This window comes from Macaca mulatta, chromosome 6 (genome assembly GCF_049350105.2).
Source record: "Macaca mulatta isolate MMU2019108-1 chromosome 6, T2T-MMU8v2.0, whole genome shotgun sequence".
Lineage (NCBI taxonomy): Eukaryota > Metazoa > Chordata > Mammalia > Primates > Cercopithecidae > Macaca > Macaca mulatta.
This window is the reverse complement of record NC_133411.1, coordinates 179093597-179237775: the sequence shown is the minus strand read 5'-3', so window position 1 is coordinate 179237775 and position 144179 is coordinate 179093597. Positions and strand designations below refer to the sequence as shown.

The 144179-nt window shown below is 45.3% G+C and overlaps 2 protein-coding genes across 2 annotated transcripts; one reads left to right on the top strand and one right to left on the bottom strand.

Annotated features, from left to right (window-relative positions):
• Positions 1-71214: 71214 nt before the first annotated feature.
• LCP2 (lymphocyte cytosolic protein 2) lies at positions 71215-121737 on the top strand. Its single transcript, NM_001266541.1, is given in 21 exon segments — positions 71215-71499; positions 75681-75743; positions 81134-81180; positions 93284-93349; positions 93793-93824; positions 94834-94871; positions 98550-98748; positions 101306-101403; positions 102715-102781; positions 102899-102982; positions 106759-106784; positions 106890-106909; positions 107009-107116; positions 108543-108573; positions 110771-110783; positions 111483-111612; positions 113063-113112; positions 116694-116788; positions 117399-117476; positions 119026-119181; positions 121086-121737. Coding segments are annotated over 21 exon segments (1602 nt in total). The 5' UTR covers positions 71215-71421; the 3' UTR covers positions 121209-121737.
• Positions 121738-123928: 2191 nt separating this feature from the next.
• Positions 123929-130425, bottom strand: C6H5orf58 (chromosome 6 C5orf58 homolog). Its single transcript, XM_077937438.1, is given in 4 exon segments — positions 123929-124163; positions 124165-124247; positions 129387-129480; positions 130252-130425. Coding segments are annotated over 4 exon segments (345 nt in total). The 5' UTR covers positions 130315-130425; the 3' UTR covers positions 123929-124058.
• Between the last annotated feature and the right edge of the window lie 13754 nt (positions 130426-144179).

Below are 144179 nucleotides of genomic sequence, written 5' to 3'. Positions count from 1 at the left end.
AGTCACTGACTGTGTGGCAATGAAGAGCCATCTGTTGGGCGGCCACCACTTCCAGGAGGGGCCAGATTACCCTCCATCCCTGTGCCCCCAGCTACCAGCCAGAGGAGGCTCCGTTTTGAGGATAACTTATTCAAGGGCGTTCCTTGCTCTGGCCTCAGTTTCCCCATCCTTATGCTGAGGACATTTGGAGGAGTCTCATGCTGGTCACTGTGTCATGTAGCCTTGACTTCCAGTCACATGCTGGCCACCTTCAGGCTCTCAGAAGCTCCCTTGGCCAGACTGAAATTCCCAGATATAATGCGAATTATATCTGCTGTCTTTTTACCTCGTGCCTGCTGTCTTTTTACCTCATGGTGCCCTGTGAGACAGGCCAGCAGGCACAGCAAATGCTCAAAGTCAGTGCCAGAGCCTGCTTGTCCATGGGGCTTTGTGGTTCCAGCCAGCTTCTCCCTTCCAGGGTGGTGTCCTCAGGGGGCTCTGACCCAGGGTGCAGTGACTGCCACAACATTCAGGTCTGAGGCCTCCTCCACCTCCTTCTGTTGAGCCCCCGGTGGACTATACAAAGATAAGGTTTTACTGCCCCTTCTTATTTTTCATCAGTAGGAGAGTGTGGGCCGGGAGTGGGGCAGGAGTGCACAGGAGACTTTAAAGTTTCTGGACATGAGGAGCTTGCTGAATGAATGGAGTGTGAGCTCTCCTAACTCATCTCCCTAGAATAAGACTCTTTGTCACTGATACTTGCATCCCAGGGAGGGAAAGGAAAGGCAAAGAGTATGTTGAAAACATCTCTCACTCTTTTCTGGCCCACATGGGTGATTTCCATCACCCAGTCATTTCCCATGACACGGGAGGTCCCTGGTTTGACTAGGATGCAATGAGGGAGATTTAAGCTCAGCCCTAATAAAGAGCAAAGCCAAATAAAAGCAAAACCACCTCATGATTTGTTGAATCCTTAATTTGACACAAGCACTGCACTAAACTCTTTCAAGTGCATTACTTTAATAAACCTGTGGTATTGGCATTATTGCACACATTTTACAGAAAAGGAAGCTACGCTCAAGGGAGTGACTCCCTTGGACTTCCCAAGGTCATACAATTTGGTAGTAATGGATTTGGCATCCAGTGAACTCGAAAAGTCATGTTTCCAGAAAGTCCTGGATCCTCAAGGGCTGGAGGGGAGCACAGCCATGGAAGCCAGCTGCGTCCGCAGCTCCCAGATGCCTTCGCTGGTGACTGCTCACTTCATGCCCTCCCGGAAGAGCCCCTTGGCTGAATGGAGCAGAGCTCACTGGAAACCATCACCATCCTTTCCCAGCGACAGGTTCCCCTCTCTCCATGGCAAGAACAAATCAAAGTGAATCAAATGGCCCGTCAGCTGCAGTAACAGAGGAGGGCCGTTCTTAGGATGGTAGCCTGAGAAGCTAGATGACTATCTTAATTAACCCCTCATGTCCTGGATGCAGGAACATGGGTGGCCTTGCTAAGGAGGAAGTGTGGATGGACAGACGGATGTGGGAATGGTAGATACAAAACTGGAGCCTTTAAAGGGCATGCAGTGCCGAACCTGTAGGGAATGGGAAGATGGGGAGGCCCTGGTTCAAGGGCCAGCTCTGCCTCTGGCTTGCTGGGTGGCCTTCCCCGGGCCTCGGGTTCCTCATCAGCCAGCTCGACCTCTCAACTCCCAGTGAGGTCCTACCATATACTAGGCCCTGCACCAGGTGCTGGGGAAGTAGTCAAGACCAGGCAAAATTCCCTGCCGTCACAGGGCTGGACTCTTAGTGGATGAGCTGGATCATAAACAAATGAATAACAGGGAGATGTTGGCCAAAGGGTACAGAGTTTCAGCTGTGGAGAATGAGCAAGCTCTAGAGTAATGCACAGCAAGGAGACTGTAGTCCATAAGACTGCACTGTACACTTGAAATTTGCTAAGAGAGTAATTCTCACCACACACAGAAAGGTAACTATTAGAAGAGATGGATGTGTTCATTAGCTTGACTGTGATAATCAGGCCATTATCTATGTGTGTATCAAGACATCACACTGTATACCTTAAACACAGACAATTTCCATTAAAACATTTAAAAACACCAAGCAAATACATGGGTAATATTGTTTCGGGAGCAGTAAGCGCTGTGCAGAAAAACAAGGCAGCATTAGGCAATGCGTCGGGAGAGATGAGGAGGGAGCAGCCATTGCAGACAGGAGAGGATTTGAATGAATTGAGGGAGACAGTCCAGGGAGATTTGGTAAAGAGCCCAGAGCCCAGACTGAGGGAACAGGGACGGCGAGGACCCTGACGCTGAAGGAGCTCCATATCCTAGCAAGAGTAAGGCAGCCTGGTGTTTGGGGTGCGTCACCTGGGGTGGAGCCATGGGGAGAGGGAGACAAGCAGAAAAGGACAGAAATGCAGAGGACAGATCATGCAAAGCCAACAGGAGTCTGCATTTAACTCTAAATGTGTCAAGAAACCACTGGCGACAGTTTCCAGCAAGGGGATTATAATTGTATGTGATTCATTTTTCATTTTAAAAATATGGAAATGGTCCATCGATGGGAAAAAAAAGCAAAATTTAGTATCCATACAATGGAATATTGTTCAAACTCAAAAAGGAAGGGAGTTCTGGCACAGGCTATAACAGGAATGAACCTTAAAGACGTAACGCTAAGTGAGGGCTGGGTACGGTGGCCTATAATCCCAGCACTTTGGGAGGCCAAGGCGGGCCAATCCCAAGTTTGAGACCAGCTTGGGCAACATGGTGAAACCTCGTCTCTACAAAAAATAAAAAAATTAGTCAGGTGTGGTGGTGGCACATGCCTGTAGTCTCAGCTACTCTGGAGGCTGAGGTGGGAGGATTGCTTGAGCCCGGGAGGTAGAAGCTGCAATGAGCTGTGATGACGCCACTGCACTCCAGCTTGGGTGACAGAGTGAGACCCTGCCTCAAAAAAAAAAAAAAAAGGTATTACACTAAGTGAAATAAGCCACTACAAATACTGTCCATGACTCACTTATATGAGTAACCTAGAACAGTCAAGTTAATAGAGACAGAAAGTACAGTGGTGGCTGCCAGAGGCTGAGGGTAGGCAGAAATGGGGAAGTGTTTAATGGGTGCAGTGCGGAGTTTCAGTTTTGCAAGAAGAAAAATGTTCTGGAGATGGTTGGTGGTGATGGTTGCGCAACATGTGAATGTACTTAATGCCACAACTGTGCACTTAAAAATGGTTAAAATAGTAAATTTAATGTGAGATACATTTATCACAATTAAAAACATGGGAAAGGGTGCTATGCAAAGAATGGTCTGTGGGGTGATATTTGTCTGCTTGGGCTGACACAATGGAATGCCGCAGACTGGGTGGTTAAATAACGAAAATCTGTTGTCCCACAGTTCTGGACACTAGAAGTTCAAGACTAAGATTCGGGCAAGGGTGGTGTCTGGTGAAGTTTCTCCTCCTGGCTTGTGGTTGGCCATGTTGTCCTCACATGGCCTTTCCTCTGTGTGCGTGTACTGCTGGTGTCTCTTCCCCTTCTTACAAGGACACAGTCCTGTTGGACTAGGATCCCAACCTTATGACCTCATTTAACCTTAATCACCTGTGCCAAGGCCCTATCATCAAACACAGCCACCTTGGGGGCTAGGGCTTTGACATATACATTTTAAGGGACACAATTCAGTCCATGACAGCAGTGACAGTGCTGACAGGTTTAACCACGCATGTTCAAAGGAACATTAGTATTTGCACGTGACCTTTTAAACCGCAGTTCTGTATTTGTGATGTTGGCAAGTTATTCAGCCCCTCAAAGCCCCTGGTTTGGAATAAAAACAACTCACAGAGAAAGGGCTGGACTGAATACAGGAATCCTTGTAAAGCCCACAGAAAATAAGTAGCACTCAATAGAGGATGGCGATGGCCATTCCCCTCATGTTTCCTGTTGAGTTTGAAATGAAAGCCACTGTTTCTGAACTTGTGAGGCCTGGGCAGAGTTAATCAGCACAGGGATGTCGCGGATCTTTCTGCAATCCAATATGCTTCATGGCTTAGAGACATCCCGGGCTCTGGGTGACAGCCGGCTCCAAGCTGATGTCTGCAGATACCGAGCAGCAAGCCTGGGCTTGGCCCAACCTGCCAAGCACAGATGGTTTGAAAAATGTCATCCAAACTGGCCCAGGGTTAATCAAAAGATTACAGAAAGAAAATTAGGATAGGTTAACCCTGGCGTCTCAGATACAAGCCCCAGAATCTCACCCCCGCTACCTGATTCCTACCCAATTCTCTGCCTCAGCTTCCAACTGACCTCATTCCAGCAATAAATGAAAATTGGCCAGGCTAGAAATACAACTGGAAATCTTGCTGGGTGGTGTTTCCTTTTCTGTCCCCTCCCTGTAGCCTTGGCTGTCGGGTCTGCTCCCCATATGTTTTGTTGTTTGACTGTGAAAGGTGACCTGTGGGTAATGGTTCAGGGGATGGATTGGCGGGGCTTGAGTCTCAGAGGGTATTCTCCTCAATTGCACTTCTTTAGTCAGAATGGAGGCCCTGAAATCTTGATTTCTAAAACAAGAGTGTGTGTTGCCTCTTGGCCAAACTGGGAAGGAATCTGTTTTGTCTTCATTGCCTTCTTACCCGGGATCTGATTTTCAGAAATGGAAAAAGTGTAATGGGGATGGACTGGGGAGGGTGGTAAAACCCAGGGCTTGGGGCCAGACCGCCTAGGCTTCCAGTTGTGGCTACACTTCACGCTGGCTGTGTGACTCCAAGCCAGGCCCGTCCCCTCTCTGAAACTCGCTCTTTATATCTGCAAGTGGGGTTAATTAGAGCACTCTACCTCCTAGGGTTCTCATGTGCACTAAATAAAATGGTGGGCACGGAGTGCTTAGGCAATGCTGGGCACATGGCAGGTGCCACCAGCAGTGCTGCAATTTTGTTTAATCTTTAAATTCCAAAGCTGAGAGGCCTTTGAAATCAGCAGCTCCTTCGTTTTAGAGATGAAGAAACTGAGGCCCAGAGAAAAAAGCCATTTGCTCAGTGCAGTGGGCTGAATGTTTGTGCCTCCTCTCCCCCAAATTTACATGTTGAAATCCCACTCCTGAGGTGATGGTATTTGAAGGTGGGGCCTTTGGGAGGTGGTGAGGTCATGAAGGCAGAGCCTCTTGAGTGGGGTGTGTCCATAAGAAGAGGCCAGAGAGCTACCTTACTCTCTTTCCTCCACGTGAGAATACAACAGGAGATGCTGTCTGTAAGCCAGGAAGAGTCCCCACTAGAACTCCACAGTGCTAGCATCCTGATCTCAGACTTCCAGCTTCCAGAACTGTGAGAAATACATTTCTGTTGTTGATAAGCCACCATGTCTTTGTATGGGATGTTAGGCCATCAGGTTGATAAGCAGCCTGATGGCCTAAGACAGCAATCAAAGGTGAGGATTTGGACTCAAACCCTCCATTTTGGTCTGGCTCCAAAGCTGTTGTTCTTAGCACCTCTAAGAACACAAAATGGAATCTCAGCGGCTTCAGCCAGCGGGGACCAAGGTTAGCTTTGTATTCGTGGTCCTCCTACCCTCATCCTAACAGAGAAGCAAGGCTTTCTTCTGCCCCTAGACTGGAGAACTGTGAGCAGTACAGAGAGGGTGGTCAGTGGTGACAGTAAATGAGCTCCCGTGAGTCTTTTTCAGGAGTCCTGGCTTCTCTTTCCTCCAGCTGGCCCAGGAGGCCAATGCAATTTCCTTATTTCCACATCCTCTCCCCCAAAGCTCCTCTCCCTGCCTGCCTGCCTTTAAGCAGGGTCCCCCCTCCTGCACTTCTGGGTGGGGTGCAGGTGGATAAAGGGGAAGAACCCCCGCCTCACCAGAGCACCTGGCCAACTGTGATGCATGGACGGTGCGGAACTGCACCCAGGGGCAGTCTCCCAGCAGAGCACGAGAGCGGAATGGGGGCAGGAACAGGCCTTTGGTCTTGTTTGCACTGACCCTTGTCTCATCCAGGTGGCTCTGGCTGGTCACTGCTGTCAAACTCTAGCACAGGAATTCAGAACAGGGAGATAGGGAGTGGCAGGCTGCAGAGAAAGCCTAAGACTAGACCTCAAAAAGGGAACTCCAGGCACACGGCCCGATGTTGCTCGGCAGGGAAAGCATTTAGTCATCATTTATTCAACCTTCCCCGGCTGCAGGTGCTTGAGGCACTCACTCTACGTGATTCCCATGTGGTGAACGCTTTTGCAGGGCTCCCGTTCTCATGGGAATGGATGGCCAATAAATCCATAAACAACTAAATAAAAAGGATCGTTTCAGTTGCTGGCACATTTTTAATTACAGAACTTGTCATCAAGAGTGACTGGGGGCAGGCGGGATAATTTTGGAATAGCAGCACATCTGGATAGGAGCCGGGAAGAGGACTTGACCCACAGAGGCTCAGCCTCGTTTCTCTTGGCTACAAGTCCAAAGTCATATCACAGGAGAAGAAAAGGGTGGGGAACTTGACTTTTACTGAGCAGCTTTTATGAGCCAGGTCCTGTGCCTGTCACACGTCCCATCTCATTCCATCTCCAGTAGCCACATGCGATGGAAATTACTGGCCCATTTACGGAAGGACACAGACTGAAGATGGAGAATGGCTTGTCCAAGGCTGTCCTGCTGGTGCAAGGCAGGGTTGGAGCCCAGGTCTGTCTGGGTCCAGAGCTTTCCCACCCTGCATCCTGCTTCCCTCCATGGTGATGACTTCACATTGCCACTTCCACCCTTGGGAAGCAGTGGCTTTCAGGGATTTGGGACCTGGGTCTGGTGAGAGAGGTGGCCCAGGGAAGATTCTATAACCCTAAGAAGACTGGGGAAGATGAGGGTCCCTGTGGCACGGCAAAGGAGGCCCAGGCCTTAGAAGGCTGATGAAGACCTGACTAGATTCACTCCTCCCAGGGCTATGGTGTTGCAGCCTGTACTCTCCTGCCTGCCAGAGGGCCCCATTTCCAGCTACTTTTAATTTGGAGCAAACTAGCCGCTCCCCTGTGGTCCTGAAGTTAATAGGATGTCTGTGCAGCAGTGGCAGGATAAATGGCCCTGAACGAATTATTCCTGCATGATATCAGGGTTATCTAGGAGAAAGACACGGAAGCTCCAGAGGGGCAGGTGATCCCACCTTCTTCTCTGCCCTCTGCTGTGGGACCATGGAGACCCCAGTGAACTGAGCACCTGGACAACCCAAATGGGTCAGGGAGCGCTGGGCCTGCTGCAGAGGGGCAAGGGTGGTGGGGTCAGTAGGCTGGGATGAAGGCTACTGGACATCAGGAGGGCCAGGGTGAACACATGCCCCTCCTGGCAGGCTCTAGCTTGGGGCTGGAGAGGGAGGCGGGGACCCAGAAGCCCTGGATAATCAAGCTTTCTTCCTGTGACAAGGCACCGGCACTCAGAGGTTCCAGAGCTATAGAGAGTGAGTGGGGCTGTGGTAACATGACCAGAGTGCTCGCTCAGCCCTCACTGCCAGGACAGTGAGCGAACCAGGACTCAGATGGGGGGGACTCTCTTTTCCCAGGATGAGGTAGCTTTGAAGGTTAGCTTTTCACGGGACAGGTGGCATTCTCCTTTTGGTAGAGGACATGGTATCTCCCAGGTCTCAAAGTCCCCAGTGTGAAGGCCTCTGCTTTCCCAGACAATTCCAGTAAACAGCTGCAACACCTCAATTCCAGCCTCTGCCTAGTGTCCAAAGCTTTGTGTATTTTCCCACACCCAAGACCACTTCTCACACTTGCCCTGTAAGAAGGAAGAGCCATGGGGGAGCGGCCCAGTGACCCAGTGGAGGAGTAAGCAGAGACTATTCAGTGTCTGGCAGGTGCCTTGGGCCCGCACACCTGACTGAGAGGGGATAAGGATACTGAGAGAGCATGGGTATGGCTGTCCTGCTGACCTTGGCCTCTGGAGTGTTCCCTTTCCCCATAACCCAGGTGATGACACTTTAATGGAATTTGTCACAACCTTTTGCTTGACAGGTGGCTGCTCTGACAAGACCCAGCAGGGAAAAACCCACCAAGAAAATTAGTGGGTTGCTGGGGGACTCTCTGCTGGTGGCAAGGTGGGGAGTAGTGCAGGCAGGCATGACTTCTCCAGCCCTAGGAGTGCAGAGGAATGTACCTTGTCTTGGCACCAGCAGGACCTACGTTCTAATCCCAGCTCTGCCACTCACCAGGGGAGCCACCACACTTAGCTAAACCTCAGTTTCCTTATCTGCTGAAATGGTGATTGCAATCCCTACCTCCAGGATCAAGACTAGATTGAAGCAAGGAAGGTGCGTAGGGCACAAAATGTAAGAGGGGGCCCTGCAGGAGCAGAGCTGGGATTTGCCTGTGAGCTGCTAGCCCTTACTCAATATCATCATTACATTAAAAAACAGTCTTGTGCCATTGATGTTATTATTATCTCCAATTAAAAGTGGGGAGCTTGGCTTGGGGTGGTGTTCAAATGACACAACTTCACACAGCTGGTAAGAGGCAGAGTTGATACTCCAGCCTGGCCTGCCTGAAGGCAGAGTCACGCCCAGGTCCAAGGTCAGTCTCTTGAGGATCTTGAACAGCAAGAGGAGGAGGCATGAGGAACAGTGTGTCTCTGATGGGGGAGCTGAGGTTTTGTCTCGAAAAAAGAGGAACAGCCTGGGCTGGGGCGGGAGGGGAGAGTTACAGCTCCAGGGCCTTGTCCTTGAGATAGATCTCATCTTCCCACACCCCTTTTCTCCACCCCCGCAGCCTCATGGGTGGCCTGGAGGACACTAGAAGCTCTCCTGGATCGGATTCCTCCCTTCTGCTCACTTTGGCTCTGTCATCCGTGCCTGGGGTAACATTTGTTCCCGGTGTGCAGAAGGAGATGAGTTTAAACCTCCCCAGCCAGAATGGAGCCTGCACAACTTCTGGCTCCTGCCAGAGGCCCCCAGGAAGTCTGTGAGGCGGGTGGGGAGCTGACTGTGCAGAAAGAGGAAGGGGCAGGTTCCCCAGACCCCTGATTTCACGAAGCATCCGAGCCAGGAGCTGAGCTTCTCCTAGGTTAAACAGCAGGCAGGGGCCTGACTCTGGGAGTCAGGCTTTTAACTCCTAATAAGGAATCAGGTGAGAGAGATGGCTCTGGGCAGGCCCTTAAGAAAAGAAGTTCAGCAGAGTGGAAGCAGTGGTCTAAAGTCATCCAGTGGTCAGATGTGGTGACTCATGCCTGTAATCCCGGCACTTTGGGAGGCCAAGGTGGGAGGGTCTCTTGAGTCGGGAGTTTGAGATCAACCTGGGCAACATAGTGAGACTTTGTCTTTACAAACATTCAAAAATTAGCTGGCTGTGGTGGCACACACGTGTGGTCTCAGCTATTTGGGAGGCTGAGGTGGGAGGATTGCTTGAGCCCAGGAAGTCGAGGCTACAGTGAGCCACGATTGTATCACTGCACTCAGCCTGGGGAACAGAGTGAGACCCTGCCTCAAAATAAATAAATAAATAAAGTCATGCAGTAACTGACAAGGCCATAGGCTCTCACAAAGTGATCATGAGATGTTGCTGTCAGAACTGTGCCTAGTGCTGAGAAACAAGTAGTGAGTGAGGGGGAGTCCCAGGCCGGAGGGGCTCTCAACCATGAGAGTATCAGATAATAACAGTAGTCGGATCCGTTCAACACTACTGTGCACCTAATAGGCAGGGAGCTTTATCTATACAATCTCATTCAACCCCATAAGAAGGGTATTGTAATTCGATTTTATAGATGAGGAAACTAAATGCCAGGGAGGTGAGAGACCCAGTCCGAGGCTTCCGAGCCAGTGTGCAGCGTTCAGGGATGTCTCAATCTAGAAACCAACTGTGCTTCTCACTGCATTCGTGGTTAGCAAATTTTTTTAATGCCAAAGAGATTCTTTAAATTTGAGAGAAATCCAGTCAATAAAACAAATAAAAATAGAGCCGGAGGGGTGGGAGTGGGGATGCCAGAGGCCTGCCCACCCAGCCTTTCCTTCTGGGAACAATCTTAATGCCCTTCCCTAGACACTACACAAGCTCAGACAGAGCCTGAATGTTTTATGTGGCGGGAGGCTCACGCAGGCTGGAGGCTGGGGCTGAAGCTAAACAGAGTTCAGAGAGCATTTGCTGAGCACCTGTGGGACAGGTGTTGCATAGTGCTTCCTAGAAAGCTCCTGCACCAGGTGGCATCTCAGGCTGATGGCTGATGTCTGTGCCGTGCAGTGCTGTTTCATTCATTTAATACAGTAACACACATACTCCATTCTGGGCACCATACTAGTAGCTCTGGCTACAGTGGTAAGCAAAAAAATGCACACGGTCTTGCCTTCATGGAGCTGAAGTCTAGTGGGGAAGAGAGCCTTTAGCAAACATGTTCCTAAAAGGAACACAGATCACAAATTATGATCGGGGTAGGAAGGAAAGTTCAAGGTTGATGAGATATGTGAGCAGGTGGACATGAGCAGTTTATCTTTGCAATAAGCACTGATGAGAAATCTGGGTGAGCTGGCTTCTTAGACCAATGGCAAGAAGGATTGCTGGCATGGCAGGAGGTGGCCAAGGGTTAGGAACAGGCAGGACAGGGAGGGTGGTCCTGGACCCTCCTCGTTCCCCAGGTATTTGCAAGGCTGTTAAGAAACAGTAAATTGCCGTACCTGGTCCAATACATTCTTTGCATTCCTCAGTTCTGCAATGGACAAAGAAAAATCCCTCTCCTGAGGGTTGGATTACTGCAAATCTAGAACTCAGTGCAATGAATAATGAATAAGTGAAATCAAATTAAAACCAGAAATCATTAAGCAGTCATAATGTATCCACATAGGGTCGAATCTAAACCCACCTGGGGAGGTGTAAACATGAGAAAGCCATTTTCTGGACTCTCTGCAGGCCTTTCTCAGCTACCCTGCTCCCAGCCTGGCCCTGCTCCTGTGTTCCTCACTACTTAACAAATATTCAGCAAACACCTGGATTGGGTAGAACACCAGTTGCCCAGCACGTGCCTGGCGCAGAGCCGGGGCTGTGTAAACACTTGGTCCTCTCTGCGGAGCTGAAGCAAAGAACACAGATACAATCCTGCCCCAGTGCCTGCCATGGGCTGCCGCTCTCAGCCCTGGTGGCAGGAAAGGCTCTACTGCAGCAGGTCACAGGAAGGCCAGGTCCCCACGGAGTCCCTTCTGTGTCACAAGGATCTTAGTTTCTGGGATTCTGAGCAGAGAGAGGGAGCTGTCCTGACCCGCCAGCTGTTTCCACTGCAGAGGCCAACACTCTGATGCTGCTCCCTCTTCCAGCTTCAGCCTCCTCCCACCTTCTCAGTCCTGCCTCTCTTTGTCTCAGCTTAGATGTCACTTTTTGGAGGTGCCCCTTAGTCTGCCCCAGACATCTCTTCTCTATGCTTGTTGACCCCCATGGTCCCCCCATCTCAGCACTCCTTCCAGGGAGTATCTGCATGTGAGGTCTGGGTAACCATCAGACTGTAGGTGGGGACAAGCCCTCTTGATGGAGGGCTTGTGTCTTATTCATTCACATGTCTGTTGTCTTGCAATAAGCATGGCACAGAGTAGGTGCTCAATAAATAAACTGAGCGAATGAACACAGGCAAATATGCAGAAGAAAATATCTTCCTGATCATTTATTCAAGTGGCCATCTACCCTCGCTCTGTTTCTGTCCCTGTCTCTGTCTCTCTCTCTCAAATACACATGCACACAGAGTTCTTTGCCCATGCTCTCTCCTTTGCCAGCTTGCTTTTTCAGTCACCCCTCTTGCTGCATAATGGCCTTCTGTGATCTCATTCCTCTTTTGGTGCTGCTTGGGAAGTACAGACTCACCTGTAGGAGTGAGTCAGGAGTAGATGAGGAGCTCTGACCCTGGTCCTGCCAGGGGAATGGGTTGGGGTCTCTCTCTGCAGACCCATGTTCATCTCAGCCCTGACCCTACCCTCACAGCTGGTCATGGCAACACACTCCACAAAGGGATTCCTTGGCTAGGTGCCGCTGGATCTTTGCACCAGTGCTAGGAGGTAGACAGGCTGCAGGTAATGGACTCGTTTTACAGATGAAGAAACTGAGGCTCAGAGAGGCTGTGACTTGCCCAGGTAGCAGAATCAGAGTTGAGACCTAGGTTTCCTTAGGCCAAAGCCCTTTCTGCTGCACTTAGGGGAAACCCCCACGATCCCCCTATCTCGGCATTCAGTGTGACATCCAGGGAGCATCTGTGTGTGGGGTCTGGGTTGCCAATAGACTGCAGGTGGGGACAAGCCCTCCATCAGAGGCTGCGACGGGATGCTGCCTCACACTCCTCACCCTCTTAGGTCCTGCTCTCTGTAATGTGGAAAGAAAACCTTCCAGTTGTCTCTGAGGATTGAATGGGGAAACTTTGTGAAATTTCCTAACCCCTTTGCTTTCTCCTTCCCGAGGAGGTAAAGCCACTGAAAGCCACCACAGCTACACCCGTTAACCTCCTGTTCACCCCACTTCTGGCCGCCAGTAATTCTGCCAGGCAGCCTGGCCCTCTGCAATGGGGGCTCAGCCCACCTGGGTACCTTGGAGGAGCAGCGCCCCATTTCAGAAGGATGGTAGGGAAATAACAGGAAGGTCAGAACATCCCAACGAAGGAGATAAACAGAATCCCATCATTCCCACCATCCACACATACCACACAACGTACACCGGGCCAGACCCGCTAGGCAGCAGGCACCTGAGCCATGTCATGAGATCTGGCTGCACATAGCCTTTCTCTGCTCTCACTGTTATTTTTCAAAAACCCATCAAAGGTTTGTGGGCTCCTTCCCTGAATATTCTGCCGGCTGCTTCCAGTGCCTCTCCCCACCCCCCCCAGCGCCCAAAAGACTCTTCCTGAAAGACAGCATGAATATTTAAAGTCATTTTTTCAGCCAGTGGAACCACATCACGCTGCCGCTCTCCCTTGACATCATCTCCAGAAAGTTGGCCGGATCCCTCCGAGGGCCTCACCTTCCCTGGTGCCGAGTGTAAAACGGGGTTTAAGACACAGGGCCAGGCCCTGAGGAGTTAGCCTTCTTTCTGCCTCCCGGCTGTGGGCCCATCTGGGGCTGCAGCCCTAATTCTGTTCCACAGCCACTTTCTGGTCTGCCCAGACAGTCACTCCTGCAAACCACCTGCCACCCCAGTTCTTGGAGAAGCCGAAAAGACAGGCATGGACATAGGCATGAAATGTGGAGGGACAGGGATCCAAGAAAGCAGAACGATGAATGCAGCCCCAGAAGCACGAGACCCTGGAACCCTATGAGAGGAAGCTCTTGGCACCTGAGGTGCAGAGCTGATCCAGTTTCTTGAATCCACCAGTGCAAAGCAGATTCCGGTCCGTCACCACCTCCCGCTGGCCCCCTCAAGCGTCTCTGTTCTGCAGAATTACTCACAACCCACTGCATCAAATCTCTCTTTTATCAACAAAATACAACCCTCCGTGGATAACTTCTTGAAACTCCAGTCACGCTAAGCCACTTCCAACGCTCTGGAAAGGGTTCTGTCCCTCTGCCCGCCCATAACCTATCAGCCACACACCACCAACTCCATTTCCAAAGTTCCAGGCAATTACAGCCAGCTGAGTTCCCTGGCTGGGTGCCTGCCTACTCAGAGCCAGGACCCAGGTTGTCAGCAACCTCGAATCCCAGCCACCAATTTCCCCAGCCTTGTCCAAGACCTGGGTGCACCAGAATGGCCACGCTCAGCACACCGAGGCAATACGACCAGCCAGGTCATATCAAGACAGAAAGCAGGGGCAAGGCCAGTTTCCATACCTTTGCTGAGGGTCCCAGTGATGAGCTTAAAGATGGTCTGGGCAAATTTCACGAACCCGAGCTTGCATCTTTTGGAGCAGCCGCTCATGGTGGTGGAGGGGAGCCAGGCTCTGCTGTCAGCACCCAGAAGGGACAGCTCCCACCTTGTGCACCCCAGGAACTTGGAGCCTGCCTGGGTGAACCCTGAGTGACGGATGCACCCCCAAAGCCAGGCTCTGGGAACAGCACAGCTGCCTCTGCAGCAAGTCTGGCTTCAGCATCCAGAGAGCCTGCGGGACAAACTCTCCCTCCCTCTCTCCACCCACTCCTGCTGTGCACTTAAGTCCTCGCCACGGGAGGACCTCAGGATGCCAGGGCCAGGACAGCACTGCCGGGGCACAAGGTACTCCAAGGGAACCGAGGAGGAGAGTAAAGCTGAGCAGAGCAGGGAGGGAGGAGCTGGAGCTCTCCCAGGCTTTGCTGACTGTCTTTCTTACATGGCAGCGGTAATGTAGCAATTAATACTCAAGTCAGAAGGGAGGGGACTGCTACGCAGAAAACACTCAGCCCCACAGTCTCCCACACTCGCTCTCCCACTCTTTCCTTCCTGGTTAATCTGATAGATCAATTCTCTGTGCCTTGATCAGGATCTGGAAGAACTCCCCGCAGAGCAGGAAGCGGCTGTCGGCACTCAGCAGAAAGTTTGTAGGCAGCCTCAGAGTGGCCTGGTTTGCATCTCAGAGAAGCTGGGCTGAGTGGAGCCTCCGGGGAGCCGGCCTGTGAACATCGGACAGACAGACAGAGCCCACGCAGCCTGTCCAGTAACCTTGGCACCAACAGCAGGTGATGTTTGCCTTCCTGACTTGGAAAGGACAATGCCCCGAGCACCTCCTGCTCCAGGTATCCCCGACTCAAAGTCAGACTACTGAGTTCCAGCCTCCATCCCTGCGGAGCAGTCACGAGTCTGCTCTCTCACTGGGATAGGAAAGGAGTGCAATTAGGGCTTTTCTTGATTGAGATAGTATTCCTCAGAAATGTCATAAAGGAATGACCGAGTTTCATATAATTAGAATACAATGCAACACTCTTAACAGTGAAACTGCAAGGCAGTATGCACATGTGAAGTCCAGCTATTGCTCCATTAAAAACCTGGCTGCCATTCAGTACCAGAGGCTGCGTGAGTTGGAAGGGACCTTGGTGGCAGGAACATCTCATCCCACCCTCTTCACCGGGTGTGAACCTCCCCCAAAACAACCCTGCTTTGCTTTCTTCAGAAAGTCCTTGTGGGCCCTGGCCATGGGCACATCTGTGAATGTAGTGTGGCTACGTGTGAACAGCAGATATGAAACACCTTCGTCTGAATAAGGCTATGCACTGGAAACTCTCTTCTTCTGCCCCAACTGTCTCCCTTTAATCTGCTTCTCTGGGATGTTCAAGAGGAATCAGTTGCTTAAGAGACAGAGAATGGAGACTGCCAGTTTACAAAATGCCAGATAAGCCAGAACTCATGTATCAGGTCTGATTTTTACCCCATGTTCTGGGAGTCAGTGTGGAGTGAATCTTCAAGAAAGAAATACCAGCCCTTAGAGTGGTCATCAACAAATGTCAGCTCTGAAAAGAGGTCTGGGAGACAGTCTGCAAACTCAGAGCCTTTTCAAAGCCCCAAAACCCTCAAGCCTTGTCAGCATGGTAGGAGTCAGAGCATATAAAACAGAAGTAGCTCTGGCAGGAAATACCCCATTGTGCTGGATGTCTTAGGGCTTGAAATTATCGTTTTATTTACTCTCTGTCTTAAGAGTTGAAGGTCCCAGATAAAAGGCACATGGTGTCCGGGAATGTTAAAGGCACTTAGCCTTTGGTTCACTCATTCACTTATCCAATATTTACTGAGCTCCCAGTGTGCAAGAAAGAGCTGAGCACCCAGGGTACAGAAAGGGCTGAGCCAGACAATTGAGATGACAAGGTCAGAGCTCTCATGGACTTACAGAGGAGGGGATTCGCCACGAGACACTCAGTCCTTGTTGAGAATCAGTTTATCTAACTAACTTCTTTCACTTTGCAGAATCTTAGTGGGATTGAGGCATGAGGCAGGTAGGTGTTAAGAGGATCATGGAGCACGACCTGGCAGGCAAGGAGTGGGCAAAGAGCAGACAACCTGGGCACCACGGAGGAGAAAGATCAGAGACAGAAAGTTTGGAGGGAGGGTGTGGGACCCATCTGATCATTTTACCAACAATAATACTGTCCTCTGAATAGGTGAGTTCACTTTGCAGGACATAGGACTCTCAGCTATGCCCAGTTGCTCCTCCCTTCCATCCCATCAGACAGGGTAAGACTAAAAATCGAGAAGCCAAAGAAAAAAAGGCGGTGACAGTAGTGATATTAGGTGATCCAGAACTCAGACTTCAGCCTGGAAATCTGGTCAGGAATCCTGCTGGAGGAAAGACTGCCACGAGACTGTTAGCAGCCTCTGTTCAGGGATGATAAGAGATGTCCAGGGTGGATCTGCATTTGGGCCCCAGTTCAGGAATCCCAACATTTGACTATATATTGGGAAAGAAACAAAAGCATATGTTGTTTGCTCTGGCAAATCCTATGAACATCCCATAGCTCCTCCAAGCCAGATGTGTAACGGATAAGAGCATAGATCTTCGCACCAGGTATTTACTGACTCACTTGTTTATCCTACACATGCATATTGAAAGTATACCATTATCATGGACTCTGCTCCAGGTGCTGAGGATACAGTGGTGGATAGAACACACAAAGTCCCTGGGCTTATTGACATTATATTCATGTGGTCCAGGGAAAAAAACAGTCAACAAATATGTCTCTGTACAAGAGAGAGTGCTTTAAAGAAAAAGAAAACTAATCAAATGGATAGAGAGTAATGGGAGCTCTGATTTCAGATAGGGCCACTGGGGAAGGCTTCTATTAAAATGACATTTGAGCAGAGACCCAAACCAGCCATACAGCTCCCCGGGGGGGAAGAATATTAAGGCTGAGAGAATAACAAGTGCAAAGGCCAAAGACAGCCCTGAGCTCGATCCTAGGGTTGAGCTCAACTCAGCAGCCATTGAACAAACAGGTTAGCCTCACTGAGCCTCAATTTTTTCTTCTGTAAAGTGGGAATAATAATCCCTGACTCATAGGGTCTAGGGAAGGTTTAAATGAAATTAATGTGCTTAATATAGTGGCTGGCATAGTACATGGCAGAGGTTATTATGTCAATGGCAAAGGTTATTGCTGCTACTCCTACCTCTCCTACTATTGATGCTGATGCCATTCCTGCCCCATCCCCAAAATAACTCCCTACCATCTATGTGACTAGACAAGAAACATTCTCTACCAGTCTGGAGTCCTGAACACCTACTATGTGCCCAGTCCCAGGCAAACGCTGTGGAGGGCTCCAAAGGAAGTGTGAGGTGGGATCGTTGTCCTCACATGAAGCCATTATAAAATAACTTTTATCAAGGGAGGGGTAGAGAATTCCAGAAGAGGAAGAGAAGATTGAGATCACTGAAGCTGTGGTGAGTGGAAAAGAACTCACAGAGGTGGAAACCAAGCAAGCACAGAAAAAGGAAGGTGAAAATAAATAGAGGCTGTGCAGGTGAGACTTTTTAACTGTTGGAAATTACGGAGCCAGCTCTTCGATGTTTATCTCTCCCAGCAGCAGGCATTTTGGATTCTCCTCTGATCTCTACAAGGCATCATGTGTTTGAACTCTCAGCCTTGGACGAATAAGTCAGGCCCAGAGAGGGTCAGCAGTATCCAAAACACCACACAGCAACATCCCCCAACACATGGGCAAGGGACTCAGTGTGCCAAGAACATTCCCAGCAAAGGAAGGCAAGGTGTGCCAGTATGCAGCGCATGATAGGAGAGTACAGGAGAGAATTGTGCTCTGTGCAAGGAATGTGCTATTCTGCAAATAAGGAACAGGGAAGAGGATTTACGTAGCACCCGAGACCCGAGAAATGAGACCATCAGCAGCCATGTGTTAGTCAGCCTCTGGGTCACAGATGTGCGTTATCCAAAGGAACTTGGGAAGTCAGAGTTTTCTCTCCACCTGAAACGTTTATGGGAATCTTCACACCCCAGTTCCAGGCGGAAGTAGGACAGGCAGATGGGGGCTCCAGCTGGTGTCTGGGCCTGGGAAAGTGCTCCGACTTTGAGTGCAAGGCCAAGAGAGGACAAACAATCTGTCCTTCAGAAGGTTGAATGGCTGTCCTCCTCAGTGATGATAATGATAGCATCATTCACCAAGTTTCTTCCCCGTGCAGGAGACTGCTCTAAGTACGTACATACCTTAAATCTTTATTATAGCCCTATGATGTAGCTATTATGTTATTATCTATTCTATAGGTGAGGAAACAGAGGCCCAGAGAGGGAAAGTAACTTCTTGATGGTCACACAACTGAAGCTGAATTTGAATCCAAGATCATTTGACATTTGACTCTAAAATGTACAAAACCTTACTTGATATCTCACCAGGGCTCAAAATTAAAATGACTCACAGTGTTAGAGAGGTATATTTTGCCTCGATATTGGAAGAAGTTAGTAGCTGTCTATCATAATCGTACACTCTCCGTCTCTGGATGCATCGTGGAGAGAGATTGAAGATATTTGTTCTGGAAAGAATTCCCTCTAAGGCCAGAGTTGTAGCATGGGAGGGGAGGCAGGAAATGACTAGACAAGGGATCAGTCACTGTCCAGCCAGGAGAAAGAGACCACAGCAGCCAGTTTAGCAGAGAGAATCTCACATAAAGATTTGTTAAGCTAACATTGGAGGACTGCAGGAGGCTAAAAGGAACACTGAGGAATCATAGAGGTAGGAACTGCAGGAAGCAGCTACCACTCCTAGAGCTGGGTGGGGGTGAGTAGAGGGCAAAGGAAATCGAGGCTGGAATCCCCTGGACCTAGAACTTCAGCAAAGGGGCCCAGTGACGCTGAGACCTAGACTTCTGCAGAGGCAGTGCCTGCTGGCTGATGCTGATGTCCTGAGGTTTTGTGATGAGCTTCATTCTGGGAGTTAAAGAAAGAAGAACACTACAAACTGCAACCAGCTGCTGCAGCCGGAATGTATTTGATGCCAGGGTCAAGAACTATTGCCTTGTAGTTGCAGGCAGAAGTGAACTAGAAAAAAACCTCTTTTTCCAGCCTGCACCTCTCTCCCCCCATAGTGACAGAGCTTGTCACAGGGCTGCTTGCAAAGCAGAAATGAGCAGAGCAGAGCAGGGAGCCCTGAAACCTGAGTGTGAAGGACTTAAAAACCAGTGCCATTCAGATGTCTTCCTTCCTAAAATCCTAGAGCCTTTTTCTCCTCATGTGTTCATTCAGCACATATTTACCCGACACCTACTATGTGCCAGCCATTAGGGATATGCTGGTAAATAAGAAAATCCCTTGCCTCAGAACAGAAAACCATACACTGCATGTTCTCACTCACAGGTGGGAATTGAACAGTAAGATCCCTTGGACACAGGAAGGGGAACATCACACACACACTGTGGCTTGCTGTGAGGTGGTGGGAGGGGGAGGGATAGCATTAGGAGATATAACTAATGTAAATGACTAGTTAATGGGTGCAGCACACCAACATGGCACATGTATATATATGTAACAAACCTGCGCGTTGTGCACATGCACCCTAGAACATGAAGTATAATAATAATAAAAAAAGAAAATCCCTTGCCTCATGGAAGTTGCATTTTACAGGCTGAGCAGGGGAGGGGGTTCTCAGACCACAAACAAACAGATTCATAAGGTAGAGAATTTCAGGCAGTGAAAATCCTGATGAAATGAAGAGTGTCTGGTCTGTGTTTTCTAATGAGCAGAATAGGGCTATCCCAGACTTTGCTGGTCAGCTGATAGAAAAACCACGAAGAGGAAAGGGGCAGGTTCCACGGGGGTCATGATCATTGTCATAATCATTACAGAAATATCACTGTGATGTGTTACACTGTTGCCAGGTGCTGTTCTGGGTGTTTTATTTGGATTAACTCATCCTAGTCTTGTAACAAGCTCATGAAGTAGGTATTAGTATTTATTAAACCCATTTTATAGATGAGGAAACGGAGGCTTAGGCAAGTGATGTTATTTGTACCGGTGGGAGGAAGATTGAGCAGTGTGATTAATGACTGATTGGGGGAAGGCACCGGGGAAGCAGAGGGAGGCAAAAGCCATCAGTAGTTCTGGAAACAGACACAGGAAAGGTATAAAGAGAATCCGGTCTGGGGAGGGAGACGGTTACAGATTTTGTGTGTCTTCGGAAGACAAATATGCAGCTGGTAGATGGAAATGAAGATGAGGAACTCAGGAGAGCAGGAAGGAGCTAGAATTCTCATAAATAAATGATTTTTGTTGCTGCTAAGGAAGAAAATAAATGTGGCATCCCGGCAGGCCAAATATATTAGCATTTAAATACAGGCTTACACAGGTGGGTTTAAAAAAGCAATTTCCTAAGAATTAAATCAGATTTTTTTCTTCTCTAAGTCTTAGAAAAATCAGTTCTGCTTGAGTGTGGTCCTCAGAGAGGGATTCTGCCTTGCTCTACGGGCAGACTAGCTCCACGTTCTCAGTGGGGCTCCATGTCTTCTTCCCATTATAATTACGAGAAAATGATGCCTAAGAAGCCGAGGGCAATTCATCAGCACTGTTTGCTGGAGTTTCGAAGGCTCGTTTGTTCTGAGAGAAGGGCACCTCATGTTGGGGTCTAGATGCACTCTGTACTCAGCTATGTCAGCAAGTCTGCAGGGGCTGGTTAGGCAAGATAGAGCAATCTCCGTTTTGCCATGGAAGTGGTAAGAAGGGCCAATGTGCAGCTGCTGGTGCTGCCAGGGCAGAGATGGGAAGAGACCAAGTTGGTCCTTGAAGCAGACCTTTCTCTTTCTGTTGCCTCCAAATGCCCAGGGTCTTTATACCACCTCACTGCTGCCTGTTGACATGTCCTTCCCTGTTCTGCCTTTTTTGCTCTTGTTGCATGCTATGCTAAAAACTGGACTCAGTCCTGGAGCACTACAGGGGCTCCTTTACTGTGTGATCGTGGAAAGAGAAGAACCATTAAATTGGATACCAAAGGCCACAGGTATGGACACTGGCTGGTCCCACAATGGGACCAAGAGAAAACCCTACAAGACAGACTAATTTATATCTTACATCCACTTTCCCCTCTGCTTTCTAGAGTCATGAAAAGCAGGACACAGCTGTGTAAAGGAGAGAGATTAGGGCAGGGATCCCAATTCCTAGATGCAAATTGATTGTCGATGCTACTTTTCTGTCACTTTCCCATCGAAATATACCTGACCTGTGTTCCAGGTGCTCGGGGCTCTGCTCTTCCCAAATGGCCCAGCTGGTTTTTTCCACACCCTCTGTCTCCAGGAACTGCATCATCAATGTCCCAGAGCCCCCAGGTCAGAACAGTGGGAGTCATTAGCAACTCCTCCCTATCCTCTTCCACCCAGCTTGCCCATTGCCAGCTCCTGTTACTTCTACCTCCTTAGTGTCTCTCTGATCAGCCCATTTCCTACAAGTCACACGCAAGTTTTTCTCAAAGTATGGTCCAGGGTCCTTGTAGTGGATTGAATGGTGGCTCCCAGAAAGACATGTTCACATCTTGCAACTTGTGAACATGGTGACTTATTTGAAAAAGGAATCTTTGCAAAGTAATCAAGCATCTTGCAATAATGAGATCATCCTGGATTATCTGGCTAGACCCTAAATCCAATGACAAGTGTCCTTACAAGAAACAGAAGATAAGGCAGACAAAGGAGGAGGTAGCAATGTGAACACAGAGGCAGAAATGAAAGTGGTGAAACCACAAGTCAAAAAATGCCTGGAGCCACCAGAATCAGAATTTCCCCGAGAGCCTCGGGAGGGAATACCACCTGATTTTGGACTTTTGCCCCTCAGGACCATGAGAGAAAAAATTTCTGTTGCTTTAAGCTACCCAGTTTGAGGTAATTTGTGACAGCAGCCACAGGAAACTAATATAGTTTATTTAAATCATAATTACTTACAGGAGTTACCAAAAATGTGGATTTTAGGGCCCATGCCCAGACACTTGGAGGACTGACTCTCAAATTTCAGCAACCATCACAATCGCCTGGGAACCTGGTAAAATCCTGAGTCCTGGGCCTGCTCAGAATACTAGCCTCTGGGCGTGGGCCTTGGAATCTGTATTTTAATAAGTCCTCCAAGTAATTCTAAGAACAGGGACTATGACCTCTTCATCCTGGTACCCTAGTGTCTGGCACAAAGCCCAGGGCAGAAGAGGAGTGAGAAAGTTAACTGGAGGAATAAATAAGTGACATTTAGAAACACACAACCATGGCTTCTGAGTACATAGAGATGGAGTCATCAAGCCAATTCCGCAGCTGGAGAGAACGATGTTCCCCACCTCCTTCCCTAAAAGACATCTTTCTTGGTCTCCTGACTGACAAGGGGAATCATTTTATGTAGTTGTGGAGGAAGGGAACTTGTGTCTGTGTACCTACTAAGTGCCAAGCACCATGTCAGGCAAGTTCGTCTCACAGAATAGTGAATGGACTCCGTCCTCCTCAAGTCCCAACACAGTGCTGGCCGTGGAGAGCTTGTAGAGACTATGACAATCAGACAAAAGTTCTCTGGTCCTGGAGTAACAGACGAACATGGAAGAAGACAGAACTGGGCCCCAGGGGAAGGGATCAGAGAGAAGCTGCTAATGGAGCCTCTCATTCCAAGTCCTGTCTTCTGGGTCCCAGAGTCTCAGCTAACTGGCCATAGGGACATCACAGCCCTGGAACCGATGAAGACATCACCTCCATGGCTGAGAGGCTGAGGGTTGGGCAGGGGGGGCTGAGAGTAGAGCCGGATCTCTTTTATCCCCCACCAACCATCACATCCTTCTCCTACCCCAAGACCTCCAGTGACCTCCCATTGCCATTCCAACAAAATCCGACATTCTTACTGGGACCCACAAAGCCCTGGGTGACCAGGTCCCAGTTGCCTCTCCATCCTCACATCTCTCCCGTCCCTCACTCCCTTCCAGCCCTTCTGGACTTCTTGTTGCTCCTCACACAGGCCAAGCATGCTCCAGATGTAGAACCTCTGCATTGCTCTTCCTCAGCATGGAACATTGTATCCCCAGCCAAGCTGATTGACACTTTATTGAGGTCTTTGCTTAAACATCACATCCACAGAGAGTTCTCTCCAACATGCATTAGAAAGGCACTCTGCCACTGTCTAGTCCTTCCCCGGTTTATCTTTCCTCAGAGTAAGTGCCACTCCCTGCCTCTCTGTCATATATTTGTCAGCCTAGTGTCTGCTCCCCTACTAGCCTGCACGCTCCAACAGCAGGGACTTGGGCTGTGTTCCTCTACGCTATCCCCAGCGCCTAGGGTGGCACGCGCCTTTCAGTAGTGGCTCTGAGAGTGTATGTTGAAAGTGTAAACGAAAAATAAAATTCTAAGCCCCACCAACTCACTGAATGAAGATTCGTCTCAGCCAAGGGCACCCAACTAAACCTGAAAAACTAGTTCGGACCATGACAAGCAGTCAGGGGAGCTGTTGGACATGCCTTATTATACCCTCCTCCCTTTAGAGTTCAGGCACACAACTGACCCATTAAACATCAAAATAGAGACCCTAAGACGGACAGAAGAGACTCTCCGGAACAATAAGATACCAAATTCCAACCTGACTCTAGCATAGCATCACATGACAGACAGCAGGCCCTGAAATAAGCCGAAGTATTTTACCCCAAAATATATTTCTTTGACATCTTTTGAAATGACCCTACAAACTGTCTCTTGTGGGGAAATTTTACATTCTGTAGAGAATCCCTTTTCCTTTCTGGATCTTTTTCTGGTCCAGAAGAGATTGGCTGAGAAATACCTTTTCAGGGTCTGAATAAGAAACATTTGTCATCTATTGCCTCTGGGGCAGCCACCAATGAGACTTCATCTATGTAATAAGAACTTTGGTCTCTGCAACCCCTTATCTTAACCCAGACACCATTTCTATTGATTCCGAGTCTTTAGATAATAACTTAACTCTCAACCAATTGCTAACTGGGAAATCTTTGAATCCACCCATGGCCTGTAAGCCATTCCCCATCCCTCAAGTTGTCCCACCTTTCTGGACCCAACCAATGTATGCCTCACATGTATTGATTGATGTCTTCAGTCCTCCTCAAACATGTAAAACCAAGCTGTAACCCAGCCACCTCAGACACATGTTCTCAGGACCTCTTGAGGCTGTGTCATGGGTTATGATCCATAACTTTGGCAAAATAGCTTCTGAATTGACTGACCTCTGTCTCAGATACTTTCTGTTTTCCAAAGGACAGAATGCCCACCTCCTCACTGTTGGACAGTTGGCCTGTCCCGCTCTTCAGGAAAGTAGGCACCCTCCTGCCTCCTGTGTACTTCGGGCTCCAGATGTTCCAGTAGCCACACTCTGTTAAGCAAATCCACCTGAACATGCTTGAAATCTGGGTCTATTCAGGACCTTTCCTAGTTTAGAGCAATACTGAATCTGGATAATAAGGGTTTTGGAGCCTACGGGAGGAGAATTCAAAGCACGCTTTGAGGTAGGAATCATGATGGTTGCCTTGATAAACAACAGCTGTCAGAGGACACAGAAAGGTAAAGAGGGCTTAGAAAAGAGGAGAGGGAGGCTGGCCTCAAGTTATTGCAAAGAGTCATAGGGATTTTAGGAATACACGGGTCTAATATTTGACTTGAAGTTGTTTGTGTAACCATTCATTAGGTATGTGCACATAACCCAGTTATTCCAACCCATTAAGTCTTTATTTCCTTACCTTTAAAATGCAGCTAAGACTCCCTACCTAGTGGAACTGATGCCTGCATTGAACAGGGGGGTGACCAACTGCCTTGGTTTTCTTAGGACTAAGGGGTTTCCAGGGACACAGGATGTTTTGTGCTAAACAGAGACAATCCTGGGGCACCCTGAGGATAGCACAGAAAAGCCCTTGAACAGAGCACGAAACTCTCCCAACAACAATAGTAATGCCAGCGGACAGCCTGCATTATTTTAACCAAAGTTCTATACGGCTTTCAGATTTGTGGTCACTTGCATTTTACATTTTACAACATGCATTGTCACAAATGACCCCTAATCCTTTGTGGCACTAAGGTCTGGTGATAGAAACAGTAAAGGGGTAATTAGTCACGGGGGCCCAGTCCCTTTGACTTTTATGTTTTCTTCCCCTGTGCCCCTACCTGTCTGGGTCTTGTCCCCAGAGATCCATTTATGGAGAATATAAGAGCTGATCCTGCTGTTCACAGCCAGACAACAGACCATCCCCTAACACCTTCAAGGCTACCCACCAAGAAAGAGTGAAGAAAGGCCTCATGATGAGGTCAAACCACAGGCAGCACCGGGCCTGTGTCACAGCAATCCCTCCAGAAATTCATCCAGAGCCGGTGACGGAGGGAACTTGGAGAGGAAGTATTTATCGGTTAAGTAAGAGTCCCTTTAAATATTCATCTCCATTTTGGTAATTACATCAGTGCCTGGATGGGCCGGCAGAGTCCTGGGCGGCTAATGGGCAGACTGGAGATGATGGCAAGTTTGCCCTGGGTCCCAGAGTGGGGTGCTGTGTAGGCGCTGTTTCCCACACTCTGGTGTAATGCTCACTGCAGATCCGAGAAAACCACCCTTGTCATTGTGCCCAGGGCCTCAGAGGAGGGAATCAACTCAGTGGAATTCTAGCCCAGTGCCAAGCTGGAGCATTCTGGGAAGGGCAAGAGGCAACAGGCACTTCAGATGAGAATCCAGGCTTTGGGGTGACTTTACTTTGTTTTTCTCCATCCAGCCTGCAAGCTCGCTCATCACAGAGGAGGCTTCCCTGGCTCCTTTTATGCACATGCCTGCTGCACCACCCCGTCCAGGTTATCTCCCTGCCTGAAGAATGCCAACATCCTCATGTTCCTGTGAGCAAAGAAAAGTCAGGCCCCTTCACCTGTACAAGTCTCAATTTCTTTGTCTGTGATATGATTGGAAAAAGAGTTTCCAGGTTGTATATATCCAGGTGAAGTACAAATGAAATAACGTACAGTCTCCCACCACATAATGACATTTCAGCCAACAGTTGACCTCATATATGAAGGTGGTCCCATAAGACTATACTACTGTATTTTCACTGTACCTTCTCTATGTTTAGACAGACAGATTTAGATGGACTCACATTTGTGTTTAGATAGACAAATACTCACCGTTGTGTTACAACCATCTGCAGTATTCAGGACTGTCCCATGCTGCGCAGGTTTGTAGCGTAGGAGCAACAGGCTGTACCGGAAAGCCCAGGTGTGTCATAGAATATGCCATCTAGGTGTGTGTATGTGCACTCTGTGGATGTTCGCACAACAGCAGATTCACCTAAGGACACATTTCTGAGAACGCATCCCTGCCGTTAAGTGATGCATGACTGTATGAGAATTTCATTCCTAATTGTAAATTGTTACACGAGCATGCAGTGGTATATGAGTGAGAGGCAGTGCCTTGTGGTGGTGAAGAGCCCAGTTTCTACATCTTCCAGCTATGTGATTTTACACAAACTGAACCTCATAAGCCTCAGTTTCCCCATCTGCAAAATGGGGATACTAATGTCACCTACATCATATGATTACTATAGTTAATGAGAAATGTGTGTCAGGACCCGGCATGTAATAAGGGCTCGGACCACTAGCTGTCATCATTGTTGCTATTGTCATAATGATGATCATGGATCCTACTAGAGGCATGAAGGAACAGAGACCTGTGACAAGCCCCTCCAGGGGGTTCTATCCCAGAATCACCAGGAGTCTGGCATTCTTGCCCACAGCTCTACTCCCAACATCCTCGCATCTCTGTCCCTGGAAGCAAGTCTGGGAGTTGGATGTCCTTGGACTACAGAGCTTCCCTGCAGGAGGGCAGAGGACTGGACACAGTAGACTTGAGGGGTTCCCAGGCTCCTTTGCATCTGTGGCTTCAGCTCAGGTTGGGAAGGGTATGGGTTGTGTTTCTCCAAAGTGTCAATAAAGGACTTAATCACAGGACAAACCTTTATTAAGATCCTGCCATGTTGATGGAAAAATGCTTGAGGTTGGCTCCATGCCTTCCACCAGGGAGCTTAGGCCTTCAAAATGGCTGCAAGGGGCCGGGTGCAGTGGCCCACGCCTAGCACTTTGGGAGGCAGAGGCAGATGGATCACCTGAGGTCAAGAGTTTGAGACCAGCCTTGCCAACATGGTGAAATCCTGTCTCTACTAAAAATACAAAACTTATCCGGTCATGGTCGTGGGTGCCTGTAATCCCAGTTACTTGGGAGGCTGAGGCAGGAGAATCATTTGAACCCAGGAGGCAGAGGTGGCAGTGAGCTGAGATCGTGTTACTGTACTCTAGCCTAAGCAACAGAGCAAAAACTCTGTCTCAAAACAACAACAACAACAACAAAATGGCTGCGAGGTAGAACGATGAGAGGCATTGGAACCCCTCTCTAAAGCCCCCCACGGTACCCCCTGCAGCAGTGTCTGTCCCTTCCAGTTCTCACTCTTTCCTATCTCTTACCCATATGAGAGGAAGGTCCGGAGATAAACAAAAATGTTGTCAGGACAAAGAAATGACTATCTCAACAGCTGGCACCTGCCGTCCTCTTCTGGAAGGAATTGTGTTTGTTGAGGGACGGATCATACCGGTCACCTTGATAAACAGCAGCTGTCGGAGGACACAGAAAGAGGAAGGGGGCTTAGGAACGAGGAGGGAGAGACTGGCCTCCAGTTATTGAAAACAGCCAAAGGGCTTTTAACAATTTGCAGGTCTAATATTTGACTTGAAGTTGTTAGTGTGGCTACGAAGTAACCCCCGTGTCTCCTCAGACCTCCTGTGAAGTCAGCTACACACAAGAGACTGGTCGGGTTTTTAAAAGTGAAAATTCAGGGGGAGAGATTGAATGAAAATTCAGATGCTTTTGATGCAGAATGGACCAGTACACAAAAGAAGCCAGTCAACTAAGCTGGCCTAGTTCAGGGAAGCAGGCACTCAGGGCCCCAGGTGACTGGGGAAACCCCACTCTACCCATACTACCACCTGCCTACACACACACACACACACACACACACACCTACACAATAGCAGATAAATCAGCAAAAGAAGGGGTCCACTACTTGGTGTGAGGACACTCTGGCAAAATCCACTTGAGTTTTATAGGATAAGGCATCTTAGCTGACTTCTGGATTTTAACATCAACTTGCATACTAAAGTGTCCAAAGTGCTTTCCCATATCTTCCTCCCTTTTAATCCCTGCAATTTTAGTTTCCATTTTCAGACAAGGAGACTGCAGCCCTGAGAGGTCACACTGCTGGCTCACAGCGACCCGGGCCAGGGTCTGCTCCCCACTGCTGTGGGAATCTTTGCTGACTCAGCAGAGCTCAAGCATCTGGTTGCAATAGTTTGCTGATCGTTAGGATGCTAAGTAGCTCCAAAAATACTTGGGGTGATTTCTAGGAGGCAAAGCTAAGTCTGAAAATGGGGCTCAATCTCTGTCATGACCCACCCTTCACCCCCAACCAGGGCAGGGGCTGGGACAAACCCAACCCAAGGCTCAGCAAGGGGAGCAGAGTGTGTGCTTGGTCTGGCAGCGCAAGGATGGGAAGGAGGCTGCCTCTGGCAGGGAGCTCTGCGGGGGACCACATGGGCCCAGACCCCAGACATCTGCATGTGTACAGATGGGGGGATTTTGGGTTCAGAGCCAAGGACCTCAGAAGAGTGAGCATTTCAAAAGATCTCTGCTGGGGAGCCGGGACTGCCTTTGGGACCCAGAGAAATGGTCTATCTTTGACCAGGACTCACTCAATCCCACCGCCTCTTTCTTAATGGGGAGAGAGTCCTGCAGAAGTCACTGTACCTAGGTTGGAAGTGTTTTCTGTGCTGCCTCCACTGCCTCACTAGAGGGAGCTCAAGCTCCCACTTCTACTATAAGCCCACCTGGCCAGGTGAGGTTTCCCTTCTGCCCCAGAGAGGATGTGGGTCAGGGGGCTTGGCAGAGGCAGCTCTCCCTCCAAGTGATGGGGAGTTCTCAGTGAACTTTGGGAAATGTTTTCAGGAATCACAGGCAGCAAAGGCTAGATTTGGCTATAAAATGAGTGCTGTTTCTACTCATAGTTTGCAAGACTCTGCAAGCCTCACTCTGAACCTGATGGTCTGTATCCCACCCTCAACCTGCTCCCCGATCCCCAGGTTCAGAGTTCTTCTCAGCAAGTCCTACTAAATACAGAGACCAGAGACCCAAACACAGGGATGGCAGTGGGGAGAGGCAGAGGGTGTTCAACTGGGCCAAGGTCACCATAAGAAATATCCCCCTCTCTGGATAACCAGGATTTATTTCTGGACATTTCATACTATTCTGGCCTCCAACCCTCTGCTAGATTCCTTCTGCCCAGCCATGTGCTCAAGAACGATGATAAGAACCATCTCCCCGCAAGGAGGCAGTATGAGTGGTGTTGAGACCTAATCTCCCCCAACTGGATGTGATTGTCATGAGACCAGAAACCTTGTCTATCTTGTGTACCACAAAACCCTCAATGCCTAGAATAGAGCCTGGCACACCGAGAGCATTAAATATTTTATGAGTAAACTAATGGCTCCGACCCTTACTGCTTCTTTAACCTTGGACCAGTAACCTCATCTCTTTAAGTCTCAATTCTTTCCTCTGTAAAATGGGACAAAAAAAAAGCTTACTAGACATGGCTGTGATGAGGATTACATGAGAAAATCAGCTAAGGCACCCAGCACGGCACTTAGTTAGAAGTAAGCCTCAACAATAACAACTAAAATCTCACTAGCAATTCATCTGCGTTGGGGTGAGAGTGAGAGAACATGTGCACATAATCTCATATAATCCTTCCAGGAGTGCAGTTCTATTATTATCTTATTTTTACAGTTGAGGACACTGAGGCACAGCAAAGTTCAGTGATGAGTTCCAAGTCGTTTTGCTGGTAAGTGGCAGTGGAACACGATTTTTAAGCTCAGGCCATCTGACTCTGCAGCTTTGCTTTTACGCTCAGAAACTGCTTGCTTAGTGGAGTCCTCTTGGATCTGATACTCTGCAAATGACAATGCACTGTTTTGGTTGTCTCATGCAGAGAACAAGGCAAATCTCCAAACAACCGTTCTGTATCTGACAACTGCTTTTGGCGTCTTTGATCCCAAGCACCCAAGAGGTGAGTTGTGCAAGGATCCAATGACCAATGGTCAACTGTCCGACATGCTGTGGTGTAGAAGCAGGATGGGGTCAAGGGGTGTGCAGTCCACATGGGGGGCTCTCAGCCTGCAGAGCCCCCTCAGTAGCATCTGGTTCTCTGGTCAAGTAAAAATACCAGTGCCCCTCCTCTTCCATTTTACAGAAGAGGAAACTAAGGCTCAGAGAGACCGTGGCTTGCATCTTTAATGAGCACCCTGTGCCATTCTGAGGCAAGTACCCCTCCCATCTTTGTTAATTAAAAAAAAAGGAAAAACTAAAGATCTACCACATAGGCCTATACTCTAGAGTGATCTGTTTACTGGGAAAAGAGGGGACAGCCAGCCCTGTTTCAGCTTTTCAAGAAATAGGAAAATGCCAAAGAAACATCAGTCTCCCACCCATGGCTGATTCCCCATTCCTCCTGCCTTCCAGCATTAGGGAACCACCCCTGTGGTCTGTCCTCTAAGGAGAGTGCTGAGTTGGCTCTGAGGCAGCACCTAACCCTGCAGAGAACACAAAACCTGGGAAAAGGGAAGGAGTGCAGACTCTGAGCTCCTCCCTGTGTCCTCACTTCTCTACCTCCCTTCCTTTCCACTGGAAAAAAAGAAAATTGCCAAGTAATTGCTCCTCAACAACCCCCGCTGGTCCTCAGTCATTTCTTTCTTGCTGAGATTATAATTAGGGATCAGTAAATTTAAATGGGAAATCCGTGAGCAGCACAGAGCCTTCATTTGTCAACTGCTGTTTCTTGCACCCTGCAAATGGTGCTCATATTCAGCTGTGGACAGCAGTGACGAGGTGAGGTCGCCAAGTCAGGCGGGGTTGTTAAGTCAGAGAGCACAGCCCCTTGACTCTTGGCAAGGGTACAGGAGCACCAGCAACACGGATAAGCATTTACTCTGTGCCAGAGCCTGGGCCGGGTACTTTCTAAACCTGATTTTACCACATCTACACTTGGAGGTAAGCGCTAGTTTTATTCCCATTTTATAGAAAAGGATACTAAGGCCCAGAATGACAGTGACTTGCCCCAGGCCACACAGTGGGGACTTGAAGCCCCATGTGACTGAGCTCTAAGCCTCTATCTTTTATCCTAAAATCTGACTGCTTTCCCAATGGAGTGGAGGTCTAGGTCCCAGACCTGAATAAATTCCAGGTTTTTGTCTCTTTTCCTTCCCCACTAACATCTGGATGCAGCCACACCTGGCTTGGGCCTGTCTTCTCCCTCATGTGTCTGGGATGCGCAGGTCAAGGCAAGTCTGGTAGGGGTGGGAGAGAGGAAGAGAATCCTGCCCTTCCTCTTTGCTGTGGCTTCTCCCTGGGCTAATAAGATTGCCCTCTTACACTGGGTCTTCACAACATGCTCTCTGGGCAGGTAGGACCCACAACATCCCCTGTATTTTAGAGAGGAGGAAACAGAGGCCTCAGAGAGATGAAGTGACTTCACCCAAGGTTCCTCGGCAAACTATTGGCCGAGAGAGTCAGGACTCGGGTGCGGGAACTCTTGACACCCTTACTCCCACCTGTACGGCTGGGCTCCCTCTGCAGGGAACAGGTCTATGGAAATGGAAAACCAAAACATCAACAGGTGGGAGAAGGAGATGAAGCAAAAGTGTTTTGGGCACCTATGTGACTGCTAAAGCAAAAAGGCTCTGGAGTCCCTCTGGCAGTATTAAGTTTTGTCTTGGCTTTTCTAAGCATCATTTAAAGAGGGAGGCTGTTTGTGGTCCTCACCTGGTGGGAAAGATGTGAGGACCCATCAGGATCATAAATGTAAAATGAGGACCCAGTGCACTGTTCAATACATGTGAGTTATGAGCAGTTGCCATTGATAGTTGTGTTACTTGATAGCATATTGATATCATGAGAGAGTCTTATAATAACATTGTGAGATATTGGTATGTGCATGTTCCAGATGGGAAAACCGAGGCTCAGAGAGAAGAAACCTGGTTCAGACACACATCTTGTAAGTGGCAGATCCAGGTTTCAAGGGTTCTGAGTGGCACCCAGACAGATCAATCCATAACCCGGGTCTCCAGGACAAGCTTCAGTGCCTTGACCACTGCACCTCTCAACCATCCTGCACCCAGAAAAGTGCACAAGCTACAAGAAATCCTTCGGGTCAAGGACAAAGGCCCAGTGAAGTGACTCTCATTTTTCTGGAACCTTCTTCGGTCACCAGTCACTTGCTGCTGGGGCTCTTTTAGCGAGTGGTAAATAAAGAAAAATCCCTAAAAATAAAGCGTAATAAAAAAACTTTCTATTTTATTTTATTATTTTATTTTTTATTTTTATTTTTGGAGACAGAGTCTCACTGTCACCCAGGTTGGAGTGCAATGGCACAGTCTCAGCTCACGGCAACCTCCGCCTCCTGCGTTCAAGCGATTCTCCTGCTTCAGCCTGTAGAGTAGCTGGGATTACAGGCGCGCGCCACCATGACTAGCTAAGGTTTGTATTTTTAGTAGAGACAGGGTTTCACCATGTTGGCCAGGCTGGTGTCGAACTCCTGACCTCAGATGATGTGTCAGCGTCAGCCTCCCAGAGTGCTGGGATTACAGGTGTGAGTTACCACACCCAGCCTAATGAAGAAATCTTAAACCTCTGCCCATCTCTTCAAATCTAATCTGTAACTTTTAAAACAAGTTCATGAGCTGTCGGATTTCTTTCTTTTTCCTTTTTCTTTCAATATTTGCTGTCTCTTCAGTCTCTCTTTGTCTCTCTCTGTCTCTCTGTCTTGCTCTTCTTCCCTCTTTCTCTTTGTCTTCTGTCTCTGTTTTCTGGCTTAGGAATATCTTAGTAAATTAACACCTAGAATCTGGAGGAGCTATAGACCTCTCCTTCCTGCCTCCCCTCCCGAAACTTTCCGCTCTGAGCTTAGCGGCCGCCTGAGCCCAACCCCGGCTCAGCACCTCCGTGAGTGCAGCACCGTTACGTATCACTGTGATTTTCCCCGGCCTCAGAAACTCACAGTTAAGCCTCTCATGGTCCTAAATGTAAGTGAACATTGTCCCTAGCTGGGAAGGCCAGAATCATAAATTGACTGTGTTTCTGCAAAGCAAAACTTTTTAATCAGAAAGATGTACACTCTTTATCTTCTCGGCTGGAGGCATAGAGAGATTAAAAAAAGAAAAAAATAAAGGCATAGAGAGACAAAAAAAAAAGAAAACAAAAATGAGGGGAGAGAGAGAATAAGCAGAAGGCAGGAGAGACAGAGGGCGATTGAAGGAAAAAAGGGGCTGCAGAGAGGCCCACAAGAGCCATACCCATCTCTCTTATGCCATAGGTAAAAAATTTAACATTAGGTTTTTCATTTCACAGATAAACTGAGGATGCCAGGAGCTCAGTGGCAATATGAGAAGAAGGCAGGATGTTATCTAAAATTAAGAACAGTGCAGCCTGGGCAGGGAGAGAGGGAGCTTTGGAGCTCCCTAAGCTCCAGGAACTGAAAAACCACAGTCTGCCTCATCTTGCTCCCTGCTCGTGGAACTGAACTAGCCTCCAAAGCCAAACGGGTTGTTCTGCTGACTTAGCTTTGTGTGGCAAATGCATTTGAAGCTCCTGTACCTTTCCAGAAAAATAGTGCATTTCCTAAGGAGTAAGCACCATAGCTTGATTCATGTTATCAGTTTTGAGGTCCATCCACCCCATAAACCACACATGACTCCACTTTGCTGCAAGACGAAAGATGGTGCAGTGATGCGGTAATCTTAGCAGGAAACAGCCAGATAGGATCTAAATGGGGCAAGGGTGTTGATTTGAGGTTCAGGAGAAGCCTCGTGCCATTTTTTCAACCTCACCATATAAAGCATGGTTGAGGGTCAAGGATAAAAGCTGCTTCTGCCCAGTGCACATTCCCAGGGATCTCCTGGTACAGTCCACAGTACCAATGATCAAAGCGGTAACAGCAGGGTCTTTGCACCACCTAGGCCAGCTGAGGGTTCATAAGCTAAGCAGGCGTTCAGCTTTCCTACCCCTGGAGAAACGCTGCATTTTCACTGAAGAGCATTTCCTCTTGCAGAGAGGAGAGCTCTGCCCCTTGCCGGGATAATCACAATAAAGTCTCAGTTGATAAAAGGGCCAAGGAGCAGTGTCTCAGGTGTCTCGGGTTTGCAGGTTATCGAGCTCACTTGTGAGCTCCAATCCTTGTGAGTGGAAGCATCTTTCTGAGTCATGGCACCCTCTGCTTTCCACTATACATTCGTGGTTCTGGGCTTGGGGAAGCCAGGGACCAGGACTATGGACTGAGTGCTTCCCACACCCATCGCTCCAGGACACACGCTGGAAGATGTTCTCTTTTCTAATAAACGGTCTACTAAGAATATCCATTTGTCAGTTCCCTTTTCTCCTAAAAGTCAGGCGTGGGTGTCTGCCTAATGTCTGGGTCCAGTACAGTGTCTTCTGTGTACTGAATGACAGTCAGAGTTTCTCTTCTTCCTGTGGTTTTGTGGGCAGTGCTGTTTTGTGCCGGCCTGCTGTCTGGGGTTGATGAGCGCTCACCCACCCACCCTGAGACTCAGTGATGGACAGATGCACCCTGCTTCCTGAGATAGGTGCTGGGACCCATGGGTGTTGAACAGACCCCTCTGGTCATGAAAATGGCCCTGTGGCAGCCTCTCAGTGACCTGTGTAAACCAAATATAAAATTCTAAGTCCCCCAGCCATCTGAACGGACCCCTCCTCTCGGGCAAGGGCATTCCAAAGTTAACCTGAAAAACTAGTGCAAACCATGGTGGGAAGGGAGGGTCAAATGTGCCTCATTATTTCCTGCTCCCTTTTGGAACTCAGGCACAACTGACCAGCATTAACATTAAAACAGACCTTAGGATTGACAAAGCCAACTCTTTGTAGCAACAAGACACCCAGTCCCAGCCTGGCTGTAGTACAGCATCACATGACAGAGAGCAGGCCCTGAAAAAAAACAAAGCATTTTGCCCCAAATTATGTTTATTTGCTGTATCTCAAAATAGTCTTGCAAAGCTGTCTCTTGTGGGGAAAATCTATCTTTCAAAGATAATCCCCTTCCTTTTCCTGATCCAGGATAGAATTAAGAAACATTTACAACCTATCCTCTCTGAAGCCTGCTACCTGAGGCTTCCTCTGCATAATGGGGAACCCTGGTCTCCACAACCCCTTATCTTAACCCAGACATTCTCTTTTATTGATTCTAGGTCTTTAGATGATAATATAACTTTTTCAACCAATTGCCAATCAGAAAATCTTTGAATGTATCTATGACTTGAAGCCCCTGCTTTGAGTTGTCCTGCTTTTCCAGTCCAAAGCAATGTACATCTTCTATGTATTTATTTATTTCTTATATCTCCCTAATATATATAAAACTAAACTGTAGCCTGACTACCTTGGGCAAGATCTCCCGAGGGCTGTGTCACAGGCTGTTGGTCACTCATATTTGGCTCAGAATGAATCTCCAAGTATTTTACAGAGTTTAGCTGTTTTTGTTGACGCCTGGGACAGGAACTCCTGGCAGAGCAGACCCCGGGAGGCAGCACATACATCTGCGGCGGTGCCTGCTTTCAAAACCCCATGGCTCATCCTCGGTCCCCTCCTCTCTGTCTCTCTGTGACTTGAAGAAGAAGGATGAAAGGCGGCCTGCAGGTGGACCACAAGAGCGGGAAGCATCGTTCCCACCCGAGAAAGGAAAGGGAACAGAAGACGCCTGATCAGAGCCTTCCTGAGGACTCATCTCCCCTATCCCCAGGGAGTTGAGAACCACCCCCAAGGATTTGGTGGGTCCCCTCCCCAACAGGCCCCTCCACCTCCCACAACACTATACTCTTTGGTGAAAGAGCCCTGCCCACTTCTCTGCTTAGTCTGAGCTGATAGGAGGGAAAAGAAGAGCACTGTGTGAGCCACAGGTCTCGTTACCTCCCCTCATAGTCCAAGGTAAGGGGAGATGGGAGAGGGGAGTAGCAGGCAGGGCTGGGGATGTGCCATGGGGTTCCCCTGGCTTCTCTCCCCAGAGGCTGAACCTCCTGGGGGAACATTTGAAAGCCTCAGAGACCAGCTATGGTGCCAATTATTAATGGCCTCGGTTTCCCTTCCTATTCCCCACCTTTGCACGAGTGTGAGCACTCACCCTCCGCCAACTATGTGACCTTGGGAAGAACCTTCTGAAAGACCTCACACCATTCATGTCATTCTCCCTTCCCCACCTCCCCACACCATCCACACACCACATGCATCAAGCCCCACAGACTTCAGTCCTCAGCATCCTCGCCCCTCGAGAGGGCTGAGAAAAGGAACCATGCTCTTTGCGAGCCACCATACAGACGTGGGAATTCCCCTGAAGGTCAGAACCACAGCTCCTTCTCAGCAACTCCTTCTCGCCCCAAGAGTGGGAGGTCTCATTGTCCCAAACAAAACGGAATTGCCTGTGACTCATACCCAGCCCTGCCTATTGAGAAATCTACTTCCGGGGTTGGGCGTGTGGGGTGGTGCGGAACTGGAGCCAGGGAGGTGTCTGTGTGTGTGTGTGTATGTGTGTGTGTGTATGTGTGTTCCTCAGCTTCCTGGCTACTGAACCTTCTCAAGACCAGAGCTCCCTGGCTTTTCAGAAAACCAACTCCCAAATCATCCAGATCATCTATCCCCTATAGTCTAGTGTGGCCCAAAGCCTGTTTGGACTTTTTTTTATAGGAGAAGAAAAAAAGAACTAAGTGAAAACAGAAAAAAAATTCAGCCACGTGAAACTGAATTTTTATAGCTGCCCCATGTGAGTCGAGAAAGAGAAGGGTGCTTCCTAAAACATGTTAGACGAGGCACTCTGCGGCTTAGTTCCATCCTCCACTCCCCGAAGTCTGCAGCTCGCTCATCATCTTTGCTGCTAACATTTTGAGAGGGGCCCAGTGTGCGTTCTGCAAAGCCTGTGCCACTTGCTTCGAAATGTGGCTGTCTCTAGAGGGTTCTCACGAGTGCCATGCTAGATCCCGAGGGCACAGAACTGTAGCTGTTTCAGTTTTTGGTTTGCATGTTGTTGTTGTTACTGTCACAAAAGGGAAATATCAACTTGGATATTAACAAAATGGAGAACTGAGACCCACTCTGTGATTTTTGCTATTTTCTCATTTTGGTAGAACATGAGCAAAGAACAAAGGTGCTTTCTAATGGTATAACCTAACTTTTAAGGCAACAGCATCATTATTTGTTTAAAGCAAGAAAAGAAGAGGAAATAAGGTTTGTCAAAACCTATTACGTGTCAGATATTTTACTGAACTGCCTTAGTCAATCTTTCTCCCCTAAGCCCAATAACACAGGTACTTATGTCCCCATTTCATGATGGGGAAATGGGGGCTGAGAAAGGTGCAGTGACTTGGTTAAGGTCATATGTGTAGAGACGAATGCTAGAGAAAGGATTCAAAATCAGGTCTGACTGTTGCTGAGTTTCCTGTATTTTCCAAGTTCTTTTTTTTTTTTTTTTTTTTTTTTGAGACGGAGTCTCGCTCTGTCGCCCAGGCTAGAGTGCAGTGGCCGAATCTCAGCTCACTGCAAGCTCCGCCTCCCGGGTTTACGCCATTCTCCTGCCTCAGCCTCCCGAGTAGCTGGGACTACAGGCGCCCGCCACCTCGCCCGGCTAGTTTTTTTTGTATTTCTAGTAGAGACGGGGTTTCACCATGTTAGCCAGGATGGTCTCGATCTCCTGACCTTGTGATCCGCCCGTCTCGGCCTCCCAAAGTGCTGGGATTACAGGCTTGAGCCACCGCGCCCGACCTATTTTCCAAGTTCTTACACTTTCCCCAACTTCCCTGCCTTCATCTCTGTCCTGTCTTCTGCTTCCTCTGTTCTTTTCTGTCCCTCAAACACACAAACCTCATTCCCATATCAGGACTTTCTGTCTCTCTTTGTTTGGCTGCTTCCTTTCTTATCATTTGGGACTCATCACAGAGGCCACCTTCTTGTAAGGTGACCTGACCATTCCTTCTAAAGTAGTGCCCTCTGGGATTTTGCTTTGTTAATTTACTTTACAGTACTTCTCACTCACGCACTTTGTTTATTTGTTTATTTCCATAGTCTGTGACCCCCTCCCCACCCCTCACTGGCCCCACAACAGACACTAGTATGTAGGGCTAGTGAGAGCAGAGGCCTCATCTTTCTTGTTCTTCTCTATATCCAAAGAGTCTGGAGAAATGGCTGGGACATTGAGGACATTCAGAAATATTTGTTGGATGGATAGGTGGTGGGTGGGTAGATGGATAGATAAACAGGTGGGTGGGTGGGTAGATGGATGAGTGAGTGGATAGATGGACAGGTGGATAGGTAGATGTATGAGTAGATGGATGGATGTACGGATGGGTGGGTAAATGAATAAATTGGTGGATGGATGGATAGGTGGGTGGGTAGATGGATGAGTAGATGGTTGAATGGACAAGTGTGTAGGTAGGTGGATGAATGAGTAGATGGATGGATGGATGGGTGAGTAGGTAGATGGATGAGTAGATGGTTGAATGGACAAGTGGGTAGGTAGATGGATGAATGAGTAGATGGATGGATGGATGGGTGAGTAGGTAGATGGATTAGTGAGTAGATAGATGAATGGATGGTGGAGTAGATGGATGGATGGATGGGTGTAGATGAATGAGTTGGTGAATGTACATATGTATGAATGGATGGTGTCTACTATATACCAGGTTCCAGTGAGGATATAGAGATGAATAAAATGATGTCTCTTTGATCCAAGTGTTTGCTTTGAAATGAGGGAGACTTTCTCAATTGTCAAGTAGGTGCATCAAAGTATATTAGGTGTTCTGAGGGAATATCAGATCTCAAAAGCACATTTGGGATAGAAATGAGGAAGGGATACATTTTTGCTGGTGCAAGGTGATCAGAAAATGCTCTGTATGGGAGATAACACTGCATCTGATTGACGAAGGATAAATGGTTATTATTCAGGTAATCAATGAATTTAAAAGTTCCCTAGGAAAAGGGAAAGAAGCTGAGCACAATCTTAGAGTCTAAAAACTGCAAGCTATTTGGCGTGATGGGACAAGAGGTGTGAAAGATGTGGTCTTGCTTGCTACTGCATATTCAGTGTTTGGCATTCAATTACCCTACTATTGGCACTTGATAATAGTACTCAAGAATAGGTCCTCAATAATTATTTGTTGAAGAAAGGAACAAAAGGAGAGCACAGGGAAAAGTAAAGTGGGCACGATTGACCTGTGCTGGGTACTGCTGGGCTAAGGAATGTAGACGCTAGTCAGAGGACAATGGACCATCACAGAAGGATTGATGAGATGCCTGTTTCTGATGGTCACCCTGCTAAGCACAGGAACTGTGTTGGGGAAAGTCCAGGAAGAGGCAGGAATAGACAGAATGGTCTATAGTGATGGTCCAAGTGTGGGATGTTGAGGACCTGAGCTATATCAGGCTAGTGTACGTGAAGAGGTAAAGAGGGATTCTAGAGACTTGAGAAAGGTAGAACTAGAGTACCATCCATGGTTCCATATGGATGAGGAAGGGAAGAGGGAGAAAATATAAAGAGAAGAATTTTCCATGCCCCTGCTGGAATGACTAGATGCTAGCCACTGGAATACAAAATGTATGGGGAGGGGTTCACCATGAAGCTAATGAAGGTTATGTGTGAGAATCCCTCCCTTTCATGTCCACTATCAAGGTCCTAAACTTACTGTTGTTTCCATTGTTTTCTTTTTATTTATTTTTTCCTAAAGAGCCCTTTCCTGCCCAATTATAGAAGCCTCAGGCTCCACCAAGCCTGGATCCTCCCCTGGAAACACAAGGAGAGCAGTTTGGGGGAAAAGATTGTGAAGTCCATTTGGGGCATGGTAGGTTAGAGGTGGATGAAAAACCTTAAGGTGGAGATGTTCTGCAAAGAGCACAGTGCAGGACAGGGTTTGAATCTTGGCTTCATGCTGTGTGGACTTAAGCAAGTCATTTGAGCTCTCTGTGCTCAGTAAAATGGGATGTTAATGATCGCACACCCTGATAGGGTTGTAAAGATTAGATGAGACAGTGTAGGTCAAATGCTTAGAACAGTGCCGAGCACATACTAGGTCTTGAAAACCAGCTGCGTGTTGGCTTTTGGTATTCTGTGGGACAGTGTATATCTGAGAGTCACTGGAGTTGAGGGTGGCCTTGGGAAGAGTTGGATTGTGTAGAAAGAGTGTGTTAGGGTTTGATATGAGGAAGACCAAGGACAGAGCTCTGATATTTATCAGGGTGAACAGAGGAAGAGGAACCAGCAAAAGAGGCTGACAAGGACTAGCCAAAGGGGTCCTGGAAGCCAGGGGAGGGGAGAATGCCACGCAGACACTCAGTCATGGGTGTCACCTGCTGCTAAAAGTCTAGCAAGAAGGTGACCACAAGAGGCTGCTGGCATGGGTTTTGGGGACATCTCAGTGACCTTGTCAGAGGGCTCTTGGTGGAGAGCTGGGTACTGAGGAATGAAAGTCCTGTGCAGATGACAGGTGTAGATGGTCTTCTGCAGAACCTTGGCCTTGGGAAAAGGCAGGAGGCAAGAGGCAGAGGAGAACAGAGGTAGAGAGAAGGTGTTAGGGTGGTTGGTTTGTTTTGCTTCGGGAGGACATGATTCACTGTTTAAAGATGAGATTCACAGGCTTTGGGGGTTGTGATGAAGAGTTGGTGCATAAAGTTTAACAATTTGAGGAAGAAATACAATAATTGATTTAAAAAAAAATGTAAATGCCTTGACAAAATTAGGAAGGGGAGGATCAAGTGACACAACAAGGGGCCAACCCTGAACTGCTCTCTGAGTCTGGAAGGAAGGGGGCAAGGGTGGGAAGGTTATAAATAAGCTTCTAGGTAGGAGGACAGGAAATGGGGCAGTTATGCCTGATAGCCTCAGCTTTGTTGCTGTGAAGTGGGAGGATAGATCAACTGCAGAAACATAAATACACAGCTTCTCCCACACTGTGGGCACTTAGGAGAAATTATGATTATGAAACATAAAATCTCAAGGGAATATTAGGGTTAGAGGAACCCGAGTTGATGGTAAAGTTATTAATATCCTTACAAATTGTTTTACATCGATTAATATAAAGCAGTGAACGCAGCATACCAAGTAAAAACAACCTCAGAGGCAATTTGCACATCTTTGTTAGTGCTCTACAGTTCATTTCAATTTGCAATCCTTTGTTTGCTTGTAGGTGCTTGAAGCATTTCAGGATCTTCCTACCCTGAAGTTTCAACTTACAAATAAATGCCAGCTAATTAATAAAGTTATGAATCATTTCAAACTTACAAGGAAGTGGAAAGAGTCTCACAGTTAACACCAATATACACACAACTTTGGTTCAACCATTAACATATTACTGAGCTTGTTTATTTAAATACCCCTTTTAACTGCAAACAGGAAAATTGCAAAAGTACAGAGTTCCCATACACTTCCTAGCCAGTTTCCCTTATTATTAAAGTCTTACATTAGTATGGTACATTTGTAATAACTAATTAACTAATATTGGTGTATTATTATTAACTAAAATCCATACTTTACTTGGATTTCCTTAGCTTTCGCTAATTTCCTTTTTCTCTTCCAGCATCCCATGAGAGATACCACATTATCCTTAGTCATCATGTCTCCTATGCCCTTTTGGCTGTGACAGTTTCTCAGGCTTTTCTTGTTTTCCATGGCCTTGGCGATCTGAGGTGTACTTCTTCCCCCACCCTCCCCTTGCCTGAGATGGAGTCTCATTCTGTTGCCCAGGCTGGAGTGCAATGGCCTGATCTCAGCTCACTGCAACTTCCGCCTCCCAGGTCAAAGCAACTCTCCTCCCTTTGCCTCCTGAGTACCTGGGATTACAGGCATATGCCACCAGGCCCAGTTAATTTTTTGTATTTTTAGTAGAGACAGGGTTTCACCATGTTGGCCAGGCTGGTCTTGAACTCCTGATCTCAGAGGTGTACTTATAAGGTATTTCATAGAATGTCCCTCAATTGGGATTTGTCTGATGATTTTCTGGCAATTACACTGTGGTTGTGGGTTTTTAGAAGAAATACCACAGAGGTAAAGTGTTTTTCCCGTCTCATTATGTCAAGGATACACACTGTCCACATGTCATCACTGTTGTTGACCTTGATCACCTGGCTGAGGTAGGGCTGGTCAGGTTCTCCGCTGTGAAGTTACATTTTTTCCTTCCTTTCCATATGTACTTTTTGAAAGGAAGTTACTAGGTGCATCCCATACTTCAAAAAACTTAAAAGAATGAGGAATTACGCGTCACCTCCTTGAGGGTGTAAATTTTTTTTTTAATCACGTATCTATCCATCAATTAGCTGTTCCTTTACCCGTCCATCAATTCATCTTACATTTTCAGACATTTAAAAATAAGTTTGCAGATTTATATTATTTTGTTGCAAGCAACACATATGCTAAGGCACTTTGTTTCTGCACCTCGTCTGATCCTCAATCCAAATTTCAATTATTTTTAAGTTGTATACAATTTCTGGGTTCTGCCTCCTGGGTCCCCATTGGAATCTCAAAATCACACACAAAAAGTCCTAGATCATGAAAAGATACCAAGCCTGAGGTATTTATTCCATTATTTGGAAACTGAGTAGACATTTCTCAAGGCCCCTTTCCAGTCCCCAAGGTTAGTGATCTCAGCTTTACCATGTTGACACCTTGTTCAACACACTGGGTGGTACCCCTCACACTCACTGCCTGAAGGCCATCCTCTGTGTCCTGTTATTCCATGACTTCCAGGGCTTTTACGCAATAATTAAAAAGAAAGAAACCTCCACTCCTCCTCTTGTTCTGCTGACCTTCCATGTCCATTCTCAGTTCCTAGTTTCCTTTTTTGCTAATTATCCCCATCCAGAGGGATACTCCATTCACACCCTGAAACAGATTCTTCACTTCCCAATACACTGGAATATATTAGACTTTCCAGTATTTCATATAAAGTAAATTCAGAGCTGTAGACACAACATTGCTGCATTTTATACAATATATATAAAAAATAGCTATAGTGCTATACATTTTGCAAATATGCCAAATTAGATATTTTATGCCAGTGTGCAAATAGTTGCATGGGAATAGCCCAGTGAGTAAAATAATTGAAGGCTGTTAAACGTGATATGAGTCTGGTAAATTCTTGCCTAAGTGGAAGCCACTTTAGAAACTTTTCTGTCTTCCAGTCATCAATGTATTTCTTTTTGATGCTCATCACACTTAATATTTTTCACGTATTTTGTCTTTCCTTATACCTTCCTCCTCCATCATATTGCCTTCTCCAGAAGAATTGGTTGTGTGCTTGTCAGAACAACCCATAATGCCTGGCTGGTTGGGTGGATGCCTAGATGGATGGATAAACGTAAGTTCTAGATATTTTATAAGAATCATCTAACCTCTTACTTGTACCATGTAGTCGTCCGTCCTCAATTCAGAGGTACTAGTAGTGATGACTGACCACCATCACTATAGTGTTACTTCCAGAATTTAAAAAATGTTGTTTTCTAAACTAACATATACTAACATTGACTTTTTTGTGTGTACAGGTCTATGAATTTTAGTGTCTAGATTTGAGTAACTACCACCACAGTCGGGATACAGAACAGGTTCTGTCACCCCAAAAATCTCCCTTGTTCTAATCCTTGGTAGCCGTACTCTCCCCAACCCCTAGCCCTTGGTAATCAGTGGTCTGCTCTCCATCACTATAGTTTTGTCTTTTTTAAGAATGTCTTATAAATGTACCCCTTTGAAACTGGCTCTGTTCACCCAGCGTAATACCTTTGAGATTCACCCCAAGTGTTGAGTGTATCAATTGTTCACTTTTATTGCAGAGTAGCATTCCATGGTAAAGATGTGCTACCATTTATTGATTCACCAACAGAAAGACATTTGAATTATTTATAGTTTTTGGTGATTGTGAGTAGAACTGCTATAAGCATTCACACACTCGTTTTTGTGTGGACATACGTTTTCATTTCTCAAGGATAGCTACCTAAAAATGAGAATGCTGGTTCACGTGATAAGTGAATGCTTAACTTTATGAGAAACTACAAAGCTGTTTTCCAGAGTGGTGTACCATTTGCATTTTCACCAGCAATACGTAAGAGTTCCAGTTGCTTCCAATCCTCACTAGCACATGGTTTTGTCAGTATTTTTAATGCACTTAGGGTATGTAGTAGCATTTCATTATGGTTTTAATTTCCACTTCCCTAAAGGCTAATAATATCAAACATCTCTTCACATGCTTATGTGATGTCTGTAGGTTCTCTTTGATGAAGTGTTTGGTCAAGTATTTTATCCATTTTTAACTTGGGTCTTTGTTTTCTTACTGTGGCATTTTGAAGTTATTTATATATCCTGGGTATGAGTCTGGGCCATTATCCTGAAAGACACAACCCCGAACGTCATAATCCCAAATGTTGAAATCTCCAAAGATAAGAATCTCTAAAGTCTAAAATCCTGAATTTAACAATCCTAAAATATGTAAATCCTGAAAATGTAATTCTGGGAAAAATAATTTTAAAAAGTTTAGAGATTATTTACATTTGAAAATACGCTTCTTTATTTAAAAATATATAAAACATGACAGAGAATTTCATAGGCCACTTTACACAACAAAATAGGCAATAATAACATTCATATTTTTGTAAACATAAACACTCAGTTATACTAATGACAGTCACATGGTTATAAGAGTTCTGAGCAGATGAACCATATTCATAAATAAATAGGTCAAAAAGTGAAATGTATATACACATATCACTAATGTTGGTGTTGTGTGCTCCTCACTTCATACCTGAGTCATCTGAAATACCTAAGTCTTAATGAGATGGATCAAAAACTGCAATGGATTACCATGGCATATGTAGTTGCCCAAAGAGCTGAGATCTGGAGACATTTTATCTTTCACAAATGCAAATGTACAAAAGGATAGCTCTTCCTTTGTTGAGGGAGTTTTGATTTTTTTACACGCACACTCACTGGTTACGCACAAAGTCAAAATTGTAATAAGGCACTTTCAGGAAGTCAAATTTGTAAAAGATGCATACAGCGAATTAGAATTTTCTAAAAGTCTGTACATAATTTATACCTCCAGTGTTGAAAATAATGCAAAGATGAAATACATAGCATAGGGAATTGGTGCTCTGTGTGAAGGAGCAGAAACCATACATGATTGAATAGTTTGACAGGGGAGTTTTCTTGTATTCTTGGCCTGCATTTTCAGTTGTATAATCTTCTAGACACTTGCTGCACTTGTATTTGGAGAGTGACTATGGTCTACACATTTTCTAAGTATATGATGTCCATTTAAAAGTCTGGTTATTGCTTGACTGTTGCAATTAAGCAATTTTCTGCTTTTGCAGCACTAATAATAATTAGCTTTTAAACTTTTATCTTTCACCATTAAATAGCTCATATACTTAACTTATCACATCCTTTTTGTGAGAAATAATTTCACAGAACTCTTCTGTTGTGTTTTAAGGAATACAGTAAGAAGGAACGATATTTGGCTTCCCCAATGCTAAATCCATATTTGTGAGGGTTTTTTGGAAAGATGAAACCAAAAGGACATGCATATAGATATATAAGAAGATATTTATTAGGGGAACTGGCTCACATGATTATGGTGACTGAGAAGTCCCAATGCAGGCTGTCTGCAAGCTGAGCTCTGGGACACCTGTAGCATGGCTCACTCCAAGTCTGAAGGCCTCAACACCAGGGAGGCTGATGATATAACTCATAGTCAGAAGTGCAAAGCTTCAGGATGCAGGTGGCTTCTGAGGTAAGTCCTGGAGTCCAAAGACCAGTGATCCTAGAGTTCTGATGTCCAAGGCAGTAGAAGAAAAATCTGTCCCAGCTCTCAGGGAGAGACCAGTTCACCTTCTGTATGTGTTCTCTTCAGGTCCCTGGCCTGTGAGATGGTGCCCGCCAACACTGAGAGCAGATCCTTCCCTCCTAGTTCACTCAGACTCACACACTACTGATCTCCTCTGGAAACACCCTGACAGACACACTTAAAATAATGCTGTATCTGGTTTCCTGGTATTCCTTAATCCAGTCAAACTGACGCTTAAAATTAAGTCCACAAGTCCATTCCTTGTCAACTTGGCACCCATATGCATCTCCTTAAACCATACTTAATTTCTAAATAAAGATAATAGTAAGGCAATAGTTCTGCCTAACATGATGCAACTAACATTAAGTGGCATACAACTAAAAATGCACCAACTTCGTCCCCCAGAATTTCGATTTCGGGCTTTCAACATTCGGAATTTTCATCCTTTGGGATTGTGATTATTGGGATTTTAGACATTAAGGATTTTTGAATTTAGGGATTTTGATCCTTTGGAATTTCAACATTTGGGATTATGGCATTCAGAATAGTATCTTTTAGAATTATAATCAGTATTGCCTGTGTACATTGTCAGATATGTGATTTGCAAATATTTTCTCTCAGTTTGTAGCTTGTATCTTTGTTCTCTTACAAGTGTATTCATAAAGCAGATTTTAAAAAAAAATGTTGGTGAAGTCTAATGTATCCTTTTTTTCTTTTATGGATAGTGTCTAAGAACTTCTTGCCTAAAATATTTTTCTTATGTTTTCTTCTAAAAGCTTTATAGTTCTACTTTCACACTTAGTTCAATGAACCAAACATTTGAACCAATTGTTTGACCACATTTTTGACCAACTACCCTTCTTCAATGATTTGCCTTTACACATTCATTAAATATCAGTGGACCGTATTTATGTGGATATATTTCTAGACCCTTTACTTTGTTATCCTAATCTATGTGTCTGATTTGTCACCAACATCACATTCTCTTGATTACTATAGCTTTGTAATAAATATTAAAATCAGGCAGTGTGATTTTTTTTTTTCAAGTTTACCCTTTGTTTCGCCTAAAATTGTTTTGGCTACTCTAAGTCCTTTGCAAAAGCAAACCTTTAGAATCGGCTTGTCTACACAATATGTCTGTCAATTTACTTAGGTCTTCTTTGGGATCTTTCATCAGTGTTTTATAGTTTTCAGCATATAGATCCTACACACCTTTTGTTAGATTTTTCCCTAAGCATTTCATTTCTTGGAAGCTTTTATAAATGGTATTTTTATTTTTCATACCAGTTTACAATTGTTCATGCCTAAGTTGAAACACAATTTATTTTTGTATGTTGACCTTGTATCCATTGAGGCTGCTATATTCACTTACTATTTCTAGGACTTTCCAAAAAATGAATTCCTTGCGATTCTCTATCTAGACCATTATACTGTCAATGAATAAGAACTCTTTTATTTCCTCCTTTTAAATCTGGATATCTCTTCTTTTTCTTATCTTATTGCACTGGCAAGGACTTCCCAGTATGATGCTGAATAGGAATGGTAAAACCAGCCATCTTTCCTTTAGTCCCAGTCTCTGGCGGAAAGCATTTACTCTTTCACCATTAAGTGTGAAGGGTCAGCTATGCATTTTTTGTCTGGTTACTCTTAATCAGGGTAAGAAAGTTACCCTGTATTCCTAAGTTGGCTAAGTCTAAGGCAAGGAATTCCCTTTAACCAAGTGACATTGAAACATCACATCCTGCTCAGATTCCACTGGTGAACACTTGGACTGATAGTTTCCTTCACTTCACTATGCTTTAAATCCCTGAGGTCAGAAACTGTGTCCTGTTCAACTTTGGATCATCATCACAAAGCTCTTCCTATCCTCACGTAAGACTGGACATGCCATCACTCACTGTGTAGTCACATACTCAGGAAGAAGTGGAGGATGAATCAATTTTCATAATTAAAGCGAGTTCCGCTGCTCAGTTTTAGGTATAGTAATGTGCTCCAATCTGTCCCCAGGACACAAATGCACTAGTCATACCCTACTCCTCAACATCTCCTAATCCCACAAGACACAGTAGAGTGTAAGTCTGTTCTCTGCAACGGTTTTCAGAGTGCCCCTATCCATGATATGCTCAGGGGTCCCCTCACATTTATAAGTGTCTTGAAGGGAAGACCAGTAGAGTTGGTCCTTTTTCAATAAATCTAGGGGATGTGAGCAGCTGCATGAAAGCTGTCCTTGGCTAGCTGTGTCCAATAGCCAGAAGTCCCTATAGTGGGTTAAATGGTGTCCTCCAAAAATTCATGTCTCCCCAGCACCTGTGAATGTATCCTTATTGGGAAATGGGGTCTTTGTAGATATAATCAAGTTAAGATGAAGTTATATTGGATTAGGCTGGGCCCTTACTCCAGTGGCTGGTGTGCCTATAAGGAGAAGGTGATTTAAAGATACAGAGTCACAGAGACATGCAGGGAAGGAGGTCATTTGAAGACAGAGGAAGAGACTGGAGTTGTGCACCTGCCAACCAAGGAACACCTGGGATTGAAGGTAATCCCTAGAAGCTGGGAACAGGCAAGGGACGGTTCTTCCCTAGAGCCTGCAGAGAAAGTGTGATCTGCCATGATCAACACCTTGATTTCAGGCTTCTAGTCTCCAAAAATGTGAGAGTAGAGCAGTTGTTCTAAGCTACAACTTAAATTTGTGACAATTTGTTCGGCAGCTTACAACGTGAATACAATCCCCAACATATGTAACAGTCACCGGTGTCAGGATCTGGACTTACCTTCAGAAGAAGAGACACCCACTCCCCATATTATTCAGGGGGAAATTGTGAACAGATCTACTAACTCAGGCCTATTCCCAGAAAGCTCTTTCAAAACCTTCCCTCTTGGTGGAGGAAATTTCCAATCAAAATGGCCACAGACCTTAGGGACAAGGCATTTTCCTGTCCCCTCTTGAAGGTAAGGCTGCAGAGAGCCGGAAATCTAGTGGACCAGAGCCACAGGGCCCCAAGCCCCCATCTCAGCTGTGATTGTGGAGCACAGCGGGAGCAGGAAACAGAAGGTTGCGGCAGAGGCGCAGAGGTTGCCACCTCTCGGAGAAGGGCAGATTCAAGTTGGTGGCATGCTGACAGTGCTTCAAAGCTGCCCCTGAGGCTCCAACCCGAGAAGCAGTGCTGGGTGCCACCCTCTGCTTCAACTGACAGGATTGTGACCCTTCTCAGTTGTGTTTTGGGAAACTGTTAGAGCCCTGAGTGACCGTTATTTGAGTTCTCAGACCCAGCCGCTTCATAGCTGACCCAGAGGCTTTGGGATGGCACTGGTTCTGGAATCTACCACCTCACATGCAGAACCACAGACCTTCTTGCTTCCCCAGTAATCCCTATGCAAAGCAGGACAGCTTTCTTCTTCAAGCCTTCAAATTACACACACAAAAATCTTGTTATGTGTCCTTGCTCATTTAATCAAAGCAGTTGCTTTCTACATCCTTATCCAAGGAGGGCCAGTCTTGGCCATTCCTAGGTGGTGTGCAGAAAGACAGAGAGAGAGAGGGGACACAGACTCACTGACATCTGGCAGAGCCTCTCTTGTAGGCAGGTGATGGGGCTCTGTGGACTTGGAGTCACATTTGACTCCCCTGATGGTAGCATGGGCTTTGGAGCTGAGACTTCATTTTATTCCATGCTAGACCAGTGGTGTGAGGCTGCAGGCTTAAAGCTAGCCTTAGCAGGGTGCACCTCAGCTTATGGGAGCTGTTTGTGATCTGGCCCTGGCTTTCTTCCGCAACCTCAGCTTGTGATCCCACATACTCCCTCCAGCCTCACGGATCCCTGAGCTTTCCTAGAAACCTGCACTTTCTCTCTAGCTCCGGACTTCTGCACGGGCTCTGTGTTTTAGTTTGTATTGTTCAGTCGCCACATTTTGAGCCCTTCTCTATGCCAAGCTGCTTTGCTGAGCGCTGTCTTATTCTTGATTGTTATTATTAAATATTTCAAACATAATAAAGGTGGTATATCCCAATGTGTACCTTATTCTGGTTCAACAAAGGCAACATTTTGCCATTTGCTTCAGATCCCTTTTGTTTTAAGAAATAAAATTTACAGATGCATCAGGATCTTTCCCTTCCCAATTCCATTACTCTGCTTCCCCTTCTGGAAAAAAATCCTTGCCAAAAATTGGAAGGCAGCCCTCTTCCTATGTTTTTATGCATTTACTACAAGTGTAACTATTCATGTCTGCTCAAGTTCTTTCTCTTTTTTATTGTGAAAAGGTGATAACATACAATCTACCTCTTAATAAACTTTTGACTGCACAGGACAGTATTGTTGGCTGTAGGCACTTTGTTGTGCAGCAGATCTCTGGAACTTTTTCATCTTCCGTAACTGAAACTCTGTACCCATTGAACAGCAACTTCCCTTTCTCCCTCCTCAGCCTTTGGCAACCACCATTCTACTTCCTGCTTCTATGAGCCTGACTACTCTAAGTACCTCCTATATATGGAATCATGCAGTATTTGTCCTTCTGTGACTGGCTTATTTCCTTAGCACAATATCCTCAAGGTTGATACATGTTGTCACCTACGACTGGATTTGTTTCTTTCTTAAGGCTGAATAATCTAGACTCCCGTGTCATTATTCACAATAGCCAAGAGGTGGAAAAAACCTAAATGTCCACTGATGGAAGAATAAAGAAAGCGTGGTATATACAGTCAATGGGATATTATTAAGCCCTTTCCTTTGTAATAGGTTATCTAATTTAATCTATGAAGATCTTATTATTCCCATGTACAGATAAAGAAACAAAAGCATGGTTAAATTATGTAATTTCTCCAAAGAACAAATAGCTAGTAAATGGGGAAGGCTTGCGAATCCCTGCTTGGCTTAAACAAGGCCTCCCTAACTCCCGCACGCCCCACCATGTCTTCTGCAATCCCATTTACCTTGCATACATAGTAAGGTCAGGATCATCCCCTGCTCTTTTGGCTCATATGCCAACCAGTACCATTGCATCCACACCAGTCAACTAAATGGGACAGATTACCCATCTCTCTTGCTTTGGAGGACAGACACTAGGTACTTGTCCACCCTGAAGTGCCAGTTCAGAGCAGTGTCTGGCACCTGGTAGGTGAGCAATAAGGAGTTTTCTTTTTTTTTTTTTAATTATACTTTAAGTTCTAGGGTACATGTGCACAACGTGCAGGTTTGTTACATATGTATACATGTGCCATGTTGGTGTGCTGCGTCCAATAACTCATCATTTACATTAGGTATATCTCCTAATGTTATCCCTTCCCCCGTCCCCTCCCCACAATAGGACCCGGTGTGTGATGTTCCCCTTCCTGTGTCCAAGTGATCTCAATGAACGTTGGAAGCAAACAGTGAACAGACAGAAGGTGACTCTGATCTGAACCTCTGCAACACCTGGAGGGAATGCTTCACCTGGAAACACACTCTTGCCTACGCCTTTGGGTTATTCGCCATAACTCTTGATTCTATATTTTATGGGCTTCCCAGGACTTCCCTCTCAATAATCAGAAAAAACTCAGCTTGCCCCCATCACTTGCCCGTTAGACACTGGGCAAAGAGCCTCTCTCCTTCGTCCAGGCTTGGTTTCACTCATACTTGCAGATAAAGGGTGGACAACCAATAGCAAGTGAAAGCCTAAAGATGATTCATCTCAACCAAAGAGATGGTACCAAGAAGATGCGTCCTTTGCATTGACACATCGGGGACAAGAATCTGCTGAGATTTTCCTCAGGGTTCTTCCTACTCTGTGAGGGACTCTCGCATTTCAGACCTCCATTCATCACCATTCTGGTTTTGGCCACACTAGGATGAGCCACAGTTACTTTTGATTATTAATGTGTGTGTTTGTACTTCTGTTTGTACGTGTGTGTGTGACACAAACTTACATTTGTAAAACATCTATATTCATCTGTGTTCTAACTCATATCACTTTGTGTGCCATACCTGGTGGAACTGTACTCAGGAACAAGCTGCCATTCTTTGTTGACCTGGATTTGGCCATGTTGAATGCACAAGTCAGGAAATAAACTGGTGCGCAGGCCTCAGTGAGAAAACCAAACCAAAGAGGAGAAATCGTCCCTTTTTTGGATATCAGGGTTACAGACCTGGTCCAGCCCCGCCTTGACACAGTATTCCTGGATACCCGAGTTCTCTAGGAGAGGAGTTTATGCTCAAAAGCTCTAACCCCAAGCTTAACTTCTTTATCTGCAAACTGGGGTCAATCATTCCTAGAGATCAGACCAGGTCCTTAGTTACAAACAGCAGAAACGGACTCTCCCTTAAACAACAAATGGGGCCCAGCACAGTGGCTCATGCCTACAAACCCAGCACTTTAGGAGGCTGTAGTGGGTGAATCACTTGAGATCAGGAGTTCAAGACCAGCCTGGCCAACAAGGCAAAACTGCATCTCTACTAAAACAACAACAACAACAACAACAACAACAAAAACCAGACGTGGCTGCATGTGCCTATAATCTCAGCTACTTGGGAGGCTGAGGCAGGAGAATTGCCCGAACCTGGAAGGTGGAGGTTGTAGTGAGCTGAGATGGCACTACTGCACTCCAGGCTGGGTGACAGAGCAAGACTCTGTCTCAAAAAAAAAAAAAAAAAAAAAAAAAGGAATGTATTGAACACCTTTGAGGGCCAAGGTCTCACAGAATTGCTGGGAATATGAACAGTCTTGGAAAGCGGAAAATGGTCAGCAGCCACGGGATCTCAGAGGGCCAGGCTACAGAAATCACACCACAGGTTCTCACTGCAGGAACCAAGTAATGCACAGATGGGTGCTGGTTGCCAAGCTCCCAGTGGAGCCCACACCTTCACATGCTCAAAGCTTAATGTTCTGGGACAGAGTGCCTGATGGACCAGATCAACAGAGGAATGGCTGGCTCCAAGGAAATGAACTCCTTTGGGGTCCCCAGGTAATGTTCACTTGCCACTGTCGTAATGTACGAAGAGGAAGGAGCGGGTGATGCCTGATCACCAGAAGTAGCAGCTGACCCCTAGACTGACCTTTCCAAGTTGCATTGAGAATGAGAAATAATTTATCCAAAGTGTCTGACAAAGTGCCTTTGTACAATTATTGTACCCAAATAATTAATTTCATGAACTGGGAAGATATATAGAAACACTGAAGGAGAGGGAAAAATAGGTGTTCTAACGTAAGCAGACAATGCAATATCAGTTATCTTCCTGGGATGACTCCAAAGAGTCAGCATAGAACTGAGTTTTAAAAGCTCCCTCTTCCAGACCAAGCTGCCAGTCATGAACACGTGGCTTCTGCAGACAAAGCCAGCCCTGTGGCCTGCTGTTGGAGGCAACTCTTTTATTGCCAAAGGACATTTACATGGAAAACAGCACATCTACCAGAATAAATGTGTCCCCAGGGAAGGAAGTAGAATTCTGGGCTGTGCTGCCCCGACAATACCATGAACCACAAATCTGACTTCGTGGCCCCCTTAGGGGCTGGTCTATGGTGGAAAGAGAAATATAAGGTCACAGCAGAAGGTTTGCAACTGAAAGTTAATCTTATTAAAAGACCTAAGACCATGTTCTCTTCTGGATATACAGTAGAAATTATGCTTTGGTTAATATTTTTAACATGAACAGAATGGAATGGAATAGAATGAGATAAAATGTCATTCTTCTTCCTAGAAATCTCCAAATATCCCATTTGTGGTAACCCTCTGGCATGTCCAATACCAGCTTGCAGTTTTAAGCCCAGCCAGCTTAAGAATTACCTGAGGAGTCTGTTAATGGTACAGACACCTGGGATCCCCAGGGTGGCCTGGAGATCTGAGCCAGGGGGACTCAGTGAACCCCAAGGATTTGTGTTTTCCCTGAGCTCACCAGCCATGGAGCCTCTGCCCTGGTGGCTAAGCCTGGGTTTGCCTTTCCCTTGCCATGGGGAAGGTTTGGTAGGACAAGCTCTGTGAAAATAAGCCCTGTTACACCAAATAAAATTTCACAGGGAATGTTAAGAAACACTGAATTATGAAACATAGAATATAGTAAACATTTAAGGAAATTGACTCATATGGGGATCTCTTCCCCTGGGCATAATTGTTACACTGGCTAGAATTCATTCTTAGCAGTTTAACAGGTCTCTTAAGTGCCCCAATTAAACAAAAGATTTGTTATATTGGCTCAAATTACTGTGACTATTTAGTAACAATTCTGGCTACTGTGTCCCGAGGGCCCACAGGGTACCTGCTCTGTGCTGAGTTTTTCACACCTGATTGGATTTAACTTTCAATAAACCTCATCAGGATGGGACAGCATGATTCCATTTCACAGCTGAGAAAACCGAGGTTCAGCAAGATCTTGCCCAAGTCAAGGTCAGCATTCAAACCAAGGTCTATGTGATCCCAGAGTATATTCATCTCTGTGCTGTGTATAATAGGATCAGCATGGGACTTCTTCAATCATTCATTGTTCTGTCCTACTGATGTTCACACTGGCCATCCCTGGTACGAGCCAGATTTATTGAGGTGTCTCTGGGGCTTCTCTCAGGTGGGTAATGGAGCCAATTCCACGGCCTGCCATCCATCATTTCATGGAAAACAGGTTAAGAGGACACTAAGGCAGCTGTGACATGAGGAGATGTCACAAAATGACAACACATACCCTCATGGCCAACTGGCAGGAGCCAAAATGAAAACTGTGTAGAGAACAGTGGAGTGAGATGTAGCGAAATTATAGCAGTTCATATCCTTGAGCTAGCAAACTGACATCTGGCAATTTATCCTAGAGAAGTAATCATGGCTGTGTGCTGTGGGTCAGCTAAAACCATGCTCATTTCTGGGTTATAATAATGAAATTTGGAACCAATCTAAACCATAGGGAATTACTGAAATAAATTCCAGTACCTGCATGCAATAGAGCACCCTGCAGCCATTTCAAAGCTGCTGTGGGATGACATTCAGCCACATGGAAAACTGTTCATAATGTGTTGCATATATGAAACGGATTTTAAAAACCACAAAAAGGTATTAAATTAAACAAGCAGGAAGCCTCCGTACTTTGAGTTTCTCCATAACAAAGTACACCCTACCTTAGTACATAAACAAACTGAAACTTAGGAGAATACTTTTTGTAACAAATAGCTGGTTTCAGCCAATCACAAACAGCTGAGATTCAGCCAATCATGGACAGTCAATTCATTGCACCAGGCCCAAATAAGGCCGATGCCTAGCTGTAGCCAATCAGGTGATTTCTCTGCTTTGTTTCCATGTTCAGCCTATAAAAGCTCAGTGCTCATGCTGCTGGGCTCCCAGAACCTCTTCTGGTTCTGGGTGCTGTGGATTCATGAATCATTCTTTGCTCAAATACACTCTGTTAAATTTAATTTGGAAATCTGAAGTTTTCCTCTAACAGAGGTTATAAAGAATTCTATGAAGATGGTACTCTCATTTTGACAGTGAGAAAGATTTTTTTACTTGAAGAAAGGAAATACCAACATTTTAAGTGTCTAATTTTCATTATTCTTTTTCTTGCCTGTATTTTATTTATGTTTCCATAATGACTCTGTTTTACTTTTACAAGTAGAAAAAAATCCGTAACTGTTCAAAGTAAGAAATGATGGTCACAGACAACTTGAAGGGATTTGGATGGTGCATCTATATGAAACCATCTTCCCCCCACCAACCTCTTCTGGCTGTCTCACAGACCTCAGCCTTCTGCTGCAGTTCGGAGCCACAGACAGTGCCAGTGTGATTCACTACATCCTCAACAGGGCTGTCTTAGAGTCTTCCTGGAAATGCAGAAATCCCCAGGCCATACATGCCCCAAAGTGATGATGTCACAGGGAGTGTGGTTTCCCTGCTTGTCACTGAGCAATCCTAGGGTGCTCTCAACACACGCGCTTCTGATTCTCCAACCCTTGCTGCACCAACAGATCCCCAAGAGGAAGCTGAAGAGTCACCCAATCTGGAAGGATTCCCACACCCTTGACAGTCAGAAAAGGAAATGAACATGTCTTCTGCTTTCCCAGGGTCCCTGGTAGGAGGGCTGCAGCGGCCTCATTCATTCATTTGTGCCAGGCACCCTGTTAATCATGGAGATACCATGTTGACCTGCCTTTGAGGAGATCATATTCTAGTGGGAGAGCTGAGCAGCGGGATGGCCACGTGTAGATGGTGCTATATGAAGGGTAAGTGCAGCACACTGTGGAAGCTCTTAGGAGGGACCCTTCACCCATATTTGGAGGTTCTGAGAAGTTTTCCAAAGGACATAATGCTCAGCATTGATAGAGAAGAGAATTAGGGAGGGGTCGTTGGCACAATCTCGTAGAAGGTACAGGATAATGCTGGAAGATGCCTTTTCACAGTCTACCATTCGTGGCTCATGAATAAGGGTGATTCTGCCGTCACTTACCAGCTCAATAGGGTCTGAGGGCCCTGAGTCTGATTGTAGGGCCCCAGAACCCTGGTCAGGTGACCAGATAGAATCTGAGAAGAGCCAGGAGGAATCCAGGAGCCCAGGGGAGGGAGGGTAAGCAAACTCAAAGCCAGACATCAGGTCTGACCAAGCCTCCAATCTGAAGGTGACTGGGCAGACATGGAGAATCTGGGTGGGAGACTGTGGGTTGGGGTGGAGAGGGTGTAGGGAGAGGGAGAACCAGCTGCAGAGGGACAGCGGAGGGCCAGAGAGAGGTGTGGCTTGGCAAAGTCCCCAGGAGAAGCCAGAGGTAGTTGCTGCTACAGATATCTCTCTCTGCTGGAATTGTTCTTTCATCCTCCTCAGCCTTTGGTGTCAGCAGGAGTAAGCCACAGGCAGGCATAGAGGGAAAGAAGGAGCAAGGATTGAAGAGTGGCTTGACATTAAGCATAAGAGAGGAGATGGTATACATGACTTAATAAAGGAGAGCTGGAGATGAATAAAGATGCCCCTAAGTGGCATATTTGGATTTCTGCATTTCCAGAAAGACTCTGAGCCACTCAGAGATTCAAGAGATCTGCACCACTCAGGGATTTTCTCCAGGGTCCGCCTCGCACCTCCCCACCTCCTGACACTCTGCCTCAATCCAAGGCTCTTTCCCAACCTGGATCCCTCCCAGGGGAGTGTTTCCTTATGGCTGTATTTGGCACCCATCAGCCTGCAGCAACCGACTGCCACTCAATTCCCAACCAGTCAATGGACAAGCCCCTACACTGGGCCCACTCTGGGCTTGTTTCAATGGGACCACAGCAGTTGTCCCATCCATTACTTGATTTGTGCATTTATTTCCTGTTCATTGCTTTTTCTCCCACTGCTTGAGTAGAGTTAGTTATTTGTGGGAAGGACCCCGTCTGCCTCATTCATCACCATAATCCAATGCTTAGAACAGTTGCTGGTATACAGTATGTCTCAATTTAAAAATTACTGAATGAATGAATGACCGATTGTGTATGGGGGAAAAGAAAACAAGCTTCGGAATCAGATGCAGACAATCTTAGGATTGAGCCCAGCTCCACCCTTGGGGTAACCTGTAAGCCCAGCGTCCTGATTTGTCAAATGGGATATGCAGGACTGTGGGTTTGCAAAGTGCCTCATATGAAATAAGTATTCTAAAAGGTAGTTGTTTTATTTTATAATGATTATAAATAATGAGGGGAATTGTGCTGTCATGCCAGAGGCAGGATGGAGTGAGAGCCAACCCTGCTGACTGGGCAGCAGGAGGCTGGAGAAGCACACCACCTTTATTGGTCAGAAAGGGGAGGACAGAAGGAGCAGGATGAAATGGCTGGCTCTAAGGACCGCCAACCCATCACACAGAGGAAAGGGAAGCCGGAGCTCCCAGGCTGCTCTACTCTAGAGGGCAGATTTAGTGAAGTTTCTCAGAGCATTCCCTGGGCAAGTACCAGAGCAAACAGCATGGCCGCCATCATTGCTCAGTAGCACCTATGTTTGGTGGAGAGGAGGCTTATCTTGCCTTAGCTCCCTCACCTCACTGCCCTCATTACCCCCAGGCAGATATCAGCATCCTTGCATCTGACTATGCAGACCAGCCTGATGTAGAAGCCAGCCTGGGCATCTTGGCTTCCTGCTCCTTTTCTTTCACATGACACAGATAAGTCTCTGGATATTGCAGTGGGGCCAGACCTGCAGAAAAAGAGAACATTCGGTTGAACGGAAGAACATATCCTGGAGAAAATGGGCAAGAGGGTGAAGACAACAGCTGGTTCAAGGGAAAATGCCAACTGAGCACAGAGAGAAAAATGCTCACTGAGAGCTCCACAATAAAGAAAAAACTTACATAAAGTGGTGAGAAGCACAGGAGAGAACAGGGCCAGGGCTGGGAGGCTGAGGTTCCAGGACCAGTTCTGCATTTGCTGCAGACATTGACATTGGGCCAGTGACTTCCCATCTCTGGGCTTCAGTTTTCTCAATCATCATCTGTTCTCCTACTTTCTCTATAACATTCATTTATTGATTCCTTGATTCAAGCGTATTTCTCAAGCACCCAATTTGTGCCAGGCACAGCTGTCAGTGCTGGTGATTCGGCAATGAACAAAGTGAACCAAAGCACACCCTTATGTGAGCCCTCATGCGCACAGCAAACACAACCAGTGAGATAAGTTGCAGGTTCATTTACAATAAGGAGAAAACAGAAAGCAGAGAAGGGGTCAGGCATCCTAATCTGATAGGGTGACCTCTGAGTCAAGACATAAGGAGGTGAGGGAGTGAGCCAGGGGGACATCTGGGCAAAGCCTGCTGCAGGCAGATGGGACAGCCAGTGTGAGAGCTGCCCTGAATGCAAAGCCTGCCCACTGCCCCTTCTTTTGGTGTCTCCACTGGCCTGCTGGCTGCAGCAGCCTTCTATCAGACCTCCCAGCCTCCATCTCCTCCTCTGGGGTCTTCTAGCCCCACATGGCCAGCCAGGGTGACTCTAAAATATAAGTCAGACCCCATCACGTCCCTGCTCAAAACCCACCAGGTGCTCCCACCACATTCCATGCAGTGCAAGTCCTCACCATGATCCTCTAGCATCTCTCCAAGCCCATCTTCCTCCTCTCTCCCTCACTTGCTCCTTCTCAGCTACACTGGCCTCTGCTGTACCTGGGACGTGCCAAGCAAGCCCTAGCCTTGGGGCATTTGCTCACGGCCTCTGCCTGGATGTTCTTCCCCCAGTTATCCACAGGTCTGACTTCCTGACTTCATTCCGATGCTACCCTCTCAAGAGGACACCCTTGACTGTCTTGTCTAAGCAAGACCCTGTCACATCCAACCCCTCACCTGGCTTTATTTTTCCTTACAGCATTTATCACGACCTCTCATCATTTTATATATTTATAATAGTAGATATAATCAATGGATCAGATGTTTATTATGTGATGGACACTGTTCTAAACATCCTAGAATCAATTCATCTTCTCCCAGACTCCTTGAGAATTGTATTGTTATTGACCACATTTTATAGATCAATAACCCAAGATAGAGACAGGTTAAGAAATTTGCTCAAAGTTGCCCATCTGGTGAGTGTCAGATCAGGATTCAAACCCTGGAGCTTCCATTATGAGCCACGACACTCTAGACCAGGGCTGCCCAGTAGAACTTTGCAATGACAAACATGTTCTGTGTCTGCACTGCCCGAAGCGACTGCCACTGGCCATATGTAACTGTTGAGCACTTGAAATGTGTGTGACCAAGGAACTGAATTTTGAATTTTATTGCATTTCCGTGACTTTAGATTTAAATAGCCAGGCTAGTGGCTACCAAATTGTACATAAGAGCCCTAGCACCTCTTATTTGCTCCTTTGTTAATTTCTGTCTGCCACATAAGGATGAAACTGGCCTGTGCATTAGTTTCCTCATTTTGCAGTAAGGGAAACACCCCTGACACAAAGTGAATACTCAATACTTATTAATCACTGTCATCATCACCATTATTATAATATTATCATTATTAGTCTCCATGAGGCTGATGACTTTGTTTGTTCACTCCTGAATCCCATTACATTCTTTAGCACATAGTAGGTGTTCAATAAATATATTATGAATGAATGAATAAGTGAAATGAGTTAAATGTGGCACTTGGGTAAGGATAAACTCTCACAAACTCAAACTCTCTCTCAAGGGCTTGGGGGGAACTGTAGCTGAGTGAAGCGGGGTGATACAAGATTGAGGGTATGGTGAACAGAAGAGAAGATGTCCCAGCTAAATGCTTTCAAGGTGATTTTTGGGGAGTGGGAACAGCAAGGAGCACTGTGGTCCAAACGGAACGCCCCTAGCTAGAAGACACCCAGGGGCTGCCACTTTGGAGCTAAGTCCCTTTAAAGGCCTTTGTCCCTCCACAATGACAAGTATCTGGTTCCATTTGCCAGAGATTCAACTCTAGACATGCCACAGTCTTGATGAGCATCCTGTGTGTGTAAAGCAATCCAGGCGCCAAGGCCCAGAACACCAGTGACACAGGTAGTGCTCAGTGAAGGCGTACTTGCTCCTGTCCTACTCAGTGCAGAGCTTCCTGGGGAAACTGAGCAATGCTTCAGAAATTACACATGCCAAAATAATAATAATAATAATAATAAAGAAAAAGGAAAAGAAAAGAAAAAGAAATGCAACTGGCTTGTGAAACAGGAGCATCCGTCTGGGAAGCAGGCCATGGAGTTGACAGCAATGGCAGGTAAAGGGCCCGGCACCATGCACGCCCATGTCTGGAAGAGAGTTATGCTTGGACAGGGTTTAGGTCAACAGGAAGCACCTATAGCTGGCCTTCTTGAGCTTACTCTGGGGCATTCCTTTGTTTCTTGAATAGAACAGCAGGCAAAACAGCCCTCACTACTTAAGCTCCTATTTCGTTCTCCCTCTAGCCACGTGCAGTTGTGTTTATGTAAGTTTTACGTGCTTATGACGTGAACTCTGTTGGCAGGAACTTACCAATATTACTTCACCTCCATTTGCCTTCCCTCGATGGCTGGAGAGCCGTGTGAGTGCTGTTCTAGGACTCAGCCTGTCCAGTATGAGTCACAGCTATGTGATCTTGCCACTGACTAGGTCATACAGGCCGGGGTGCTGATTTTCAGGTCCTTCCACCTTAAAAATAGTACCTGTCATTCAGTGATTCTCAGTCACAAGAGGCCCTCAGAGGCTCTACAGCCAACAAATGTGGTTGCTTTGTCCTTTTTTTTTTTTTTTTTAAGATAGTTGATGTATTCATTTTCTATTGCTGCTGTAATAAATTACTACAAATTTAGTAACTTTAAAACAACACTAATTTATTATCTTACAGTTCTAGAGGTCAAAAATCTGCAGCAGTTCTCACTGGGCTAAAATCAAAAGCCGTGTTCCTTTCTGAAGTTTTCAGGAAAGAATCCCTTTCCTCGCTTTCCCCGGTTCTAGAGGCCGCTCACGTTCCTTGGCTTGTGGCTCCATGCCTTCATCTTCAACATCAGCAATGTTGCATCTCTGTGCCTGGCTTCCATAGTCACATCTCCCTCTGATGCCTCCTTCTCCCACCTCTCCTCTTCCACTTTTAAGGGCCCTTGTGATTACACTGCACCCATCCAGATATTCTAGGCTTGTCTCCCTGTTTTAAGGCCAGCTGATTAGCAACCTCAAATCCATCCGCAACCTTCATTCCTCTTTTCCATGTAACTTAACGTATTCAGATTCCAGAGTGAAGATGTGTACATCTTTGGGGGTCATTATTCTGCCTACCACAGTTGCCCACATTTTTCTTTTTGATTTTTTTAAACATAATATCTAGCTTTCTACCTTTTCTTAAACAAAAATCTGGCAACACAGGACCCACATTCTTGCCTAATGTGCCCCATTACAGTATGTGCCATTACAGTTGGCAACGATGCACTTGGATTGAGGGGCTCCCTGTTTGGCCCAGGCCCCACCCTGCCTTACTGCACCCCCACACAATGCCCGGAGTAGGTTGCATCAGGCGGTCAGTTATCCCATCAGCCGCGCTTCATTCATTTGCATTTACCCCTGGCCTTATCACCCTTCGAGCCTGCAGCACCTCCTTGAAATTATTAGGAAAACCCAACTCTACACTTTTGCTATCTGTTTACATCGGAAATAGTACAGAGTACTGCATGCCACTGGTGCACGCCCACATGTGATACAGGAGAGGGGAGCTCAGGATTATCTCTAACCCAGGCATGCACAGCAGTGGAGAACCGACTGTCACTCAGGGCCGGTCCCTGGGGAGGCATGAATGAGTCAGATATGTTTATATTAGTGAAAACTGCCAGTAAGGACACCATCTATAGTGTGCCAGGGGCTGTGATCCATGCTTCTCATTCTATTTCACTGAATCCTCACAGCCACTCAATGAGATTCATGCTATTGTTTAGCTTTTCCCATACCCCCATGGCAACTGTGGCACAGAGAAGTTAAGTAAGTTGCAGCAGGTCACACAGCTGGAGTGTAACAGAGTTGGGATTCAAACGTGTTATTCTGATTCCAGAGTCTGCGCTTTGGCTCCTGTAGGTTCTGTCTCTAGAAGGAAAAAAATATCTGTGGTTTGAAACTTCTGAGGGGTTGGACTTGGGAAGAAAAGCTAGACCCAGAGGATTGTTCTGCCAAATCTCCAGAATGGACTTGAGTCCCTCTGAGAATCCAGGTTCACACAGGAAGCCTCCAGAACAGGAACGAAGGCCCTCCATAAGGGGACGCTGCAGTTTTGTGAAAGTCTGGCCTTGAGTTGTTTAAGACAGACTTCCTAAATCACAAGCCTGACCGTCAGGGAGCACAAGACCCTGGTGAGACGACCTGAAATTTACCTTAGATAGCAAAGAACAGTGGCAGGGCTGAGGGGGATGAAACAGGGGAAGTCTGTTTGTAAGAATCTGGCGCTTCTGTTGGCTAGTCACACATTAAATTTAGAGCTATGAGCCTATGGAGTCTCCTTGGTTTAAAGACAAAGTGGGCCGGGCGCGGTGGCTCAAGCCTGTAATCCCAGCACTTTGGGAGGCCGAGACGGGTGGATCACGAGGTCAGGAGATCGAGACCATCCTGGCTAACCCGGTGAAACCTCGTCTCTACTTAAAAAAATACAAAAAACTAGCCGGGCGAGGTGGCGGGCGCCTGTAGTCCCAGCTACTCGGGAGGCTGAGGCAGGAGAATGGCGTGAACCCGGGAGGCGGAGCTTGCAGTGAGCTGAGATCCGGCCATTGCACTCCAGCCTGGGCGACAGAGCGAGACTCCGTCTCAAAAAAAAAAAAAAAAAAAGACAAAGTGGACCTTCCAGTTCCAGTAAGGGCAGGATAAGCCAATGCTCTGAAGAGGCCTCATGAAACAGCTGGGAATGAATAGGGGCTGGGCTCAGGGAACATAAGCTATTGGCATGGGTTCAAACTATCCCCACCTGAGTTACGTTTGGGGTTTCTGCCTGTGATAAAAAGTATTCCAATTTTCTGCTAAATGCAAATAGAGTCACTATTTGTTGCAACAAGTAAGGAGTAGGAAATTCTGCTTTAGTGGAGCAGATGAAACTCTGCAGGAGGAAAAGAGACGAAGGCATCAGTATAATGGGGTGAGAACTCTGTGACTGGGGATCCCATATGTTTCCATTGCCAGGGGCAGCCCCAAAGTCTGCCTGCCATCCCAACATATCACAAGCAGCATCCCTTCCACTTCCAAAAACACCCTAGTTTGGCAGATCACATGTACCATCACCCTCTGATATTCCATGAAAGCTTTTCAGAATAAATTCTTGATATCAGATTATTTTTATTTTATTTGTTTTATTTTTTTGAGATGGAGTCTTGCTCTGTCGCCCAGGCTGGAGTGCAGTGGTGCAATCACAGCTCACCACAACCTCTGCCTCCCAAGTTCAAGCGATTCTCCTGCCTCAGCCTCCCGAGTAGCTGGGACTACAGGCGTGTGCCACCACATCCAGCTAACTTTTGTATGCCCCATCTCTACTAAAAATACAAAAAAGGTAATTTGTTTCTTTTGCTTGGGTCTTCAAAGAGAGGTGAACTGAAAATTAATCTGCCACTGAGAGGAGCATGGACTAAAAGGAAGCTCTAGAAATTGTCTGGGGGATGGAAATGAACTTGTAGCATCTCCATGTCAGATATGTCAGACACAGGACAGACATGCAACACGAGCAACTTCGTGTGTCAGCAAAAGCATGTGAAGTGGGGTGTTAAGTTTTATCAGTCCATTTTAAAGATGAGGAAACTTTAAAAGGGGCTCAAGGTTGGACACTCAGCTGATGGCATTGCTTGAGTAGAATACAAGCCTAGGACCTCCTCATCTGCCAGTCCTTGACTCTTCCTTACTCCAGCTTACCTCCTTTTCCCCCTTGAGACTGTTCAGACAAATTAAAGAATGGTCTATGTATGTGGAAGAGTTGGGGTTTTGGTTGCAAGCAACAGAACCTAACTCTGTGCAACCTGAGCAACAAAGTTACTTGTTGGAAGGATATAGAGGCATTCGCATACTCAAAAGGACAGTTTTAAGAGCAGGCTTGAAACATGGAGGAGCCAGGCAGCTCCAGGTTCATAGCAGGAGCAATTCAGTCTTCCTTGAGGCCCCAGGCTGGAATGAATGGAAGCTTGTGGTCATTTTCCTCCCTTATTTTACTCTTTTCCTCCACTACCTCCACCTCCCACCTGTAACTCAGCCTGACCCAGCCAAGCTCTGCAGCCCTTAGCAGGTGTCTTTCTACATGCAGGATACAACTGATATACAAAACTCATAGAGCATTAGATTGCTAGGCTTAATTATTTTTAATTAGAGAAAAATGTATGCAAACCAAGGATCATCATTTTAGAAGAACTCAAAAGCCAAATATCCTGTCTTTCCTAATAAATATGGTTGAAAAGATCTGCTCTAAAATATCGATAATTCATTTCGTAACATTTCTATCCTTGAAAAGTGCATCTTTTGGTGGAAAATCTTAGTGTCAGACAGATCTGGTTTCAAAGCCCACATTTTACCTCTGATGAACTGTGAGGCCTTGAAAAAGCATTTGGTCTCCCCAAGCCTTTCTTTTCAATCTATAAAGTGTATGTACGACTCTACCCCCGTTTCACAAACAGCAGTTACGAGGGCTATGTGATGTCATACACACATGGACCTACGCTCTCTTTTTGCCAAGCCCTTGAAGCCTTGTGGAAGGGTTGGTAGACAAATTACATGCAATCAGAATGCGTCCACTTCTCAAACCTACTCTGAGCCTCTCATCTATGCTGTTCTCATTTGCTGCAAGCCACTTCATCTTAGGGACGTGCTTGCACTTTCTGGACCCACAGCTCTTCCTTGTGGAGAGGCAACTGAAGTCAGTCACAGGTGGCTTTGCTGACTGGAGATAAATTTCATTTGCTTTCTTTTCTGGCACCCCTTCCCGCCCCCTAGAAACCTTGCCTTCTTCCAGCTCGCCAAGGAAGAAGACAAGGATTTTTCTATTAAGTTGAGAAGCCTGTTACCCCCTCTCCGGCCCCCAGCCCCCACTCCACCCCCTTTGCTGGCACTTGGGGAGTTTCCCTTCACAGCAAAGCTCTCTGGGTTCAGGCTGCCAAAATCAAAAATAGGGCAGCCAGGGAGGGGAGGTTTGACAGGAAGTCCAAATAAGTACTTCCTCCTACCCACCTTTGAACTTCTGAGGCACCTCAACTAAAATAGCCGAGCAAGAGACACAGAGAAAGGGGATGAAAGAGTTTTTTTTTAAAGAATGAAATTGTCAACTGGAAGGAAGTGGAAAATATTGCTTTTCGTTGCCTTGCACAGGATGGCCGGCTCATGTTTTCCCCGTGCCATCTCCCAGGGTAGGGGAGGTCAGAGCTGTGTCCAGGCTTGGGGGCAGGGAGCTCAGTGACTGTCCAGGTAGAGCGGAGTGTGGCCTGCAGGAGGGCTCCTATGGGGTTGCTGCGCAGCCCCCTCCCCAGCCTCCCGCCCACGGCCTGTAGGAGTGCTGTGAGCGCTGGCATTCTGCATGGAGGATGCGTTGCATGGGAGGCAGGTCTCCCCCAGCCTGCACACTCTTTCTGAGGCCGGCTTGCTGAGTTCTGTGCCTTCCTGTATGGCTGCTGGAGTGTCCAGCAGAGCAGTCAGGACCCCTTCCTGGCTCTGCTCGCTCCACCGGACTCTCCCACGTCGTGGAGCCCTTTGCCATCCACAAGGATCCCAGGCATGGAGGGTGCTCCCACTGCCTGCCTTAAGGATGGAGGGAAAACTGCCCCCTCTCCCCGTGAGGATGACAGCTGCAGCCTTTGCTCCCATGCAGGCCCTCCAGAAAGTTCCAACAGCAAGGCACTTCAGCCTCTGGTGATAAATCTGAGATGTTAAAAAGTTGGTGGGAATGAGGCTGGGTGGACACGGGGGAGGGCATCCTCCGATTGCCTGCAGTGTCTGTCCCACGTCAGCATCCTCTCTGGGCCACATGCCACCACCTTATTCTCTCTCCCATGGTCAGGACCCTCTGTCCAAGTCAAATTCAAATAAGCACTTCCTCCCACCCACGTTCTAACTTCTTGTGTTCCTCTCCTAAGAAGGTCAGCACATTCTTGTCTGTAAAGTCCCTGCTTTCCATTCTCCCCGTCCCCTAAGCATCAGCTCCCCAGACTCTTCCCCCAACCCCACACACAGAAGCTGCAACTTCCAAGTCTCTTCTAAGGAATTGTGCATTTCTCTCACCTCTAGAATTAGCTGTGAAGGAAGGCAGTTATCTGCCCACCTGATTCTGCTGTGGGTCAGATGGAAAGGGAGGGAGCTGGGAGTCTGGACGTGGCAGGTGGGGTGGGGAGGAGATTCAGGCGATGCTCTGGGCTGCAGTTTGATGCTACCACATCCACTGTTCCTTCCTAAGTTCTCACAATCTGACACAGCCCTCCCTGCAGGTACTGCTTTCTTGTCCACAGCCTCCGCTGGTTGTGCAGTAAAGATTCCTATCCCTTGACCGGACACGGTGGCTCACACCTGTAATCCTAGTACTTCGGGAGGTCAAAGCGGGTGGATTGCCTGAGCTCAGGAGTTCGAGACCAGCCTGGGCAACAAGGTGAAACCCCATCTCTACTAAAAATACAAAAAATTAGCTGGGCGTGGTGGCATGCACCTGTCGTCCCAACTACTCGGAAGGCTGAGGCAGGAGAATTGCTTGGATCCGGGAGATGGAGGTTGCAGTGAGCGGAGAGGATACAACTGCACTCCAGCCTGGATGACAGAGTAAGACTCTGTCTCGAAAAAACAAACAAACAAACAAACAAAAACAAAAACAAAGAACCAAGAAAAAGAAAAACCATTCCTATCCCAGGAGCCCTGTTTCTGTGTAGGGGCAGAATTGTCTTTTTTTTTTTTTTTTTTGAAAGGGAGCCTTGCTGTGTCACCCAGGCTAGAGTGCAGTGGCGCCATCTCGGCTCGCTGCAACCTCCACCTCCAGGGTTCAATCACTTCTGTCTCAGCCTCCCCAGTAGCTGGGACTGTAGGTGCTCATGCCACCACACCTGGCTAATTTTTGTATTTTTAGTAGAGACAGGGTTTCACCATATTGGTCAGGCCAGTCTTGAACTCCTGACCTCAGATTATCTGCTCGCCTTGGCCTCCCAAAGTGCTGGGATTGACCCACCACATGACTCCCAGGCATGACCCACTGTGCCCAGCCCCCAGAACGTTGTTTTTATTCTGCCCAGAGATTGTTTGCCTTTCCCCAAATCTTGAGGTATGCATTGCAAAGCCTAACAAGGCCTCTGTAACCTTGTTCCTTCATAAGTGCCGAGTTCTCCACTTGGTTGGGGGGAGGGAGAGAGACATGGGCGAGGGTATCCCCACCACTGCTTCAAATTACTGTGCGCTACTGGATCCCCACCCTCTGCTCTGCTTCATGCTTGAAGCCAACAGACAGATGCTGTACATCCAACTGCTGCCCCTGGCCTCCACGGTCATGGCAGCCCCTCTGTCAGGGGCTGTACCCAGAGGCTGCTGTCATGGCCACCCCATTTTGGAGGTGAGGGGCCTGCAGCTGAGCCTGCACAGGGTCACACTGGTTCTTCTGGTCTCCTGAGTCTCTCTTGGGGGCTAACTAGCCCAGTCTCCGGAACTTCAGGAACCCTCCAGCCAGAGACAGGAGATGTGAAACTCGTGAGTGTTGAGAAATCAGCAAGGCCTGGGGAAGAGGAAAGGCTCCAGGCCTGAAGCAACACGCTTCCCCTTGCACCAACTGCCCTTTCTGAGGAATGGGCTTGTGGTTCTGTGGGGAGGGGACACCAAATGCCCGCCTCGTGCAGAGTGCTGCACCCTTTACTGAGCTTGTTCAGATTGACAACCTCTCTTTCTCCTCACCAGAGGCCAGAGAGAAGAAACTGCTCAGGCTCTGGAGATAGACTGGGTTTGAATCCCAAGTCTACTTTGGGCAGTTTCTGTAACATCTCAGAGCCTCAAAGTGGCAAATGGCCAAGGACAGGGGCTCTGGACTCAGATCAACTTTGGAAGAGTCCTGGATGCACCCCCTACTTGCTGGATTCAGAGGGCAAGTAGTTCACCTCTTGGAGCCTCAATTTTCTCTTCTGCAGAGTAGGAGCAATAATAGTGCCAACAATTAAGACAGTCAGGAAGAAGTTCTTAGCTTGTGCTCTCTGGCACATAGGAAGAGCTCAAGGCATCATGTCTCTTATGTTTCTCAAAGTTGCCATTATTGTCATCCAGGTTTCTTAGCTGCTTTGTCTGTCTTCCAAATGAGCTCCGTGGATCCTCCATCTTGGCCACATTAATTAGATAATTCTTTCTAAAAGAGCCTAATATTTAGCGATACCTTCATTACAACTGCTTTTCTGTAGATTTTTCTTATCCTGAGTGGGTGAACATCATTAAAAAAATTAGGCCAGTCTTGATGGCTTACACTTATAATCCCAGAGCTTTGTAATGCCAAGATGGGAGGGTCGCTTGAGACCAAGAGATCAAGACCAGCCGGGAAAACAAAGCAAGACTCCATCTCCACAAAAGAGTAAAAATAAAAAAATCTAAAAAAATCAGCCGAGCATGGTGGTGCATGCCTGTACTCCCAGCTACTTGAGAGGCTGAGGTGAGAGGATCACTTGATCCCAGGAGTTCGAGGTTACAGTAAGCTATAATTGTGCCACTGCATTTCAGGTTGGGCAATAGAGGGAGACCCCATCTTTTTTTTTTTTTTTTTTTTTTTTGAGATGGAATCTCGCTCTGTCGCCCAGGCTGGAGTGCAGTGGCGCTATCTCGGCTCACTGCAAGCTCCGCCTCCCGGGTTTACGCCATTCTCCTGCCTCAGCCTCCCGAGTAGCTGGGACTACAGGCGCCCGCCACCTCGCCCGGCTAGTTTTTTTTGTATTTTTTAGTAGAGACGGGGTTTCATTGTGTTAGCCAGGATGGTCTCGATCTCCTGACCTCGTGATCCGCCCGTCTCGGCCTCCCAAAGTGCTGGGATTACAGGCTTGAGCCACCGCGCCCGGCCGAGACCCCATCTTTAAACAAAAAAACAAAAGCAAATAAAAAGAAGAAATGAAAATAAAGTAAAATTGCTTCTACTTTTAAGGATGATCTGGAATGTTCCTTTTCATAGGTGGCATGTGTTTTGAGAGATAGAGAGAGAGAGAGAGATTGATTGATCCAGGTCAGGAATGCCCTCCCTTTCACTCCATCCTCCACAGCCCTGCTTAAATCCCAGTTAATTCCATGACGTCTTCTGTGTTTACTCTACTTCAGAGTGATTTCTCTCTCTCTTTCTCTTCAAATGGCTTTTTATTGTTCACTGCTATGCTAGTGATTTGAAAGACCAGGTGACCTCTCACCCATGATGGAGCTTTTGTACAGCAGGGCTGTGCTTTATACAGAATGATCAGCTACCAAGAGCTCTTAGATGCAGCCCAGGAGCAATGGCTCATGCCTGTAATCCCAGCACTTTGGAAGGCTGAAGCGGGCGGGTCACCTAAGGTTGGGAGTTTGAGGCCAGCCCGACCAACTGGGATAAACCCCGTCTCTACTAAAAATACAAAAGTAGCTGGGTGTGGTGGTACATGCCTGTAATCCCAGCCACTCAGGAGGCTGAGGAAAGAGAATCGCTTGAAACTGGGAGGCAGAGGTTGCGGTGAGCCGAGATGGCACCATTGCACTCCAGCCCAGGCAACAAGAGTGAAACTCTGTCTCAAAAGAAAAAAAAAAGAAGAAAGAAGGAAAAGAAAGAAAGAAAGAAAGAAAGAAAGAAAGAAAGAAAGAAAGAAAGAAAGAAAGAAAGAAAGAAAGAAAGAGAGAGAAAGAAAGAGAAGAAAGAGAAAGAAAGAGAGAAAGAAAGAGAGAGAAAGAGCTCTTAGGTGTGAGGCCCTGCAAGGAACAAATGGCCTGGGCTACCTTCACTGATGCCCTCAGCACCTTCTAAGGTGAGGCTAACACCAGCTCACATTGATGAGTTGGTGCTGGGCCTGGAGTAAAATGTGTATTTCATTTAAGCTACCCACCAGCTTGTGAGGCCAGTGCATTACAGTGACTGTGGGGCTCCTCAGTGTGTGTATAAGACAGAAACTGTGCATGGCCAAAGCTATGCTTGAAAACCCTCAGGGAGGCACCACCTCAAGGACCAACATAGCATCACTTAGTAAGGGCAACAGCCTTGGAACAGATGACTCTGTGTGTGTGCGTGTGTGTGTGCACGCGCGTGTGTGTGTAGCATTAGATGAAGTAGTAACTTATGTTTAGAGGTTGCCTTATTGCACAAATATAGTTGCTTTTACACACTGGACTCACCCTCTGCCAATAAGTTGTTCAATTATGAGAAATAAACAATGTCTGAAACTAAGAAAACAGCAGATTCTCACCTCCTATCTCCAGGGAATGTGCTCTTTGGCTAGAATATATGGCAGAATCAATAGTGAATAAAATATACTGTGGAAACAATCGTGAATGGAATATATGACACTATCAATAGCAATCGTTAAGTTTATTTTTAATTTTTCTTTTTAGGTTTGTCTAGTTAAATGCATCTAAGTTTTATGTGTATATGAAGAATCACTGTTTTCCTATTATACAGATTTGGAAACTGAGATTCCCAGCTTTTAAGTCCTTGCCTAAGGTTGCATAGCACAGAAACAGTCACATAAGAAACTGAGCCCTGTTTGCACAGTGCAGCACTTTGTTCAGCCCTGGGTATCTGACTCACTCATTCCTTGAGGACCCTCTCATGACAACTGTAAATAGGCAGCTGAAAGAATCCCAGTCTTTGATGGTGGGAGGGGAAGGTGGTTGGAAAGCATTAAAAGACCACGCTCCAGCAGTTCACTGATGTGGGAAATTGTCCGTATTTCAGGTCAACCATCAGCATAGATTTTGGTCTGCAAAGCCCCCGCTGAGCAAGAATGCAGTGTAGACATATGGGTGCCCAGAGTTTAAAGGAAAAATACTCGAACTCACATCGGAGTTTAAGACCCCTTCATTGCCTCTCCTACTGGGTTGGAGTGACTGGAGTCAGTGGGGAATTACCAACCCTGGGGCTGTCTCTGCATCTCAAGCCCCCAGAGCTGGGCTTCCTTGTTTACTTATTTAGAGCCCAGCAGAGGAAGTGGTAAAGGAAACTAGCTGAGTCGTTTTCTGAGAAGAGACCATATTTGTTCGCAGAGGAAGTCGTTGCTTTCTGGGATCTGGCTACGGCAGAAAAGACATCGGCTCCAACAAGGGTGTTCCACAGGGTAGCAGGGAGTTGGAAGAGCCAAGAACGCCTCCGAGCTCTGGATTTGAGCTTCTCTGCCCATGGGTGCAGCGCTCATGCTCAGCTTGTGAGCTTCCTCCTGGGAGAGCAGCCATGGCACTGAGGAATGTACCCTTTCGCTCAGAGGTCCTGGGCTGGGACCCTGACAGCCTTGCTGACTATTTCAAGAAGGTGAGCCTTGCTCTCGTGTGAGTGGTCATGATGATAGTGCCCTTCGTGGGCTGAACTGAGGCTTGACAATGGAATTGGGGCAGAATGTGGGAGGTGTATAAGATAGCAATGGAACCCTATGGCAACTTTACTGGTTGAGTGAGCGCCATATAGACCGCTGAGTTTTCCTGGCAATGAGTTCTGGAGAGAAGGATGTGAGCAGGAGCCCTCAAAAGAGTATGTGCCTATTATGTGCTAGGGTTTGAATTCAGTGTTTCACAGGCACCATCCCATTTAATGCTCCCTACTCTCCTGTGAGGTCAGCATTGTTATCCCCTTGACTCAGCTGTAAAGTCAGCTCAGGGAACTGAAATGGTCCGAAGCCCTAGGGACCACATGTGATAGAGGCAAGTTTCAAGTCACACCTATCTGGTTTTAAAGTCCATGCTCTGAGATGCAGAGAACTGTTGCAACTGCTAATGAGATCAACGCTCCTTACTAGAAAGGGGCGACATGGCGTCCTGGAGGCGGGAGAAAGAATAGGCAGGGTGGGAGGGCTGGTTAGAGGACTAAGATGAGCAGGTGCCAGACACGGTAGGTTAGAGGACTAAGATGAGCAGGTGCCAGACACGGCATTTAGGCTTTCACTGCTCACAACCCTGAGGGGGATCCTCAAGCTCCTGCTTGGGGCAGAGTCTCCTTGGAGCTTTATGAGAGTCTTGTGAAGCAGGCCAGAAAACTGATATAAGCCCCAATTTATAGCTATGAAAACTGAGGCCCCTAGAGGGGAAGAAGCTTGTGGCAGTCCTGGGATCAGAATGTTGCTGTCCTGTCTTCTGGGCTTAGAGGAAAGATTGAAGGATCCCTGTGCTTGGTCACTGGCAGAAGGGGACGACACATCTGCTTGGGCAGATCTCAAGCCACATGACTTAGTTAGTGTCCCCCTACCCTGACCATGCGGTAAGATGCCTTGTGAGAGACATTTAAGCTTCTAACACCTCATCCCTGCAGGCTGGCATCAGATTCTGTTGACATTCCAGACTGTCATAAAGATGAGATTGTAAAGCTAAGATGGTAGAAGTCATCTAACTCAGCTTCCTGTTTTTCCTGGGGAAATTGAGATTCAAGTGGGTAGACGAGGTTCCCTAGGACATATAGCCAAACCTGGAGTCTACGCAGTTCCAAGGCATTTATAGTCACAGCTGTTCTACCCCAATCTGAAGAAGAAAATGCGAACATGTTAAACTAGGTGTGGTATGGTAGGGGTGCAGCTCACAGATCCTGTTTTTTTTTTTTTTTTTTTTTTTTTGCCATATTTAGTGCTTTCATTTCTGTTATTTTCCTTCTGCAAGGTCATAATAAACTTAGGTTTCAGCAAATATTGTTGCACAGCTGGTTTTTTGAAGGTTGTTTCTAATATCTTTCTCAAATATAGACCAAACAAGATAGGGCAACAAGGTAAAACTTGCCAAGAGGGAATAAAGTGGCATGTTACCTTGGTAAAGGAAAAAGAAAGGAATTGAGAATTATGAAGAGAAAGACTTGAGATGGGCTGAGAGGCACAGACAGGCCTGACTTTCAGCCCAATTGAGCAACAGAGAACTGATCCCTAAAACTCCCGTCAGTACAGGGAGATGGACCATGGGTCAGGGACGGTATCGGAAGACGTCTGTGCCTGAGCTGGGGGAAGGGAGAGTTTTCTTCCTGGATATCTCAGACCCCAGGACAAATCTATGGCATCCAAGCAGGTTCCTTCTTCTGGCATAAATGGACTGAGGGGAGAAACTAGGAGACTGAGGTGAATCTGTGATCCTGGAAGTCCTAGTCTCTCCACAGACTTGGATAGAAACCCTTCAGATTCTGAGTACCTCAGCCCCCTGAAAGAAAATACCAAATGAATGGACTGCAGAGTTTTTTAGGAATAGATCTCAGCCATCAATCATGACATGTAAAGGATTGATCTGCAGATGCAAACTCTACCCAAGTAGTGGGGTCCGACCTCTCCTGGAGATGCCTCCCTTGGAGATACCTCCTGAGTCAGCTCTGGAGTCAGACACACCTTGCCCTGGCTCTGCCACCTGCTAGCTTGGCGACTTTCCCATAGTTGCTTTGCTTCTCTGTGCCTCAACTTCCTCATCAGTGAAATAGAGATACGAACAGTAACTAACTCCATGGGCTGGTTGTGAGGATTAAAGGAAATGATGGGTGTAAGGCATTCAGCAGACAGATGGGTCCTAATGCATGTTCCATCTGCCCTTTTTCCTTCTCTATTAACTGGCTCCTAGCTGGGGACACCAATGCAGACTGGTGGGATTTTGTGTCTTCTTGTCTCTGACATGTGTACCTCATCCTGTGTCTGGAATATAAGCTCCTGAGGACTGAGACCATGTTGTATATTTGTTCAATCTGTCCAATTCCTTTTGACTTGCAGGAGAACATCTTTGGGTCATGCAGTGGAGAGGCACTGGCTCAGAGCTATGTGTCCTAATCCCAGGTGGGGTCCCAGCTGGTATCTCAGCACACTGTGTGACCTTAGACCAGCCTCTTTGCCTCTAGAGGCCTCAGTCTTCCTTACTACAAATCCAGGTAACTTTTCTGGACCACTTTATGCTTCTTAAAAATACAGATTTGAGGTCCACAAGCCCAGATCTTGCTGGAGCAGAATCAAATGCCTGGGTCCCAGTCTGCAGGACTCTCTGCTGATCTAGACACAAAGTTAGCACTCTTCAAAATCATCTGGTTTATCTGATAATGGTAACAGTGAGAATGATGAATTAAAGGCAGTTGACTCTTCTGAGAACCACTTACCCCCCACTGCCTGTAGATAAAGGGGATACCAGGGCTCTGTAGACGCGACGTGCTTTCAATATCAACTTTTAAGTCAGCTTTCTGAGTGTGATATTCATCCCACCCTTCCAAGCTAAGACATCACAACAATTGTATTTATTCTTTGGATTTGTCAGCCATAAGATAAAAAGATGGTTTAAAATGTGCTCCAAAAGAAGGCTTCCACAAACCATGAGGCCCCTCCTTGTGAGGAGAGCCTGGGATCCTCAAGGAGAAACATTTAACCTTAAATGCTCCACCTCAAAGCAGCAAGCTGAGAGATACTTCAAATGTGAACATTTATGCTGTTGAGGACAAGTTGAAACCAGCAATTCATATGATTGCTGATTGGTTTAGGAAAATAACCAAGGTCTTAAAAATGCTCATTCATATGGATACTATATAACTCTGTTCTGAGATTCTGACTTAAACAATTTATCTCAAAGAGGGAGGAAAAAGTTTTGCAAAATAGTATCCATGATGGTCTCTATTTTGATTGGGATGATGTACTGTAAACAAATGAAGCTGCGTTTTCATTTGCTCATTTTACTTACCGTATATAAGTTATACTGATATTAAAAGGGGAATATTTCTGAAAGAGACATTAAAGCCTGTTCTGAAACCTGTCACCTAAAATCCATGGAACCTCATGCAAGTTACTTGCTGTCTGTGTCTCTCATTCCCCATCTGCAAAATGTGAGGGTAAAATGATTGAAGACTAGTTTAACCACTTGGACCAGTGCCTGCCATACAGAAAGCTTTCGATAATTGTTAGCCATTTTTATTATCATTATTGAAAGAGCAGTTTGGTAAATAAACGTCCAGCAATAAGGGAATGATTAAATAATGTTGTGGTCATTAAAATATTGTTTAAATTGAGTTTGCATAACACTAGGCAGTGTTTATATTATCCTTTCAGGTAATTTAAGAGAAAAAAAGTCAGGATAATGAGATTGAATCTAAATCATAACCTCAATTATGTTTAGAAACATGCTAGGAAGAAAGCATTGAAAGAAACACTGAGGTTGTCTCTGGGCATCGAGACAATGGATGGTATTTCTTTTCTTCTTTCAGCCCCTCTCTACCTTCCTGAGGAGCATAGGGCAGAGCTCTGCATGCCTTGAAGACAGTCTTTCTGGAAGGGTTGGCCCCGAAGCCTTAGAGCAAGGCAATTTCTCCATTTCAGGCAGTCCCAAGGGGGTAGTGAAAGCGAGGCTGAGGTGGGGACTGGGCCCTCTGTTAGCCAAGGGAGGGCAGTGGGGAGCCTGGCTAGCCACAAGTACCGCAAAGTGCTAAGTTTCTGGGGCAAACAAGGGAGAGGAACCAATGGTATGAGCCTGCCCGTCAGTGACAACACCTTCCTCTTCTCTTTGCAGCTCAACTATAAGGACTGTGAGAAGGCAGTGAAGAAGTACCACATCGATGGGGCTCGCTTCTTGGTAAGCTCTGGCTAGTCCAACACACTGAAACCAAGACTGTTCAGCACTTTTCCCCACGGCTGCAGGGCCAACTGGCCTACCCTTTCCCCGGGGACACCTATGGTCAACGTCTGTCTTTAGGATCCCCACACAGCCCTTTGCCTTCTCCAGAAATTTGGTAGGGCCCCCTCTCTCACCACCTCTCAGGATCCTACCATCCAGAACCCCTCTCTGATCTTCCACTTCCACTTTAAAGAGGAATCCAAGTATAGTAAAAAAAATAATCTGGAAAATCTATTTAAATGCCATCCATCCTTTGAGAAGCCCAAGGGGAAGAAGGACCACATAGGCGAACAGAAGCTTCTCACCTCCCATTTCTCACTCTGGAGCACATACTCATGAGTGAAATAAAGGATGGCATCACCCTCATTGTTTCAATTACTTCCTTCTTTCTCACTACCAGATTCATAAAGCTGATATTGTATCAAACGCACATGTGATATGGCTATCTCCACTGTATTATACTTCAAAAAGCTTGAAGTCTAAGACCAAGGTGTAGATGTATATTAAAGACTAAGCCATTAAAGGGAAAATGATGCAGCTTTAATGGTGGGGACAGAGGTGCTAGGTTGTGGTCAGGGAGGTGGTTTGAGCATTTTCCCTGAAATGACACCTTTGCCCACGGGTTAAGAAAGACCCTGACTGCACCAAACCATCCTTTCTGGGAACTTTTCTTTACTCTTTGAAAACAAGACTTCAAGGGTCTCATGGGGGTAGATGTTCCTAATTTAAATTCAGAGTGAGGACGATAAGCTAAGTTGTGTCTCCCTGTAAGACATTGTCAGTAAGGGAACTTGACCATGAGACTTCAGGCCATTTGGACAAGACCAGAGAGATCACAGCTCCAGCTTGCCCCCAGAGAACACCAATCCATTTCTTCTATTACATCTCTGCTACCAACATCTTCTTGAATTCCTTCAGTGATGGTGAGCTCGCCACTACCCACAGTCACCTGGCCCTTTCTAGGCAGCTCTCAAGTCTTACGCTGAAACTAACCTGTGCTCCTATTGGTCTGAGTTTTGCTTCCAGGTGCCATGTAAGACATGTCTACTCACTGTCCACCTAAATCATTCATTCATTTGCCTGTTGGTTCACTTGACAAGCAGTTTCCTGAGCTGCTTTTACATACTGGAGAGCATTATAGGTGGTGGGGATAGAGAAATGGTTAAGATGCGATTTCTGCCTTCTAGAAACTTGTTTTATAGCAGAAACGTATGTTCAGAAAGGTTTCCAACTACCTCATTTGCAGATGAGGAAACACATGCAGAGCTGTGATGTGATTTGTTCTATGTCACAGACCTCATAATTGAACTAAAGCATACACTTAATTTAGTCTAATACCATTTGAGTTTTTAACAATATTTTTTTATTCATAGTGAGATTTGAGTCCGTAGAATTCCTGGAGTTTTAGTGCTATTCTTGCAAATTACTGTTAAACCCAAACATTTCATTCTGGTGCTATTAGCACTGAGAACAGAGACTTATCACAGTTGAACGGAAAGGGAGGAAGACGTCTTTGCAGGTGGTGCCTGCGAGGCCCTGTTGCCTCGGGCACAGGGTCTTCCTCAGGGTCACCCTGAGCAAGCGCTTGCCCTCTCTCAGCCTGCCTTGCTTCCTACCCTGTTGACTGAGCACAGTGGACTGGGTCATGGTGGGTGATGACCCCTCCCGGCTCTGTGATTCCCCACAACAGTCCCGGTGGGAGTGTCAGGCCTGGTAGAACAGGGTTGTTTGAGAGATAGTATCTAGGCAGCTATGTTTCCTCTGCTCCAATCTGTCCTCTCTCAGTTCTTCAGACAATGTGGCACATTCTGTTCATTGTATGAAGAGGAGGAAGTGGAAAGTAGGGTGATAGGAACCAGAAGAAAGGAAGCAGAATCCAGTGCCTGTCCCAGCAACTGGGAGATGTAAAGGCAGCTTCTGCTGAAACCCACCCTCCACCACAGGTGTGCTGGATACAATTGGGGATGTTTGATCTAAGCTCTAATTACTCATCTATCACCCTTTCCAGCTCTGTAATTCCAGGGCCACTCTGCTATTGAAGGCAAAAGTGAAAGGCCCTAGTTATTTTCCTAACTTCCTTCCTTCCTTCCTTCTTTCCCTCCTTCCTTCTTTCCTTCCTTCCTCCCTCCCTCCCCTCCCTTGTCCTCCCCTCTCCTCTTCCCTCTTTTCCCTTCCCTTTCCTTTCCTTCCCTTTCTTCTTTCTTCTCCCTCTCTCTTTCTTTCCTTCCTTCCTTCCCTCTCTCCATCTCTTTCTCTTTCTTTCCTTCTTTCTTCTTTCCTTCCTTCCTTTTGTTTCTTTTCTTCTTTCTTTCTTTTCTTTCTCTCTTTCTTTCTTTCTTTCTTTCTTCTTTCCTTCCTTCCTTTTCTTTCTTTTCCTTTCTTCTTTCTCTCTCTCTCTCTCTCTCTCTGTCTCTCTCTCTCTCCCTTCTTTCTTTCTTTCTTTGCCATTTTTGTTTTCCACTGAAAAGGATAGATCCTTATCTGGTAGAAGCTATGCTTCTACAAGGTATAAAAAGAAGAGAAAAGGAGCTTGAGACCTGTGTCAGTTGGGAAGGCATGTGATCCATGTTGCAGAAACCTGACCACAGTGGCCCAACCAAATAAGGGTCAGTCTGTTTCAAGTAATAATAAATGTATAGGGGGGTGCTTGGCAATGGTGAAGGAAGTCATCAAGAACCCAGCCTTCATCTAACCTATGGAAAAGCCTGTGGCTTCTGTCCTAACGGTTATGAGTTGGCCACTTCACCTCTAGGCATCATATCTCCAGGGAGATATGAGAGAAAGGCAGGGAGGAGGGGAGAAAGGCAAAGAGGAGAAGGTGTATGGTGAACGGTAAATGCATGCTCCCTTTTTTCCAGGAAAGTAGTGACTTTTCCAGGAGCTCCATCCAGCAGACTGTGGTTGTATCTTACTGTCCACAGCAGAGTCATGTGACCTCCACCCTCTGCAAGGGAGTCTGGGGAGTTAAATATTTTGAACAAGCACATTTACTGCCCTGAATGAAATCCAGGTCCTGTCAGTAGGAAAACAAAGGGAGAGTGGGTATTGGGTAGGCAAGCAGCCATGTCTGCCACATTGCCTCTCCCACCAGGCCCAGTTTGTGGCTTTCCTCTTTCTGTACCCCTCTTCTCAACACCCACAGCATATAATCATACTCCCACAAAGCCACAAATCTTAACTCCAAAATCATCATGCAAATAACCCAGAGTTTGCTGAAGGCTTTTGGAAGAGGTGGAAGAGGGGGTTACATCACATAGCAAAACTCTCCAAAAATTCTGTTTCAACATCTCTCATCTTTCCTTACAGTTCTTGTCCCTGTTCTGAATGTCTTCCTCTTTCCTAACACTCTGCTCCTATGTGTCTCCAGCCACGCTCACATCCTCCTCCTCCTCCACAATCTTCCTGAAATTCCCTCAGCTTACACCCTCCTCTCAGCAGAGCAGAAGCTGGTGGCCAGCTGCTCAGGGCTCAGCTGCCGCCCCTCTGGCAGCCCTTAGGAAGGCTTCAACTCCTCACACCACACTCAAAACATGAGTCTTGGTACCTCCCTGAGTGGGGGTAGTTCAGAAGCAGGGAGATGCTGTTGCTCAGTGATGAAAAAAAGAAAGAAAAGAAAAAAAAAGAAGAGAAAGGAAGGAAGGAAGGAAGGAAGGAAGGAAAGAAGGAAGAAAGGAAGAAAGGAAGAAAGGAAAGAAAGAAAGAAAGAAAGAAAGAAAGAAAGAAAGAAAGAAAGAAAGAAAGAAAGAAAGAAAGAAAGAGAGAGAAAGAAAGAAAGAAAGAGGAGTTAAGAAACTTGGCCAAAAGCCTGATGCCCTCAGGACTTCTGGCTGACTCCCTTCACCAGCCCCAACCCTGCCTCGGGTGGTCTGATCTGCGTCCAAATCAGAAATCATGCCTATGAGCTGGATCAGATGGGTCCAGTGAACATGTTGCTAAGATGCCCTAGCCCCAGCCTCTGTGCCCGCTGATCTCAAAGAATAGTGCCCAGATCTTTCCAATGGTCAGAAAATCTGACAGGCAGCTCCCAGAACAGACAAGGAAAAGAAGCAAAAACACTAAACTCGAAGACTCACCCAGACCCCTGCTGCTTCCCCACCAGGGGTAGAAATTCCTCTTCTTACTCCTCCATTTCTCCGTCACACACTGTGCCAGGCACTGTGCCAAAACACATTACATACACCATCCCACTCAGTCCTCACAACCCTGACAGATGGGTATCATTATTATTGTTATGGTCCCCATTTTACAGACAAGGAAACTGAGGCTCAGAGAGGCAAAGAGCATGCCCTAAATGAGACAGCTGCTAAGTGAATGAACCAAAATTCAAACCCAGCCCATCTGATTCCAGAGCTCCCACCCTAACTACCCAGCCCTCTGGCCTTAATTAGAATGGTGGTGGAGCCCTTTGTCAGCTCATCGTTGGTTCTATGGAAAGCATGCCCAGTCTCTTTTCTGTTCCCAGTTCTGACGTGCTCTCCTCTCCTCCTCCGTCCCAGGTGCCTCCTTTCACCCTTCCCCCCATCTTCCCCTCCAACATGGGGCACGGGGGCCCTCAAAAGGATCAGACATGGTAGGATGGAGGTTTGCAGGAAGAAAATAGACTGTGGATGTCCTAGAGTGGAATTCTAGCCCCAGCTCACTCCCCACAAGTGGAAATCCCCTTCATATCCCTGAGCCTCGGCTTTCTCACTTGCGGAATGGGAATGCTGGTAACTCCTGCATCACAGAGTTGATCACTAAGGTGTTAAGAGGCAGAGGCCCAGGGTTAGTTCTTGACAAATATGAGTTTCTTTCTCCTCTCCCTTCTCAGTTCCCTCAGGAAAGCCTTTGCATGGCATCCCCATATCTTAAGAATTCTACCAATAACCCTGGTGAAAGAGGCTCTCCGGGGTGTGATGTCGGTAAAAGAGGCACACAGTGCTCCAGGCTGGCTTCTCTGCAGCTGACCTTGTGGAGACTGAGAGGGCCTGAGGTCTGGAGTGTAGGGAAGAGGTCACAACATGGCCGAATGCAACCCACAAAACGAGTCGTTTGGTTTCACAGATTTAGCTCTCACAGTGCTTAAGTCAAAATTATTTGTCAACAATTAGAACTCAGAGCATTTTACATAAAACCCAGATTTAAGGATTCCTTTTGAAAAAGCAGCTCCAGCAACACCAGGCCCACAGGCTTTTAGGCGAAACATCTAGAGGCTGCCCACTTTGGGAGGGTGGGTGGGCGGGAGGTTTCTCCTCTGTTTGCCACAGTCCCCACCACTCCCTATATTGTTTCACATATCACTCTTCCCCTCCTACTCAAAGCCCTTTCTGTGGGTTGTAACCTGCCTGCCGTATGTGTCTTCATTTCAGAACCTGACAGAAAATGACATCCAGAAGTTCCCCAAGCTCCGGGTGCCGTAAGTACTCCTCCAACTCTATGGGTGATCTGGGAGCAGAGGTGGGAATAGGGAGTAGTGTGAGTGAGTGCTGGGTCAGTTCTATGTCACTGTTGGCTTGAAATAAGAAAGCAAGTAGGAAGGATGAGGGCAAGGACAGGATGTGGGGAACAGAAGTTACGTGAAGATCTGGAAAACAGAAGGCGCAGAACCAGCCCAGCTGGCGACCTGGATGCTCTTGCCAAAAACAAGCCCAACTTTGGCCCGTGTTTTCATTTCCTCTCTTCTCATGGGGCTGGGCCGGTGAAAATAGCACCAGTGTCAAGGTTTCATCGTGGCATCACCATTGACTCAGTGATGGCTTAAGTTTTCTTGACCTCCATTTCTCATACAGTAAAATGAGAGCTGAACCAGATGACGGCAATGGACATGATTATGTGTCGATACTGAGTGCTTGGGAATGGCTGCCAGGGAGGTTATGTGGAGAAGAATCCCAAGGAAAGGGAGCTGTGATTGATTATTCATGTCTGCCGTAGGTGCTGAAATGGGAAGTTGCAGTATGCGTGTCATGCCATGTATTTTTCATCCCTCTAGTAAAGGTCTCACACACTCAAATACCTGCAGGAGCCCACTATAAATGTGTAAAATTGGCACACAAAGCCCTGTTGTTTTGTTTTGTTTTATCATCATTGGACAAAACAGTGGTAAACATTCTGTGTGATGAAATATTTCTCCATTATAAGAAAAATAATAGCACAGTTATCATATGATGAAAAAAGTAACCATCGCAAAGCCTCATTGTTGGTGAAACAATAGAGAATGGTGGGGACTGTGGCAAATCAGATATCATATGTTCCATTCAAAGAGTGCAGCAGCTCCTCAGCTCCAGCCAGTGTGGACCCAACAATGTCCAATCTTCAAATTTATCAAGAATAACTAGAAATATGGGTTTCACATGATATATCTCAATTTTTAAACATTGGTTCAAATGTTTTAAATATTGTGAATGCCACAGTAAACACACCTAAGGGCTACATATAGTCTGTGTGTTACCAGTTTGAGTTCTCTTCTCTGGACATTCTATGAGGACCCTTCTCTTACTCTAAGGGTCTCAGAGCTCATCATAATAAAAGGGAGTAGGCCAAAGGACTAGGAGGTGGGGAGATCTCATGAATAGGTAAGAATGCTGGCAGCTCAATTAAGAAGAATATTTTTAGCATGACTATAGGCTTTCCCTTGTCTGGAAGGGGGAAGGAAAAGAGAGGAATAAGGATTTGCCTTTGGTGCTGTCTATCTCCAGGGACACATGTTGTTGAAGATGGCTTGAGCTTTCTAAGGATATCCTCTAACCACATGTGGCTACTTCAATTTAAATTAAATTTAAAATTCATTCCCCTGAGGCACTAGCCACATTTTAATAGCTATGTATAGCTGGTGACTACTATGCTGGAGAGTACAGATATGGAACATTTCTATGATTGCAGAAATGTGATGTTGTAGAGATAAACCATAGTTATTTGCAAAACAGGGATCTTTACACACAGGTATCAGAATTGGTGGCTGGTGGGGCAGTCCCAGGCTGCAGATGTGTTAAGTTTGGTGACCACTGTGCTTTGAAATCAGGAAAAGTTTCACAAAATCCAGCCTCTTTAGAAACAAGTGAAAGATGTGGCAATTTAGGGCATATATTCTACTGTGGCAATAGTCAGCCGGATCTGATGTCTGCTGCCTGTTTAGTTGGGATTTGTGCTCCCCAGTTCACCAGGGTCCCATCATTCCCTGAGGGATCATCCTAAGGTGCATCAACCATTTATTTCATATCATGGGAACTTTGGCTTTCGAAAAAGATGAAGCAACAGGGATCAGATTTACTTTCCCACCTGAAATAACCAAATAACCAGGCAAAATACATGAAAGAGCAATTTTCAAGACATTGGGCATCAGACACCGAGGGATGGAAAACAAAGTCGGTGAAGTCTATGGTTGTTGCTGCTTTGAGAATCTCCAGGCCATGGCACAGGGAGCAGGGAACACAGTGCCGGGTCTGGTGGACGACTTGAGCTGAGGAGGCAGCAGAGAGTCCAGGAGCCTGGAGTTCATTCAACAGGTGTCAGCGAGGAGAGAGCTGCATAGAGTCAGCATTCTGGGGAGCTTCAGAGGGGCCCCTCTTTAGCAGAGCACAGATCAGTCCATGCATGAAAGAAGAGACTACCTGTAGGTGGCAAAAGAACTACTCAACAGTACTGGAGGAAAGAGTAGCCACTCACAGGGCTGGAAATGGTGCCTTTCCAGCCTGGCTGGAAAACCTGGAGATTCACAGTCACTGGGTAGCATGCCTGGAAGGATCTTGCCTTAGCAGTGGGCAATAATTAGCCCTAATCTAAAAATTGTTCTGATCCTGGCTAGAAAACCTTAAAAGCAAGACCCAATAGAAACAAACTGCTTCTAAGTAACTTAACTACATCTCAGAACAAAACTTAAAACTATTTATAGGAATGCAAAAATATTCACTACCCAACAAATTAAATTTATGATATTAGGCATCTAATCAGAGACTAACAAGCATGCAAATGAGCAGGAAAATATAACCCACAACAAGGAGAAAAACTAAAACATCAAAACTGACCCATAACTGACACAGAGATTAAAATCAGCAGACAAAGAGAATGTTGAGTGTATTTCATGTGTTCTAAAAGTTAAATTTGGGCATAGGAAATTAAAAAAATACAAAACAAAAACCCAAACAGAACTTCTAGAAATGTAAGCTATAAAATCTGAAATTAGAAATACACTGCTTGGAATTAACAGCAGATTAGACATTGCAAAAGAAAATAGTAGTAAACACGAAGATACAGTAATAGAAATTGTCCAAATTGAAACACACAGAGACAAAAAAACTAAAGCAAAACGCTGAAAAGAGCATCAAGGGGCTGGGTGTGGTGGTTCACGCCTATAATCCCAGCACTTTGGGAGGTTGAGGTGGACGGATCACCTGAGGTCAGGATTTTGAGACCAGCCTGGCCAATATGGCAAAACCCCATCTCTATTAAAAATACAAATATTCACCGGGTGTGGTGGCAGGCGCCTGTAGTCCCAGCTACTCAAGAGGCTGAGGCAAGAGAATCACTTGAACCTGGGAGGTGGAGGCTGCAGTGAACTGAGATTGCACCACTGTACTCCAGCCTGGGTGACAGGGCAAGACTCCATCAAAAAAAAAAAAAAAAGCATCAAGGAATTTTGGGACAATTTCAAAGAGCCAAATATATGTCTAAAGTCCCCAAAGGAGAGGAAAGAATGTGCATGTGAGTGGGGTAGGAGAGACAGAAATAAAACACTTGAAGACATAATGGCTAAAAATGTTGCAAACTGGATGCAAATTATAAACCCACAGATCCAAGAGGCTCAACAAATTCCAAATGTAAGAAACAGGAAGAAAACTAGCTCTGAGGTACATCATAATCAAATTGCTCAAAACTAATGATAAAAAGAAAATCTTAAAAGCAGTCAGAAAAAAAAAAGACATATTACATACAAAGGAACAAATGTAATGATCACAGCAGCTTTCTCGAAAGTAAAATAGCAAAAGAAAAATATTGTCAACCTAGAGTTCAATACTAGGCAAAAATATCTTCTAAAAATGAAGACGAAATAAAGACTTTTTCAGACACACAAAATCTGAACTGTACTGCCTTTTAAACTGTAGGTGCTTTTTAAAAGTCCTTCAAGCAGAAAGGAGGTGACACCAGATATTAACCTGGATGTGTACCTAGGAATGAAGAATGCCAGAAATGGTAACTATGTAGGTCTATGTATGTACGTGGCCCTTGAGGGCATTTGAGTTTGCATCCTGTGGTCCCTATACAAGATTAATAGTTCCATAATACTTTATTCATTTAGTGAACTGCTATTAGATAACTACAATGTGTCAGGCCTTTGTTAAAATTACTCAGGCTACAAAGATATGGGACAGAATCCTCATCCTCAGGACACTCACATTCTAAAGGGAGGTCAGATAGACAAGCAAAGCAACTATACTACAATTACAACAGTGCAATGGTGCGTGCATGCACAAGTTCAAGGGCTAGTAGGAAGGCAGGAGTAATTTTCCCTAGAGTATTCAGGGCAGACAAGGGAGGAAGGGACCCTAAGTTAAATCTTGAAATAGGAAGGATGGATTGGAGGACATTCTAGAAATGGGAACATATTACAGAGGCACCACCCAGTGTGCCTGGCGGAACGGCCAGTGGGGCAGAGCAGCTGGGGCGTATACCTGGGTGAGTGGAAAGCAGAGGCTGAAGTGACTGGTTGGGGGTGGTGTGCCACAATTTATAAAGGTCCCGTGAGCAGTTCTCAGGAGCCAGAGAGTGTTGGTGAAGTAAGCATCGAGGTAAATTTGTGTCTTATCTCTGTCCAGGACATGTAAGTGATGATCTGGAGGACAGCCCAGCTGGGGACATGAGACCAAGTTAGTTGGTAGTGACCAAGATCCTGCCAATGAGCTAAGAACCTCCCTTAGCACTGTAGCTATGAAGATGGGAGGATGGAAGAGATTTAATCAGAACAGTGGAAGGACAGAGATAAAGAAGTCACTTTCAACTTGGAAGATCCTTTTTCACCTTAAGGCTAAGCTCAGCTGATGTCTTCTAGCTTTTTAGAGAGCCTGGAGAAGGTGGTAGGGGTGGGAAATGGCTTCTGGTTAGCGTGAACGGGAGAATTATAAACACGTTGCGAATGGACTGGGGTGGGATATTTCTTTAGCTCTCTGAAAACTGAAACAAAAACTTGGCCTGTGAGGGAATCCCCTCCTCCAATGTGTTTGAATGGGCACCCTAGATAGACTATGAGCTCTGCCTGCCAATAGAACATGAAAGGTTAATATGGAGAACGATGGAGAAGATATCAAGGGAAGGTCCAGGCTGCCCTAATGAGGTGACTTAGAGACTCACTGTCCCTCTTGGCAGAAATGTGTAACAAGGACCAATTCCAGCTCTACTTCCAATGACTTATGTGACCTGGGACACATCCCTCGACCACCCTCAACTTCCTAAACTATAAAAGGAAAGAATCGGTTGCAGAGACTATACAAGCCCACGAATTTTAAGTGTTATTATTTTGGGTATAAACAGGCAGAGAGGAGAGCTTAGTGAGAAAAAGCTCAGGCTCTGAGGTCGGATGCTTGAAATCCAATCCTTCCATTCACAGGCCGTGAGACTTGAGGGCAAGTTAGCTCAGTTCTCCGAGCCTCAGCTTCCTCATTTGTATAATGCAAATAATGATAGAACCTACCTCAGAGGGTTAATGGGAAAATTAGGGGAAATAATGGGAAAATAACAATATGCACTGAATAAGTGTTGGCTATTCTTGCTTTATGTAAAATCCCAATTAGAGCAATTTTAGTTTTTTAACTCTTCTGTCTTTCTGGAGAGGAGAGATTAAAGAATAGAGAGGACATAGGGTTTTGGAGTGAGGGAGATCCAGGCTCTGAAGCTGACTTTGCCTCCCGCCAGCTGTAGGACCTCGGAGAAGTCATTTAAGCAATCAGCCTCAGCTTCCTTGTCTGTAGAAGGGAAAAGAGCTAACTTCTAAGGAATGGGGAACATTGAAGAAGGCAGCAAACATAAATTGCCTGGTGCTGTCCTTGATACTTACAGGTGTTCAATACTTTATTCATTCCAGCCCTTGTACACAGGTTTATTTGTCTTGATCATTACCCCAAAGGCCTTTGGAAAAGAAATTGTGTTCATGTACAGAAAACCAAAACAATATTACACTCCTCTGAATGTCTCTATTTCCTTCCCTGACGCTTACAATATAAGTATTAAATAGATTTTTAAGAAGGTAAGTTGTGGTGAGGAAGGTTCTCTCAGCCTGAAAATACTGTCACTCTCTCAGGACATCGTTGATCCCAAGACACCTCCAACATTGTAAAGGTGGAGGATTTTTAAAGAAAAAAAATAAAGGCTCCCTTTATAGGGCCTAGGTTGACCCTCATGGTACAGCTGACGACAGTCTGGTTAAATCAATAGAATACATGAATACGTGTTCAAATCTACTGGTGCCTTTTCGGAGTTCATTAAAGGAGCGGATGCTATATGTTTTGCATTTAAATCCACAGTGTAACTTTAAAATTAAGGAGAGGAGAGTGACAGGTGGAGGCAGCAGATAGGTATTGGATAATCCTCTTTCTGCTGGTTCTCCCTGTAGCCATTACCAATAGTGCAATTAGGTTGGGAAAACTTACGATTCAAGCTGAGAAATAAGCAGAAGTGTTTGTCTGTCTTCCTGAAAGGCTGTGAGTCTAATGAGAGAAACAACCTCCTGAGGCATCTCCTTTGTGCCTATTTCCCTACCAGAGACAGAGAAGACAGGAAAGGTGTGGGGGAAGGGACACAGAGGCGAAATGAATATTCCTGTGCCTGTTAAAGAATGTGGCCACTCAAATGCCTGTAATCCCAGCACTTTGGGAGGCCGGGGAGGGCAGATCATGAGGTCAGGAGATCGAGACCATCCTGGCTAACACGGTGAAACCCCTCTCTACTAAAAATACAAAAAAAAAAAAAAAAAAGACAGGTGTAGTGGCGGGTGCCGGTAGTCCCAGCTACTCGGGAGGCTGAGGCAGGAGAATGGCATGAACCTGGGAGGCGGAGCTTGCAGTGAGCCGAAATCGCACCACTGCACTCCAGTCTGGGCAACAGAGCAAGACTCTGTCTCAAAAAAAAAAAAAAAGTACGGCCAGCCCTCAGCAAAACCAAAAGAGTGACAGGGCCTCTCTCCAACATGGTCCTCCCCTGTCCCATTCAGTGGCTAATTGCTGTCCAGGGACCCAGGTCTCGTCAGTCCTCAAGGGCCCTCCCACAGGAAAGGTGCCTCCCTTGGCTGTTGCTCCTTCTCTTCCAGTGCAAGCCCACAGCTCTCAAAGTGAAGCCTCCTCTCCCCATAAATGCTGGTCACGTGCCTTTTGACAGCTGCGTCCCTCAGAGCCTCGCCCATTTATTTTGAGTTGGAGTTTCACTCTTGTTGCCCAGACTGGAGTGCAGTGGCACAATCTTGGCTCACTGCAACCTCCATCTCCTGGGTTCAAGTGATTCTCCTGCCTCAACCTCCTGAGTAGCTGGGATTACAGGCATCACCATGCCCAGCTAATTTTTATATTTTTAGTAGAGATGGGCTTTTGCTACGTTGGCCAGGCTGGTCTCAAACTCCTGACCTCAGGTGACCCACCCGCCTCGGCCTCCCAAAGTGCTGGGATTACAGGCATGCAACGCAGCTGGCCAGCCCTGCCTTTTTTATTTGTAAAAATGAGAATAATTATACTTGTATACCAGGAAAATGATCGTGAGGCACCAGGAAAACACTCCATGTAAAACTGCAGTGGGACATGGGTGACAAGTAGGGAGAACACCCTGTGTCCTCAAATTATTATGTCCTACTCTTCCGCTGTCGATCGAGGCCTCAGGTTATGGTGAAAGGCTCCTTCCTGAGTCTTAAAACATCTGGCTGCCTCTGGCTTCTCAGGTAACAAGGATAGAATTTAGAAGGTTTAGCTCTTGGTTCAAGGGACGATCTTTTTTTTTTTTTTTTTTTTTTTTTTTTTTTTTTTTTTTTTTTGAGACGGAGTCTCGCTCTGTCGCCCAGGCTGGAGTGCTGTGGCCGGATCTCAGCTCACTGCAAGCTCCGCCTCCCGGGTTCCCGCCATTCTCCTGCCTCAGCCTCCCGAGTAGCTGGGACTACAGACGATCTTTAAAGACAGAAAGAACATTTTGTTCCTTGGAAGAAGGACTGGAATGAAGAGTGAGAGCAGGATTGAGCATGGGAATGTGTGCAGGGAGGAGGGGTGGGGAAAAGGAGAGGTCCAGGGTCCCACTGCGAGAACAGCGCTGCGGAAGAGGCATCTGCCCTACCCAGGGCCTGGAAGCCTTGTCCTGGGAGGGAGCAGCAGGCAGTCTGAAATCTGAGCCCAGGGAACAACGCTCCTACTGTGGGAGGGCCCCATAAAAGGAGTAGGTCAGAAGTTGGCCAAAGCTGTGGCAAGAACACGCTCTATATCCATAAGCCAGTACACAGCTACACGTGCCACAGTAGAGGAAACGAAGATGGAATTTTCACGGGACAATGGATGCTTTGTGCGCTGATATTTTCTATTCTGTACCCCTCTCCTTCCCTTTCCTTTCCTGCTGTTCCCTTCCCTTCCCTTCCACCCTCCCTCTCTCCCTTCTTTTCCGCCTGCCTGCCAGCCTTCGTTTCTTGTATAGTTTCTTTCGTCTTGTGTCATCAGCAAAGTTGATTTCTAGACCCACTAGTAGGTCTTCCTTCACAGTTGTTCAAGCATGGGGGAGAATTAAAGGGCTATATCAAAGGCCAGCTAAGGCCTCGTATACCCCCACTCCCCTACTTCACTCCCTTTAGAATCACCAAGTTCCTTCTCCTGCCTTTCCTTCTCCTTCTCTTTAAAACAAGCAAACAAACAATTTCATCAGTGTCAAGAATAACAGGATTTATTTCACAAGCTTTTTGGATCATCATAAAAATCACCTGGGGGCTGGTTGATGTCACTGAGCCTCAGGCTTCTCCCCGGAGAGTCTGTTCAGGTAGGTTTGGCTGGGCCTGGTGACCAGTGTTTGTAACAGGTAGAGCTAGGTAATCATGATGATCAAGCCCATCAGGGATTCACTAATCAGGTTTAACCCCTGTATTGTGCTGATAAGGAATCTGGGGCCAGGTGAGGGCAGCTGCCTTGTCTGAGGTCACACAGTGGGCGCCACCCTTGGGGCCAGACATTGCAGTTAGACTGTCTGTGCCTGCAGCCCCTGTACCTTGTACATTACCAGGAGAGCCCTTAGACTGAGAAGATGAAGACTGGCCCCCACCATGCTGCAAGTTAGGGATGCAGCTGGGCTGGAACCCAGGTCATTGTAGAGTGCCACCTTCCTACAATGGGCTGGCTTCCTCGGGGGAGGTTCAGCCCATTTCCAGGGCCAGCTAGTTCCTTAAACTAAGGCAAGCAGAGAGGACTACTGCCTATGGCTGCCCAGCCCCCGTCACGTCTTGCTCTGGTCCTGAGTGAGGCGTGGGGTTTATGGGGTGAAGGGAGAATGAGTCACCTCCCTCCACTCACTGTCACTTGGTCCTCTGGGGGTAGGGTGTAACTTGAGGGTTTGCACCTAGTGATAGCCATAGCAACCACCTCCCTGCTGTGCCCACCATCACTGTTGCCCCGTCCACCAGTCCCTGGCAGTGGTCCCATAGGCTTGGAAGGTGCTTCCGGTAGCCCATTAAAGCAGGAGAACCCTGGGAGCCCACACTTTGCTACAAGCCAACTGTCAGGCCCAGTTCTGCCCACCCCCCCGCTCAGCTCTTAGCTGCTCCTCTGCTGAGGCCTGCGGTTTGGCATTTCCTTCCTCACCCAGTTCGAGCCCCAGCAGCCTCCAGCCTGGCTGTAGAGATACTGGTGAGAGGCAACACCACAGAGAGCAGGAGGTTCTTTCAAGATCCAAAGCAGCGCTGTGAGCTGGTCAGAGCACCGTCAAGCTCTGTAGGAGGGCGTTGAGGTGAGCTTCAGTCCCGCCTCGCTCAAGTCATTACTGAAATGTCACCTCTTCAGTGAGGCCCGATCATTTTAAATGGCAACCGCACCCCACCCCTGCACTCCCATCCCCCTCCCCAGCCCCCCACGCTGCATGCGCACGGTGCATATGCATCACATTTTCCCTCCTTAAAGCTTCCTCTCCACTAGCAGGGATCTGTCTGCTTTGTTCATTGATGCACTTTGAGCACTTCTAAGTTCCCAGCACTTAGAAGGCCCTCAGTGCACATTGTTGAATAAACAGGTGACAGAATGGGAGTGGCTGCTGCAGCCAGCACTGCCTGACATGGCAAGGACACAGAACACTAACGGGGCTCCCTCGCCCGCTCTGTAGGAGTCCTTCCATCCCACATGCCCATTGCCTTCTCGAAACAACCACTTAAAGGAACCAAAAAGGACCATGTCACAAGCACTCTGACAGCTTGGTCAGGAGGCGACTGGGAAGCCCCCACTGCTGCTCTTAAAACCTCTCCCTCTGCGCAGTCACAGAAGCCTGGAGTTGTCAACAATATTATTACAGAGAGCAAACCTTTCCCTTTCTCCTTCTTTTTCCTCTTAAGTACCCAATGTGTTGATCAAAATTTGTTTATCCTATTATTCTAATGAGGTAGGAGGTTTGGATCCCATTTCTTTTTTTTGTTTTGAGACGAAGTTTTGCTCTTGTCCCCAGGCTGGAGTACAGTGGCGTGATCTCGGCTCACTGCAACCTCTGACTCCCAGGTTCAAGTGGTTCTCCTGCCTCAGCCTCCTGAGTAGCTGGGATTACAGGCATGCAGCATGCCCGACTAATTTTAGTATTTTTAGTAGAGACGGGGTTTCACCGTGTTGGCCAGGCTGGTCTCAAACTCCTGACCTCAGTGATCTGCTCACCTCAGCCTCCCAAAGTACTAGGATTATAGTCATGAGCCACTGCGCCCAGCCTGGATCCCATTTATTGGGAGAAATGGGGGAGTTGAGGGGCAGGGGAGGTGATGGAGGAATCAAGAAATGGTGGCTGCTAAGGACTTCCTTTGCTAATTTAGCAAGTTTATTTTAGGCTAAACTCGTTACTTTGAGATGGTCGTTAAGCAGAAAGAGTAGAGATCATGAGCCACTCTCATAGGCAGGCCAGGGACTCAACAGTGTCTGCCTCCAGAGAGCTTGCAGCAGAAAGGGAACTGACACAGGGGTGTGTGCGTTGAAAGGGCACTGGCTTGGAAATTAGAAAGGCTAGCTTTCGGTGCTGGTGTGAGTTGTGGGAAGAAGGGCGGTCTTTACCACTAACTACTGTGTGGCTTCAAGCTAGTCCCTTTTTTTAAAAAAGAAAAAAATATGGAGTCTCCCTCTGTCGCCCAGGCTGGAGTGCAGTGGTATGATCTCGGCTCACTGCAACCTCCACCTCCTGGGTTCAAGTGATTCTCCTGCCTCAGCCTCCCAAGTAGCTGGGACCACAGGCACGCACCACCATGCCCCAGCTTTTTTTGTATTTTTAGTAGAGACAGGGTTTCACCACGTTGGCCAGGATGGTCTTGATCTCTTGACTTCATGATCCGCTAGTCCCTTCTTTGTCTGGGCCTCTGCCACCTCCTCTGTAAAATGAAATTGGACTGATAATCTGAGGTTCCTTCCAGTTGCCCCAAATCTTGAGGAAACACTAAGCCTGTTGACTACCAAGGGTCTTGTTGGTCTCATCAGTGACCAATGGGGCTGGAATCTCAAGTTCTGGATGTTTGAGAGACTGGAATGGATGCTTGTTGCTAGGGCACGCTGGAGATACAGTTCTGACAGCAAAGCCCTCTTGCCCCAGCTCCCCCAGCTCTATCCTGGGATTTGGGGATTTACTAGTTCTGACATGAAGGAACCTGGGGACTAAGAGTATCTTCAAGTGTCTTCGTCAAAGCTGGTCTCAGGGACATGAGTGATTCAGGGAGTCGCTCATTCTGCAGCCCCTGCCATTATAGAGAATACCTCCCCAAGCTTTTATAAGAATCCACATCACCGAGTGGCAGTCTGGGAGGGGAAGATGGAAGGCGATGGCAGCCCACAGAACAGCCCACTAGAGGTTGTGATAAGAAATCTCCAAGGAGCAGCTGATTCCTGTGGGTCTAGATGATGGTCTGAAGATTCTTGGAAACAAGACAGCACTGCCAGGTCATGCAGAGCCAGGGGACCTCAGCCCCAGGAATAGTAAGACAAGAAAATACATGGCTATTGTATCCAGATCCTAAGGCTCCTGATTTTCAGAGGGAAAGCCAGGTGTGAGCTGACAAGTCTTTAAAGGGGAGCTCTGAGCTGGACTTGGAAGGTTCAGGCAGACACAGATCCGCAAGGAGGAAAGAAGGCTTCCTGGGCAGGAGGAAGGTCTGGCCTGGAGAATAAGGTGGCAAATTCTGGGAGGAAGTGAGGAGCAGAGGGTCCCTGCAGAGGTGACAAAGAGGAGGTTGGCTAACGTTGGCCCTGGTGCCCCAAGTTTCTATAGACCAGGGGACATCAAGGGTCAGGGGGAAGGTTGAGACTGAGAGAAGGTGGTTTTGTCTCTTCATCTGTCTCTTTATCTTGCAGGATTCTCAGTAAGTTAAGTCAAGAAATCAACAAGAACGAAGAGAGGAGGAGCATCTTCACACGCAAGTGAGTGGGGCTGGTGTAAGGAAACGCAAGGTTTTTCAATCCCAAGTTGAACCTTAAAAGGGAGGCACAGAACTGTTTTTGCCTTACTTTTTGACCTGCATTGGTCCCCTGAATCCCAGGGGTCTGGAAGATGGTGTCCAAGGAGAGGAAGGAGTTTCCTCCCCTGCCCTGCATCCTGTCCCTGGGTCTGGGACATCAGGGGAACTTCCCTCTAGAGCATCAGACAGTCATGAGCTTCCAGTCATGCCACTCATGTGGCTTGGTGATTTCCAGAATTTTCAGGGTATCCTAGCCCCAGTTGCTGAGCAGCAAGGACACAAGCCCCTCTTGAGCAGTGAGACATGTCCTCCACTGGGGCTCCCTCTCGCTGGGTCAGATTGAGGAACGAGGGAGATCGCCTTAAATCAACAGGACCGTTAACGCAATGCTATTTGCCTTTGCAGACCCCAAGTCCAGCGGTTTCCTGAAGAGACAGGTAAAGCTATCAGGGCTGAGAGGTGATTGCTTTAGTTGGTGATAGGTATTTCAGTTTTCTTGCCTTTCTGGTTCCGGGGGCTCCTTGAGTTCATTCGGGTGACCTTACTGACTTGTCTGTCAGCCATTTCTTACCCAGAAAACAGTTTGGGTCTAGATGGAGGGGAGGAGATGTCGCTCTGCAGGGCACCTGGCTTATGGCCCCTGTTCTGCTGGGACCATCTTCAGAAACACACTGAGGAACTCTGGGGGCTCTGTAGAGGAAAACAAAGGGACCCCGCCTCTGAGTGAGCACCTGAGCTGAGCTAGTCCCCCTGCATCTGAGTCTTTAAAGCAGCTTGTTTTTTTTTTTTGTTTTTTTTTTTTTTTTGAGACAGAGTCTCGCTCCGTCGCCCAGGCTGGAGTGTCGCCCAGGCTGGAGTGCAGTGGCGCGATCTCGCCTGACTGCAAGCTCCACCTCCCAGGTTCATGCCATTCTCCTGCCTCAGACTCCTGAGTAACCAGGACTACAGGCACCCACCACCGCGCCCGGCTAATTTTTTGTATTTTTAATAGAGACGGGGTTTCACCATGTTAGCCAGGATGGTCTCGATCTCCTGACCTCGTGACTGCCACCTCAGCCTCCCGAAGTGCTGGGATTGCAGTAAAGCAGCTTTTCAACTGTTCAATCGCACAAGTGTTGCAATGCAGATTCCTGGGGCCTGGCCTGTCCTGCTGAGTCAGAAGCAGTAGGCACAGGCCCCCAGGTAACTACAGGTCTTAAAGCACTTCCTAAATCGCTGTTACACATGTGAAAGGTTGAGAACCATTGCTCATGCTCAGGTAGAATGAGCACCTTGGGTAGGGTCTCTGGAGCTGACAGTAAATGGCTCAACCCCCAGGGGTGTGGAAGGTAGGTGGAGGCCGGGGAAGGAGCATTGGTGAGGGAAGGCATCAAATGGGGAAGTTTTGACTTTCCTTCAAGCGGCGGCTTTCTTCAGTGCTGACGGTGGTGTCATCTCCTTCCACAGAAAGCCATGAAGAGGACAATGGGGGCTGGTCGTCCTTTGTGAGTATGGTGTGGGCTGTTCTTGCACCTTTACAGCAGTGTCCAGGGCGGCTTTGTGATATGGACCCAGCATGGAGCCAAGTGGAGTGGGGCTCTAACATGGTGCCAGCACACACACCCAGGGCACAGAAAAGGTGCTCTGCATAGGGCCAGACAGGAAATAGTTTTGGCTTTGGGAGCCATGCAGCCTCTGTCTCAGCTACTCAACTCTGCTACGGGAGCACAAAAGCAGCCACAGACAATGAGCAAACAAATAGGCTTGACTTTGTGCCCATAAACCTTCATTTACAAACACAGAGGGTGGGCTGCACATGGCCCTAGGCTGTACTTTGCTGACTGCATTTTACCCACTGCTACCACCCCCCACTCACAACCCCCATCTCCAAAAATGGACACTCCTAGAAATCTACCCTCAAGTAGCTTTTCTCATGGACTTAAGTCCCCATTGGTGGCACGGAGGGAGAAGAACTTCAGAACCCACTGTTAGCCCGGAAAAGACCTCAAAAGGGTGCGATCCAGTTGGTTTTTACATTGCAAGGTCACAGTGCCCACTCTGAGAGTCTGATGGATTGTACGGCCCCTCTCCAGGAACCTATATACACAGTCACCACCCACGAAGCAGTCTCAGGCTAAGAACTCTATTGTGGACTGTAACCCAATCTGTTCATTTTACAGATGAGGCAACTAAGCCCACAGGAGAGCAGAATGTGACTTGTGTAGAACACAAAGCTAGTTAGAGGCAGACCTAGGACCCAGGTAACCAGACCCTCAGTTATGTGGTCCTTCCCATAAGAGGCTGCCTCTAGTGCCTTTAGAAAGCAAAAACAGGCCGGGCGTGGTGGCTCAAGCCTGTAATCCCAGCATTTTGGGAGGCCGAGGTGGGTGGATCACAAGATCAGGAGATCCAGACCATCCTGACTAACACGGTGAAACCCTGTCTCCACTAAAAATACAAAAAAATTAGCTGGACATGGTGGCGGGTGCCTGTAGTCCCAGCTACTCAGGAGGCTGAGGCAGGAGAATGGTGTGAACCTGGGAGGTGGAGCTTGCAGTGAGCCGAGATCACGTCACTGTACTCCAGCCTGGGCGACAGAGCGAGACTGTGTCTCAAAAAAAAAAAAAAAAAAAAAAAAGCAGAAACAAAATGTCCCTTGTCCTATTGGGATTCTGGTAAAAGAAAGCATTTAATTTGGGGGGAAAAAAAGTTTTAGCTAAGTTTATGCTTTCTACCTGAAAATGAAGGAATCTCACAGATTTCTTTGGTACAAAGGGGAAACAGCCCAGAGTTTCCGCTGAAAAGCTTCTGTTTACTCACAGAGGCGGAATCCCTCCGTGCAGCCTTTCTCGTGCTGCGTCTGAGGCTAGTCTCCAATCCTCTCTGTAAACTGAGGGCTTCCATTCACCAGTGGCTATAGAGCTTGGCAGCTCCATCATGTGCCCAGCTCTTTGCAAGCACATACAGGGAAAGGAGTGGAGATAAAGGACCCAATCCTGAGCATTTCACAGTATGGATACCCCATTTTAAAAAGATAAACTGAGGCATAATGCAATTTTTTTTTTAAGGAGTTTATTTGAGCAAACAGTGATTCATGAATCAGGCAGCACCAAACCAGAAGGAGGCTTTGCTGAAGAAGGATGAGGGATAAGCGTTTATAAAGTGAATGTGGATATAATACAAAGAAAATATTTGGGCTGGGTGCAGTGGCTTACACTTGTAATCCCAGCATTTTGGGAGGCCGAGGTGGGCAGATCACAAGGTCAAGAGATGGAGACCATCCTGGCCAACATGGTGAAATCCCGTCTCTATTAAAAATACAAAAATTAGCTGGGCGTGGTGGTGTGTGCCTGTAATCCCAGCTGATCGGGAGGCTGAGACAGGAGAATCACTTGAACCTGGGAGGCGGAGGTTGAGTGAGCTGAGATTGCACCACTGCACTACTCCAGTGTGGCGACAGAGTGAGACTCCATCTCAAAAAAAAAAAAAGAAAGAAAGAAGATATTTGATGGATTATAGTTATAACCGATCTCATTCAGTCTATCTTGCTGGAAAGCTCCTAGTTATATAATTATAAGTTTGCTGGCTACTTCTGATTGGTCGAGCTTAAGTTCTGTTTTTCTTTAATATAAACATTGACAAGAAATAACCCAAGTTAACTTTTGCTTATGCTTGCAAATCAAGTAAGGTTTAGGTCACTGATGAGACTCAACTGGTTTTGTCTGCTCAGGGATTCTTCAGGCCTTGTCTCCATTTTAATTTACTTTAACACACATATGGCAGAATATAATTAGCAACACCACCATGCATACAAATTTAGAAGCCAAATGATTGGGAGAAAATGATTGTTCTAGAAGCAGAGAGGAAAACCCTGTCATTTGAGAAAGGTTGATAGGGTAAAGAGCTGGTGTAAAGTCAGGAATGACGGGCCTAGGGCAGACAGGGTGAGGGAGGGGTCAGCAGCGGCTGGAGGGAGGCCACGTGCCTGCAGACCTCCATGCTGAGGCTCTTGATCTGAAGCAGCATTCCTCCGGGGCTCTGCCCACCTGCTCCTAAGTAATAACAACACTGACAGGGCAGGACAAAGTCATTTTTTGGAGTTGGGAAGGCACCCAGTGCTCACTTTGCCACTCTATTGTTGATGTTTTTAATATTCCTCAAGTCAAAAACAAACACAGGAATCTTTCAACAGAACCACTTAAAGACAGTCTGCCTGAGACCACCCAAAGCTGTCAGGATTTCTAGGACATTGGAACATCTCTTTCCTCAAAAAGTGGCCACTTCCCATTGCTTTTTCCCACACTGCCCTTGAGCGTTGAGGTCTGGGCTCATTGACTCGCGCCCTAGAGTTTGGCATGACTGTGATGAGCACTCATCACTGTTGCTGATGCTGCTGCCTCTGCTTGGGAAGTCATTCCAATGCTCGTTCACCTTCATAGACTGCTTCAAAGGCAAAAGCACCCAGCACCTCGGGCTTACTTTCCCTGAGACCCAGGAAGAAGCAAAAATTAAATACAATAAAAAATCTAAAATTTCGAGATTCTTTCCAAGAGAGCAGCTTCACACTCAGTGTCAGATTTCATGAATAATGGATGTGTTGATACACTCAACTCTCAGCAAAAAGAATAGCACAGCCTCTGACCGTCCCCTCCTAGACACAACCTAATCTGCCTTCCACTTAACAGGCTTTGTTTATCTGTTTTCCCCATTAGCTAGGCCTTCAATGCTGCGCTAGGTTATAATGAGAGGACATTTTTTGAGCACAGGCACACTTGAACAGAAGTGGCAATTAACTAATATCATCACAAATGCTCCAGGCCTTTAGTCTTTCTCTTGGTGATGCCTGGAGCAAAAAATGTGTTAACTCAAGACAGAGTCTATTCCAGTACCCTCTATCCAGCATCCTTCTCCTTTCTTCTCTTTTTCTCTGTGGTGCAAAAAGGTGTTGTGTAAAATGGTTGTCTGAAGACCTTCACCAGGTCTCAAGTCCATGACTGGCTGCCCCTGTGATACGGTGCTCCCTGACCTCAGATTCCTCATCCGTAAAATGGGAGTAACTGTCTTCAGGCTGCCTGGCCCCGGGTTATACTGTGATGAGGCTTGGCAGGGAGAGAGTGGGCACAGGCACATCGAGGGCCGCACAGCCTCTACAAACTGCGCTGTCCCTATCACTGCATTGGCAGGAAGAAGATGACTATGAAAGTCCCAATGATGACCAGGATGGGGAGGATGACGGAGACTATGAGTCCCCCAATGAGGAGGAAGAGGCACCCGTGGAAGATGACGCCGACTATGAGCCGCCACCCTCCAATGACGAGGAGGCTCTGCAGAACTCCATCCTGCCTGCCAAGCCATTTCCCAACTCCAACTCCATGTACATCGGTAAGGGCCCATTTCTGGATTTTCCGGCCCCAGCAGCGCAAAGCCAAACTCCCCACTGCTGCACGGAAGACCGATGCCCCAGCTTGCCCGTGTAGCAGAAAGCTCTGGGTGTCGATACCTGCTCGGCTTCTCAACAGCTATGTGGCTTTGTTCGAGTAACTCTGCCTCTCTGGGCCTCAATTTCCTCATCTGTGAAATAGGGTAATAAATGTACAGACCACATAGGTTTGCCGTGAGGACTACTAATACTGCAACCAATTCTTGCCTGCGGTGGCTGCCATCAGCATTGAACTACCACCTAAGGCTGTTTGGCAGTTTCAACTCATTATGCAGTTTACTCAGGTACTCCAAGAGTACTTGTTCCTCCCCGTCTTTTTTTTTTTTTTTTTTTTTTTTTTTTTTTTTTTTTTTTTTGAGACGGAGTCTCGCTCTGTCGCCCAGGCTGGAGTGCAGTGGCCGGATTTCAGCTCACTGCAAGCTTTACCTCCCGGGTTTACGCCATTCTCCTGCCTCAGCCTCCTGAGTAGCTGGGACTACAGGCGCCCACCACCTCGCCTGGCTAGTTTTTCGTATTTTTAAGTAGAGACGGGTTTCACCGTTTTAGCCAGGATGGTCTCGATCTCCTGACCTCATGATCCGCCCGTCTTGGCCTCCCAAAGTGCTGGGATTACAGGCTTGAGCCATCGCTCCTGGCTGCTCCCCGTCTTTTGACCAAATTACAGTTACATAGCATTATTATGCTAGAATAAACATGAAGATATTGAGTAGGGTTTGACTGTGACTTTAAAAAAAATAGACAGTATTTACGATTTTTCTTGTCTATCTGTCCTTTTGGCCCACTTCTCTCTCCATTTGTTCATTCAACAAACATCGTTGATGTGCTGAGAGCCCAGGTCCCATTCTCAGTGCTTAGAAATGATCAGGAAAGAAGACACAGCCCCTGCCTCCTCGGGCTTACATTCTAGTAGTGGTGTTGACAGAAAATAAACAAATATATACGTGCATAATATACTTTCAGGGAGTAAGCTGAAAATGGAAGATCGGTACCACAGAAAACGAATACCATTTAATCCTCTATGTGGTATAACTCATTTTCATGTTAAAGCCCTTTCACAAAATGCTGTCTCAATGTCTCATGGTGGTTTTTAAACATCTGTGTAATAAGGATAACCATGATCAAGTCTATTTCTTATATAGGGAAGTGGAGGTCCGGAGAAGCAATGGATAAGTCAGTTGTTGAGTGCCTTGTGTGTGCCAGTCATTAAGATACAGAGTGAATAAGACAGCCCTCGTCAAGGGACTGACAGTCCGGCGGGTGAGGCAGCCTCCAACAGATGAGCCATGAGGTTACTTAGTGAAACTGTGACACAGAGACAGGAAGACAAGTGCAGGAGATGAGGCTGGAGCGTTTGCCTGAGGGTGTAATCTTTAAGCTGTGATATTAAACCAAGATTAAAGGATGAATACAAGTTGGCCAAGTGGAAGTGGATGTGGTAAAGAAGAACATTTGAAGCAGCAGAAATGGCCATGCAAAGGCCCTGAGGCTCAAAGGAGCACAGCCTATTAGAGAAGCTGAGAGATGGCCAGTGTGGGTGGAGTGGGGCGGGATTAGGTCAGGCTGGGCTTGCTCCTACCCGCTTCCCTGTGGAAGAACTGCACCTCTCCAAGGCTGGGACTAGAGTCAGGCAAGAGAGGCACCCAGGGCACAAAGCATTAGGAGGCCCTACCCACTCACCCCTCTTGCTTGATGGTCTTGTCCTGGGCTTTCCCTGTCAAAGGGGTAGGAAATTGCCAGCCTGTCAACCCGGCCTAGGGACACTTCCCTGGAGATCTGGATAATGTGAGTTTCTACCCAGATAATGTGAGTTTCTGTTCAAGGCAAATCTAGCTTCCACTTAAGAGTCTGTGGTCTGGTAAGAGAAGTTGGTGACCAGCTCCTCCCTTTATGGGAAGAGATGAGCAAAAGGAGGAAGTGTCAGGGAGGAGAGAGCCCAGGACATTGGAGAGGGGAAGGAAGGGCAGACAGAACAGGATCCCTATGGCAGTGAGAGCTGACTTCACCCCGCACAGGCAACTGGGTGTGCCTGTGAGATTTTTGGCATGCGTGTGTGTCTCTTGTGCACGCGTGTCTCTGTGTGTGCAGGTGTGTGCATATACATATGTGTGCGTGCATGTGTGCACATGTGTATATTTGTGTGTCTGCATACAGAGGCATGTGTATGTATACTTCTTTACAAAATTGTCTGAAAATCCTCCCTTCCAGTTTTGGCTGAGCTAATTGCAAAGAGGCCTTTCTTGATTGGCAAAATCTCGAATAAATACCTATTCCTGTGAAGTGCAAAGAGAGCCGAGCCTGCGTATAAGGAGAGTGACACAAACTAGGACAGAAAAAATGGGCAGGGAAGGGTGGGTGAGATCCAGGCTGGGTCTCCCCGTGGCTGGGGCTCCTGCTGGCACTGGTGTGGGCCTGGGGGTCCCGAGCTGCATATCTGTTCCTGGAGACCCCTGAGCTTGGCTCACACTCCCATTTCACTTTAATAACCTTGTGTTTCCACAGACCGGCCCCCCTCTGGGAAAACCCCCCAACAGCCTCCTGTGCCCCCGCAGAGACCGATGGCCGCCCTCCCGCCCCCGCCCGCCGGCCGGAACCACTCGGTAGGCCTCCTCCCGTTCTTTTACTTGGTGTCCACTGCAGTTATTTCCTCCGCCAGAGAGAAAAATAAAACTATAAACATCTTTATCTCATTCTAATTTTGTAAGAAAAGATTATAATGTTTTCCCTCGGCTGGGGAAATGCATACCCAAGCACTCACAAGTGTTTCTTTTCTGGGGTCAAATACTGGTGGTTTTTGTTTACTTCCCACTATTTGAGAGAAGTGAAAACTGTAAAATAAACCCAAAGAGAACTGAATTAAGCCCGTGGCACCTACTGGTGTTGCGTGGGCCTCTCGCCTGCAAAAAGACTTGCGCCACCTTCTGGCCGACACCTGAAATTCCAGGGACAGGTGCCTTCCGACCGGAGGAGACAGAGGTAGCAAACCCCGTTTTCTCTTTCTTCAAGCATACAGCCTAGCTCTTGTGAATCTGATAAGTTTCCAGAGTGACCCTGAGATGCTCAGACTAAGGAATTGATAGTTACGAATGTGTTCTCTTCACAAGTTTATCCACAAGTGCATATTACCTTTGACATTTGAAGACCTTTTGAGATTCAGGATTCACTTATTTAATCAGCAAATATTGACTGAGCAGCTACTATGTGCCAAGCAGAGTTCTAGGCATTGGGGATAAAGTGGAAACAAGATAAATGAGGTCTCTGCTTTCTTAAAGCTCAACTAGGGCTAGGGGGAGACAGGTCGTCAGACGGTAGACAGATGTCTGAAAGAGATCATTTGAGTAGTTATGTGTGGTTGGGGGGACAGAAGACCAGGTAACATGATGGTGTGGAGGGGGGAGGTGACAAGGAGCTGGGACAGAATGAGCCAGTTGTAGGAAGAGCTGGGAGAAGAACATTCTAGGCAGAGGGAAACAAGTGTAGGGATGCCAAAGAGGGCATGACCTTGAGATTTTCCAAGAACTGCAAGAAGATTCTAAGGTGGAGACCCCATGGGTACTGAGAAGGGATCACAGGAAAGAGTTGAGAGAGCAGACGTGGGCCAGCTCAGGCAGGGCCTTGCAGGACATTACCGAGTTTTAATTTTGTTTCTAATGTGGTAGGAGCCACTGGAAGTCTTATCAGGAAAGTGACATGCTCACTCCGCTGCCTGCAGAAAAGAGCTTACGTGGCAGAGTCTAGAACAGGGAGCTCAGATAGGAGGCTACTGCAGTAGTTCAGGGAAGAAATGGTCATGGATGTTTTTAGGCAGAACATGAAGATAAGGAAAAGTGAGCAGATCCAGACAGGTTTTGGGAGTGCCAGGTCTTGCTGATGTATTGGAAATGCTTCCTAACGTTTGGATCTTTATGCAGCCACTACCACCACCCCAGACCAACCACGAAGAACCCAGCAGAAGCAGAAACCACAAAACGGCAAAGCGTGAGTACAAGGGCTGCTCTCTCTTGCCCTGTTCCCACCAGGCACTCCCCTAGCCCCACCCCATCCCCAGCCGACTGCTTTCTTCTTTTCATTGATGTCAGCCTTTTCCCCTTCCAGTCCCTGCTCCTTCAATAGACAGAAGCACCAAACCTCCCTTAGATCGTTCATTAGCTCCGTTTGACAGAGAACCCTTCACACTAGGTGGGTATGATTCACATTTAATGCATAGTAATAATGATAAGCTGTTATAAAGTGCTTCCTGCATGCATTTCACATGCACCATCTCATGTAACTATGGCCACAATACTAGGAAATGGAGACTAGTAGAATCATCCTCATTTTACAGATGAGGAAACTGAAACACAAAGAGGTACCTTCCCAAGATCACACAGCTACCAAGTGATGGGAGTAGAGACCTAAACCCAGATTTGCCTCATTAGAAAGCTCCTGCTCTCTGCTCCTGGGGGTGGTGCTGCTTCTCTATGTGATGTGTGTGATCTGTGTACAGAAATCCCATTGTCCTTCAGCCAAGAGGCTTTGGGGTACAGAGAGAGGATCTGAATTGAGACAAGGGGGTTAGGGGAGCTGGTGTCTGCTGCCTTGCCTGCTACTTAGTAGCTCACAGACCACTGGGATGTTAGTTTTTCAGGGCTCAATCTCCTAATCTGTAAGGTGGATGTTCTGTACATAGAAAATGCTTTATAAAATCCCTAAGGTGCTATTCAAATGTCAGGGATGTTTTGGTTTTAGGTACACAATTGACCAAACTTGGGTATACCACAGTCCTTTTTCTTCACAATTTACACGGAATATTCTTGGATTGCAGTTACCTTCATGGGGAGCTATTTTCAATTCAATTCTAAAACTTAGCTACCATTTATTGAGCAACTACTGTGGGGCAAGTGCTCTACATACTGCGAATACACCTACAGTATCTCTAATCCTCACACCAACTCAACAAAGGACATGCATTTTTATCCTCACTTCTCAGATGATAAAATTAAGGGTCAAAGAAGTTGAATAATTTGCCTAAATTTGAACCCTCGTCTTTCTGACTTCTAAGTGGGGGCTCTTTTCCACCATATCACGCTGCAGTTGAGGACCCTGGGTTTTAACTTGCTGTGAACTACATGAGTCTGAGGAAGGAACTCTGTAACTGAACGGAAAGGAGCTCAGAATCCCAGCTGCCCCTCACCCCTTTCTTGGCTGTGCTCTGAGCCAGGCATTTAGCTTTCTGTGGCCTCAATCCCTTTTTGTCTGTCAGCAAAATGACTTTCAGTTCTTGGATTTGAGGCTGCTGCTCACTGCTCTTTCCCCGAAGTACATCACAGCTCTGCTGAGTCATGCAAACCTATGCTGGCTGTTTTGGCTTGGAATCATCTGCTATAGAGAGCTGTGTAATTACATGGAAATGAAGACAGATTTGACTTTAGATTCCAACCCTGCTCACTGCCATGAGCCAAGACATCAGAAAAGTGGAACACTGACATCAAATCCTTCACAATCCCCTCCTGACACAAAAGTTATTATTTTAAAAGATTCTTTTTTTCTATATTTAAAAACATTTTTAAAAGACACACTTTTCTGACAATTTCTGTTTTACCCTTGAATTAGTCCCTTTTCTGTGATGTTTTGGAAGGATTACTGACTTCTTAAAATGTTTACACTCCACATGAGACTTTTAACGTACTCAGAGAATATGCAAAAATTGGCAAATTTTAACATACTTATTAGAGGTTCCACCCCAAAGCAAAGTTTCATAAACAGCTTTTATACCATCAAAACTCTCCCACTACCAGCAAGTTCCTTTTTTTTTTTTTTTTTTTTTTTGAGTCAGGGTCTCACTCTGTCACCCAGGCTGGAGTGCAATGGCACCATCATAGCTCATTACAGCCCCAAACTCCTGGGGTCAAGCAATCCTTCTCCAGCCTCTCAGAGGGCTGGGATTACAGGTGCATGCCACCATGACTGGCTAATTTTTAAATATTCTGTAGAGACTGGGGTTTCCCTGTATTCACCAGGTTGATCTTGAACTCCTGGCCTCAAGTGATTCTCCTGTCTTGGCCTCCCAACAGGCATGAGCCACCACACTCAGTGCCAGTAAGCTCTTCACAGTGAGGCAATATTCTTATCATGGGCCTGGCATATTCTTGGTCCTTAAAGAATAAATCATGTTGTGAAAATACAACTCCACACCATTCGCCATGGGGCATTAGCTGCGCCTGGGTGTGGAAGGAAGGGAAAGAAAGGCGAGTTCACTAACAATCGTCAGCCCATATGACCATATCAAAGTCAAAATAAAAACGTAGAGGCAAATCTCTAAATTTGTTTTATTTAGGAAGAAAGAATTGCAATTTGGGGCAATTGGTCTTCAGGGTCTTCAGTATGTCTGAAGAACATAAAGAAGATTGGAGGTTTTATTGAAAAGAGAAGTGTTACATATCGCTCATTGACAAAGTTCATTGGTTATAGCCGGGCGCCGTGGCTCATGCCTGTAATCCCAGCACTTTGGGAGGCCTAGGCGGGAGGATCACGAGGTCAGGAGATTGAGACCGTCCTGGCTCACATGGTGAAACCCTGTCTCTACTTAAAAAATACAAAAAAATTAGCCGGGCATGGTGGCGGGCGCCTGTAGTCCCAGCTACTAGGGAGGCTGAGACAGGAGAATGGCGTGAACCTGGGAGGCGGAGCTTGCAGTGAGCCGAGATCGCGCCACTGCACTCCAGCCTGGGCGACTGAGTGGGACTCTGTCTAAATAAAAAGAAAAAAAGAGAGAAAGTTCATGGTTCTGGGGGGCTGGCAAGTTTTGATTGGTGAGCGATGGCAGAGGGCAAATTAATCTTCAAGTGGCAGCAGATTATTTCAGCAACTACCAGATAAAAGTGGTTTCAGGTTACAGCAGGCAGTTTCAGCAGCCAACCTCGCACAGAATCACATTTCTGGAGCAATGATATGTGTCCTGACTGCTTTTCCCTCTGGCTTCTCGACTGTTTTCCTTGGATGTGATAAAATTCCCAGTTTGTATGATCAGCTTTCACAATCAAGTGCCTGATCCTGCATACAAATTGTCACCCAATTCTTACGGCAAACCTATAGAGTTTTAATCTATAATCTTCATTTTAGAGATGATAACGTTGGGACTCAAAAACCTTAAATAACTTGCTCATGGTCATATAGGATTTGCTTCTAGACCTGGTTGAATTCTGTTAGTAATACTTTTATCACATTGAAGACAAAGGACATATTTATTCTAGGGGACTTCAGATAGAATACAAATTAAATTGCTTTGAATAACTTTGTGATGCAGAATTATTAAGTACACCTGGCATTTCTTCAGGGAGCCTGAATGTCAACTGTGCTAGAAGAAAAGCAAAACAAACAAATACCAACAAAAACCAAGCAGACAGAAAAGATTTGCAGCATACCAGGAGAATCTCCTGAAATGCTCTCCCCAAGTTAAAAGTTTTTTACAAACTAAGTGGAGTGTTTCATTTAATTTCAAGTGTTTTACAGAACTGGATAAAAATTAACCTCTCCGTGGCAAGTGGGTTTATTTCAGATATGAAAAGAAAACTTAGGCTGCAGAAGAAATACTTTGACCAATTAAAGAGGCATAAAATCCCAAAGAAAACATGAATCCTTTTGATCATCAGTTATATAAAAGAAAATGTTGATTTTTTTTTTTAAAGCACAGAATCCGCAATACTACTGGTATGTACACAAAGCTGTGTGACCTTAAATGTAAATGGTCAAGCCATTTAATTTCTCTGAGCTTATAAACTTTGGTGCTCTGTAAGGGACCCTTCCTAGTCTAAAGTTTCTGCTTAAACCCCATCAACCCCCAAAATGCTTTGATGCTTAATCCTCGTCAACCTCCAAAAGGGTTCAGACATAGTTTCATCAAACTGTTTTTAAACCTCATGCTTATGAAGTTCTGAATTCATGGCCCATCTGCTGTCTGTCATTTTTATTTACAGGAAAGAAACCACCGTTTTCTGACAAGGTAAGCTGTGACCTTGATTTTTGGTTTTGCTTGTTTTTTTCGCATCTTGTCTTTATTATTTGAAAAGTGCTTGGACACTCATACATCTTCCCTCCTGTCTTGCAGCCCTCAATTCCAGCGGGAAGGTAAGACCGTTGCATCTACATGAGGGTACACGGGACACTCTGTAGAACTCTGCCTTGGCAAAATTTGTTTCTCACACATCCTTTTCCTGAACTCCACAGGCCTCTCGGGGAGCATTTACCCAAGGTTCAAAAGCCTCCTTTACCACCGACCACGGAAAGACATGAAAGAAGCAGCCCCCTACCGGGGAAGAAGCCACCTGTGCCAAAGTAACTGTCTGGTGTTGCTTGAGCTTGTCATTCAGAGTGGCCAACAGACAGGCTGTCCTGTGCTGACTCTGCAGTGGGAACCGAGGCTCCTTGGTGCTCCTGGGCTCCACGGTGCCCTGGGGCGGGGTGGGCCTTTTTTTTGCTGTGGCTTGAGGGATGTTCAGGCTTCACAGGTTGGCTATGAAGGATCAGGGTCTCTTTGAAGGAAATGGACTCTACTGAGAAATGAGTAGAGCGGCATCTAATCAAGGGCGTGGGATGACTGCTGTTTTTAGAGATTCCAGTCAAATATTTCATTGAGTTTTCCTACCTTGTCATAGCAAAGCCTTCACAGTGCCTAGGAACTGTACTCACCATTTTATTTTTCAGTACAGGTAGCAGAGAGGAAATGACTGGGGGAGGTTTTTAGGTCACTGCAAGTGTCTTCCTTACTGCTCAACCACATTTTATAATTGCAGAATACTGAGCTCTGCCTTAGTATTTTTAACTTTGCTATGAAGTAGTTTTCAGCCTATTTACCAAATGGCACACATGTACCTGGGGTTAGGGCCAACCTTGCTGCTTGCAAAGGATACAACCAAGGCTTCCATCTCATTTGTGAATCAGGGATCATAACTATTGCCCTTGCTTGGCTGTTGTGAGGATTAAATTAGGACCAGGGCTAAAGTTTGTGCCAAAAATCTCCTCAGTAATGGAGTTTGATAACATTTTAGTGTAATATTTTTAAAAAATCAAAATAAATGCAACAAACTCATAAGGAACAAAGTTCCAAAATTTTAAATAAACACAGGTTGAGATGATGATGTGTGAAGCAACAAATTGTCCCGCTCTCCCCCATCTCCCCAGAGAGGACATGATCAGCCCAGGCAGTGCCGATGCCTGTTGCAGCCCTAAGGCAGCTGTCCGCAAATCTGTTTGACTGGCTCATTCATCTGGGCAAAGCGTACCAAGCCCCTTCTGGAATAGTCCCAAAGCAGCAACATTTTCTAATTGTCTTCTCTTTACACCTAGGCGGGCCCTGAGAGGGCTGTTTTAAAACAACAGCAAGGGAGAATATTACCGAAAATGTTTTCATTTCTTGGGAGAAACAACAGCTCAGTGAAATTTAATAGCTCCTAAAGAGTTAGTTTGCTGACTAAACCATATATATATTTATGTATTATATATATACGCATAATTATCTGCTGCATTGGTTACGCGGAATAAAGGTTCGCCTAGCTCAGCTTGCAATGACGACGGAACGTTGAGTAACCGGATGTCCGTTCCACCCCCTCTCCCCTGCTCCATGGGGGTTTGTTGCTTCCCATCTTCCCTGGGCTCAGTGGGTTCGATTTCTCATTATTCAATGAAGCAAAACTGTACTCTGAGGCTGGCTCTTGGAAACGCTTCACGCTCAGTTCTTTCTCTTTGCCCTAATTCATTTCAGGCATGGATGGGGAGCAGACAGAAGAGAGAATGTAAGTACAAAATGTCAGTTTGTAAGTGCTTGATACAGGGAAAAGCCTCGTAGGCTCTGAGGAGGTTGGGACTCCCTCCACCTCGGCCTTGGTCCAGCACCTGGATCTGGTCCTGCACCCAGGACACTCTTAAGGGCTGGTGCCTCTGTCTTTGGGCCTTGGTCATTGTCTGGAGTCCATCATGCTGTGTTGTTTAGCTCATGTCTCTCTAAGAGCTCCCAGGGTGGCTGGGTTAACTGCAGCCCCATTACCAGGGGCTGGTAATTAGAGAGTGCAAGGAAAAGAAGAGGATAAAGTAAGGGATGCCCAGAAGTTTGGGCCATGCCTAAATTTCCAAGGCTACTGTCTTCCTTTTCAATACTTCCTCAACCTGAAAAAGAGGGGAAATAGCATTTCTTGAATGCCTATCACATGCACATTGCCATGCTACTTAAATATGACCAGTTGTCCCTTGTTTGCACGGGATGCTCTCAGTTTTAGCACTGAAAAGCCCCATGTCCCAAGAACTGCCTTCATCCCAGGAAAACCAGGAGAGTTGGGTATTACTCACTTTACATATGAGTATAATGAACCTGTAAGGAAACATCTTTTCTCTTTTACGGAGAGGAAATTGAGGCTCAGAAGGAATAAGATACTCTTTGCAAATTGCGTGCTTGTAAAGAGCCAGGATCTGAGCCCAGATCTGCTGAGTTTCTCTTCACCATAAATCCTCTGAAGGCCATCAGACCCCTGCTCTCATTCAAGGGCTCAGCCCAAAAGTGCCTGCTATTTTTGCAGCTCTGTGCTAGACTCTGCGCTTCTTCCAATGAAGTGCTGAGATCTTATGGAGACAGGCGTACCCACAACCCCACATGCCAGACAGCATGCAGTCATGGGATGCTCTGTGGGGCTGAGGGAAGAAAGTGTCCCATGTGGCTCAAGGAGCCAGCAGTGACTTCCTAGATGAGGTGAGATTTATGCTGGTCATTGAATGATAGGAAGGACACAGAGTCATTCTTAAAGAAAGCCCATGGGGATTCCCCTCAGGAGTGTCCTGAGCAGGTGGATACCAGTGCCCACAGAGGCTGCAGATGGTGAGAACAGTAGCTTGGCTGGAGAGATAGGGACAAGGCGGAGGTAAGGCTGGACAGTGAGGATAACATCACATTCCAGGTTCCTGGGCTCTGGAAGGATTGACACTTGTGCTTAGGAGAATCTGGGAGTTGTATTTTCTGGAACCAGAGGGGAAATACTTGCAATAGTATTGAAGAGTGATTTTGTCGTGTGGGGTTTGTGAGCCCATGTGCGTTTATTTATGCAGCTCTTTGCTGGGACTCCCAGTTGGCCAACTGAGATGAATGATTTTGACTGTGGCCTTTTTTGCCTTCTCTCAGTGTGTGGTAGGATTGTTGATGGCAAACTTTTATTAAAGAGCACTTAACATAAGCCAGGCACAAGTAGTAACTAATTTAATCCTTTTAACAACACTTTGAGAAAGATGCTATTTCATCACTACAGATCTGGCCTAACTAAACAAGTTCAAGTTAGCCCTTTTGGTCTACTAGTTGGTGGCAACATTTTTTCTCTTTGAACCTCATTTCTTATCTGAGTAGAAATTAAAGTAGTCCCTCCCTTGTCTAATTTCCCAAGGTTGCTCTGAAGATAAAAATGGTGAGGATTGTAGATAAACCTTGTAAGCCACTGTATAAATAAGGTCTTATTGCTCTTAAGAAGAGTGACCATTGCAAAAGAGAGCCAAAAAGAAGGCTGAGCTTTGGTCGGACATATTTGGGGTTGAATCCATCTCTGTAACTCATGGCAAGCTAAGAATTCTTCCTTAGCATCATGCTTTTGTAAAATGAGGATGTTAAATTTTTGGAGGGTCACCACGGGAACTGAATGAAATCTTGTGTATGAATCTTTTGGACACATTGTAGATATTGTCAATATTATTTATATATTTTAGGCACCTCAGAATTTATTTCATGCTAAGTATATGAGAAGAATCTCATACTGGAATGCCCTTAGATGATTGTTTGTATTAAGAAATTATAAACCACTTAGCAAGTTCTATTATTCTCCACAGTATATTTATTATAAGGATGTATAACTGCCAAAGACAGAAGCAGATACTTATTTGATGGAGAAATACAGTTTTTATTTTAAGAATTGTATTTTGATGATAGCTTAATATCTTTTTTTTCTTTCCCCTTCCCAGGATGAAGATGATGGTACGTTCGGAAACACATTCTTACAGCTTATAACTCATTCTTTCATTTTCCTGCTCAGGCATTCAAACAGAATTGTTTAGTACAGGAACCCCATAGAATCAATTACAAGTCTTAAATTAGTATTAAGTAGACTTATGTCAATTGGCATACTGCATAACTATAGTAAAATGGAATTACTTGGTTGGATTACCAAAGAAGACGAAATTCTTGTGTAACAGTGCAGATTACTTAATCATATCAGAAAATGTAAAATTGCATGCATGATTTGATGGAAAAATTTCTCACATTTATGTCTTCTAACACGCTTGGGTAAAAAATCAGTAACTACCAATGAATGAGATAGCATAAAATTTTGACTTTCATAAAACAAAACTTGTAAATCACTTCTGAAATTTATAAGGTTTCCAGCTGACAATTTTCTGCCAAGTTAACATTTCAAAAGTGAAAAACCAAATAAATGTGTATTTTAGAGTATTATCTAGATCTGCACCCCTTTGTAAATGGATTCTGTGGTGGTTAAGTCATCTAGAAACACCTTGAGAGCAAGGTTCCATCCTACTACTGCCTAATTGGATGTGATCTGCTGGATTTTTGTGACCTCTTTATACTAGCTGTTTCTAACTGGGGGCAGTTATGGAATGTTTCTTAGTGAGAGCTGGGATCTGACAATCATATTCATTGTTTTCTACCTCTGCACAGTGCATCAGAGGCCTTTGCCCCAGCCAGCACTACTTCCTATGAGCTCCAACACTTTCCCTTCGAGATCTGCTAAGCCAAGCCCCATGAACTCTCTCCCGTCTTCTCACATGCATGGAGCATTCTCAGAAAGGTTTGTGGCTCTGTCGTGAAATTCTAGCTGAATATAATGTTTAGGTCCATCTAGTACTGAAGTAATGCCAGGTGGATTGAGAAAGAAGGAAATGATCAGGTTGATAGTAGGGTCTGAACATTTTGGCTCTTAAGACATAAAACCAAGCTGAGCATTTAGAAGGGTGTGTTAATCCACCAGTGTCCTCTGAGTCTCTGCTTGAGATGAGAGGGGTGAGGAATTGACTTCCTCCTTGATCCCTCCAGTAGAATGGCCTTTTGGTAGAAAACAAAGAATATTTTCACTTTATGAGTTCAAAGAATCAACAAGGATTAAGAAACCCAGTTGGTCTAAGTACTTGAAGTTCATCTGCATCTTGGCTGGGGAGACTGAGACTGAGAAAATGCGCCTTGTGCTTGGCTGGTGCTAAGAATTCATTGCAGTCTCTGTCCCCCTGTTTTCTCCGTAGCAGCTGTGTTTCTCAGGGCTGGTATGAGGCTGCCCAGGGGCAGAGGCATGAACAGGAGAAAGGCCCAGTCATTATCCCCAAACAAGCCCAAGGACAGCCTGTGGTGTTCCCCAAGTCCTCCAGCCCTGTGGGCTCACCTTCTCTCTTAATATTCAAGGAGAGAAGTCAAGACCCTTCCCTAAAATTGTAGAAAACTCAACCACCGACAAGGCTCATCCACCCCTGCCAACTCCTAGCAGGATTCTCACAATGCTTCCTCTGCCCTGGGACCCTCTGCCCCTGAGTTTCCACTGCTCTTCTCTCTCTTCCCCCTGGCCTCTGCTGCCCTGTCTGCTGACTCTCCTGCCGTTTTCTTCCACACTAGCCTGAACCCCATCCTTCATTCGCACGAAATCCCACTTGCACAAGGTTGCTGTGCAGAGCAGGCTTTTCCCAAAGGCTTGGACTGATGGGTGCAGGAGTTGCTGCTCAGCGTGGAGGGAACAGACAGCATTTCAGGGCACCCCTGGGCCCGCTTCCCCACCCCAGCCCTGCAAATACTATCACCCTCTGCTGCAGAGCCACCTAGCATGCACTTCCCTTCTCACCTGGCCTGCTCTCTCCTTGCAGACCCTAAGACCCCGGGGATTCACTGCTCACCAAAGACATGCCTATTAATATAATGTCCTAGCAAAAGAAAAGTCCTCTGAGAAGAGGACTTCTATATTCTCCCAACTCAAAGAGCTCAAGTTGCAGCCAATGTTTAAAGTAACTTTTAAGTGCCCTTTACACAGTTGAATGTTGCTGTTGTTCTACTTTATAAAACTTGTTAGACTTTGGCATGGTCCACAGTGGGATGTGGTGAAGTTCTGTCCCTGTGCCCAGCCCCCATGGTTTTGGGGGCAGCAGGGGAAGTGATACCAGATCAAGAAGCTTTTGCAGTCTGGCTTCCCTAACCAAGCTCCCCTATCTGGCCCCATCACCCCAATCCAAATAAATTTTGTTTTTTTTCTGTCTCTTCAGTAACAGCAGTTTTCCACAGAGTGCCTCCTTGCCGCCATACTTCTCTCAAGGTTTGTACCCTGGGCTTTTGTGACCTGCTTCAGCCATCACGCCTTTATGACTGGGTTCCTAACCTGTCCCAAAAGCTTTTGACGAGGGTTTTGTTGTTTCCAAAAAGCATCTGATTTCCTCATTCAGCGTTTAATTCAGTGTCTGCCGTGTGCCAAGGGCTGTCAGACTGATAGGATAGTACCTAAAACACAACACACACACACACACATACATATACACACCCGTACACACATGCACATATACGTGCACACACACGCATACACACATACACATATATACATGTACACACACATATACACACATCCACAATACATGCACACACAGGCATATGCATACACACATACACACATGGACACACCTACACACACTTCACCAGGAAGCCAGCCCTCATCCCCAATCTTCTCGTGCAGAACTACTCCTCCGGCTGCTGTTTCCCTACAGACCTTGGAATCGTGCTTGGCTTTCTCTGCAGTTTTAGATTTCCATGATTAATCTGTCCATGGTTGTGAGTTGGGAGCATGTTCAAAATACAGACTAAGAGAACTTAACCTCACAGATGCTGATTCAGTAAGTCTGGAGTGAAGTCAGGGACCTGTGTTTTTAATAATACCACCTCTGGATGTCCAGGATAAGTATTGGCTTAGGGTGTTCTGCAACTTGAACGTGCATACAAATCACCCAGGATTGCAGATTCTAATTCAGGAGGTCTGGGATGAGGCCTGAGTTCCTGAATTTCTAACGTATTCCATGCGACACTGTGACTGCTGGTTCATGAACCACTTTGAAAGGCCGGGGCAGGACTAATTTGTGTTTTTTATCCTTAAAGACTTGCAAGTGACAGGCACTTGGTAGGCACTTTAAAAATGCTTGTTGAATGAGCATCAAATGACTGTGGAAAGTTACCCAACTCTAGTAAGTAGATCTTTACCATTCCAGGAAACTGGCTTAGCGTTGCCAGATTTTCCAATTTTTTCTCAAGAAAAGTGAAATTATTTAATGTTTAAATGTTGTCTTAAATTTTTTTAAAAAATGCTGTGAAGAACAACAACAAAAAAACCACTTTTTGGCCAGGCGCAGTGGTGCACGCCTGTAATCCCAGCACTTTGGGAGGCCGAGGTGGGTGGATCATCATGAGGTCGGGAGATCAAGACCATCCTGGCTAACGCGGTGAAACCCTGTCTCTACTAAAAATACAAAAAATTAGCTGGGAGTGGTGGTGGGCGCCTGTAGTCCCAGCTGCCCAGGAGACTGAGGCAGGAGAATGGCATGAACCCAGGAGGCGGAGCTTGCAGTGAGCCGAGATTGCGCCACTGCACTCCAGCCTGAGAGACAGAGCAAGACTCCGTCTCAACAACAACAACAACAACAACAACGAAAAAAGCCACTTTTTTTTGCAGTCATGTTCCATGTGCAGTGTGTGCACAGGCCAGTGTGCATTCAGTAGAAAACTATATTAGTAAATTTGGATTGACAGCCTGAGAATCAAGAGCACATCTAAGGTATTCAGTTGGATGCATCATTCCATAAAGGGGTGAGATCCCACTGCTGACACCAGTGGCACCCACTAAGTTTTGAACGGTTTCTAAGCATTTGAGGTTATGGTGTCCACGTTCACCACATGATTTTCACAGTTTCCCACCCAACCCCTAATTTTTTACAATCCCCAAAACTCACTGTGTTTTGCAAACACACATTTGTGTTACCTTCTTGCCTCTGTAGCCATCTGAGTTCCAGACACATCACAGCAGTATTTTCCAAAGCAAGTTCCACAGATCTCCAGTTTTATGAGTCTGAGATGGAGCTTATTAATGCAAATAGTTAATTATTTCTGGAACATTAGCTTCATCCAAATTGATCCCTTTTCCCCTAAGACTGCCAGGACACCTGGTCCTCGGTCTTCTCCACTGGTTGCTCCAACATCAGAAGGGTAAAAGTTGTGTTGTGCATTGTCCAAAAATCTGTGACGACTCCCTTGAGAGTCTAGATATTAAGGGTGGTAGGCGACTACAATAAAACAGTATATGTGCTTCTCTGTTGTGAATTATAACTCTATGACGCTGACCTGCAGGTACAGAGGCAGAAAGAGAATCATTTCTTAACTGTAGAATAGCCATGCAATGCGGGCCTTGGTTCTGTTACTCTCCTGTATTGTTAGGTTTCATTCATTCAACAAGCATTATAAAAGTGCAAGTGTTTGACTACAAAAAAAGTGGGATGGGGAAGGTCTGTCTAGGTACTGGGAACTTGAAGAAGGAAGGTACTGGCAGCTCCGGGCCAGCTTGTTTAGAAACAGGGAAGGAGCATCCTAAATAATCCTGGTGATGTGGCTCAGGAGACTTGTTTAGAAACAAGGAAGGACCATCATAAATACTCTTGACGATGTGGCTCAGGAGGCTTTAGCCCTTCCAGGTGACTCTCCTCTCCTCAGTGGTGTAACAAGGTAGACATAGTGACAATCCCTGGTGTAGAACCACCAGAAGTACTTGCTAACATGCAGATTTCTGGGCCCTAGGTGCTTGAAAGTCGCCCAGTGATTCTGACTCATGCACAGTAACATTTGGTAACCACAGGTTTAAGTTTTGGCTTTGCCACTGATAGCACATGATTTGCTTAGCCTCTGAGCCTGTATTTCCCCATATGCAAAATGAAGACAATACCTACCTTGTAATGTTGCTGTGAGGATTAAAACAATGTACACACAGTACCTTACTCAAGATCTGGACAGAGTTGTACTGAATACATATTTGTGGAAGGTATGAATGAATGATGGATGAATAATTAAGAGAACATTCGACTCACAGAATTTTTCTGTCTTTAACCACAGCCTGGCACACAGAAAATACCCTGGGCAACCGCAACAAACACAACTAAACCTTTCCTGAGATTCGGAAACTTTTTCCTAAAGTTTCAAGGAATTGTAAATGAGAAAAAAGAGTTTTAGAGAAGATGAGACATAAGCGCTGGGTAATTAATAGGTGCCCAACACAAACTTCCTGATCCGTAGAGCCTTCTATGTGAGTTGAACAGTTCTACCTGTTTAGTTAGAACAGCAGGTAGCAATATTTGATTCTAAAAGCTAGCAATATTCTCAAGGTAATTTCATCTTCTCTTGGGTCACTTACATTTCTTTTTGTGGAAATATTAAGAACATAATTATCTTCATTACTGCCTGTCCCTACATCAGCTGTTGGGAATCCATTCTGCCTATGCTGAGATTATAAGAATCTATGAAAGATATGTCTCTTGAGCATTCATTTTGATGTTCACACTCATTAAAACAATTGTGAATTTTTTAGTAAAGGGATCTAGTCACTTTATATTATGCAACATGCACATTTAGAAAATCACTCCAAGTTGAGGTTCTCTTCTCAAAGTTTTACTGGCATGATTACAGAATAATGCCTGAGTAGCCTCCATGGTTTCAAACGGAAGAAAATTATTTTTGAAGCCCTGGTTTCTTAAAATGCTAACTGTAGGACCAACCGCAAGGGTATTTTGAGGGGGGGGGCGGGAGTGTGTTTTGAGAGCAGTAAACAATAGCTTACAGTAAATTAACTTTCGGAACTCTGTACTTTTGAAGGCCCTAGCAACAGACCACCTATCAGAGCCGAAGGCAGAAACTTCCCCTTGCCACTTCCAAACAAACCTCGGCCCCCATCCCCCGCGGAAGAAGAGGTAAGAAAGTATATGTTTTTATTTTTGTTTGTTTGCTTTTTCCCTGGTAAAAGAATCACCAGAAACTCCCACTGAATGTTCTTCTATACTTTTATCTTCCGTTTGTTTTATTTTATTTATTCGAAAAAAAGTTAAAGGAGAAGATCCAGATGAACAATATGTTCTTTTTCCTTGGCATTCTTTCAGACTCTTTCAATGGCAAACGTGTGTTTTGCATTAAATGGCAAGAAAAATAATCCTGTTTTTTATGTTTATGACCTTGATTCATCACTTAACTGCTCGATAAACCAGTTTTTTTATCAAGCAGGTTATTATGCTAAACTGAAGAAATTACTGTATCTGCATCTTTCCTGATTAGAGGTTCCATACTGTAAGGAACACTTATTCACAGGTATTTTTGCAACCAGCGTCATGATAAAAAGCAGTTCACACAAAATGTCTTCTATTTAGCCTCAGCTAAATGACTCTGAATGCAAATTAAGAAAACAAATGTTTCAAACCTCCTGGAATTGAGGTGGTGATTTATGGAAATGATTACTCAGAAGCTTTTCTTTTCACTTACATCTGTAACTGTAAAATTTATTCAGTTTCTAAAAATTTACATTTTCAGAATTCATTAAATGAAGAGTGGTACGTTTCTTATATTACCCGACCAGAGGCAGAAGCTGCTCTTAGAAAGATAAACCAGGTATTGTGCTATAGTTTATTTTAACATAGTTATAAATATTAATGGCAGAGAAGGGAACTGACTTGTCCTGAGTACCCATTACAGGCTAGTAATTCTGCTAAGTGCTGTTGCTAACTGTGATACCTAGGAGACCCATTAGTGCCAGCTTCACAACTATCAGCACCCATAGCAGGGATTCCTAGGCTCGGGAATCATTAGGCTGGCAGAAGAATCTCAAGGCAGTCATTTGGCTGGCAGAATCTTAGGAGATTTGATTAATGAAAGAGTTTGTCTTGTCATACGAATCACACGGTGTCAGAAGGAGGCTCTCCTTCCCCCAAAGTTCCAACATTGTACCAGTTCTATCTTCCTCTTAACACAGATGTGCCATCCTTGTTGATGTGAAAGGACCGATATTAAAGAGACAGCAGCAACTTTTTGCTTTTTGCCCTAGCAGTTTCTAGCTAGTCCTTTAATACATAAAGTCTTGAACATATCTCCCGTAGCCAGTGCCGACACTTTACCTTAAATTTATTTATCGGAAATGGGAAAGCAAAACTCTTTCATCTTTCACATCTAAACTCCACACCAGTAGTTCTCAGTAGTAGCTGCACATTTAAATCACCTGGAGAACTTTTGAAAAATCCCGATTCCTGAGTCTCGCCTTGAGATTCTAATTATTCTGGGGTGCTGTGTCAGCTCTGGAGTCTTCAAAACTTCCCAGGTAATTCTGATTTGAAGCCAAGACTGTGAATCACTGATCCAGAAGTATGTTTGTTTAGCAGAGATGTTCTGACAGGCTCAATTAACTTGCAATAAAAGGAACAAAGGAAAGCCATTATTGCCAACTCATGGCTATTTAAAGCTATCCTGATTTGGTATGAGGAGAAGGGGGTAGTTTAAAGGAGTGCTTTCCAATTAATTCTATCTTAATATTAGATCTTTATAGCATTAATATTATGTAGCAATAATTTATTGAATGGAAATTTAAAGTACAGGACAATCAAAACAGTAGTTTAGCAAATATCAGAAAAAAAGAAAAGAAAAGAGAACATCTGCATTCAATTTTGTTCAAGTGTCTGATGAAGGAAAGACTATCTAGGGATCACAAGGTTTTAAGAAGGGTGAATTTCACGGCATTTGGGTCTTTTCTGACTTTGGATGTGGAAGAGAAAGGTTAGGGAATTAACTCACAGGAATAGTAGGAAGATATATCTTGAGTTAACCAATAAAGTTTTTTATTTCTCCTGGCCTTTTATCCACTCAACCACCCATTATTTATTACTGAACAAAAGATTCCATTTTTATAAGAGACTTTAACGAGATTGACTCGGAAATTTCTCTGATACAATCTCTGTTGCCTTTCTTAACAACAAAATAACTCATGACACATGGGATCTGTAGCTGTGTGGAGAACTGAATGTTCGTTGAATGACGGGTTTTGCACTCAAGAAGCTGCAAAGTGCAACTGACATGTTTGTCAGATCCCTGGAGGCTGGTCTACTATTCTTGCAAGCAACAAAAATATTGACTTTTACTCTCCCATAATAACAGGAATTTATCTTTTTAGGATGGCACATTTCTGGTTAGAGACAGCTCTAAAAAAACAATAACCAATCCATATGTCCTCATGGTGTTGTACAAAGATAAAGTTTACAACATCCAGATCCGTTATCAGAAGGAAAGTCAAGTTTACTTGTTGGGAACTGGACTCCGAGGGAAAGAGGTAAGGATTTCAAATTTCAACATTTTCCCAAAGTCTTTTTTTATGCCACTCTGCATGCCTTCATGGAGCAATCTTTGGAAGTCCATGCTGTATGGCAAATTTAGAATTAAATCACATTAGTGAAGCCCTTCATTTATTGGAAGAGAAATAAAGCAAAATCTTTACAATGGTTACTTCTGCCATAGGATTCTTTCTTGTATATCTTTTATTCCAAATAATCACATGTATAATTTTCAAAAGCAAGAAAAAGTATGTTAACTTAAAAAAATCTATTTAGATGGTGTCAAAGGTAAGTTCCTGCTATTATTCACCTCTGTGACATAATTTTAATGTAGGTTGCATTTTAAGTTGACACCACCTGGAAAAGAGGAAAAATTATAATATTTGCTGGGGTGATTATTCAAATACTTGGCTCATTTCTTAACAAAATGGAGCTTTGGCCTTGTGAAGATGGCCAGATTGCCAAAGAAATTCTTCTGTTAGGCCAAGGTTTAGATTCTCATGCCAGTCACTTTTTGAGTGATAATCAGAACTGATGGAAAAAAACCCTCAGGGCTAGTGTTTTGCAAAGGAAACTAACAACTGAAGGTAATGCCCCAAACAAATTCTAAGTTCAAAGTTCCAAGAGGAGGACCAGCTGAATCAAACATGTCCAGAATGAGAAACAGCTTACCCATAACTTCGGCTTCACATACTTCTGTTATGATAATGATAATGAATAGAAAACAAAATGCATACTTGTGGTCAAATGTTTGAATCACTGGTTGGCAGTGGATAGAGCTGCACAGACCCTATAGAAGCAGAGGTATTTGCCCTTCAAGATGTATCTTGGTACAGTGTGGAGACACACAAGTTCAGGCCAACCACTCATTGCAGCTCCCATGGAGGCAGGCACCTAGCAGATTAGTCTTCAAGGAAGTGCATTATCCTGTTAGGGTTCCTAGGTGAGTTGTGACCCATGTCTAGAAAAATGAATTAGGCTTTTCCCTCTCTAGCAAGCAATCAAGGCTGGGGCGATCCAGGCTATGGCTGCAAACTTGCCTGCTGAGCCCTTATGAGTGTGAAGGTGGCAGTGAGGACACAGCAGAGAGATCAGGAAGGAACCCCCGTGCCATGCTGCATATCCCACCTCTAGACACCATGAACTGTGTCTGACCTCCTGAGTCCTTATACTTCCTAACACTATTAACGACTGGGGGTGAAACAGAGATACAGAAACTGAAACCAAAACCAAAAACAGAGCAACCCGAGGCAAGAATATTGTAATCGTGACTATGTACATGACCCCTTCATATGAAGTTAAAATATATGCGTTTCAAATTACATATATATATATATATATAAATACACACACACACACACACACGTGCACATATTTTATCTTTTTTTTTTTTTTGAGATGAAGTTTCCTTCTTGTCACCCAGCCTGGAGTGCTGCAGTGGTGCAATTTTGGCTCACTGCAACCTCCGCCTCCCAGGTTCAAGCAATTCTCCTGCCTCAGCCCCCCAAGCAGCTGGGATTACAGGCGCACGCCAGCAAGCCCAGCTAATACTTTTGTGTTTTCTAGTAGAGACAGGGTTTCACCATGTTGGTCAGTCTTGTCTCAAACTCCTGACCGCAGGTGATCCACCCGCCGTGGCCTCCCAAAGTGCTGGGATTACCAGCGTGAATCACCGCACCTGGCCCGTATTTGATCTTTTATCTATGGTTTGCTGGATGTTTATGGGAAATTTTTCTTCAAAGTTCTATAGCAGAAATCATTAAACTAATTGCCACATTTACATTTTTTCCCACAATCCTCATCACTTGAAGAGGCAGGATATATTATGCGGCTAAAAAACTGAAGGTGAAGTTCCTGCTTTTCATTCCATTGTTGACTCATCCCCCTATCTTGGCTCTTCCAGGACTTCCTGTCTGTGTCAGATATTATTGGCTACTTCAGGAAAATGCCACTTCTGCTCATTGATGGGAAAAACCGAGGTTCCAGATACCAGTGCACATTAACGCATGCGGCAGGGCACCCATAGCAAGTTAGAGCCGAGCGAGCGAGCCCTCCTCCTGCCTCTGCTGCCAGCACGAGATCAACCAGCCTTGGCCAACGGACAAACACTTAGGACTGAACTGAACCCCTCCCCATGAACACAAGGGTTTTAGCCTTCCCTTTAAAAACAGTGTTTGAAATGAAGACTGTCAAATATCCCATAATTTATTTATTCTTCTTCAATGTTTGTAAAGTGCATAAGTCATGTTCACACTTGAAGTCTAGTAGTGCACTGTAATAATTCCTTTTTTAAAAGTTTTTTTAATGCCCATTTCAAAATACAATAGTTTACACAGCTACAGAAACAATTTGGGGCAAGTTTTAAAACACTGAAACAGTAATAGTTATTGGTATCACATAAAACTGATTTTCTTACAGCCAAACCTCTGTCAGTCAGAGGCATTCATTAGTTTTATACATGTAATTTGAAAATTACTAAACCTCATTTTCTCAGCAGCAATAATTTAAGAGGCTTCAAAAATATAATTTCACTCTTACTTATTTGGTATTTTTTTCCTGGGGGGATTTTTATGTAATTTTTTAATGAAAAGATAAATGCATGTTGAGATAACTTCTGGGATTAAAATAGTCTTTTGCTTTACTTTTTTGGTTTCCTAAAACAACTTTATTGACTTTTAGTCCATACTGTTATATTTTCGTCTTAAAGAAAATTTAAACTACAAATACCAAAACATTTTAAATTTAGGGATGAGACTTTGGTGTATCGTGGGTCTATGTTTAATGAATACATCTGGGGTTAAATTGGCGTTTCTTCACATCTCCACACCCACACTAACCATTACACCTCCCCACCAACCTTCTCTCAACCCCAAAAGCATTGTCCAGGGACATAGATTTTACCAAAGGCTCCCTGGGAGGATGAGGGAGCAACACTTTAGATAAATTTGATCAGACTTTCTTATTAGATATGGCTCTTCTATCTCTTGTTATCCCCCTGACAGCTCTGCCATAAAGTCCCTTCTCCTCATCCTTCCCAAACAGGTTGTATAAGTGCTTTGAAGTAACTAAACTCTTTCCTTCAGTTTACTAATCTCACTTAACAAAAAATATAGGCATTCAGCCAGATTAAAAAACTGGTATTCAGTCAAATAGTGACAATCAGTTGTTCTTCAAGTTTTTCCCTTTGGGACCTTGGTTGTTATTGCACAACTTTTATTAGCAACAATTTTTGGTATCTCTGCTTAATCTGCAAGTTTTCGAAATGGAAAAGAGTATCTTGCATCTTCATTTTCATGAGCTAATAAAAGGGGTATTGGAAGGAATCTAAGAAGTCACCATTTTAAAACTGATGATATGTTAAGATAAAGAGTATGCGGAATGTAGAGACTTTTAACTGGTAAAAATGATGTTTCACAAAATCTCATCCTTAATAACCAGAAGTTCTCAGTTAGGGTCCAAAACTTGGGAGTTCTAAGGCTGAAAACTCTGCATTCATTTACATGTCTATACAATAGGCTATTCAGCAAGTGTTTACTTAGTGGCTCTTCTGTGGTAAACAAGTGAGCTAGGTGCAAGGTAATAAGGATAGCATACACCACAGGTTCTAGTATCGAGTAAGCTCAACTTGTCTTGCTTCACCGTATTCTATCCTTACGATTCAAAAATATCTAAAATGAAGGACCTGATCGATTTCAAAGTGACTATTTGGTAGTGAATCATGTTTATAAAACAAACCAAAGCTCATTTTAAGTCTCTTAGTGGAAAGGGCCATTAGGATTAAGATGTTCTATTCCACGGCTATGACTGAAATCAGTATTGGGAAGCTAATGTTTTCATGACTAGCATTCTCTCTCTGTTCAAGCACTGGCAACTCCTTTTTGCCAGGCCTTGCCTCTTTTGGCCACAGGCCTGTATATGACCCCAGGTGCATCAATCACAGGTGCTCAGAACTCTGCTCAGTGATAAATAGCTTACTAAAGCTGGGTCAGTCAGGGTCACTCTCTGGAATGTTAAACATGAAGCCTGAGACAAGATCTCTCTTCTTTTTTTTTTTTTGAGACGGAGTCTCGCTCTGTCACCCAGGCTGGAGTGCAGTGGCATGATCTCGGCTCACTGCAACCTCCGCCTCCCGGGTTCAAGCAATTTTCCTGCCTCAGCCTCTTGAGTAGCTGGGACTACAGGAGCCTGCCACCACGCCCAGCTAATTTTTGTATTTTTAGTAAAGATGGGGTTTCACCATGCTCATCAGGCTGGTCTTGAACCCCTGACCTTGTGATCCACCCACCTCGGCCTCCCAAAGCACTGGGATTACAGGCATGAGCCGCTGCGCCCGGCCAAGATCTCTCTTTTATCTGGGGTCCCCAAAAGGCAATGCTGTACACTTGGAGCTGCCTGCTGCCCTGCAACTATTCCCATTTATCAATTATCTGGAAGAACCAGTCTACAATAGAAGAGAATGAAGCCAACACACAAAAACACAGTAAAAGGATAAACAAATTAGTGGGATCCCTGAAATCTATTCCAACCATGGGCTTCCAAGTCACATGACTCAATATAATGCTTCAGCTGGTTGAATTGTGCTTGGCGTTCACTACCAGGAGAGTTCTGACTAATATGAACTCATACCATCAATTAATAATTTAGTAGCTCTCTTTCAACCTGAGCCAAAATCAAGCATAAGCTAAAGGATAAGCAGTGACCCACGGCCAATTTCCTATGTCATACACTTGCCATTACTGAAGTAAGTTAAGCCATTCTTCAAAACATTAAACGGCCTTCAAGAACATGAACTGCTTGTTTACAACATTATTTTTATTTTGTTTTAAATTATACATATACAAATTAGTAAACTCAACTCTCCCAAGTATTTGTTACTTCAACAATAAAAACAGAAACTCGTAACAAATAAGAAATCAGCAGAAAAACTGTTAGAAACAAGGGATATATCTGATATTTTAGACTCTTCAAAGAGGGGGTTGTTTTCTTTCTGCTTCTGTTAAGTTCTCAGTCTTGACGGGATGATTAAAATGTAGGATAAGGTCACAAAGCAATAACTGGGAGAGCTCTGTAAAACAAAACAGGAGATATTATATTGTAGCACATATGTCATTAAAAAAACTACTATTGCTTTAAGTAGCTATTTCTTCCTAGTTCCTAATTTAGTTTTTCCCAAGTGATTAGTGATAAAACCACAATTTAAGTGTGTCTCATTCTGACTTAAAATAAGATTTATGTATTAGAAAATAAGCATGACATAAAAGTGTGCTCTTTAGCCCAACTTCTCAGCTATATTACTAAACTGCAACTTGATTTATACAAATTTGATTTATATGGTTTTAACTTATTTTTACCTATGTCATACATGCATATAGTACCAAGAATCAGATAAGTCTAAGGCACGTCACAAAAAATTGCAGTTCCAATCTCCCAGAGGCAACCAATTTCAGTTTTTTTGTTTTGTTTTGTTTTGTTTTGTTTTTAAGCTCATTTTGCTTCTGTTGCTTTGGTCATTTCAGTGTGTCTGTTTTGAGTATTGTTATTGGGGGGAGTGGTGCGATGGTGTTTACCTCCGTATCTCTAAATTTTTTGCGATTTTTTTTTTTTTTAATTTTCAGTGTTACCTGCCTCTGACACAGAAGATTAAGAGACAGCTCTTTCACACACCCTCTTCTCTCCCAATATACTTCAGGAAAAATTTTTGCTTAGCTCAATTATCTAATGTTTAAATGTTAATTATACAAATACTCTTCACAGCTGAGTCTTGTCATATGACATTTTTCCTTCCTGCACGCAACCCACCAGAGTTAATGTGTTTTTTCATTGCTGCAATATCAGAAATAATATTGCTGCATTATCAGAAATGTCCCCGATTGAGTAAATTTGCTCTTGGGTTATTCAACACCTTAGCTATGCTATTGTTAAACGTCTCTCCTCTCCTGGAGCCTTCTGATTCGCTCCAATATGAACTGATTGCTTATTAGCACTGCTGTACAGTTGGTATCTTGGGAACTCCCTTCACCAATATCCTTGAGACTCCTTTTATCCCTCCATTCTGTGGAGTGCCCTTTCCCCCAAATTCCTGTGTCTCTTTTTGATCTGTTCCCTTGTTTGGTGACACATAGGCTCAGTAACTATCGGAATAAAATTATATGTCTGAAAATTTCTCTACACTAATCCTTAATTAGAAGGTTGACTCACTATGGAAATCTAGATTGGAAATCATATTTTTTCAGATTTCCAAAGGCACTGCTGCATTGCTTTCTAGGTTCCAGTGAAGCTGGAGTCATATGAGAACTTTCAAATGATTGTTTTGTTTTCAGAAGCTTTACAGATCTTTTTGTTCTCTCAGTAGACTGAAATTTCACAACACTCTGCCTTGGTATGAGCTTATTTTCATCCACTGTGGTGCATTCTTTCATTGTAGAAACTCATGCCCTTCAGCCCTGGAAAATTTTCTCTATTTCTTTAATGAATTGCCCATCATTCATTGTCTATGTTCTCTCTTTCTAACACTCTTATTTGTTGGATGTTGGACTTCCTTCACTTATCTAATCCTTCTCCTCCCCATCATCAACACTTTCCATCTCTGTTTTGTTTACACTCCAGAGGAATTTCTTCATTTTACCTTTCAACCTATCAAGTTTTTCATTTCTACAGTCACACTTTTAATTTCCAAGAGCTCCTTCTTGTTCTCTGAATATTTTTTATAGTATCTGGTTCCTTTTTCATGGATACAGTATCTTCTCTTCTCTGAATATTAATAATTTCTTGAAGTTTTCATCTCCCCTCATTATTTCTGTTTCTTCCTCATTGAATCTGTTGATTTTTTCTCTGCTTTTCATATAAGATGTGCTTCTCAAATATCTGTTGTGTCTTAGTTGCCCATATTTAAGACTGTGACACTAAAAAGACGATTGTAAGTTCTGCACCTGTGGTACTCAATAATACGGCATTGATCTGGCTGCGTTATTTTGTTGGGAGAACCTCTGCTATTAGTATCTTTAGATCTTTTACCTTGGACTGGTCAGATTCCTGAGAGAAAAATCTACTTGGAGGGTATAAATCTGGCTGCCAGTATTTTGGTAGCCCAATGAAGAAAAAAAAATCCTGGGAGTCTTGTAATTTGGTATGTAAACTTTGTTTCAATATCCTTCTTTACAGTATAGTACTTTCCCTCAACCTATGACTAGTGACTCCAGGGTAGATATCCTTGTTTTAACCTCAAGTCTTTTATCACAGTGAAGGGATAGCTGCCCAGCTATGCAGAGGGCAGAAGAGACCTCAGGGATCTACAATTCTTATATATTTAACTAGTCCTCCTGTTATTATTCAAACTTCACCCCTACTTCCAGAAGATTCTGGTGCCACCGTGAATTGAGTCGTAGGGGCTATTTTTGGCTTTACCCAGCCAGCTTAGGGTTCAGATTTTCGGACTTTGGGGTTCAGACTTGTCTATTTGCTTCTCCATTTGCCTTTTGTTTTGTTATCTCTTATTGGAATCTCTTTACTTGTGGATTTTTGTCTCTTTAAAAATCAGTTAAATTTAAATCTCAGGTCTACCACTGACTAGTTGCTTGACCTTGAAAAAGTTAAATCTCTCTATTTACACATCTGTAAATGCCAATGGCAACAGTTCCTACCTTATACGATTATTATGAAGACAGTTCATTTATGCAGAGTTCTTAGAAGAGTCCTGGATTACGGTAAATGCTGTAAGTGTTGGCTGCTGACATTATTATTTAGGGGATGAAGTGAGGGTGCACAGTGTTCATTTAATCCTCTACATTTACCAGAAGTCTACCTTCCTAGTGTAGCTCTACAGGTCCCTCAGAGCCTAACTGCCTGACCTACCATACAATGTCTCAAGAAAACATCTCTCATAGTTATTACATTTTATTTCAGGAAAGATTATTCTCCAAACTAGAACAATTAGAGTTTGGGGGGAATCTAAAGCTTAACTGTTTTAAATGAGTTCAAGCATCCAAAACTATTTATTCATTTAATAAACATTTTTCAAGAATCTAATCAATCGAGCCACGGTGTTAAGTACTAGAAATACCTGTAAGGAGCTTACAGTTGAGCAGGGATAAGAAAAGTAAGGAAATATGCAATTATAAAATAGTATAACGGGTGATAGCAAAGGGCAGAAAGGATAACATGCTGGCTCAAAAAAAGTTTTCCAATGTAAGTGACCTTGACTACTAGTAGTTAACCTGGTGTGTTGGAGATGGGGTATAGCAATGGGATTTCAGAAGGACAAGTATGTGTTGAAGCAGATACAGAAAAGCACTTGTGGATATGCAAATAGTTCAGTATGGCTAGAGCACAGAACATGCAGGAAGAACAGAGTGAGAGACTAGAGAGGAAAAGAGGGGCCTGATCTGAGCAGGTCATATAGTCCATTCTAAGATGTTTAGACTTTATCCTAAGGACAATGGTGAGTCAGTGAGGGTTTTCTGCAGATTGACATTTGAGGCTGGTTTTGAGAAATGATGAATTAAAGGTAGTCAGATTTCTTAATATGCACTGCAAATTTGTGAAATACATAGCATAAAGCACTTCCCAAACTTATTTGGCCATAAGAACATGGACTCTGTTCTACTGTACACCATCTATTAACATCTCTTGAAACAGCAGGGTTCTCAGATCAAAGTCCAGGAAATGCTGTCCTAGGGAGAATACATGGAAAAAGCATAATAGGCACTCACTATTTGGTGCCTAACTAACGGCCACGCCCTCTTCTTCTTGGTGTCACAGCTTGATTTCGTTTGAGGTGTTCCTTTCCCCAGCTCCTGTAGTAAGTTCTGACTGGTCCAAACTGGTCTTGGCAATCCCAGTCCCCTTAGCTGTGGCTGCTGTAAGCATCAGCATATGATGCAAATCTGGCCAATGAAAGGGAAATGTGCTGGAGGGATCTGGGAAAAGACTTATAAAAAGAGACTGTCTATATATCACCACCTCTGAAGGTAATGACCATGAGGAGTGATAAAGAGAGTGAACATGACAGAGCAGAAAGATGGAAAGAGCCTGATCCCTGACAAAATCTTTAAACCTCTTAATTAACTTTAGGGCTGGGCTACCTTGGATCTTCTTGTTTTTCCTTATTGTATAAGTCAGGTTAGTTTTTTGTTATATACAGATGTAGGCCTCATAACCGACACAAGCTATCTTTAAATACCCAAGAGTTGTTTTAAAAAGAATAACTACATATTCAGTGTAGTTTTCATGGTTAGAAACAGGACTCTCAGGTGAAAGCAATAGGAGAACAGATTTCAGCTAGCCCGTGAGAAGGAATTGTTTAAAATGGAATGGATTGACTAGTGAGACAGGAAGTTCCCCAGAATAAGAAATGTTTGGTCAGGGATAGATAACACCTAGAAATACTCAATCACGGCCGGGTGCGGTGGCTCACGCCTATAATCCCAGCACTTTCGGAGGCTGAGGCAGGCGGATCACCAGGTCAGGAGATCGAGACCATCCTGGCTAACACGGTGAAACCCCGCCTCTACTAAAAATACAAAAAATTAGCTGGGTGTGGTGGCGGGCGCCTGTAGTCCCAGCTACTCAGGAGGCTGAGGCAGGAGAATGGCGTGAACCCGGAAGGCAGAGCTTGCAGTGAGCTGAGATGGTGCCACTCTACTGCAGCCTGAGCGAGATTCCATCTCAAAAAAAAAAAAAAAAAAAAAAAAAAGAAATATTCAATCACAGAAGTTTTCTTGGGATAAAATAACAGAATATGTCTGTGAGGTGAGCGACTAAACATCATGACCTATAAGGTCTAATCCTAGTATATGAATCTGTTTAAAATGAAGAAGCTTTAAGTCACAGAATCTAATTTATATTTTTAATTTGGGATGAACCTTAGGGGCTTAGTAAGAATTCATAAAGACAATGAATTTTGCTGAATGTGACATAGTCTTATAATGGTGTGTTGAAGGGAAGGAAGGGATGTAAAATTTACAGAGGTTAGACAACCTGATAAGCTTGTTAGTGTCAGGGATGGGAATTCAGGTCTGCTAACTCCAAAGTCGAACATAATTCATCTTTAGAGATCTAGTTCACTTACACTGAAAACATTTCTTAAGAAATAGAGAAATCCTAATTAGTGGGCAAAATTTATTTATACCCCAGCAGAAACATAAATTGGCTCTACCATTTATTTTATAACAATGACATGCAAACATTTTAGTGATTCAATACTTACCTTTTATCTTCTTCAACTCCAAAGAAATTGTGTTAATATTTTTAATTACTTTGTCCACATTTAGCTTATGATCAGTAGCACTCTTCTTACCCATCTGATTTTAAAAGAAAAACAGAAACAATGTATATATCAGTATTTATGTGTACTTTTAAAATATTTACATTTTCAGTATTTCTATAAATCCATTATTTCAGAAATAATTATGAAACAAATCTTTATAAATGGTAGAAATCTAACATCAAAAGGCATCAATGTTATGTAATATTTTTCCAACTGAAAACTCCAACTGGAATTCGTAGGATTCCTCAATCAAACCATATCCACAAGAGAGGGCTTATAATAGAAATAAATACGTCCACTTTTGAGAAAGTCTCAGCCCTTATAAACTACCTTACAATTTAGCATTTGTGTTAAGATCTTCTCTAATTTTGTTTATGTAAGTCCATGTCTTTTTCTAACTTACTTTTGAATAACAGGGCCCACATATGATTTAAGTACACATTGAAACTCAAAAAGAATTTGATTATAATTCGTTAAGAGGGTAACTCAATTATAATCCACAAAGAGGGTGGCAAATGGCTAGTTTGGTTTTGGGAGTTAGGGTAACAGACATTGTGATTTTGGTTAACCGAAATGTATAAATCAATGCATTACTATGTTATACAGTACCTGCATATAACCAATCGTGTCAGATACAAACATACAGAGAGGTGGTTTCTTAAGACTAGAAACTAGTCTTAAGCTGTTCAGTCTCTCAAAATGACTTGAAAAACTTGATCTCAATTACCATACACAACTCCAGCAGTGTGAAAGGTAGGCATTTGTGGGTCAACCCGCTTCTCCAAAATAATGAAAACAAACTAACCTTTAAGTCAGTTCTTGCCTCTACCTTTTCCTGAGCAGGGAGAATTTCTCCAATTTCTCTCATTTCAGAGCCACTGTAAAAGAACTAATTTTGTTTCCCAGACATTAGTAAAATGTGCTTTGCATCTACCCCCAAGACCCTATTCTCCGGGATGTCAGTTATCTTCCCTGGGCATGCCAAACCAAGAGTCAAGTTGGAAGCAAAAAGATGGTATTTTAACATGGGGTGGAGTGATGGAATTAAAGAACTTCAAAAACGAGGGAAAAGTTTTCTAAAAAGAGTAAAGTAGAAACTAAATGGTTTTAGAGCCCAAGACAGCGGCCTCTCTCCGCTCTGGGGTCCGGTTCTCCAAGGCCCTCGAGTGCCCAGCGGGTGGCTGGGGTGAGGGCACAGCAGCATGTGGCTGGGACTCGACTGGAGGCAGGACAGGGTTGGGTCAAGCCCTCCCCAGGGAGCTCGGCCAGGCCACTACCTAGAAAGGAGAGGCAGCCCCAACAGCAATCCACCGAGAGTGGGGAAGCGGAGACCAGGCTGTAGGGGCCGAAGGAATGGGGGGTCAGAAGCCAGGATGCCCCGACTCAAGGCCTGATACCACTAAAGCGCCATCTCCGGGCCACAGGACGCCGCCCAGGCCCTCAGCCCTGGGGAGCCATCGTTAGCACCGCAGGTTCTACTCCGAAAGCCCAGCCTCCCCCTTGGCCCAACCGACACCCGGGAGGAGCCCCAGATCTTTGGGGCCCTCAGCGACCCAACCGCCCATGAAGACCCCCCAGATCTTTGGGGCCGTGAGCAGCCCAACCACCCGCTCAACGGCCAAAGATGGAGTCTGAGGCACTTGGAAGTTTCCACAGTCCTCGCCCTCCCACACAGGATTTGGAATGAACCTTAGGGGCTTGCTAAGTTTCTTGCCAAGTGGACAGGATTAGGGCAATGTAAAATGGCCTCAGAGTGACTCTGGCCTGGGGAGAGACACCAGCCGCCCGGCCCACCCAGCCAGCAGCCCCCTTCTCCGCCCAACCGACACCCAGGGAGAGGCTCCGAGGCCAGCCTGACCCACTGCCTCGCGGGGTGTGAGGCCCCGAGGCCAGCCTGGCCCACTGCCCACCCGTTGGGTGGTGGAAGATAGAGCCTCGGGCAGCCTGGAAATTTCAGCGGTCTTCACCCTCCCAAACCAGATCCGGATCCTTCAAGACAGAGCAGCTGTCACTACCCACCCAGCCAACCGTCACCGAGGTTCTGACAGGAGCAGGGAGTCGACTGGGAAGGCGAAGAGGCGCCCCCTGATTGGCCAGCTTCTCCGCCTGCGGCATCCTGGGAGTTGTAGTCCCAGGCAAGGCCCCTACGGAGAAGGTTCTGGATACCGGGTTACAACGGACTCGCGCTGCCACTTGGGCGGAAAAAACACTGACATTCCCTGCCCGCTATGTGCCAGGCCTTTGCAACCCTTATCTCCATTTAAGTTGCACAAGATAGCGGTAGCGTTAAGTGCGGACTCTGGAATAAAGCCGCTTGGGTTTGAATCCTATTCTGTCACCTGCTTAGTTGTATAAATGCAGATAAGCGATTAACCATTCAGAGTGCAGATGTCCTCACCTATCGTGTGGAACGATAATAACTGCCTTCCAGTATTAGTTTGAGGGTTAAGTTAGATAATGCATCAGAGGTGCTTGGCAGATAACAAGCGCCCAGAACTGTTAGCTATTATTATTCCTATAACATTTTATAGGAATGATAATAGTAAAGAGTAGCATGAATAAAGAGATGGAAGGTGGTTTTTTGCTAAGCCGAGAAGCTGGGATTCAAGCCGTCTTTTGCTTGACTCCAGAGGAAATCTCTGCCACTGCAACCTTTGAGGCAGGCCCAAAGATTTTTCTTCGTGCTCTGAGAAATTGAGGAGCTTAGGCCTTCAGCACAAGGTGCTATACGACAAGTGTTCGCTGTGTCTATGCCTCCCCTATAGTACACACCAGCCTCCGGAACCATCACCTTCCTGAAAGCCCACATCACAATTGTTGGGTATTTTATATCCAATTTCCTTCACTTTAACACTGCAGAATTTGTTGTCGAATGCAATTACCTAGATGAGGAGGGACAGAGGAGAACAGAGCTTAATGATAACCAGTTGTATGATCTTAGAAAAGAATATCTTCCTTATTCTGAGTCTCCGTTTCCTCATCTGTTTTCTTATGAGAGGGATGGGCTAAACCAGTAGTTCCTAAATTGTACTCACTGCTGGGTCACTGTTAAGATTCTGTGCTTATGGCACTCATATTATTATTACCTTCTCCTAAACACCTTATTTTCTCCTGTGGTTATCTACAGGGAGTTTCTAAAAGTGAAGAAGTTTTTAATAATAACCAGCTTCATAAAATACGAAGCTATATTATTACCTTCATATTTTAAATCTACTTATTTTTAAAATTTAAATCTACTTAAAAATATTTATATCACTAATGTTAAATAGAATAAAACACAAAGTCAGGCGAGGCACGGTGGCTCACGCCTGTAATCCCAGCACTTTGGGAGGCTGAGGCAGGTGAATCACGAGGTCAGGAGTTCGAGACCAGCCTAGCCAACATGGTGAAACCTCATCTCTACTAAAAATACAAAAAATTAGCTGGGTGTAGTGGCAGCAGCCTGTAATCCCAGCTACTCGGGAGGCTGAGGCAGGAGAATCGCTTGAACCCGGGAGGCGGAGGTTGCAGCGAGCCGAGATCGCGCCACTGCACTCTAGCCCAGGCGACAGAGTGAGACTCCATCTTAAAACAAACAAACAAACAAAACTCATAAAGTCATTGGAAAAATAAAGACAGTGAAAATAAGGCATATTTTAAATCATGTATATATGCTCGCAGCCAGATACAGTGTTTTCTGCAGCCTGATCTTTTTTGTTTGATGATGAAGAAGTAAAAACTTCTTCACTTTTAGAAACTCCCTGTGGATAACTGCAGGAGAAAATAAGGTGTTTAGGAGAAGTAGGTGGGTGGAGATAGCATTAAGACTGAGAATCCTAACAATCAAGTGATGGGCACTAGGGTTGGCAGGATGGAGCATCCCCTTGTCCCAAGCACACTGAACTCATTTTTGGGTTCATTGAGTGTTTGCAGGAGCTATCATAGCTCTACTACCTGTGAATTAGAATCCACAGGATTTTTTTTGGCAGAATCTGAAGGTCTTGGATCCATCCAAAATGCTGACTGCTTCTTATGAATGCATGCAAACTACTGCTATTTGGAATATATTATCATTAAGCCATTAGTTATTCACAAATAAAAATCAACTTTGTGTTCCTTTTAAATAAGAGTTCTAAGGGGAATAAAAAGAGATTAAAAACTCAGAAAAAGACAGATTTAATAATGTATTTCTCTCTATAAAACTGTCTTGGAGCAGTGATGACTACTTATTGCAGTGTTTTCTCTCCTTAAAGAACTATAGATTTTGTCTCTTTGGGGTTTTTTCCCCCCTAATAAAATGAAAGCTTAAAAGCATGGTTTGCTACTCAGGGCTAGAGACTGTTACAGCTAAGGTCCTAAAAAAAAAAATCTATCTTCCTTAATAAGTTTGCAAATACAACACTATACTGGAACCCAACACAGGTTGCAGTTGTTGATTCTAATGTTAATCAAACAAAAGGATTTAAAAACTGGTAAGTGCCCCCATAAAGAGAAAAAGGTGCTGCAGACCAGCAAGGTGATCAAGCATTTTATGCAGTTGCATGTGTGCACCTTGGCTAATTTTATTACAGATTCTTGACATAAAGTCTACATTTCCAGGAAAACAAATAGAGTAAATTATCTCACTTCTTCCACTAGATCTCAGGGTTCCCATTTTCCTCCTGTCTGTTCATTATCAATTAAGAATGCTGGCCTCTGTGTCTAGGGACTGACTCCCTGCTGGAGCATCAACCCCCTTCTGAACCTGACTTTGTATACAACCCCTGTGTGCACTAATTTGGGAGGCAGCAACATAAGCACGCGTTGGATCGTTACCTGGGGAGCATGACCAGCATTTGAAAGTTTAAGCAGATTCCTGTGTATCTGAACAACTATTGTGTTTCTCAAAGTCAATCACTTAAGGAAAGCAAGAAGCACGCTGACTTCTGCTACCCTGGTGTGAACTAAAAGCTGGAGTCCTTGTCCACTGTCTTCTTCGAGTGGCTGATGTTATATTATCCATTTTCTTATTATCCATTTTCTTTTTCTATATTATCCATTTTCTTTTTCTTTAGGAGAAACACTTCTGAAACACAAAAGGATATCATTAATGAGCATCCACATCGCTCCTAGGTTAACTGGAGCGTTTTCACTTCTAATTAAGAAATTACAGTTCTGTATCAATATTTCCCTCTGAACAGGGTCATGAGATATAATATAGAACACCCAGTTAAATTTGAGTTTCAGAGAAACAACAGACACTTTTTTAGTATAAGTATGTCCTGAATGTTATATGGCCCCCACTTATACTCAAAATATATTCGTTGTTGATCTAAGATTCAAATTTAATGGGAAATCCTGTATTTTTATTTGCTAAATTTGGCAACTCTCTACCCCAAACACTTCAGTTCTGAAGAAAGAAAAGCAAACAGTGTGAAATTTTGTAGATTCAGTAGATACAAAAGCCAAGAGAATGTTGAAGTTTTCCACCATGATGTCCAAAGTAATAAAACAGATACACTTACTGTGCCGGAATCTGGCTCTCCTCCTCTGTCAGTGTCCCTGGAATGCAAGAGAGAAGCTAGGTTTTGAGACAGCAGATGGAAGGAAGCTGAGAGTATTCAACATGGCACTGTGTTTTGACAGTTGCTTGCTATGCCTTTTTGTCTGAAAACTCTTTGTGCTTGGCTTCTTAGAAGATGCCTTCATCTGGCAAGGCATATTTATGATACAATTTGTGTTAATTTCCAGAGATCCACCAATCAGAGAATACCTGTCTGTTCCAAAATAAAATATGTTTCTAATTCTCTCATGTCAGGCATCCATTCCCCCATAATACCTCCTCCGATTATTAAAGACATAGATCCTGGTGGATGTCATTTCCCTCTGGGCATTGCCCCACACCCCCACACTGTGCCCTCATCAGCATCCAGGCAATGAAGAATGAGCATCTTTATCAAAAGACATATTGTGTTCATGAAGTCAATTCCTATAGAATATAAGGGTGTACTCATGTTTTGTTATGAAAAAAAGAATGCATATGTGCATAAAAGCAAATCTGGAAGCGTATCTACCAAAATGTTTACAATGATTGTTAACATTAATGATAATGAGATTTGAGGGTGATTTTATTTCTTTGTGATTATTTATTTAGCCTAGTCATAATTTTAACCCCATCTCCTTCTCTATATTTTAACTTCTCAGGTCATTTCTCAGCATGATGCATCAATCACTTTAAAGCAGAGCTTTTCAGACTCTGCAGCACACAACTTAGGGAGCTTGTGAAAATGCAGATTCTGGGGCCCACCTCAAAGACTCAGCTTTAGTGAATCTAAGGTGAGGCTCCCTGAATCTGCATTTTTAATCCCCTGCCCTCCCAACTCCTTCTATGTTAACCTAGGAGGTCTTTGGATCATGTTTGAGGAACACTGGCTGGCAGTTTCACTGGGCATCTTACACAAGTCTCAAACAATGGGACCGTGATTGAAATGTATTTTAGTTACTGATGCCAGAATTCAAGTGGGGGTTTTTTTTCCATAAGTATTTATATAATTTTCAGTCATCAATAAGAACCGCTTAATTAGGAAAAAATGTTTGGGATAGAACACCCCCCACCCCAGCCCAGCAGAATATGAAGACTCAATGTCTATATTCTCTAAAGTGAGAAGAAGGAGATGGGCATCCCAGTTTCAAGTTCTTTCTAATTAAGGTCTTTATTTCTTCTATTTCCTAGTAATTTTATTTATTTATTTATTTATTTATTTATTTATTTATTTAAGACAGAGTCTCGCTCTGTTGCCCAGGCTGGAGTGCAGTGGTGCAATCTCGGCTCACTGCAGCCTCAGCGCCTGTGTTCAAGCAATTCTCCTGCCTCAGCCTCCGGAGTAGCTGGCATTACGGGTATGCGCCACCATGTCCGCCTGAGTTTTTTTTTTTTTTTAGTAGAGACAGGGTTTCACCATGTTGGCCAGGCTGGTCTCAAACTCCTGACCTCAAGTGATTCACCTGCCTCGGCCTCCCAAAGTGCTGGGATTACAGGCATGAGCCACCACACCTGACCGTATTTTACTTTATTTTATTTTTTGGTCTCTAGTTTCATTTGCCATCATAATGGAAAATCTAGCTCTAAGATCTGAGATGCTCGATGATTTGTAAAATATTTATGTTTTTGTGTGTCAATTTCCATACTCAAAAACCCTCTCTACTCCTGCCTCTACTCCTACTGCCCTGGTCCTGCCCTGGGTTGCAATAACATCCTTCCTGTCTGCTCCCACCACCTACCACCCTTGTCCCTAAGAGCCACTCTCCATGCTTCAGCCTTTAGTGGGAAGCTTTTTAAAACGTAAATGGAATTGTGTCTTTTCCCTGCTTTAAAGCCTCCCAGGGGTTTCCAGTAATAGAATAAACACCGCACTCCTGACCCTGGTTCGTAAGGCCCTACAGCTCCAGACTGCCTTCCCCTCACTCTCCTCTCAGGCCTGGCACAGGCCGGCAGTTGTTTGGCATCTGTTTCCTTCTGAGCCTGCCATGATGGCTCCTTGTTTTGCTTTAGGGTTCAGAGAGGCCTTATTCTGATATCGCCCCATCCTCTCTCCCAGCCCCTTCTGTGTTTCCATGCAATACTTGATATAATTTGTTATGCTTTATTTATGTTTCTGTTTACTTTTTGGTTTTGGTTTTGACCTGGCTTTTTCCCTATAATATAGTTCCTGTCAAGGGCAGGAACCAAGGGTCTAGTTCACTGTGCCTAACACAATTCCTGGCACATGGTAAGTGCTCCATGCATCCTTGTTCAGTAGCTGAATGAATGCAATGGGCCCTGCTATAGTGGTATCCTGGACAGTTGGAGACACCCAGATGCAAATTACCCCCAGACACCCTGATGGACTCAACAAAGCTCTGAGGGCAGAAGTCGCACCTGCATGCCTTCTAGGTCCTCTGAGAGAAGGACAGACAACCCCCATGGTGGCCAGGGAGAATGTGGGGCAGTGACAGCAGTCCAAACTAAAGGCATTCTCCTTTCATCCCATCTGCTTTCTGATTCTGTGGCACAGACCAGCGATCCAATAGAGCAGTGGCAAGCCGACTCAGTACTGTTCCAGAAGGCCATTGCAGGCCTGGAAGCTTCCACACAGCCCCATGTGGGAGGGATTACCCAACCCTGGTTTCTGATAAAAGAACTATCTCGGCTGTGGATCATCATTTGAATAAAAAACCAAATGACTTAGGATCTGTCCAAAATGAAGGATGTTTTAATACTTTGTGTGTAAAAACACTGATATTTTGCTTCTTTTTTATTAAACAGATTTTATTATTTTTCAGAATCTTGTCAGCATAATCACTTTATGGGTGGATGAAATATTCAGCCCTGCTGCTGCAGGAGTTCCTTCACAGCAATTACCTTGTGGCACTTTTGCTGTAATTAGGTTTTCGCCTAGGATTTTTCCCTGGGTCTGGGTAATAAATGAAATATGACCAGAATTTAAATTTGTCAATTACAAGCAAGCATAGTGCGTAAACACACAACAGAGCCATGAATTCCAAACCACAGGCTGTTGCTGGGGGGCAGATGCTCGGAAAATTAAAATGGAAATAAAACTACTGACTGGAAAACGAAAAGTGGCCCCCAAAGAAAGCAAATCTCCCCTAACGCTCATGCCTGATTCTACCCAACTGTGCGAGCTCTTGACTACAAATTCTTAAGCATGAAACTGACAACTCAAGAAGCAAGCAGGGATTTGCATTAAAACAGTCTATGCAGGGCTCTGATCCCCTGCCTTATGAACTCCTGTTTCTTGTGGCCAGATCGAATGGTTTTTGGACATAGTGGGCCAGGGTTCCGTGGTGGTGATGTTCTCTCCAAGCTGCTCAAGGACTGACAGAGATTTGGGCACAGGATCGGCTTTCAGCAGCTGCTGTTTCCTCTGACCTGACTTCAGTAATTGCTCCTATGGGGCCCTCTGCTGACCATCTTTTGCAGAAAGGAAAATCCTAGGGATCTGCACTGTTGGAGACTTTGACAAATCGTCTGTTTCATTAAAACAACCACCAAACAAAAACATTTTTTTTTTAACTTTCATGTATAAGAAGCCCTAGACAAGGGAAAAAGAAGTCGCAATTTTATAAACTTCCCAAGTGCCATGCATTTAATATTTATACAACAAACCTTTCTTGAGCATCTCTTGTGTATCAGACACCATGCTAAGTTTGAGGCATGTAGTGGTGAGCTGTGGAGTTCATGGTCTGGTGAAGGAGACAGCCTGGAATCCACACATCACACAAATGCATATTAAGTGACGATTCAATTAGACGCTATCAAAGAAGGAAGGATGTCCCAGTGGGGACAGTGACACGGCTGGGGCAGATTTCAGGGAGGGCTTCCCTGGAAAGGGAACATTTGGGCTGAGATGAGAAGGAAAGACATGATAGGCAGAGGGAACAGTGTGTTTCAGGCCCTCGTGTCAGGAGGCATCCTGGCAGATGGGAGAGCTTGAAAGAATGTCATCAAGGCAGGGGTGCAGGGAGCAATGGGGAGCCCAGGGCAAGATGAGGCTGGAGAGGGAGTGAGGGGGAGCCCAAGGTGAGATGAGGATGGAGAGGGAGTGAGGGGGAGCCCAGGGCGAGATGAGGCTGGAGAAGGAGCAGGTGCCAACCACCCTAGGGCACAACCCCGGGGGCTGTGTAGAGGGTTATGTTCTCTCTCCTGATGCCTGTAGGAAGCCACTGAAGGGTATTAAGCAGGTGACGAATGGGAATGGTAGTGGGTGATATGCTCATAATTCAGGTTTAAAAAGGTGACCCTGGCTTCACGACAGAGAATAGATTGGACGGGAGGAAAGAATAGATACGAGAAGTCCAGTTGGGAGTGTACTGCAGTCATCCATGGGGAAGATGATGGGGCCTTGTTTAACATGTTGGCAGAAGAGATAGAAATGACATTAGAGAAATGTTTAAAAGTAGAATCAGCATGGACTCCGTGATGGGTGACACCTCGTGATGGAAGAATGGGATGCTAAGCATGGCCTATATGATCTCATTTAATTGTGAGAGCCTTGGAAACAATTCATATTCCCATTGTATGCCTAAGAAAATTGAGACTCAGAAAGGCTCAGGGTTGGATTTCAGATTATTCAGCTGGGAAATGACTGGACTTTATGCCTTATAAGCCAAAAAATATCTGAGACAGATCTCAATCAGTTCTCAATACTTCAGAGGTTTATTTTGCCAAGGCTGAGGACACAACGGGGAAAAAGAGACACAAGCCACAGTCGGATCTGCGGCCCTATTGCTTCCGAAGAGAATTCTGAGGGCTTTGATATTTAAAGGGGAAAGTGGGTAGGATGAGAAAGGGAAAAGAAAAAATAGAGGGAGGTATGGTCACATTCCACATGTTGTAGTGAAAAGGAGGAGGTAGAGGGAATAGTCAATTACATGTTTGTCTCATGCTCAGCAAATCTGCACTTTACATAAGATAAAGTAAACATGAAGTAGAGGAAGCGGTCAAATGCACATTTGTCTTGGGGTGGGGAGTGGGGACAATTTCTAGTCTCCTCCTGTCCCATACCCAAGAAGATAAGCTGTTAATTTACATTGTCAGGGAGAGGAAGGCCTCCTGTGGAGACACGCAACCTTCTATCTGTAGCTATCAGTTTAGGAACACAAGCAAAGGCAGGTCTTTTTGTGTTTGTCTTTTTGTTTTTGTTTTTTGTTTTGTTCATGACACAGATTCCAGGATGAACCCTTTCCCTTTGGCACTTTGTATTTGGGGATCCTGAGATCTTATTTTCCTTTCATAGCCTTCTACTCCTCTGTATTGTTTCTAGGGTTGCATAGGACATTTGCTTAGAAACTCTTCTCCCTGCATCTTTTCATCTATCCCCTCCATTCTTGAGACTACCCTGAAAGGTCTGCCATGTTTGTTTTCCAATCTGTCTCTCCCACTAGACTGAGCTTGTTGAGGCCTGCAGTTGGGTCTAGTTTGCCTCTGTTCTGCAAGTGCTTAGTTCAGTGCCTGGTTCACAGTGAGATTATTTACTGAGTGACTGAGAAACTTTCACCAGTCTCCTAAAGAAGACAGACATTTAGAGGGCAGGGTGTGTTTAAATTTTTCTCACTGGCCTAATTCTCTCTTGTACCCAGACCACAGTTTTGGGATTTTTGGCTGGAATGCCCAAAAAGGACTTTTAAGAAGGAACTGGAAGTTTCTAGAAGCCTAGTGTGGCAAAACAAAACAAAACAAAGAAAACTGGTTTTAGAATCATGAGGCTCTGGATCTAAATCCTAGCTCCTCAATTAATGAGCTGTGCATCCTAGAGTTACTTATCCTCTGTAACTCTTCAGGGTCCTCATGCATAAAATGAGGATAATTTGAGTAGCTGTATTTAGTTAATAGGGCTGTTGGGAGGATTGCATTTGATCTGTGCAAAGGGCTTGGCACATTAATATATGAATTATCTGTTTTTGTAGAAAAGAAGGATAAGAATTTTTACGGCTAGCCAAGAAAGTGGATGGGGCTGGGAATTTGTCTCCACTTGACCTTAAAGTTCCCCTCACTTACTGACTCCTCTTCTTGTGGTTTATTCTAGAATGAGGAAAGAGAAAGTTGGCTCTCTGGGGGTCCTCAACAAGCTGACAGATGTCCCTTAAGGCAGCTTTCAACAGAGAGCTCTTTATTATTATTATTATTCTTTGTGATTTACAGTGTGTGTCTAAAAGCCTCTGGGCACAATCATAGAGCAGGAATGGAACTAATAAATTGGATCTGTTTCCAGCTTAATTCATGGCTCTGACAAAAATAGAAATTGAGACAGGTGGGAGAGCCTAAATACACAAAGTGTCCTAAGCCTAGGTTCTCAGGTGCACGAGGCTGCAGGCAGAACACTCCCCTGCCAGAACTGCAGCTGGTGCAAGACAGATCACACAGATGGAGCAGAGGAGACTGTGGACACCTCAGAAAGCCACAAATCTTTCCATTCCGAAACTGTTTGACTTAAGGATCCAGGCCTCTGGGATAATAGATGCATGGTTTCAAATCCCAGCTGCACTGCCTATTTCTATAAGCTTGAGTAAGTGGCTGAAGATCACACAGCTGGCTATTGAAGTACTGGATTCAGAGGCAAGTCTGATCCCAAGCCTGTGGTTTTTAACCATTATATGTATTATGTTGTTTATGAACATAGTTTGTCATATTATGATTGCACAACTGTGAATTAATTCCTTCAAATGAATGCATTGTATGTGGAAGGAACTCAAGAAATACAGGCTGAAAGTTTTGCTCAGATTATTTCCCCCCTGAAATTCCTTTGCTCCCTCAATTCCCAACCACAAAACAATTACATTAATCACTAGAAAAAGCATTTTAGAGAAATGCATCTTAAGATCTTCATGAATTATCAAATTCACAACGTAAAGATAAAGATCCTGGCTGTCTCTCAACTCTTATTTTCTTCCAAAGCCATGAGCTCCCTGGACAAACCCTCATGTCTTCCATTAACTGCTGCCTGTTCTTTTCCATTATCCTAGACCCACTTGTCACAAACTAACAGGATGTTGATTTCCCAAGTTGCTCCATAGGTGCTACAGGGTCAAGTGGTGGTGAAATGGGAGAGTGGGCAGTGGTGGGACTCCCTCCCTTCCCCCATCCCAAGGGCAGCAGGATTCAAATTCTCACATCAGCCAGGTGCCAACTGGCCATGCCACTCATTAACCTTTGGGGTGCTTTCTCATAGTCAAAGCCAGCACAAAACCAGCAAACGCCAGGAGCCCACCACAGTATTGCAAATTCCCCATGGGCCATTCCTCCACCAAGGCCAAGCCCCATCCTTATTGGGTCACAAGCACCCTCTTCACATTTCCAGGCTTATATTTTATCATAGTTAATTTATTATTATTATTATTATTATTGTTATTATTACATATTTTGCGACGGGGTCTCACTCTGTCAGTGGTGTCATCACAGCCCACTGAAGTCTGGAGTACAGTGGTGTCATCACAGCCCACTGAAGTCTCAACCTCCTGGGTTCAAGTGCCTCAGCCTTCCAAGTAACTGGGACCACAGGTGCGCACCACCATGCCCAGCTAGTTTTTTTAGTTTTAAAATTTGTATAGGGAGGAAGCTTTCCCATGTTGCCCAGGCTGGTCAATTTGTTTCTTTTAATGGAAATTTCTCCTAGTTACAAAACCAAAACCATCACGGAAGACTCAGAAAAGCACTCAAAAAGAAAAACAGAAACATTACCGGTAATCTCTCCACTCAAGGAATGTAACTGCTAACATTTTAGTTCAAAACCTTCAGTCATTTTTCCCCTTTTGTTGTACAGCTTTTGAAAAAGGATTTTTCCTCCAAATGTTCTTAGGTTTAAGAAAAGGGAGAAAAAAGTACTTATGTTATCCTTCCCAGAAAGAACTCGAGTAATCCCTATTATGTAAACTCTTTCAAAGAAACAGTGTGTTCAGTACAGTTGCTAAGTCATTTGTTGCTATAGCAATGCTTGGCCCTAGAGCGCCATAAACAATCATCCTGTCTCTAGTCTCCAAATACAAGGCACCATTATCTCCCTCAGAGCTCTTCGGGGGAGCTCATTTTGCCAAAGCTATTCATTTAAATTAGCAACTCCCTTCTTAATCACTTGAATTGCTTGAGCTTCACACCAAGTCACACTAGGGGGCTAAAAAAGCAGTTAAGGCAATATATTGGGAGGTGGAGAGTTGGGGTCAGTACGCCTTTGATTGCACAGATCTTTCCTTCCGGTGCTCTTCCTCAGCCGCTGTCAGTCTGCCATCTTGGATGCCGGCCACCCAGGGCAAAGCAAGGTTAGGCTAGGGGCTCCTGGGTGCAATGCCATTATAGTGAAAATTCTGGTAACACCATATTTAACCAACCCCGGGTAACTTTGTTGCATTATAAGTACTAAAAAAATCAGAGAACATTCTGGAAAGCTCCTTGTAATGTTATATTACAGCTGCAGAATATCGTAACTAAAGGAAGATGTTCTAAGTGCTCAATATGTATTATTTAATTTGATTCTGGCAACAACCTTATGGGTTCAGGCAGCATTTTCCCTTGGTCTTATAGATGAAGCAGTGGGGGCTTAGAGATATTAAGTGACTTGCCCAAGGTCCCTGACTAGAAAGTGGTAGAGGCGGTTGGTTTCAAGCCCATGACGTGTACTTCACTCAGAGCCTGTTCTCTTGACCTTTATGTTACATTGCCCTGCAGCAAATGGATACACATGTGTGGAGATCTGACTCTGCACAAAATACAAGGGATTTAACATGCATTGTCTAAATGCTGTGATTGGTCTGGATAGACATTATCACTTACATTGGTAGGTAGGGGAGCTAAGACCCAGAGATGTGGTGTTCCCAGGGTTGGCCAGCCAGCTGTGGTATAGAGGATTTGAACTCACCTCCCCCTGCTTCAAAGTGCTTCTTCCTCTACGCAGCATGATTTGGTACCTAGAAATCACTAAGCCTCATGCTCTCTTTTTACACATGAGGACACTGAGGCCTGAAAATATTAAATGGCTTGCCCAGGGCCATTTCTCCAGGTCTAGAGCATAACTCCCTGCAGCCTGACAAGGAAGATGGAAGAGAATTCATTTGTGCTTAGCTGTTCTGGTATGCAAATCGCCCCTTTTCATTCAGCCAAGTCCCAGGGGTATCTGCAAAAGCAACTGCACTTGAAGAGTGCCCGTTTAATGTGAAATGACAGTGAAATCTTCAACCACTTCTAGTTTGAACTGGGCCATCTCGTCTCCCTAACCTGGCTTTGTC